The sequence below is a fragment of the Arvicola amphibius genome, chromosome 1 (assembly GCF_903992535.2).
Source record: "Arvicola amphibius chromosome 1, mArvAmp1.2, whole genome shotgun sequence".
In the NCBI taxonomy this organism is placed as follows: domain Eukaryota; kingdom Metazoa; phylum Chordata; class Mammalia; order Rodentia; family Cricetidae; genus Arvicola; species Arvicola amphibius.
This window is the reverse complement of record NC_052047.1, coordinates 173,742,335-173,886,513: the sequence shown is the minus strand read 5'-3', so window position 1 is coordinate 173,886,513 and position 144,179 is coordinate 173,742,335. Positions and strand designations below refer to the sequence as shown.

Here is a 144,179-nt window from a genome sequence, read left to right as displayed (position 1 = left end):
CGTGTGCTGGGGAAAGGGATTGCAACTTCAGGTACCTTGATTTCATCGTGAGCCTAAGATCACTCTTTAAAAGCTGTTGATTTTAAAATACACATCATGCAGAAAGTCTCTAAATGGTGTAATTCCTGAATTTTCTAAGTTCTCTATAAGCAGTCTGTGTTATTTAAAAAATAAAATCAAGTGGCATTATTTCAAGAGAGGCAGGGCCACTCACTCGTGCTCCCCAGGCAGCAACAGCAACAAAGGAATGGAGTAGAGAGGGGATGGCACACACTGTACTAGAGTGTAGATTTAGTACATGTTTATAGTTATAAAATGCATCCACCGTGCTCAGGGTATTACACTTTATAATAAAGTCACAGCCACAACGACACTACTGGCAGAGTTGAGATTTAAATCTCCATCTGCCTCTTTATCCTGCGTCACCAAATCTCCTGTTCAAAGAACAGGTACCTAGCTTGTGTTTTCCCTTCTCCTTCGGCATCACATAGGTGGAGATGGCGTAAGCAAGTGTGAACCCTGGGAGGTTGGTGAGACACAGGTAAGACAAAAATTGGGCGGGGACACTTCCCTTCGAGATATGAAGGAGGAAATGTGGATGCGTACATGTCGCCATTGAACAGGATCTTAGAAAAAAATGCCTCGTGACAGTAAATTGAGAAAAGTGAGGTCATAGGCTCTGAGGCCATGGAGTGTGCCAGGTAAAGGAGCTAGAGCTTCACGAGAACACCGGGTTCCTTCTGTGTACTCTATGTGGCTTCTCGCCTTAAGGAGAAGCACCTATCCAATACTAAATAGCAAAGAAACAGACCCCGTTGATTTAAAACCCTTAGTAAGTTAAAATATTGGAGGGATCAGCTCCTCCCCAAACCCTCCACATTCTTATCTCTGGGTCGTGAACTCTGTCTTGGTCTCAGATTCTGATGAGTTTGGACAGATTCCAAGGGTCACAGAACATGAGTGTGAAATGCACATGTTCACCTTCACTTGGTAGTCACTCAATTGAATGACTACCCGAGAAGCACAAAGCCACACACTGGTCCAGTCTGGTGTACCCCCTGCAGTGATTTATGGGTCCAGAGAAGAGAAGCCTTCTGGGGCGAGTTGCCTGTAGGGAGGAGCTTCTGGTTTCCAGCGGCATGGCCCTATCCAAGCTGCCGCATCCATCTCGGCTCAGAGAAAACTAACTCGCCACGCTTTCACCGCATCACAGCAGCAGGTTAAGCCGAGATTTTGCCCAAGTGGAGAAAAATGAGTGTGTGCTTTGTGAGCTTGCCAGGCAGGTTGGGAAACAGCCTGGAGCACTGTTGGATGGCAGCGCGCTAGCCACATCGCCAGCTAGCTGTGCTGTGGGTCCTGGCTATGCCCCGGCTCTGTAAGCCTCTGTGAGGCGGGCGAGTTGAAAACGATCTAGAAGGTCCTTCTAGTTTAAAGGCACATACCTAGGTTGCTATAGCCTGGACAGAAAAAAAGAGCCCAGGAACACACTGCCTCACAGGAGGTGTGGCAAAGAATCCTGATGGTCATTTTCTACGTAATTTACAGACTTTCATGATTAAACACATTTAAACCCATAGCAACTCAATAAAGAGAACATACACCACACTGTTATCCTTGTCTCATTTACAGAGAAGAAACAGGGACTTGGACAGAATAACTTGCCTGAGTCACAAGTTTAATTGATGAGTTTACCAAGTACCTTGGGGACAGAGAAGACCCTAAAACAGGAAGTGGTACAATAAATGAGTGAATTTATACATTAAAATATTAGCAGCCAGTGTGATAATACAATGAGAACAAAAATAACAACCAAACCCTTTCTCCCCACTAGGGGCTTGTCATGCAGCAGCATCTCCCTGAAAGTCTCTCTTGCATGTCATTTTTAGCACGGGTGCCGGATTTGTCATGTGTGTCATTTCTGGCACATGTGCCGAATTTGTCACGCATATAATTTCCGGCATGCATATCAGATCCTTAGTGTGTGTAATTTATGGCACGCGTGTTATTTTTGGCACACATGTCAGAATCTTCACGCGTGTCGGATTCTTCACGGGTCTTAACCTGTTTGACCCGGTCGAAACCGGTCTGAACTGGTCTAGGCCACTCAAAACCGGTCAAAACCGGTTTGAACTGTTCTAAACCGGTTGTGACCGGTGGGAACAGGTGTAAACCTGCATAAACTGGTTTTGGCTGGTCGGAACAAGTTTGAACTGTTATTGACAAGTGTGAATTGGTCTGAACTGGTTTGAACCAGTCAGAGCTAGTCAGAACCAGTTTGAACCGGTCGGAAACGGTCAGAACTGTTCTAGACCGGAACAAACTGGTTTGAACCGGTTCAAACCGCGTCTGAACAGGTCTGAACCGGTCGGAACCGGAATACACCGGTCTGAACCGGTTTAAACCGGTCGTAACCGGTTTGATCCGGTCGAAACCGGTTTGATCCAGTCGGAACTGGTTTGAACTGGTTTGATCCGGTCGAAACCATTCGGAACCGGTCTGAACCGGTTTGAACCAGTTTGAGTAGGTCGGAACTGGTCTGAACCGGTTTGATCTGGTTTGAACCGGTTGGAACTGGTTTGATCTGGTTTGAACCGGTTGGAACTGGTTTGATCCGGTCGGAACCGGTCGGAACTGGTCGGAACCGGTCTGAACCGGTCTGAACCAGTTTGAACTGGTTTGATCTGGTTGGAACCGGTCTGAACCAGTTTGAGCTGGTTTGAACCGGTTTGAACCGGTTTGATCCAGTCGGAACCGATATGAACGGGTTTGATCTGCTTTGAACCGGTTGGAACCAGTTTGATCTGGTTTGAACCGGTTGGAACCGGCCTGAACCGGTTTGATCCGGTCGGAACCGGTTTGAACTGGTTTGAACCGGTCAGAACCGGTCTGAACCAGTTTGATCTGGTTTGAACCGGTTGGAACCGGTTTGATCTGGTTTGAACCGGTTGGAACCGGTTTGATCTGGTTTGAACCAGTTGAAACCGGTCAGAACCGGTTAAAACCAGTTTGATCTGGTCAAACCGGTCAGAACCGGTTTGAGCCGGTTTTGAACCGGTTTGATCCGGTCGGAACCGATTTGAACTGGTTTGATCCGGTCTAAACCGGTCAGAACCGGTCTGAACCGGTTTGATCCGGTCTGAACTGGTTTGATCTGGTTTGAACCGGTTTGAACTGGTTTGATCCGGTCTGAACCGGTTTGATCTGGTTTGAACCGGTTGGAACCGGTTTGATCTGGTTTGAACCGGTTGGAACCAGCCTGAACCGGTTTGATCCGGTCGGAACCGGTTTGAACTGGTTTGAACCGGTTGGAACCGGTTTGATCTGGTTTGAACCGGTTGGAACCGGTTTGATCTGGTTTGAACCGGTTGAAACCGGTCAGAACCGGTCTGAACCAGTTCTGACCGGTTTCAACCGGTTTGATCTGGTCGGAACCGGTTTGAACCGGTCGGAACCGGTTTGAGCCGGTTTTGAACCGGTTTGATCCGGTCGGAACCGGTTTGAACTGGTTTGATCCGGTCTGAACTGGTTTGATCTGGTTTGAACCGGTTTGAACTGGTTTGATCCGGTCTGAACCGGTTGGAACTGGTTTGATCCGGTCGGAACCGGTCGGAACCGGTCTGAACCGGTTTGAACTGGTTTGATCTGGTTGGAACCGGTCTGAACCGGTTTGAGCTGGTTTGAACCGGTTTGAACTGGTTTGAACCGGTCGGAACCGGTCTGAACCGGTTTGATCTGGTTTGAACCGGTTGGAACCGGCCTGAACCGGTTTGATCCGGTCGGAACTGGTTTGAACTGGTTTGAACCGGTCAGAACCGGTCTGAACCAGTTTGATCTGGTTTGAACCGGTTGGAACCGGTTTGATCTGGTTTGAACCGGTTGGAACCGGCCTGAACCGGTTTGATCCGGTCGGAACCGGTTTGAACTGGTTTGAACCGGTTGGAACCGGTTTGATCTGGTTTGAACCGGTTGGAACCGGTTTGATCTGGTTTGAACCGGTTGAAACCGGTCAGAACCGGTTTGAACCGGTTTGATCTGGTCGGAACCGGTTTGAACCGGTCGGAACCGGTTTGAGCCGGTTTTGAACCGGTTTGATCCGGTCGGAACCGGTCTGAACCGGTTTGATCCGGTCTGAACTGGTTTGATCTGGTTTGAACCGGTTTGAACTGGTTTGATCCGGTCTGAACCGGTTGGAACTGGTTTGATCCGGTCGGAACCGGTCGGAACCGGTCTGAACCGGTTTGAACTGGTTTGATCTGGTTGGAACCGGTCTGAACCGGTTTGAGCTGGTTTGAACCGGTTTGAACTGGTTTGAACCGGTCAGAACCGGTCTGAACCGGTTTGATCTGGTTTGAACCGGTTGGAACCGGTTTGATCTGGTTTGAACCGGTTGGAACCGGCCTGAACCGGTTTGATCCGGTCGGAACCGGTTTGAACTGGTTTGAACCGGTCAGAACCGGTCTGAACCAGTTTGATCTGGTTTGAACCGGTTGGAACCGGCCTGAACCTGTTTGATCCGGTCTGAACTGGTTTGATCTGGTTTGAACCGGTTTGAACTGGTTTGATCCGGTCTGAACCGGTTGGAACTGGTTTGATCCGGTCGGAACCGGTCTGAACCGGTTTGAACTGGTTTGATCTGGTTGGAACCGGTCTGAACCGGTTTGAGCTGGTTTTAACCGGTTTGAACTGGTTTGAACCGGTCGGAACCGGTCTGAACCGGTTTGATCCGGTCGGAACCGGTTTGAACTGGTTTGAACCGGTCAGAACCGGTCTGAACCAGTTTGATCTGGTTTGAACCGGTTGGAACCGGCCTGAACCGGTTTGATCCGGTCTGAACTGGTTTGATCTGGTTTGAACCGGTTTGAACTGGTTTGATCCGGTCTGAACCGGTTGGAACTGGTTTGATCCGGTCGGAACCGGTCGGAACCGGTCTGAACCGGTTTGAACTGTTTGATCCGGTCTGAACTGGTTTGATCTGGTTTGAACCGGTTTGAACTGGTTTGATCCGGTCTGAACCGGTTGGAACTGGTTTGATCCGGTCGGAACCGGTCGGAACCGGTCTGAACCGGTTTGAACTGGTTTGATCTGGTTGGAACCGGCCTGAACCGGTTTGATCCGGTCGGAACTGGTTTGAACTGGTTTGAACCGGTCAGAACCGGTCTGAACCAGTTTGATCTGGTTTGAACCGGTTGGAACCGGTTTGATCTGGTTTGAACCGGTTGGAACCGGCCTGAACCGGTTTGATCCGGTCGGAACCGGTTTGAACTGGTTTGAACCGGTTGGAACCGGTTTGATCTGGTTTGAACCGGTTGAAACCGGTCAGAACCGGTTTGAACCGGTTTGATCTGGTCGGAACCGGTTTGAACCGGTCGGAACCGGTTTGAGCCGGTTTTGAACCGGTTTGATCCGGTCGGAACCGGTCTGAACCGGTTTGATCTGGTTTGAACCGGTTGGAACCGGTTTGATCTGGTTTGAACCGGTTGGAACCGGCCTGAACCGGTTTGATCCGGTCGGAACCGGTTTGAACTGGTTTGAACCGGTTGGAACCGGTTTGATCTGGTTTGAACTGGTTGGAACCGGTTTGATCTGGTTTGAACTGGTTGAAACCGGTCAGAACCGGTTTGAACCGGTTTGATCTGGTCGGAACCGGTCGGAACCGGTTTGAGCCGGTTTTGAACCGGTTTGATCCGGTCGGAACCGGTCTGAACCGGTTTGATCCGGTCTGAACTGGTTTGATCTGGTTTGAACCGGTTTGAACTGGTTTGATCCCGTCTGAACCGGTTGGAACTGGTTTGATCCGGTCGGAACCGGTCGGAACCGGTCGGAACCGGTCTGAACCGGTTTGAACTGGTTTGATCTGGTTGGAACCGGTCTGAACCGGTTTGAGCTGGTTTGAACCGGTTTGAACTGGTTTGAACCGGTCGGAACCGGTCTGAACCGGTTTGATCTGGTTTGAACCGGTTGGAACCGGTTTGATCTGGTTTGAACCGGGTGGAACCGGCCTGAACCGGTTTGATCCGGTCGGAACCGGTTTGAACTGGTTTGAACCGGTCAGAACCGGTCTGAACCAGTTTGATCTGGTTTGAACCGGTTGGAACCGGTTTGATCTGGTTTGAGCCTGTTGGAACCGGTTTGATCTGGTTTGAACCGGTTGAAACCGGTCAGAACCGGTTTGAACCGGTTTGATCTGGTCGGAACCGGTTTGAACCGGTCGGAACCGGTTTGAGCCGGTTTTGAACCGGTTTGATCCAGTCGGAACCGGTTTGAACTGGTTTGATCCGGTCTAAACCGGTCAGAACCGGTCTGAACCGGTTTGATCCGGTCTGAACTGGTTTGATCTGGTTTGAACCGGTTTGAACTGGTTTGATCCGGTCGGAACCGGTCGGAACCGGTCTGAACCGGTTTGAACTGGTTTGATCTGGTTGGAACCGGTCTGAACCGGTTTGAGCTGGTTTGAACCGGTTTGAACTGGTTTGAACCGGTCGGAACCGGTCTGAACCGGTTTGATCTGGTTTGAACCGGTTGGAACCGGTTTGATCTGGTTTGAACCGGTTGGAACCGGCCTGAACCGGTTTGATCCGGTCGGAACCGGTTTGAACTGGTTTGAACCGGTCAGAACCGGTCTGAACCAGTTTGATCTGGTTTGAACCGGTTGGAACCGGTTTGATCTGGTTTGAACCGGTTGGAACCGGTTTGATCTGGTTTGAACCGGTTGGAACCGGCCTGAACCGGTTTGATCCGGTCTGAACTGGTTTGATCTGGTTTGAACCGGTTTGAACTGGTTTGATCCGGTTGAAACCGGTCAGAACCGGTTTGAACCGGTTTGATCTGGTCGGAACCGGTTTGAGCCAGTTTTGAACCGGTTTGATCCGGTCGGAACCGGTTTGAACTGGTTTGAACCGGTCAGAACTGGTCTGAACCGGTTTGATCTGGTTTGAACCGGTTCGAACCGGTTTGATCTGGTTTGAACCGGTTGGAACCGGTCGGAACCGGTTTGAACCGGTTTGAACCGGTTTGATCTGGTCGGAACCGGTTTGAACTTGTTTGATCCGGTCGGAAGCGGTTTGAACCGGTTTGATCCAGTCGGAACCGGTACATACCGGTTTGATCTGGTTTGAACCGGTTGGAACCGGTTTGATCTGGTTTGAACCGGTTGGAACCGGCCTGAACCGGTTTGATCCGTTCAGTACCAGTTTGAACCGGTTTGAACCGGTCAGAACCGGTCTGAACCAGTTTGATCTGGTTTGAACCGGTTGGAACCGGTTTGATCCGGTCGGAACCGGTCGGAACCGGTTTGAGCCAGTTTTGAACGGGTTTGATCCGGTCGGAACCGGTTTGAACTGGTTTGAACTGGTTTGAACCGGTTGAGCCGGTCTGAACCTGTTGGAACCGGTTGGAACCGGTTGGAACCGGTCTGACCTGGTTGGAACCGGTCGGAACCTGTTTGATCTGGTCGGAACCGGTTTGAGCCAGTTTGATCTGGTCGGCACCGGTTTGAACTGGTTTGATCCGGTCGAAACCGGTCAGAACCGGTCTGAACCGGTTTGATCCGGTTGGAACCGGTCTGAACCAGTTTGATCTGGTTTGATCCGGTCGGAACCGGTTTGAACTGGTTTGATCCGGTCGGAATCGGTATGAGCCGGTCTGAACCAGTTTGATCTGGTTTGAACTGGTCAGAACCGGTCCGAACCGGTTTGATCTGGTCTGAACCGGTTCGAACCGGTTTGATCCGGTTGGAACCGTTCTGGACCAGTTTGATCTGGTTTGAACCGGTTTGAACCGGTCTGAACCAGTTTGAGCTGCTCTAGACTGGTTAGAACCGGTTTGAACCGGTCGGAACTGTTTTGATCCGGTCTGAACAGTCGAAACCATTTAGAAAATGCCGAGTTTTGATCCTACTGCTTGTCACCATATCGTTATTGGGTACAGTTCTTCTTCCACGATATTGCCACCCACTCTAAAAGGAGCAATGTAGGTGCATTCTCGATTGGCATCTTTTTGCTTCTTCATAACAAAGTGCCTCGCAGCCTCCAACCCTAGCACACTGCGATGACTCCATTGCTTTGAAGCAGTTTCTGGAAACAGCAACAATAGAAGGGTTGCTTTCCTCACACCAAATGTACATTCCTCTTCTCTGCTCCTGATCTTTCAGGTTCATGACAGCTTTTCATATTGCTAAAGAAATGCACACGCTTTTAAGATGCATTTTTATTTATGTGTGTGTCCCACACGTGTGCAGGTGCCCAGGAAGCCAGAATAGGGCATCAGATTCAGGAGGTCACACATGTAATGGCAACACAAAATATGTTAGTATTGCTACTGGAACCAAAAACAATTACCAAATTTTCTAAGTAAGCTCCTGAGTTCAGAGATACTGACAAGCATATTGGACTTAGTTCAGTGCAGCAGTCTGAGGGGAGGAAAGGGCATCTCCTACACATCTGAGCTCACAGAAAGCTGGTGTGCCCATTACCCTGGCTGGGCTCTCCAAATCACAATGGGGAGTGTTGTGTGCGGTTGAAAGGCTTCCAGCTCAGACTTTCGCAAGCTGTCTGCCACAGGATAAGATCTGTTGTGGTCTCCCCATATCTGCAGGATTGGTTGAGCAGGAACCCTTTGAGGTGTTGACGTGAATAGACTTCACACAGGAAGTGTCACTGCGTCCATTTTTCTGTCCCTTCAGAGAAGGCATTTCAACCTGGCCCTCAGCCAGGCACAGTGAATCATCCACAAAAAAAGCAAATCATAGCCTTATCTTCAGGATATAGCTTTGACAGGTATTTAAATAAAGAAAAGCCATCGGGGAGGAGAGTATACACATGAGGCTAATAGCTCAGCCTTGAAGACCTAACGGCAGGAGCTTGAGTCCCAGAATTGTATTTACTTATTGTATGACAAGTCACTTGATCTCTGTGTGACAGAGACTTGGTAGGTATACTGGCTGGTTTTTGTGAGCAAGCCATGTGAAGCAGCTCCCCTCCATGGCCTCTCCATCAGCCCCTGTCTCCAGGACTCTGCCGTGTTTGAGTTCCTGTCCTGATTTGCTTCAGTGATGTGGAAGCCTAAGCTAAATGAGCACTTCCCTCCGCAATTTGCTTTTTGGTCATGGTGTTTCATCACAGCAGCAGAGACCCTAAGATAAATTGGTGCCAGTGTAATGTAATGTCACTGTGACTGTCCTGACCTTGTTTTGGGGGAGGATTGTGGAGGGCCTTTGGAACTTTGGGCTGGAAGAGCCATTCAGTATGAAGAGCTCTGCTGGATGTTACATGGGAGCTTGAAAGATGAGAACATTGAGAGCAAAGAATGGACGCCTGGCTTGGGAAGTTCCAGGGGGAAGTTTAAAGACTATCAGGGCCACTTGTTATTTTGAATTAAGATTTTTGTGGTTCTGTATGTTAGCATTTGAGTATTACCTAGTCAGCCCCTTGGGATCCTTGCCAATAAGATTTCTCTTCTTCTCTCTCTTCCCCTCTCTCCAACCCTGCCCCCCTCTCTATTTCCATGAGGAGGCTGCTCTGTGATCCCTTTCTCTCTCCCCTCTCTCCCTCTCTCTCCCCCCCAATAAAACAAAACTTTGTTTTGCTGGGACACCTAAAGCTGGTAGGCTGGAGGTAAGAAATTAGTGGTGATAGGAAGAAACTAGCATCACTGAGGTGAAATCTTCTGGGAAGTATTTCCTGAGAGCACAGAGAAGCTGTGGTCCAGAGGCGGCCAAGGTTGTGACTTGCACTGGCAGCCAGACTTGATAGTGGGTGAGAGTCATCCAGGTGGAACTGGTTTTGAAGGCATGAAGGCTCATGGAGAGCAGCTGTGGCTTGGCCCTGTGAGAGACCAGGTGAGGTCATTAGCAAAGGGGCATCTTCAGTGGCAATTGAAGGCCCAGGACTAAAGGGAACATACAAAGAAGCTGAGACTTGGAACCATGAAGAGAGCCTATGAGAGGCTATTGGTGAAAGAGTAGCCCAGTTGCAGCAGAAAGAGCCCAGCATTGTGGAGATGCCAGTACCATGAGACGACCACCAAGAACAGCAGCAGCAGTGGAGTGGAGCCAGCCAGAGCCCGGAAGACAAGTGGTGTGTACTGCAGAGGGCCGAGCTAGAGACGGGACCCAAGACCTGTGGAAGAGTCCAGAAGATCGTGAGTGGATCTCCAGACAATAGACAGTTGGAATTTGGTTTGCTTTGGTTTGATTGTGACTGTGCCCTGACTTTTCCCTCTCGAAGTAAGAAGGCATTGGATTTATTTTGTATCCCACTGGCACCCACAGTTGACTTTGAATTTTAAAAACTTTGTATTTTAAAAGAAATTCGCTACTTTGAAGGGACTGAGATTTTAATGTGTTTAAATTTGTGAAGCCTGTGGGATTTATAAAGTTATGTTTTTAGTGTGAGATATTGGGGATGAATAAGAAAGGACAGATTATAGCTTAATGGTGATGGGTTTGTGTGTCACGTTAACAAGGGGTCATTTATTCTGACTGGTTTTGTGTGTCAAGTTGATGCAACCTAGAGTCACCAGAGAGAAAGGAGCCTCAGTTGAGGAAATGCCTCAATGAGCTCCAGCTCTGAAGCTCAGTTAGTGATCAGTTTGGGAGGGCCTAGTCCAAGGTGGGTGGTGCTATCACTGGGGTGTGGTCATGAGTTCTATAAGAAGGTGGACTGATCAAGCTGGGGGAAGCAGCTCCCCTTCATGACTTCTGCATCATCTCCTGTCTCCAGGAACCTATCCTATTTGAGTTCCTATCCTGACCTCCTTCAGTGATGAACAGCAATGCTGACGGATAAGCCAAATAAGCCCTTTCCTCCCCAACTTGCCTTTTGGTGTTTCATTACAGCAATAGAAACCCTAACTAGGACATCATCTGATTCCTTTATCATCTTCATGAAGTCCTCAGTGAGTAGAACCCTCCCCATCTGTCCTGTGGAATTGATTCTGGTTGGAAAACCAATCCTCTTTGTCAAACATTGGTTTAACAAGCTTTATCTCTAGTTGAGTATGCAACTACAAACTTTTGAGACTTTCCGAAGTCAATCTTGTCATCTGTTCATTCAAGCATTTAAGTGACAGCAGCACCTACTCTGTAGAAATGGATATACAAATACAATCCCTGTCCAGACAGGCCAACCACAGGTCAGCAAGCACATCACTATATTATAGAAATAGTGGTCCTTGAAAGGGAGCAAACAAAGAAAGAGCATTTGATGGAGAACAAAGGGAATTAAGTTTAGAGAGCCCATCTAGGAAATGAGAAGATGATATCTATAGATGCCTAGAAATGGGAGTTAACAAGGGCAAAGTGGCGGAGGAGGTTCCCAGGACTGCAAAGGGCTACTGTAGTAGGAGTTCAAGAGTAAGCAAAGGAATGTGCCTCAGGTTGAGAAGGGAAACATGCAGGCTCACAAACATGGCTGCGGTCTAAGAAGAAGCACAGCTGGTGTCATTTCTAAGAACAATGAAAAACACTGGGGAACTTAAGCGGATGTTGTGCTGTAGTTTGGTGTACGCATCCAAAGGCCTTATTCAACTGGAGAACTTACTGAGACAGAGGGACGTGCAGTAAGATCCACTAGGTGGCTATTTCACTTCTCCAACACAAAGATGGGGGTGTCTTAGGGTTTCTATTGCTGTGAAATAGGGTGTCTTATGGCTGAGGCAAGTCTTATAAAGGGAGACTTATTTAATAGAGGCTGGCTTAGAGTTTCAGAGACTGAGTCCGTTATCTTTATGATGACGTGCTGGCAAATATGGTGCTGGAGAAGTAGCTGAGGACCTCAAAGCCCTCCTCCACAGTGGCACACTTCCTCCAACAAGGCCACACCTACTCCAACAAGGCCATTCCTCCAAATAGTGATACTCCCTATGGGTCAAGCATTCAAAGACATGAGTCTGGGGGAGTCATACCTATTCAAACCACATTCTATCCCTAGCCCCCAGACTTGTAGCCCATAATGTAATGCAAAATGCACTTAGTCCAACTTCAAAAGTCCCCGCAGTCACACAGTAAACCCATTTATCCATATATCTTTACTTGCAAGTGTTCATTGCAAAGAGTCATTGGTCTAGTTCTAGGCCTCTGGTTCTGGTTCCTGCTACACTGTCGATGCTAGACAGTCACTGGAACTCCTCTTGGTTATTCTGTTATTACCCTGTATCATAGAGATCCTGCAGATTTGGGTCTGTAGGACCAGTTCCTTCACATACAGCTTCCATGATAGGACTGATATTTTTTCTCTTAAATTTTACTTGATTTTATCAGGGAGGGAGGTTGTAAGGGCCGAGGGTAGATATGAAGGGACAGAGAGCTGAATGGGATGGAGATGCATGATGTGAAAGATACAAAGAATAAATAAAAGAGAATGTTTCCTTAAAAAGTCCCCACAGTCTATCACAATCTCAACAATGTTTAGAAGTCCAAAGTCTCTTCTGAGATTCATGCAGTCTCTTAACTGTAATCCCCTATAAAATAAAATCAAAATCAAAAGCAGATCACATACTTCCTATATATAATGGCGCAGGATATACATTATTGTTCCAAAATGGAGGAAAAAGAGGATAGTGAGGAAATACTAGACCAAAGCAAGACCAAAAATCAGCTGAGCAAACTCCAAATTCTGCATCTCCATGTCTGTTATCAAAACACTCTTTAGATCTCCTTTTATCTTTGTTGACTGCAACACATTTCTTTCTCTTGGGCTGGTCCCACTCCCTGTTAGCAGGTTTCCGTGGCAGGTACCATACAGCTCTGGCAACTCCAACTTCTCAGGGTCCCCAAGATAATGCAGGCTTCACCTTCACAGCTTCCCTCAATGACCTCTCTAGGCCTCCACTCAGGAACTCTCCTGATGCATGCCTAGCCTCAGCAGCTTTCCTGAATAGAAGAGGCAGATTTCATAACCTCTTTCTTCTATCCTTGTCTCCAAAAACAGAACCACATGATGGAAGTTGCCAAGTTCTGCTGCTTACTGAGTCTGGAATGTGACCTGCTTTTCAATTGTATCTTCACTAACTTTCTATTTTTAATGATTTCCTTCACAGCCTAAGAGTGACTGTCTTGGGACATGAACTATAGACCAAGTTAGCCTCAAACATTGAGATCCACAAACCTCTGTCTTTCAAGGGCTGGGATTAAAGGTGTGCACCACCACACTGGGCTCTAAACTTTTCTTTAATTCCTTTTCATAACTTAGAAATTTAGCTGGGTGGGATCTTGCCCTGAGGTCACCACACCCTTTATTCCCATTTCTTAATCTGTTTATCTCCTTGAAGGGTGTCTCCATTCTACTCTGTGGTGCTCCTTTTCTCCTCAGTCTGTACATTTTGTACTTGTATTTGCTCAGCTCACTCCTTTTCATTATAAATCTTCATAAGAGTCAACACTAGTAACCACACAACAGAGTCTGTCCTAGGCTGTTGTGAGTTTCCCCTACCAATGCAATTAATCCAAAACTCTTCACTTTAGCCCCAGACAGACTTCGGAAAAGAAGTAAAAAGCAGCCACATTCTTCACCAAAATAGCACAAGAATGATCTCTAGGCAACACACTAAAATTCTCCTCTGAAACCTCTTGAGTCAGGCCCTCACAGTTCAAATCACCCCAGTACAACTCTTTCCCATGTGTCTACTAATATTTGGTAGGAAACATGGTAGCACACAGGCAGGCATGGTGCTGGCGAAGGAGCTGAGAGTTCTACATTTTGATCTGCAAGCAGCAGAGAGTGACTATGTGCCACACGAGGCAGAGCTTGAGCATGTAAGACCTCAAAGCCTTCCTCCACAATGACACACTTCTTCCAACAAGGCCACACCTCCTGATAGTACCACTCTCTATTGGCCAGTCATTCAAACACATGAGTCTTTGGGGACCACACCTATTCAAACCACTACAGGGGCCAAGCTGCATTAGCAAGATGCTACGGCCTTGGAAGGTAAGGGTTGTGTGAGAGAATTGGGGGCAAACCCTTCTCATTTCCTACTTAAACAACTGGCCATCTGGGTAAGCATTAAATAATCTGGGAAAAGGCAGGGAATAAGACAATTTAGGAAATAGGGGAATGAGAAATCTCGTCTTAGAATCGCTCATTTGAGATAAGATTTAAGGCTGGCATCGCAGGTGCTCTCCCCAGGCTGAGCATCCACCCCCACTTGCCATGTCCCTCTGATTGTCAGTATCTACGCACCCAGATATCTCCAGGGGGAGAAACTGTCCTCCTCCATGAGACACTCTACTTCCTGATCTTCAAAATCTTCCAATCTATTCCCACCCAGAATTTACTGCCAAGTTAATTGTTGTTGATTTGAGCTGTCACTCAGCAGCACTGAATTAAGAATGAAGCCTTATCTGGGGTTATGGACTATAGGCTGGTCATCCATTGCTTTATGTCTAATATCCACTTATGAGTGAGTATATACCATGTTTATCTTTCTGAGTCTGAGTTACCTCAGCTTAGGATGGTTTTTTCCAGTTCAATCCAGTTGCCTACAAACTTCAAGGTGTCATTGATTTTTATCACTGAGTACTACTCCATTGTATAAATGTACCATATTTTCTTTCTCTAGTCTTCAGTTGAGGGGCATTTCGGTTGTTTCTAGGTTCTGGCTATTACAAATAATACTGCTATGAACAAAGCTAAGCAAAAGTCATGGAGTCCAGTCGAACAGAGCAAAGGGGTCAAGACCATGATGGAGATACCCACAGAAACAGTTGACCCGAGCTAGTGGGAGCTCACTGACTCCAGACCAATAACTGGGGAACCTGCACAGGACCTAACTAGGCCCTCTGAATGTGGATGATAGTTGTGTGACTTGGGCAGTTTGTGGGGTCGCTGGCAGTGAGACCAGGATTTATCCCTAGTGCATGAACTGGCTTTTGGGAGTCCATTCCCTATGGAGGGATACCTTGATCAGCCTAGATACAGGGGGAGAGCCTTGGTCCTACCTCATAGACTGATGTGACAGTCTTTGTTGACTCCCCATGAGAGGCTTTACCTTCTCTGAGGCACAGAATGGGCAGGGGAGAAGGTGAAAGGTGTGGGGGAGGGGAGGATGGGGAGACCTGGGATTAGTATGTAAAATTAAAAAATAAGATTGCTTTTAAAAGGGGGGGGAAATGAAGCCTTGGATTCACTCACTCTCCAATTTTGACTGTCACCCTGCCTTTCCCTGGTTATGTGGCAAATTGAACAAGCCCTTTAACTTCTTGAAGCCTGTTTCTTTTCCTTAAAAGTCAGAGTCAGCTCATTGTAGTAAATACAATTTTTACATAGTTGGTATCAGTTCTTTTATTATTCTTTCTTTTTTCTAAAAGATTTATTTGTTTGTGTCAGGCTGTGGTGGCACATGCCTTTAATCCCAGCACTTGGGAGGCAGAGGCAGGCAGATCTCTGAGTTCAAGGCTAGCCTGGTCTACAGAGTGAGTTCCAGGACAGCCAGTGCTACAAGGGGAAATTCTGTCATGAAAAAAAAATATTATTTATTTTTATGTGCATTGGTGCTTTGCCTTCATGTATGTCTGTGTGAGGACACTAGATCCCCTGGAGCAGGAGTTACACACAAAGGAGCTGGCATTTCGGTGCTGAGAATGGAACCCAGGTCCTCTGGGAGAGCAGCCAATATTCTTAACCACTGAGCCATCTCTCCAGCCCCTTTCTTACAGAACCTTAGTTTTGTTCATAATAAAAATGGGCCCAACTAGTGTGCTTAATCTCCAAGCTGCCTTCTATAAGCTAGAAATTGCCCAGTGACAGTGTTCTAGTGAATATCAATGAGAAGGAAGTAAGCTTGAGATCTCTGAGAACTCTTGGCTTCTCTAAGACACATACCATGCATCCTCCATATGCCCTTGCTCCTCCTCTCTCTCCTCTCTCCCTTCTCCTTTTCTTTCTCCTCCTTCTCCTCCACCTTCTCTTCTCCCTCCTCTCTCCCTTCCCCTTTTCTTTCTCCACCTTCTCTCCCTCCTCTCCCCCTTCTTCCTCTTTTTTTTTGCAATGCAAGCTATTGCTCTCCAGGCTGAGATTCAGCTTGAAATCCTCCTACCTCAGCCTCAAGGCTGGGATTACAAGTATTTCCCACCACTCCAATTCCTCATCCTTCTCTACCTTGCATTTCAGAAGACATCATTGGGAGAACAACAGCCACACCTAAGGCTAAGGCAGAAACACAGAATAGCGTGAATTCTGGATAGCCCTAGCCAGGAGCAATAAACTCCGGAATTTCTGGGGCATAATACAAATAGCCCCTTCATTAGGCCAGTATTATTTGACTTTTCTGTTACTAATTAGAAAATAGGTACCTTCTTCAAGCACTGTCTTGATGCCTAACAATGTTTACGCGGTGCTGGAGAACTTCTATTACTGGTTCTTATTATAGTTCAATTGGTACATATGTACCTTTCCCTCCACAGACTACACATGCCCTTCAGACAAGGATTCCCAGTCTCTGCCAATATGTCTGTCTGTAACAGATACACAGTAAAGCCATTGACTCGGTACCTCTTCCTCCTTTAGAGAAGACATGGTCCAAATCTGGATGTCTGTGACATCTCTATGCCATCGGTCAGCTCTTGCTCTCACATCCACAGTACCAAATCCAAGGGGTTTCTCTGCAGTCTTACTAAATTTTATATCACACATTCTTAAGGTATGTAACACAACACTGTAGCAAATGTATAGAGAATAAAATAATTGCCATCGTGAGGCAGATCAATATATCCATAATGTGCCATGCATGTGCTTTTGATGAAAAGGTTCTGTGGCAAGGACAGCTAAAATCTACTTATTTCACAAGACTCCCAGCTACAGAACACTCCCATAACTGATGGGATCCATGTTGTATGTTGATTCTCTACACGTGCTCGTCTTAAAGACCTGCTATTCTGTATCCCTGGGACCACGCACTCCCCACTTCCTCCCTTTCCCCAGCTCCCCTCCCACAGTCATTGCTTCGTTCTCCATCTCTGTGCATTTGAACTTTCTGATCCCACGTAGAAGACTGTGCGTTCTTTTTTTCTTTTGGTGTCTGGCTGATTTCACTGCTCATAATATTTCCCAGGCTTACCTACATTGTGCCAAATAGAAAAATCTCATTTATTTTAGTGTATATGTGTGAGCGTGGTATATATGTGTGTATATGTGCGTGGTGTGTATGTATGTGGTGTGTGTGATGTGTGTGTATGTGTGTGGTGTGTGTGGTGTGTATAGTGTGTGTGGTGTGTGTGGTATGTGTATATGTGTATATATGTGTATGTGTGGTGTGTGTGGTGTGTGTGGTATGTGTATATCTGTGTATATGTGTGGTGTGTGTGTATGTGTGTGGTGTGTGTGTGTGTGGTATGTGTATATGTGTGTATATGTGTGGTGTGTGTGTATGTGTGTGGTGTGTGTGGTGTGTGTATATGTGTATGTGTGTGATATGTGTGTGTGTGGTGTGTGTGTGGTATGTGTATATGTGTAGTGTGTGTGTGTGTGTGTGTGTGTGTGTGTGTGTGTGCTATAATTCATCTATCGATCCACTGAAGAACATTTAGGCTGTCCTCTTACCTTGACTACTGCAGACGGCGGTACAGTTGACAGAGAAAAGACACTTCTTTCTGAGGTGTTAATTTTACTTCTGTTGGAGAGACATTCAGGAGAAGGAAGGCTGGGTTGTGCAGTAGTGCAATTTTTAATCTGTTCTCATTGTCTTTTAATATTTGCCTCAGTGGCCTTTCAAATAGGCCTGATTCTTCATATATTAAGAAAAGAGAGAGAGAAACAAGCCTAGTTGGTGTTTGGTGATAGTTTTAAGAACGGTTTTACACACTGTTGAGATCAAACACTGTCCTACTGTAAGTTCCTTCCTATTATGTAAAGCAGAGGCTTTCCAGGCTGGGCCTTGCCATAAGACTCCATTCTACAAGCAGCTTTTGACTCCATTTTGAGGGTAAAGGATGATCGTGCTCCTGAGAGAACTCACAAACCACATTGTTTGCCTGGCTCTACTCATATAGCACAGTCTGAAAAATGACTCCTTCCTGGCGGTGGGAAAGGAGTAGCTCTATAAACTTACTGAGGAAAGTAGAGACTTCAGGGCGCATGAAAATATTAAAGTCATATCAGAGAAATCAGTCCCAAGAACTTACTGGATACACCTGACCAAGAAGGGTATAACTCCTTCACCTGTGTAAACAGAAATTTCTGTCCCGCCCAGTCCCACAGCCATTCAGTCCCAAATAAACACAGAGAGGCTTATATTAATTATAAACTATTTGGCCTGCTCTTCAGGCTTATTACTAACTAGCTCTTACAACTTAAATTAACCCATAATTCTTATCTATGTTTACCCAAGTGGCTTGGTACCTTTACTCAGTGAGGCATTCTCTTCTTGTTTCCTCTGCCTCTGAATAATGACTGCGTCTCTGCCTTTCCTCTTCCCAGAATTCTCCTAGTCTGGTCACCCCACCTGTACCTCATGCCTGGCTACTGACCAATCAGTGTTTTATTAATATTAATAAATATTAATATTAGTGACAAATCTTTACAGTGTACAAGAGCGTTATCCCACAGCACACCTGGACTCTGTAAGATATATAATTAATGCTGCAGGGAACAACATGCTATCTAATACCTGGGGTACCGCATAAGTGTGTGTCCGTGTGCTGGAGGGCCAACAAGAAGAGAATCCTCAGTACCGAGAACTCCAGCTCAGCTTGATCCCCCACTGTGATACGCCAGACTCAACCGCCTTTTGCCTGCCCCTCTGCTCACCCATCTGGACCTGGCATTGCTCTTTCATCTCTGCAGTTGGCTGTATCTTCCCTCTCAACACAGACTGCCTCACAGCCTGGTCTCAGCAGACACAGCTTCTCCCATGTAGCTAGGACGGGCTCACTATCACATTCATACCTTGTATTTCTACCAGTCCATTTTCGAAAACCTCTTGAACTCCATCGCAAGAAACCTCTTGAACTCCGTCGCAGCCCTCTTAGCCTGCATCCTTCTGTAAGCTACGTTTTGTTCAGATATTACTCTCTATGCTGTCTGATGGGAGAGTTAACATTTGTAATTAAGATTAGAAGAAGACAGTGCAAATGCTACAGATTAGCAATGTAGGCAGGATTATCTGCCACTGAAATGATTGAGGGGATAGACATTCAATAAATACCAACACTGGGGAAAGGCACAAATCTGTTTGTCCGTGTTACTAACACAGCGTTGCTCACAGTGTGTATGCCATCCTTAACAGAGGCGCAGGTGTCAGGATGGTCTCCATGAGCTTTCCTCCTCTTTAAAGGGTTCTCTGCTGCTTTTCTTTTTCTTTCTTTCTTTCCTTTAGCTATTTCCCAAGTCAGAAGAGCACAGAATCTGGATCGGTGCTAAAGGGAAAAATCATGCCACGCTAATGTCTCAGAAATATCAAAAACAATGACAAACTGGACGTGTACAATGGGCAAACCCCCACCTGTGGAAAGAAAGCTCCCAGTGTCTGGATCTGAGTGTGGACACCTGCCCTTGGATACAAGAAGCGGCAGACACTCTGCCACTGAGTCAGGCCTTTGACAAGGGGGCCTTGATGAAGCCCAATTTGCACAGGGATTTGAAATTTTCCATGGGTTTATATTTCATCAGCTGCTTTGAGTTACTTTTAAAGGAACACATTTTTAACTTGGAATTTCTGACAGAGAATGCAGCGCAGATGTAATTCTTTGAACAATTATTTCTTTTGTTGGTGTCTTTTTTTTTCCCCTCAGGACCCACTTGCAATTAAATAAAACAGTAATTAGAACTAAATTCACTCAAAATTCATTGTCCCAGCATTCACCTCTGGGACCCTTCATCCTTTTTTGCCTCCATGCAGAGAATGTCTTATCAGAGATCCAATCTAAAAGAGAAAGCCTTTGATTTTTCTAATGTGGAAGCATAAATTGGAAATCTTCTGGAGAGTTATGATTATAGAGCTCTCAGAAAACAGTGAAAATCCAGAGATACAAATAAGGCCACGGGATAACTGAATTCTCCTTAATTTTTTTTCATTTTTATACAAATTTAAAACACATTGAAGAATTTAGTGACAGAAGCCTAACAGGCATAGGCCATCTCTCCTGGTGCAGACATGAAAAAAAATCAGTCAAATTTAGCTGTAGCAAAAGTATCTTTCTGCGTCTTCCAAAACTGAGAAACAATGTGTGTAAATTTGACGTTAGCGCCTCAGCTGAATCTTTGGGGTGTCTCAGAATGCTTTAAGGATGACCATCCTCCCTTATTCCTTCCTTCTCTTTCCTTTCCCCTCCCTTTCAGGCTCCCTGTTCCCAAAGGTCACCATTGTCTTCTAATAATACAAGGCAGCCACTGCCAGGGCCAAGGCAGACCTCTTTTCAGACCTCGTGCTAGTCAGCAAATTTCTCATTTTCTCCCCTTTTCTCCCTTTATTTAAAATACTGAATTTTCTCACGATCTTGACCCAGGCTTCCTGATATTCACTGCTACTAATCATGAAACTGATGTCCCTGAGGGCAGTTAGTGAACCCTTCTCCAGCTCCCGAGTGTCTCTTTGACAGACCAGGGGCATTCAGAGGTCAGTCCTACTTCTTACCTGGTTCCCTGTGTGTCTTCTCCCATTCAGGAAGAGGTAGAAACTCATCCATGTTAAGTAGCTCTTAGTTTTTCCATCCTTAGTCCAAATGTTATTTCCTCCACAGAGACTACAGTTCTCCCATGCTTGTATCTGCCTTTCAGGGTCTAGATCAAGAAAACCACCCTGTGAACTGGGACCTGAAGAAGACCTTCAGGTCCAGAAGAATCTTAGGGTGTGAAGAAAAAAATGGAGGTGACTCCTGGCACATTTTTTTCACTTTCTCTACTCAGCTGAGTGTGCACACTCCCTAAAACCGTGTGTGTATTGCGTGTATACATGTTTATATGTTTGCATGGTTCTGTAAAGGTGTGCTTGAATATATGTGGAGGCCAGATGTTAATATTCTCAATTTCTTCTCTACCTTAGTTTTTGAGACAGGGTCTCCACTGGCCATGGAACTCACCAGTTTGGGTACTCTGGCTGGTCAATGAGTTTTGGGATCCCCTGCTCTCTGCCACTCCTGTACTAGGACTACAGAGCTATACAGTCATGCCCAGCAATTTACTTGAGTTCTGGGGATTCAAACTCGGGTCCTCAGGCTTGTGCAACATACACTTTGCCAAAGGAACCATCTCGAAGTCTCAGTCCCTATGTTGTCTCTCCTTTCCTCCTTTGTTCTTTTGTTGATGGAGAAATTGAACAGAGAGGTGAGTGATTCTGTTACCATGACTAGTTTGAGAGGCAGGTGGACATGTGGGAGGCATCAGCCCAGTACAACTACTCATTTCTTATAAGAAATTAGCTAAAATGGAAAGTGGCCATGTCTCTTTATTGGAAGAGTGAAGAAATTTAGACATTCCCTTCAGGTACCAAGAACTTTGTGTGGTAGTTCTATCAAGTCCTCCTTGATAAAAAGCTGAAGTAGAAACAACCAGCTGATGCTAAAGACAGAGCATTGAAGTTTCCCTTGCCTTCCTAACAATAAATTTCCTATGACACCAGTATTTTGTGCCAAATCTATCCCCTTTGAGACAAGATCTCACTATGGGCCTGGACTGGCCTGGAAACTTATTATGTAGATTAGGCTAGCCTCTGCTCTTGCTAAAATCTCCTGCCTCTGCCTGCAGCATACTGAGATAATGGGCATGAACTCCCACCCCTAGTCAGCCAGGTCTTTGGATGGTAAGAGCACTCAATCCAATCCACTTGAAGGGTGGTGTGGTGATTTGAGAGCACCAAGGGAGTCTCAGAGGAGCCCAGAGAGCCCAGAACACACACAGGCTCCTCACAAGAGACAGAACCAAGAGACCACTAGATACAACCAGACCACTTCATTCTCAGCACTCACCTGCTTCTCTCAATCATCTTCCTCCATCTCTCTAGCGCTGCCCCAACCCATTGCTCTGGTCCTTCATTGTCATTCTTTCCTCAAAGCCCAAAGGTGTTCTTCGGTCTCTTGTGACCTCTAACTTTGCCTATGATCTTCATTCCCTAACTAATTCAGCCTTTTGTTTAATTAGATTTATTTATTTAATTTTACATGTGATCATTTTGCCTGCATGTATGTATATGCACCATGTGCATGCTTAGTGCCAGCAGAGGAACTATAGTTACAAATGGTTGTGAACCACCATGTGGGATCTGGGAAATAAACTCGAGTCCTTGGCAATAGCAATAAGAGCTCTTAACTACTGAGCCATCTTTACCAGAGCCTGATTTAGTCTTTTGGTGTCCCAATTCTTCCTGACTGGGAGAGAAATGTGATTCACCCTAAATAGAAAGCATGTTGGAGCTGGGTGTGGTGCTTCACGTCTGCAATCTCAGCATATGAGAGGCTAAAACAGGAGGATTCCAGCAGGTCTGAGACCAGCCTTGGCTACATGGTAGGACTCTGTCTCAAAAAGCAAAATATAAAAAGGAAAAACATCTGGAGCAAGGTTACTAGCCTGACTGTGGCTGGCTAGGTAGCCTGTATGTGTGTGTAATGTGTGATGTGGGTAAAGTTGGGGTAAGTGACCATAACTGTGAGCACTCATTGTGAACAGCTCTCTTCTTGGAAGGGACCTGTGACTAGGCGCCTATGAGCTATCATCAGCCCAAATGGCAAAGGTGATACAGACTCAGTGTGAGGCCTAGAGGCTACATCAGGGCCTCTCTTCAGTGAGCAAAGCACCAAGAAACAAGAGTACTCTGACTTCTTTCATAATTTGGAAATCTTGCCTATGCAGTTTATTACTGGGGCTTACTTTTTATTTTGATGTCTTTAATAAGGGTTGAACACTAAGAAAGGCCTTTCCAGTCACACACTCATAGAAAGGTAGTTCATCTTTAAAGAAGTGGGGGAGAGATTAATTCAACCCCTACCACATCCCACCCCCCCCACACACACACATGCATAATCTCTTAGCCTTGTATTTAGTTAGAGAAGTCCATGATGAACTTGTGGAAACAGCTGTGAGTAAAGGAGCTAATTGGGCACATTCATCAAACAGAATCTATAATGGTCTGTCCTGTCCCTTTAAGAGACAAGCCCTACCCACTCCCTACCCCATACACTGAGGCAAGTGGATCTTCCTTCTGCTTCCGGCCTGAGCTCCTTCCCTTTTATCTCTCTCTCACAAAGAGGTAGCTGCTGCCATGGTTCCTCTCCTCTTCCCCCATACCCCCTCTCTTTTTCTCTATTTATCTCTCTGTTTCTATCTCCTCATCCCTCTTCTCCCTCCTTCTCTCCTTTCCCCTTCCCTCCCATAACCCACTAAATAAATATCCAACCTCACTCTGCATGGCATGGCATGTCTATCTGTCTCAGTCTCTCGCCTGCCACATGGCTTCCTGCCTGGGAACTGCTGCTCCTTGTGGCCCGCTGCCCACTGCTGCCACTGGGGGAACAGCACCATTTTATTTTTACCATAATAGTATCAACAAGAAAAGTATTTGCTATAGCTGTCGTACATCCCAGAATTTGGCCCTAAGAATTTAGCATTAAGGAAAATTGTCTGTATGGAATAGTTCAGAATCAAATCCCTTTAAAAGAACAAATAACCAAAATGAGTAAATGGTGCAGGAGCCACATTTGGAGAAAATTGTCCTAGCTCTGCCACTGTGGCCTCCATGTTGTAGTGACTAGGAGAAGCCCCGATGTCTGATCTGTTGTGTAACTGGCAGAGCGAGTGTCATAGTTGCTACCTTGTTGGCTTCATCTTGTTTAATGGTTACACTATGCATCTGACACCTCAGCCAGGATGCAGAGTTCTGAAAAACTCCTATTCTCAAGGAAGAGTTAAATTTTGAAGAGTAATGAAGGTGGTTTTTTTTTCCTCTTTAAATACAAAGATTTTTTATATAGCCCAGTCATCCCTCAAACCCTCCATCCTTTTGCTTCAGCCTTTGGAGTGTTAAAGTTACAGACATGCATCTGTGGAGCAGAAGGAACCAACAGGAAGAGTTGGTCCTAGCCATGCCTACTTAGTATTAAAATTAAAAAAGACACTTCTGGTCAGAAAATAATTATAGATACACAATAAAGACAGATTCAGACAAAAATAAACCTCTAAATGGGTTTACATAGGCTCTCTACAAAGGCTTGTTAGAGAGAGGAAAAAGAATATAGACAGTTATAAAAATGGTTTTAAAAAATAAGAGTACAGACAGATATAGGTTAAAGGTGTAAAGATAATAAATATTAAAAAGTAATAGAGTAAAACAAGCCACAGAAAGATGAAAAATACACAGAGTCTGGATTACATATATTATTGTGTTTTCTTTGAATTTTTTGACTGTGAATGTGATAACTACAGAGAGACATTGTACAGGCTGCTAAGTTAAACCAACATATATATTTTAAAGGTATTTTGACTTCAAAATTTGAGACTAAAAATATGTTACTTTGGAAAACAGGTTGTGCTTTTGTTCACACAGAACATGAGAACCTGTGGATTCCTTCCAGGCTAATGTGGTTTGATGGAACAAGACCTCTCGAAAGGTCTTCATGAACCTAAAAATACTTTGCCCAACAAACAGCATGAAGCATTTTAGAGAAAACAATGCTCAAATTCCCAAAATGGTTGTTTATAAATGTTTGTTTTTCATTTAAAGGGGGATATAATATAGAGATGAATACTTTGCATTGATATGGATCTTAGTCTATTGATACATACTTAAGATTGATTTTGTTACACTTGTGTATATGTATTTCTGCTCTTGTTTAGGGTATTGTGTTTATGCAGCTCATTTAAAAATGAGTTTTAGGTTTTCTAGATATACAGAAATATATTTCAGTTAGATAGATAATCTTCAACACTTCAAAGACCTATAGAATATGGCATTTAAAATATTTTAAGAACTTAGACTTTTCTTGACAGTGAGACATGTCTGTTTCTGGCAGCACCAATTACTTCAGAGAGGTTGATGGCATTGAAGAAACTCGTTATGGAATTTGCCTTCAATTGCTCTTGCCTACTACAGTGCCTAATGGTATGCTGTATGACCTGGATGTGTAAGACCCACAAAACAGTGAACGCTAAACTTTCCAAAAGATGGGATGGTCCTTCAGGATTCCTGCTTCACAGAGGAAACCGCCAGACATTCTGCAGGACACAGAAGAAAGCGACTGGTGAACTTTGCCAATACAAGGCAGAACGTATCTTCAAATTTCCTGCTTTGTGGAAAAGTCTGCTGGATACTATGGATCTGTAGGCTGAAGATGGATGGCCAATATTACAGAAGAACTTTGGGTGACTGTCCAGGCAATGAGTTATCTCTGTCAATTCTAGAACTTTGGAAGTTGCTTATAATGTACTTCCTATTTACTTAGGTAATATTATATCCTTCTGGAGTCTTTGAAGAGTTAAAAACAGATAGTTATAGTTTTCCTTAGTTATGATAAAAGATAAATTAGATATAAAGCTTTAGACTCACAAAGATAGGATAGAAGATAGTTTCCTTAATGTGCCAAATGTAAATGGACTAAATATTGTAACTATAATTCTTGCTTGATAAATATTTTGTATATGTAATTTTACTATGTTAAAGTTAAAACCTTCCTTTTTATTTAGACAGAAAAGGGGAGTCCTCTGTATGCTATGAATACCATTGGTTAATAAGGAAACTGCTTTGGCCTATGGCAGGAGAGAATATAGTCAGGATAGAAGAGATATAGAGAGAGAATAGGTGAAGTCAAAGAGATGCCATTTAGCTCCTGAAGGAGATAGACACCTGAACCTTACCCAGTAAGCCACAGCCTTGTGGCAATGCACAGAATAATAGAAATTTGTTAATTTATGATATAAGAGTTAGCTAGGAAAATTCCTAAACTATTGGCCAAAGAGTGTTGTAACTAATATAGTTTCTGTGTGATTACTTGGGTCTGGGTTCCATAATATTCATATTGCCTCCTGTGTGACTGTCTATGCACAATTCCTTAGCGATAAACTAGCTATAAAAAATACACACCTAAGAAGCCCTTCCTAGCCAGGTGGTGGTGGCAGTGATGGAGCACACCTTTAATCCCAGCACTTGGAAGGCAGAGGTAAGATTTCTGAGTTCAAGACCAACCTGATCTACATAGTGATACAGGACAGTCAGGGTTACATAGAAATTCTGTCTCAAAATGACAAAGGAGGGAGGGTCTTAGACAGGAGATACGGTACTGTGTTCTTTATGTTCGAGAGCATGAAACTAAGAAATGGGGGGATTTCCCTTCATTAGAGAGAAGGTCAATAGGACTGACCTTCTGAGCCTGTACAGGCTTGCTTCTAGTGCAAGAAAATTCTGTGCAACTTAGAGGAAAGACGACGTCTTCCTAGTGTGGCAAGCCCAGTCCCTGGCCCGGAGGCATGGTGGACAGAAAGCTCCGTCCCTGCTTTAGTTACTTTTCTCTTTGCTGTCACAGAATACCCAATAAAAACAATTTCAAGTAGAAGGTGTTTATTTGGCTCAAAGTTCAAGGGATACAGCCCACCATACTGGCGGAAGGTATGGCAGCTGAGGGCTTGGTTCATAGCAAAGGAAGCTTGAACCACAGTCAATCAGAAAGTAGAGTGTTCAGGCCGGAAGTAGAGTGATCTGAAAACCCAAAGTCCTGCCCCTAATGATCTACTTCCTTCAACTGACTTTACTGCAGTGGTTTTCAACCAAAACATATATTTCCAATGATATTAGGAACTCCCAACCGTAAACTTGTCTTGTCGCTACTTTATAACCGTACTTTTGCAACTGAGCAAAATTTCCCAAGACCATTGGACATGGACAGAGACTCACAGGCTGAGAACTGCCAAAGGATCCACAAGGTCCCCAAACAATGCCACTCACTACTTAGAGACCGCTGGTTGAAATATGTGGGAGACATTCCACATTCAAACCCTAACAGTCCTCATCTTGTCCCTTGAACAGTGAGCAATTTGACTGCCTTGCCATGGTGAGTCTGTGCTTATGCAAAAATCCTGGTTTTCTTAACAAAATAACAAAGTAGGAGGAACCTTGCCATTTCCTGTTTATGACAGCTTTGGTTTGAGGAGAATATCACTTCTGTGTCCTTTCTAAGGTTTGGAAGGAAGCGCTGGGCTTAAAAGCAAGTTAGTTCCTACTAAGGACTCAGAAGGTCTCCTAAAAGTACTGTGTGTGGCACTGCTTCCTGATGGTGAGAGCCTCTGAGGCTCTCTTTCTTCTAAATTTTAGCATGTTCAAAGAACACTTGGGGCTGAGGACACAGCTCAGTAAGTACTTGCTGTCCAGGCATGAGAACCTGAGCTGGGTTTCCCTAGAAACCAAGTAAAATATCTGCACAATGAGTTTCTAATTCCAGTTCTGGGTAGGCAGGAAGACATGTGGGGCTTGCTGGTCAGCCAGTCTAACCAAAATGGAGAGTTCTAGGCTCAGGAAGAGACCCTGTCTCAAAAAGAAAAGGTGGATAGTGATGGACAACTCCCCTGATGTGGATGTCTGGCCTCCACACACCCACACGTGGGTATGGACACACACATGAACACATACATACACATGTATCGTGCATTCATACACAGTGAGAGATAAAAAGAACTCTGTATCTCTCTATTTCCTCATCCGTGTTCACTGGCCTTTTATTATTCCCTGATGTGGGATTCCCCTCTGTATGCTAGAATATGTTTTATTACCACTGGTTAATAAAGAAGCTGCTTTGGCCTATGGCAGAGCAGAATATAACCAGGCGGGAAAACTAAACTCAATGCAGAGGGAAAGAAGGCAGAGTCAGGCAGATGATGCCATGGAGCAGTGCTGCTTAATGGCTGTCTCCTCGTGGCTTCCTCGGTATACCTTATTATAATACCTAGACTCAACTGATCCTGGGTAGCACTGCCCACAATGAATTTGGCCCTCCCACATCAACCGTCAATCAAGAGGAGGCACCACAGGCTTGCCCATAGGACAGTCTGGAAGGAATATTTTTTTCAGTTGAAGTTCCCTTTTCTAAAATTACTCTAGCTTGTGTCACGTTGACAGTATATCATGTGATAACATAGATTTCCATTATAACATGCCACAGAAATATAGGGAAAATGCCATTTTGATGCATTGTTAATATCAAAATATTCATTTTCTATATGGTGAGAATGTTGAATGTTCTGTGTCTGTGTGTGTGTAATTCTGTGTAAGATATATATATGTATGTATATATACATACATATATATATGCAGAAACTTTATCCATTAAAATATACATAGCGCTGCAAAAACAATATTATCTAGCCGAGGATGTAGCTCAACTTCTAAAGTGCATGCACTAACCCCTGTTTTCAACCTCCTGTACCACATAAAAAGCCAGACTTGGTGACACACCCCTATGATCTTATTGTGGTGGTTTGAATGAGAATGGCCCCCATAGGCTCATAGATTTGAATGCTTGGTATCCAGTCTTTGTCCTGTTTAGAAAGAACTAAGAGGTGTGGCCTTGTCAGAGGTGGTGTGGCCTTGGAGGAAGTGTGTCACTGGGGATGGGCTTTGAGATTTCAAAAGTTCAAGGCTCAGTCTCTCTGGCTCTCTGCCCGCTGTCCACAGATCAGGATGTAAACTCAGCTAATGCTCTAGCACTGTGCCTACCTGCTTGCTGCCATGCTTTTTACTATGATGGTCATGAACTCACCCTCTGAAACTGTAAGCAAGTCTCCAACTCCGTACTTTCTTTTATAAGTTGCCTTAGTCATGGTGTCTCTTCATAGAAATAGCAGAGTAACTAAAGCACCAATCGTTCAGAAAGTGGAGAGAGTATTATCAGGAGATCAAAGATCAAGTCATTCTAGGCTAGTAAGTCATTAATCATTGAGGCCAGCCTTCGCTATAATGAGATCCTGTCTCAAAAACAAAAGAATAAAATGTAAAAGTAGAAATGCTGTTTCATGTATAGAAACTATTAAAAGGTTTTAAATGCTTAGCTTATGCTTCAGAGTTGGAGAGGTTGCCCAGTGAGTAAGATACTCGCTGCAGAGGCATGAGGACTTGAGCTTCCGAGTCCAGCTTTGTAATAGCCACAGAAAATCCAGGCCCTGAAGCATGCACCTATTAACCAGAGAGAGGGGACTGGGTTCCAGGGAATCCCTGGCAAGCCATTCTAGCCAAAACGGTGAGCTCCTGGCTCAGTGAGAAACACAGAAAAACAACCAAGAAGGACACTCCTGTTGTGTGATTTCTATCCATTTAGCCAGTGACTTTTGGGGTGGCAAGCCCTAGGGTGTGGTCTTATCTGCTTAGGAGACAATTTATGAACTAAAGGAAAGGGTCTGCCACTCTCGCGCTCTCTCAGGTGGTCAGAGAGGAGCAGGCGGCTGCATTGGTGCTCTGGACCCCTTGGGAAGACACCTGGAAGGCAGCTTGATCAGGAGCTGAGTCTAACCCGTCCGTATCAGTGAATATTTACCCCTATTTTATACCTAACTGAATTCTTGAGAACCCTTATCAGACTCTCGTAAATTCACACTGCACAATCTAATGTCAAGTTCTTGCCTCCCCATGCACCCATGAGAGTGCTCATGCACACATGAATGCACCATACACATACACACAGAGACATATAGTTCATATGTATTAACTTATTTATAGTAGTTTATAGATGTAAACTATGTTAGTAAGATATTTTTAGCAAGTATTATTATATCCTAGGCCATATACACACCTATAAACTCAGCATTCAAAAGTCTGAGACTGAGGGTTCGTGAATATAAGGCTAGCTTCAGAAACATAGTGAGACCGTGTCTTGAAAAAAAAAAGCATTCTTTTAATTTTTTAATCAAAAAAATCATATAAAATTACAAATAATAGAAGTCAAAACAATGATGATAAGATATAAATTTCAGTTCCTGTGAGATTTCTTGGTATACTGACATTCATATAAAAATAGAGTCACTTTTAAGAAGCATATTTAGTTTCCACTAATTAATTGCACTAGGCCATGAGTCTTTCAAAAAGCAGTCCTTTGGGGGATCCTTTCATGTCTTGTAAGGATAGATTAAAAAGACAATGTCAACTTTGTCACATCAAAGCTTCACAAATAGGACGCCTTCCAAATTCTACGAGTGACCGACACTGAAAACAAAAGAAAGGGCATGTCAGACCTAAAGAAGCAAACAGAAAACAATAAGGCACTCCAAAATGGTTTCCTCCTTGTGGGCATTTGAATGAAAATGTCCCCCACAGGCTCAGAGATTTGAACTTCACTTGGTGGCACTGTAGGGGATGTGGAGATTTGTTGGCAGAGACTGATCGTTTGTTTCCCAGCCGTCCAGCCCAAATAAACACACAGAAACTACATTAATTGCATCACTCTTTGGCCTATTAGCTCGGGTTTCTTATTAACTAGCTCATATCTTAAATTAACCCATTTCTATTGACCTCTGTATTGGCACAAGGCTGTGGCTTACTGGTAAGGATTCAGCATCTATCTCCTTAAGTAGCTACACCGCATCTCCTTGACTTCGTCAACTCTCCCTTTTTGTATCTCTGTTCGGATTTCCCACCTAGCTCTGCTCTGATAAGCCATTGACCAAAACAGCTTCTTTATTAACCAATGCTAATAAAATATATTCACAGTATACAGAGGGGAATCCCACATCAGAGCTTTGCTAGAGGAAGTGCATCGCTGTAGGCTTCGATGTCAATAGCTTCCTTCACTCTGCTTCCTAATGTATCTCTGCTGCACACTCGCATTTTAAGATGTGAGCTCTAAGCCTACCGCTCCTCCTGATCCTCTTGCTGCTTGCTGCCATGTCTTTTCCCTGCCATGATGGACCCTTCTAGAACCACAAGCCCAAATAAACTATCTCTTTCCTATGTTGCCTTGGTTGTGATATTTTATCACAGAAATAGAAAAGTAATATCGAAGTTGGTTAAGAGTGGGGTATTTAGATGATAAATCTGACCACATTGGTTTTGGAGGAATGTAGAAGGCTTTGGAACTTTGGACTAGAAAAGCAGTTGAATGCTGTAAGCGGAACTTAAACAGTTGTTCCAGTAGCAGCCTAAAAGATAGTAGTAAAGAGGGCATGGCAGGAAGTGGAGGCCCAGCTCAAGAGGTTTCAGGGGGGAATAGTATTAGCAACTGGGTTACAGTCCATTAATGTGACATTTCTGCCAAGAATCTGGCTGTCTCCTGCCCTAGTCCTAAGGAATTACCTGGGGCTAAAGTTAAAAGTAATGAGCAAATTTCTTTGGCTCGGGAAATTTCAAGAATCTGTGGTGTGGTTTTGAACTGATAACTCTTCTGCAAGTTCTAATGAAAAGGCACTGGTGGGCGGAAAGAAAAGCAAAATGTACAGCTTGAAGAGAAACAGTGTACCAGGAAGCGGGATGTTAAGCCGAGGCCTGTGCTGAAAGAGGGCTGCCATTGTTAATTGCATCAGTGGCCTTAAGAAATGCTTTCTCTGCACTGGAAGGAAGGGAAGGGTGCCCTTAGTCCCAGAACCCACCCAACTAAACTCGTGAAAGACAGTCTAAGGATTTTATCTCTAGAAAGCCCTTGAATAAAAAAGCTGCTGCAAGGCGCGAGAGAAATGGCCCCAGGGTTAGGAGCCCAGCTATCCTTCCAGAGGACTTGGTAGGGCCCTGTTAATTCTCAGCATCATTGTGAGAGCTTTTCTGACCCCAATAAGCACACAGACATACACACAGGCAAAAATACCTGTTTATCCTACCGGTCGAGAATAAGACCACTACGATTTAAAGCCAAATTTGAAGCAAGGTTTAATTGAACAACGGCCAGATGAATGGACTCTGGCCAGGTCCATACCCAGGTTCCTGGGAAATGGCCCCGACTGAGTCATAGTTTGCAGCAGCTTAAGAAGGAAAACCCATAATTTATTGCATTTCCTATCAGGTCCAATCAGGGGCAAGCATACATCCTGACATATTACCTGCCTATGTACCTCCAACCCATGTGTGATCAAGCACAGCCGGTGCACATAGGTTAAACAAACTTGTTTGGGGCCTAAGAATAGGTAGTATCTTATCTCCCATACACAATGGCCTCCATTCGTTGCCCTTGGGCAAGGGGCTTGCAGAACAGAGGCATTGTTTGGTTGCAAGGATCTCTTAGGCATAGTAGTTAAAACTTAAAATGTAACTTTGACTCTCACACACCCATACACATACAATAAAATAATCTTTACCAAAACTGCAGCTGCTGTGATTCAGGGTGCCAGGATCTACCCCAAGCTGGCAAAAGAACTCAGCAGTGTCATATACATAGTGCAGACTTTAGAAACTTGAAGGGATACAAGAGCGAAAGAGTCATAGATTCTCCTTCCACAGTTTGAGAGAGACGCTAAGGCCAGGCAATGTGTGACAGCCCCAAGAAGCCATTACATGAAGCTGTGGAAATGAAACCTAGATTTCAGAGGAAACCCCAAAATGTCGCCAAGGAGAGCTGAAGACGGGGAAAGGATATATTTGGCATGAGTAAAACTGGAGGGATAAAGCCAATTAAACCCTTTGATACCAGACATGCAGCCATGGGATTTGATGTTTGACATGCTAGATTCGTCTTGCTTTGGTTTTCTCCCTTGGAACGACAGTGCATATTCTGCGCCTTTGTATGGTGAAATGTGTCATTTGCTTTTTTGTTTTACAGAGGGCTACAATTAAGAGATTGCCTTAAGCCAGGCATGATGGTGCCTGCTTTTAATCTCATCACTGAGGAGGCAAAGGCAGGCAGGTCTCTGTAAATTCAAGGCCAATCTGGTTGGCCTAAAGAGTTCCAAAACAGCCAGGCTACATTAGTGAACTCCTCTCAAAGATGAAGGAGGAGGAGGAGGGAGAAGAGATTGATTGCCTAAAGTCAAGACACACGTCCAGCTTTAAAAACACTGTTGACAGTGAGAGACTATGGGGAATTTTAAAGCTGGACTAAATGCAGTCTGCATTATGGTATGGCCATGAGCCTTTGGAGAGCAGGGAGTGGCATGGAGTGGTTGGATTGAAAATATCTCTCATGGGCTCAAGAAACTGAAGGCTTGGTCATCACTTGATGGTGCTCTTTGGAAGGGCTGTGAAACCTTTAGGGGTGGGGCTGGGAGAAGCACATCACTGGGGCAGGCTTTGAGTTTATCGTTTCACCCCACTTCCTGACCATTCTCTGCGCCTTGCATGCCTTTTAAGATATGACCTCAGCTTCCTGCTATTGCTGCCACCTGCTACTTGCTGTCATGTCCCTCTGCCATAATGGACTGTCTGAACCATAAGCCCTAATAAATTGCCTCTTCGATATCTTGCCTGGGTCATGGTGTTTTTATCATAGCAGCAACAAAGGAACTAATACACTTCTCCATTGATCTCAACCAAAAGCAGAAGGTAGTTCAGTACTGTCAAGGCACCCGTCCATTCTTGATCACAGGGGACAGATGGGAACAGGTATGAAGAAGGAACAATTTACTCTGTAGGGTTTTCAGTTTTACATAATAAAGCAGTAATAGTAATTATATTTAAAAGTAAGAATCCAGAGCTGTGGTGGTAGCTTGGTTGTGAATGCAAACCAACAAGAGTCTGACTCTCAGCCCCTACACAAGAGTCTGGATCCCAGCACCTACTTATCATGGGTGCATAGTAATGTCAGCTTCAGATGGCAAACACTGGGGAGTACCCAGAGCAAGTCAGCTAAGGAGACTAGTCAAAGCAATGAGCTTTGAGTTTGACTGAGAGTCTCATCCTCGACGATAAAGGTAGAAGAGAGAATGAAAGTGATTCTTGATCCCAAACCTGGATGACCAGAGACACACACGCACCTGTGCAATACCGCCCACACACATGCATCCATTCCCAGACGAATATGCATACACACACATAGGCACACCACATACACGTGAAAGGGAAGAAATAGATACATAAATGTAATATTGAGTTGGAAGTGTCACCCCAGGAGAGGCTCTGTTAGGAAATATTCCTAACAATAAGACTTTAAACTTTGTTTTTATAAGTTAGGAATTCATTTTGTGATAACTTATTGGTTTCAGGCCAAATACAGATTTTAGCACTTAAGCCAGGGAGAAAAAAGTGTCTGTTTATAAACCTTCCTTTCTTTGATGGACTCCATAATATTGATTTCTCAACGAGGAATACAGCAGGGAAAGAAGTGTTAGCGCCGCAGTCATCAGAAAGCAGACAGCAGGACAAGACAACCCAATTTCTTCAGCAAATCAATGGGATCCTTAAAGGGTGGGAGTTGGTGGGTGGGTGTGAAGCATGATGCATGGATAGAGGCAGCCCAAAGAAGAAAGAAAATTTCCTCTTTCTGTTGAGACCCTCAGGACCCCTGACTTGCTCAACAGGACCACCCTACCTCCCTTACTGGTCCTTGTCATTTACATTCCCAGCAAGTCCTACCTGTTCTATTGCCTTGGGATTACTAAACTCTGTTTCCGCTGGGTGCTTTGCCAGCCAAGACAAGGTTTTCTCTCCTTCCTTCTCTACCTGGCCTTCTGCTCATCAGGCCGTCCATTTTCGTACTGCACTGGAGCCAGGCAGACAATCCCAGGAACACCTGTCAGTTCTAGTTGATGTTAACTGTAGGCCCTAAGCATGAGGTCCTAATTAATTCGTAAACAGTTCCCAGTCTCATCCTTACAATATACCCACTCACTGGTGCTTGACCCCACGGAGCTGGGCACAGGAGTCTACAAACATGACCCGCAAAGATCCTGCGCAAAGCGACTTTCTGCCTGTTGTCCATTCACCCTTTCCCTAACATAAACCTCCTCTACTTGAAATAGGTCGAAAGTCTTTTTCCTGATGCTCTCCGGAGCACACAATGGTTTATAGCACTGCTCTTCAGCGTGCACTGTATTCAGTTGCCTGGGCACAGTTCATATCCTGCCAATTCTGCATCTATCTCCCAAAGCCATCAGCTCTCTCATATTTCCCCTCCTCCATCCTGTGTACATATTCACATTGATGGCCATATATCAGGGCTGCTGTTAGCTTTCTGTCAGAGACACTTATTGCAGTGGCCAGCAGTGAACAAAGAGACCTATCACTGAGAGTGAATGAACCAAGAATAAGGGACAGTGGAGCGCTTGGCCCTAAATTAGTCATCTAAAGCACTCTCTCCAGGCTCAGGAAATATTAAAGAACAAGGTAAGGAAAGAATGGAAGATCCATAGGATAGGAAAGTATGTGGCAAAAAGATATCTCCTGGACATGATATTTCCATTACATTCATGAACTTACTATGGGTGTGGATACCCACACAAGACCTGCACAATACCGCCTCCATTTCATATCGGATGGGGGAAAGAGCTCACGAGGCCCCATCTCTCCCTGGGGAACTATTGGCAGGTAATGGTGGCTAGAGAAAGGAGTGCCAGTTTCTTTATGGTTAGAAAGAGGGAAGGATGGAGCAGAAAAAGCTAAACTCATTGCATACATGTGTGAACATTAAAGAATAAAACTCCTTATCAGTGCTTGCCTTAGTCAATGTTCTATTGCTATGAATAGCCACCATGACCACAGCAATTCTTATAAGGGAAACCGTTTAATTGGGGCTGGTTTACAGTTCACAGGTTTAGTCCGTGATCATCATGAAGGGAGCATGGCGGTACACAGGCAGGCATGGTTCTAGAAAGTAACTTAGAGTTCTACAGCCTGATGTGCAAGGTGCAAGAAGAGAGGGACACTGGGCTTGGCTTGAGCTCTGAAACTTCAAAGCCCACCCCCAGTGGCACACTTCCTCCAACAAGGCCACATCTACCCCCAACAAGGCCTCACCTCCTAAAGCTACTCCCTAAACATTCAAATATATGAGCCTATGGGAGCCAATCTTCTTCAAACCGCCAGAGTGCTTAGTAAATGTTTGTACACAGGAACGAATAGACACCATGAAGCTCAGGTGTAAGTAACTTCATACAGCTATAATGCTACATAGTTGTGTTACAGAACAATCCCAGCCAGATGTGCCAAGAGAGATCCAAGGAAAAATGAGACCCTGTGTACAGGCTGGAAATTCTTCTAAACCACCCCTGACCCCTGGCCTTCTTTACTAAGATCAACCAGAATCCCATTAGAAAGCTTCAACCACAAAACGGGCATTCTTTCCTTGTGATTCACGTTACCCAGAAGCCTTTAGCTTCCCAGAATTTGTGTTAAGCAGTAACTTTCAAAGATGATAATGTTTGCCAACAATCCCTGGGGCACTGCTTTATATTTTGCTGAAACAAAGAGGGTTCTTCTGTTCCTATTTCTCTTTTCAGCCGTCTTCTGCATACATTAGCTTTTCCTCTTCTGGCACTGACCAGCAGCATGGGCCTGCTACGTTACGAGAATTAACTCCCTTATCTTTAAAATCTTGGTTTTCTTATAAAATTATTTTAGACTTATTTTTCTTATTTTTTGTGTATGAATGTTTTGCCTGCATGTGTCTGTGCATTATATGTGTACCTGGTATCCGAGGAGGTAGTGAGCATCCACGTGGGTGCTGGCAATCAAACCCAGTCTTTGACAACAAAATGTGCCCTTAACCCACTGAGCCAATGCTCCAGCCAAAACCTCAGTTTTGAATTAAGATTTTTCTCACATTTTCACAAACATCATCTAACCCAGCCTGTGGAAACTACCTTACTGTTTGTTTTGAGAAATACAAGTCATGAGAACCCAAGTATAAATCAATAATTAAGAATTTGATTTTGACCAACGCCCAGCAATTTTGCACACAATTGTATTAGCTTACATTCTCATCACCAATGGCAACCTTTAAAATCCTGTGGAAAGTGGTACTGGGGTCCCTACTGGTCTAATCAAGTCTTCCTGCTCTCTGTTTATAACTCAGAATTGCTCTTCTCTGGCTTTATTGTTTAATTGTGTGAATTAGTTATCTTTACTCCCATGTATGGGTATGTCAAGATTCTGTTTCCTACAAAACCAGTCAGAATGCCCACATCTCCTGAAGTGATTGACAGCAGGGCTGCTCTGCCCAGAATCATCTTCCTGCCCTTGGTGTAATCCCTACTCCAATAGCCCAGATGACATTGTAGTTACTACTGCATGTGTTTTTAACTTTATTGCCATACTTTCAATTCTTTTATTTTTTTTACCATACTTTGAATTCCTTTTTTAAAAAATGACACGTGTTCTTATTATGTCATCTTTAAAGGACCCATCACTAAAGATTCTATACTAAGTAAACGGGTGCTCTAAAAGCTTTAGTTAATAATTAAGCAAGTTGGGGAGGAAAGAGTTTATTTGGCTTACACTTCCACATTGCTGTTCATCACTAAAGGAAATCAGGACAGGAACTCAAACAGAGCAAGATAGGGAGGCAGGAGCTGTTGCGGAGGTCTTACAGGCCTGCTTCCCATGGCTTGCTCAGTCTATCATACAGAACCCGGGACCAACAGCCCAGGGATGGCATCACCCACCATGGGCTGGGCTCTCCCCATTGATCATTAGTTGAGAAAATGCTTTACAGCTGGATCTCATTAAGGAATTTCCTCAACTGAGGCTTCTTCCTCTCTGATAACTCTAGCTCGTGTCAAATTGACACACAAAATCAGTCAGTGCACTAAGTATATATACCTTCTTTTTAAAGAAGCTGAGAGGGAAGTCAGAGAAACATCACCTTTCACAATTGCCACAAATAACAAAAAATATATTGGGGTAACGCTAACTAAAGAAGTGAAAGACCTATTTGACAAGAATTTTAAATCTTTGAAGAAAGAAATTGAAGAAGATACAAAAAAATGGAAAAAAATCTCCCATGTTCTTGGATAGGTAGGATCAACATACTAAAAATGGCAATCCTACCCAATGCAATCTTTAGACTCAATGTAATCCCCATCAAAATCCCAACACAATTCTTCCAGACCTTGAAAGAACAATAATTAACTTCATATGGAAAAACAAAAAACCTAGGATAGCCAGAACAATCCTGTACAATAAAGGAACTTCCGGAGGCATCACCATCCCTGACATCAAGCTCTATTATACAGCTACAGTGATGAAAACAGCTTAGTATTGGCATAAAAGCAGACAGAAGGACCAGTGGAACTGAATCGAAGACCTGGATATTAATCCACAAACCTATGAACACCTGATTTTTGACAAAGAAGCTAAGATTATACAATGGAAAAAAGAAACCATCTTCAACAAATGGTGCTGGCATAACTGGATGTCAACATATAGAAGAATGAAAGTAGATCCATATCTACACCATGCACAAAACTCAAGTCCAAATAGATTAAAGACCTCAATATAAATCTGACCACACTGAACCTGAGAGAAGAGAAAGTGGGAAGTAGTCTTCAATGCATTGGCAGAGGAGACCATTTCCTAAATAGCACAGTAGCACAGACACTGAGAGCAACAATAAATAAATGGGACCTCCTGAAACTAGAAGCTTCTGTAAAGCAAAGGACACAGTCAATAAGACAAAAAGGCAGCCTGCTAAATGGGAAAAGATCTTCACCAACCCCACATTAGACAAAGTACTGATCTCCAAAATGTATAAAGAACTCAAGAAATTAGATATTAAAATTCTAAATAACCCAATTTAAAAAAATGGGGTATTGAACTAAACAGAGAATTCTCAACAGAAGAATCTCAAATGGCCAAAAGATACTTAAGGAGATGTTCAACATCCTTAGCTATCAGAGAAATGTAAATCATAGCAACTCTGAGATACATCTTACACCTGTCAGAATGGCTAAGATCAAAACCACTAATGATAGCTTATGCTGGAGAGGATGCGGAGTAAGTGGAACACTCACCCATTGCTGGTGAGAATGCAAACTTGTACAACCACTTTGGAAATCAGTATGGTGGTTTCTCAGAAAACTGGGAGTCAACCTACCTCAGGATTCAGCAATATCACTCTTGGGCATATACTCAAAAGATGCTTAGTCATACTACAAAAGCATTTGCTCAACTATGTTCATAACAGCAGAGTAGAGAAGGAAGTATAGGAAGAAGAACTAACAGTAAAGATATTTCAAGGAAGTTACATGGTAACTCACTACTATGGACATTGGCCACCCTGACTTTTAACTCCACTCTTTTTTTTTTTTTTTTTTTTTTTTGGTTTTTCAAGACAGAGTTTCTCTGTGGCTTTGGAGCCTATCCTGGAACTAGCTCTTGTAGACCAGGCTGGCCTCGAACTCACAGAGATCCGTCTGCCTCTGCCTCCCGAGTGCTGGGATTAAAGGCGTGCGCCACCACCGCCCGGCATTAACTCCACTCTTTAAACTGCCTGGTTCCTGCAGGTATTTCAGGATTTCTTATCACTTCAATCTGGCCCCAGCGCACCAAAACTAACAGAAATTCCATGAATTTTGTGGAATGTGGTTGGCCCTATTCCTTGATTTGGGTTATTTTGTGTTTATGTCTCTTGGACATTTTAATTCTGAAGAAAAGCCTAAGTAGCTCATATACAAACTAACATCTTTCCGAGAACTCAGTGGCCACTGACTCGGGCTTCACTCATGTCTCAATATTCTCATAAAAACAGTGAATATAAAGTATAGTTTATAAAAAATAAACAATTCCAATTAAAAACCTAAAACAGGTTATGTTTTGGTGCATACTAGGTAGCATCTTGTAGCTCTATTTTGATTCATTTATATACTGTTAATAAAGATGTTTCAAATTCTAATGCCAACAAAATATGGTATACCTATAAAAATTAAATGCTATTAAGTCATGAAAAGGAATGAAGTACAATGCATGAAATTTGAAAACATTGTACTTAGTGGAAGAAGCAGACACCAAAAGCTATATGTTGTATAATTCCATAGTGTTCAGAAGAGAAATGAAGAAAATTACTGATTTTCAGTGTAGTGAAGGGAAGTGGGGAGTAACTGCTCCTGGACACAGATAATGTAAATGTTTTGAAATTAGAATGTAATGGTGATTGTAGCACATTCTAACTACAGGTTAAATATATGAAATAGATGATATATATTACATTTAAAAAAATTTCATGACATCTTTTTGGGGCTTAAGACCTGTTGACAAATTTCAAGTCATGGTAAGCACGATCAAATAAAAAGCAGAACTGACAGTTATACAGAAATATCACTTCCTAAAGTTGCCCAAACTACAGTTTTCTGTACCAATAATAAAACTAATATATTGTTAAATGGCCAAAATAAGTGGAGTTCTGAGATGTGTATAGTGTTGTCATTCATCAAAGAGAAAGGAAAAGGATCTTTTGTGTAAGCATAAAATACCTTTGGGCAATAACGTAGAAATTGGTGACAGTAATTGCCTTAAATATGTGACAAGATGGTGGGCTTTTTCTTTATGTGTTCTGATTTTAAATTATGAACAAAGTGCTGCTAAATTAATTAGAAATTATGTTAATATTATATAATTACAGCTTAATCAGACTTAGAGTAAATGCACTCTCAACTATGTGGATATGTCTATTTTTTACTGTCAGCTCTATTAGCTTTTGTTTCGTATATTTGGAACTCTGCTATTAGTGCAGGGGCATTAAAAGGAGCTATGCCTTCTTATTATCCGTTATCGTTAGGGTCTCTCTAAACCTCTCAACATTTCCTGTTTTTAAAGTTTACACTGTCTAATAACAATACAGCCACTTCAGCTCTCTTCTGTCTTACAGTTACATAATCTTTACTTTCTCATTCTTTCATTTTTAACTTATCCGCATCTATTATGAGTGTGTGTGTGTGCGTGTGTGTGTGTCGCGTGTGCATATGTGTGTATAGGTGTCTACAGAGGTCAAAAGGGGAGCAGTGGATCCCTTGAGGTTGGAGTTCCAGGTGTTTGTGGTTACCGGGACCCAGCACTCGAAGAGGGCAGTCATGGCTCTTTTCCTCTGAGTCATCCTTTCAGTCGCTATCCATATTTTATATAAAAAGGAGATTGCAGACAGCATATAATTATGATTCTCCTTTTTATTCTATCAGACATTTTCTGCCCTTTAATAGTATGTTTTAAAACTTTAATTCTTAGTGTTTTGTTGAGATGTTTGGCCTTTCAATTACCTCATTGGTATCTGTCCGTCTACGCTTTGTGTTCCCCTTTTTATGCTCCTTACTTTCCTCTGGATTATTGTGCTATTTTTTTTAATCATTGCATTTATTTTCATTAATAGCTTAATTGCTATGATGTTTTGTTATCAACGTGGTGTGGTTGTTTTAGGACTTGCAATACACATTTTTTAAAAAACATTCATACTTATCTACAAGTCTTATATCACCTCAAGTATAGGTGTAAGCATTTTACAATTGCATAGCTATATTATCCTCCGTCCATTCTTTGTACGGTTGCACTAATTCTAGATGTTGTAAACTTTACAGTATGTCATCATCAAATATTTAATAATCAATATTTAATTTTATGTGTAAAATTGGCTGGGCCATTACTGCCCAGATATTTCGTCAAATCTAAGCATAGGTGTTTATTAACAGTATCATTGATTGACTTGTGTGCTGAACGTGTGTACCTACACAAAGACACCAGAAGAGAGGGTCAGGTTTCCTCCTGCATCACTCTCCATCTTGATTTTCCTTTGAGGCAGAGTCTCTCCCCGAATCCAGAGTTCATGGTTTTGGTTTTGGTTTTTCTATGCTGGCAGCCATACAAGTCCAATGACCCTCCTGTGTCTGTCCTCATGAGTGCATGAGACCATGCCCAGCTTCTACATGGGTAAGGTGACCCTGTAGCCCTCGTAATTACCCAGAAAGTGCTTTTAACTACTGAGTCATCTCTCCAGCCCCACAATAAAACACTTTATAAATAAAATTAATATTTATATCAGAGTACCTTGAGCAAACAATTACTCGACTTAGTGAGGGTGTGTTTCACAGTTAGTCAAGATCTTAGTAGAAAAAAAACTAAAATCTTGTCCAGAAGGAACTCTGCCTGTTTCTGAGTATGATGGCAATTTGATGTGGCAGCCTCACTGGGCCATGAATGCTCAGATGTTTGGTTAAACATTGTTCTGAGAGTGTCTGCAACTGTTTCTAGGGTTAAACATTGTTCTGAGAGTGTCTGCAACTGTGTTTCTAGGGGATATTAATGTCTGACTGCTCCAGTGTGGGTGGGACCCACCACCTTGCTCGAGGCCTGAATAGAAAAAAAAGGAATTCTGCTGAACATGGTGGCCCAGGTCTCTAAGTCCTAGCACTCAGGAGGCTGAGGCAGGAGAATTGTGTGCGGCCAACCTGGGCCACATAGTGAAATTCTGTTTTATAAAAACAATACAGAAAAGTAAATAAACAAAAATGTGCACACATCACTCCAAAAGATGAAGAGGTTTGTTTGGTTTTGTTTTTATTGTTGTTTTTGGATTGTTTGATTTTGAGACAGGTTCTCTCTACATAGCCCTTACTGTCCTGGAACTCACTTGTAGACCATGTTGGTCTTGAACTCACAGAGATCCACCTGCTTTTACTTCCTAAGTGCTGGGACTAAGGGTGTGTGCCAGCACACCTGGCCCTTGGCTTTGTTTTTAATAAAGGAGAATTCATGCTGCCTGTTTCCAAGATGGGATTATAGTCTGTCTTTAGAACAGAAATTAATACTATCAACTTTCTATTCTGTTTACTGAGCAGTTCCATATCTACCTTCAGGTTCAAATTATAGATCTTTCTTCAGTCTCTGGCCCTACCATCCTACCTTGCAATCTACCAAACCTCCAGAAGATTTAGAGGGGAAAAAATGGGGACTATTTATCTAGAGATCCCTAATACATTTATGTTTCAAAGAAGCTGGAAAAAATGATAGAGAAAAATCTTTTATTTATCCATGTTCTTTATTTTCTAAGTTTTATTTTATTTGTAATCATATGTGTGAATATCCTGTATGTGTGGGCACCTACAAAGACAAGAAATGGGAGTCAGATCACCTGGAGCTGGAGTTGTAAGCAGTCAAGAGCTACCTGTCCTAGGTGCTGGAAACCAAGCTCAGCTACTGGAAGGATAGCAAATACTTTTAACCACTGAGCCATCTCTCCAGTCCCTACCTGTGTTCTCCTACTTAGAGTATTCTTCACTCATTTGAAGAGAAACGAACAACAATGCTTTTGTTGTAACAAAACATCAGAGAGCATATGCACTGCCAATAGATTCTATGATAGAAATGTTTTATGATACCTACAAGGTTCAGTGTTGGGTCGCTGACCTAAGTTTCATAGGTTTGATGGAGGAGAAGATATGAAATTTCTCTTCAGGAATGAGAACATCAGTGTACCAGAAATATCTATTTCTTATATTTTGAATTCGTGTTTAGAAAGATTAGGAAGGCCAGCTGTATGTTTTACCTTGCAATGTTCAGCTGCACCCAGAATGCACACCCGTAACTAAATGTCATGAGCAGAAAGAAAGTCAGTGGACAAGCTGTGAGAAAGTAGAGAAAAAAGCAAATTTTTATTTTTAAGTTTTTAGATTTAAAAAAGAAAGAACACTCTTGTCTAAATACAATGTAACATAAAGTCTCTTATTAAAAAGATTAAAATTAGGAATATTGGTTGTAGACAGACTTTTCTGTCCTGCCAATCAGCTCTGTCCTGCCAGCTGACCCCAAAACAACCACACAGAGACTTATTAGTAATTATAAATGCTTGGCTGATGGCTTAAGCTTGTTACTTACTAGCTTTTACAACTTGAATTAATCTGTATTTCTTCTGTACGCCCTACCATGTGGTAGTTCCTTTTTCTGCATGTTCATCTCCCATCTGACCCCTTCCTGCCTAGCTACCAGTCAGTCAGCTCTTTATTAACAATGAGAGAGAAGCACCTCCACAGGTTACAAAAGAATTATTCCACAGTAGTCGAGAGATTTCCCCGGGAAATGATCCAAAAGAGAATTAAGTGTTGTAAACAAGAAAAGAATGAGATTCATCTAGAAGAACTAAATGTGATTTGCCTTTGGAAAGAGGCTAAGAGGCAGAGCGCAGGAAAAGGAGTGAAACAGTTCCTAAACTCGTCCATGTTGTCAGCAAAGGCAGGATGAACACGCGAGGGTTTGAAACCTGTCCTCTGAGCCCCAAATAATGGAATACCAGTTCTCTCTCAAGAAAGGCTTCCGATATTTTAGGACACAGGGGTGCCTTTGGGTTTCTCTTCTCTCAAGGAAAGTGCTTAGATTTGCAATCTCATCTTTTACACTTGTTCTTTATCTACAAACATTTTGCATATGGCAGGTATTGCAGTAGGGGTTCTCAACCAAAGAGAGCTGATTACACCAAGCATGCTACATAAAAGCTGTTTTCAACTGTCTTACACAAGTGTTGCAGTTGTCCATCTGTCATGTAGCACACTGTACACATGACCACACAGGAAAACTACAATTTGAGGTGATTTAAAGATGCCCTGTATGACCTTCAGGACAGCTAGTGATCACCGAGTTTATTTTTTTGGTATTTTTAAAAACTGCCCGATACCAAATATATATTAAATTTTTTCTGGGAATTTATGTTAAATATACACTACCCAGAATCCGTCTTTCTAGAGAGATAAGGCATTCTTTTTTCATTTCTGTATGCCTGAACTCTCTGTTTCCCTTAATTTAGAAGATAGTGTTGTTTGTGACTCTGAGAGTCCATTTTCAAATTCCGCAGCACTCTGAAAAATTACTTTGCTTGGATCTTTTAGATAAATATGCTTGTGTTTGTTCCTCCCAATCAAATCTCTTACACCAGTCATCTTCAAAGGTTCGGCACAACCCCTGCAGAACACTGAGACCCTTTCCAGGAAACAAAGAACATTGGTTGCCAGAACAGATTTCAAGCTTTTTATAATATTTCAGAGGATTGGATCTGCCATTATGAACTTGACAGTGTCTCAATATGTAAAGGCTCATAGTAAGCTCAGGTGTGCAGTGTGTGTGTGTGTGTGTGTGTGTGTGTGTGTGTGTGTGTGTGTAAAGAAATTGTAGTCATTGGGGAGATGTGCAAAACTTAGTATGATAGTTAACCTTGACTGTCAGCTGACTGGGATCTGGAATCAACTAAAGACAAGTTCTGGAACCATTTCCAGGGGGGATTAACTGAAGGGAAAAGAGCCTCCTTGAGTGGGCAACACCTTCCAGATACAGAGGTAAGAGGTTAAAGCAGTGTTGCCCACCTGCACTGCTTCTTGCTCTTGCTGCTGCTGCTGCTGCTTTCTTTAGACTCCAGTTTCATTAGTCCCAACACAGACTGAATGCCAATGACTCCAGGAATCTTCGAGAATGTCAGCACTTGATTGGGACTGCTAGAGGCACCCAGCTTCCTAGACTGAGCTGGTCTCTCAGCCCCTCTAATCTGAATCCATCCCATATTCTATAAACCAGTCTTCTGAATCCCCAACCCCCTATCTTAATCTATACATTCTATCGGTTCTGTTCCTCTAGAGAATAGTGCCCAATAAGCACACAGAGCCATTTTCCTCCCAAACAATTAATGAACTAAGTAACAAAATTGAACAGGAGTACAGATCTATTCACAGAATAAGATAAGGGAATAGTACCAAAAGTTCATTGTGGGCTTCTGATTCCACACTTTAACTAGCTTTTAGCTAGTTTAGCTTTAGGAAATGCGCTGGACATGGTAGTGTGCTTCAATTATCCAAAACTCTCCAAGAAACAAAACACGAGGATGAGGCTTAGGTCAGCTAGGCAACCTAGTGAGTCCAAGGCCAACCTGGTAAATATACATATACTTGTACAGGTACACACACATAAATAGAGATAGACATACACACACACACACACACACACACACACATATATATGTGTGTGTGTGTGTGTGTGTGTGTATGTATGTATGTATATGAAAGAGAGAATTACAAACTTCCTTGATTTGATAGTCTTAAAAGGCTTTTTAAAAATGCCTCTTTTAAAAACTATATGATATGCTACAGCCAGAACAGCAGACCATAAGTACAGAAGTATACACATAGAAAGCCCCCAGCTATTTTCTGCTAATTAGATGGGGAAATAAAGATGCTTTCTCTGACCTCATCTTTTCTACAGAGGTCCTTCTTTCTACATGATCCAGTCAGATGCACGATAGATTTCATCAAACTAAATAAGACGTACTCATCAAGTAAGAAAATTTTCATTTAACTTTTGTCTCTTAATGTCCCCCCATGAGACCATGATAGAACAAACCAAAGGCCAACTTCTGAATTTAAACTGATATAAAAGTTCTCAAGCTCTCGAGCCAGACTAATGGCTTCCTCCACAGGGTACATCCTGTAGTGGACAGAGGGTGGCAAAGAAATACTTAATCTCGCTGACGCCAGTGACAAAGTTCTTTGGATGGTTGTGCTCTTCGCTACTAAAGGCAAAAATGCTCACAACATCTGGAGACCGGCTGGCCCTGAACTCAGAGATCTCCATGCCCTCTGCCTTCTAGATGATGGGATAAAGACATGAGCCGCACACACCAATCTCCCCCCAACAATTTTCTGAACTACTTTTAGTAGGAATTGCAGTAGCTGCTTCTGTGTTACCAGATTCCTTTCACTCGCATAGCTAGCTGCTAGGATGCATAGCCACTATAGGATGTCTTCTGTCTCAGAATCTTTGGCATTGGCTAAGTTTATCAAAGCCCCTTATTGGCCCTCCTCAGAGGTACTCTGCTGCTCCTATGCTATACTTTTCCAGCTGGTATATATTACAATGGTCTGCACCCCAACACAGCTAACAGTAGTTAGGGTGACCTCTGAGAGGGGAAATGAGAGACTAGGAGCGTTACACTAACCCTTGGTTTGGTGCAGAGATTTTTTAGTTGCTATCTGTGGAGTTGGTAATCTACAGTTTTATTCTGCTCTGATCAGACAATGAGCTCCTCTGACAAATCTCCAAATTCACCTTCTACTGCTTAATCCTGCTATCTGCTCTGCCTCCTCTCACGATTTCCAAAATGGTTATCTTTGTTCAGATGTCAATCAATTGCACTTGCTGGAATAATTCTAATCTGAGTCCGATTAGACTTGCTGAGTAGCTGGTCAGCTGAGACCAGAACTTTAAAACCAATCTGGGTATTCCAGGTCAAACAAAATAAAGGACATTTATGTAATGACTTTCACACCAGATTAGCAAATCAGAATTCAAATTCTGTCTACCCAAAGAGGCCTTGTATGCCCCTACCTTACCAATCTAGCCTGCTGAGAACTTCGTGGCTTGAATGATTAAACCTTGCCTTTTTAAAGATTTATTTTTATTTTATGTGGCTGAGTGTTTCACCTGCCTGTGTGTGCAGCACTACAAGCAGCAACCCCACGGATGGCCAGAAGAGGGTGTTGGATCACCTGGAACTCATATGAGTGCTTGAGAATCGAACCCTCTGCAAGAGCAAGCAAGTGCTCTCAACCACTGAGCTATCTCTCGAGCCCCTGAGTGTTTATCCTTGATGTCTGTTTTGCAAAGATTCGTATCTTATACTGGTTGCTTTTTAGTATTTTCTAACAAAGACTCCATGATACAAACTACTTTAGAGCTTGCTTTTTGTTTTTGTTTTGTATTTGATTCTAGAGACAGTGGTCTCACTATGGCAGAAGCCAGACTGCTCTGCGTTCAAATCCAATTCATTACTACCTGGCTGTGAGTTTAGGTGTACTTTACGTTTTTATGAGTGAGATCACCTACCCTAATGGAAGTAAAAATGTGTTTGCCACACAGCAGACTCCAAACCACCAGCCTGTTGTTCCCCCTGCATCTCTGGCTCTCCCTCTCTTCTTCCTTCATGCTTGCCATTCTCTTCAGCTCTTCTAATAGGTTTTCCTGTGTTCCTGTTTTGCTACTTCCAGGTAAGCGAAAGCTGCTTTACCACAGAATTCCTTATACATTCTAAATGCGTTCCTCCGGTTTTGAGATGGTTATTAACTTTTTAGAGATTCAATCAAGTGCTTGAAATTTTGAAGTGCCGCTTTCTTAGTCAAGATTTTTATACCTGAGTAAATCATGTTCATTATGACATTGTTTTAATCTTACTAGTATTTTTATAGAAGCAACATCTCAGTCTTCTCTATGGACAGTTGAACACATTAACTACTGTCTACTGAGTCTGACCTTTTACTACACTTTTACCAAAGAGTAAATCAGTCATTTAATGTATAGCATTTTAGCCGTCAATGCCTGCAAAACATCTGTAATTTCAGCATTAGCATCTGGAAGTAGGCCAACCTGGACTAAATAGTGAGGCCAGCCTAACTACACTGGTGAGACCTGTCTCAAACAAACAAAAAAGAAGAATACTGTAATGCTAAATACAATCTCTCCATCAATCAGTCCTTTCCACCACAAAAAAAGCCCTGTTGTTCATGGACTACGGTAGCTGTACTTTCTGATATGCTGCCTAAAGAATGGCTTGTGTGGGCAAGTGAGATGCTTAGCAGGTTGAAGCACTTGCCAAGTCTGACAGTCTAAGTTTGAGTCCTGGGACCCCACACAGTGAGTGGGACGAGAGAATAGACTGCCCACAGCATGCCCTCTGACCTCCACAGATGCCACTGCAAACATTTGCACATGCATAAATACACACACAAATGTAATAAACAACAAAACAGTTGTGCTCCACTGTTAAAGGTAATCACAAATGTTGGTTTCTCTACCATAAATATCTCATGAAAACATGTTAAAACTTTTAGTTTTCAAACATCTTTTTGAGATTATAATGTAATTACTTATGCCTTTTTTTCCCTCCACTTCTCCTCCCTCCTAATCCTTCCATATACCCTCGCTCTTTCAGATTCAGTCATGTTTTTCATTAATTACTGCCACATGCACAATACATAAACACATATTCCCAAATATAACATGCTCGGTCTGTATAAAGTTACTTGTATTTTTCAGGGCCAGACCATTTGGTAGTGGGTTCCTACTTAGTGTAGTTCTTCCCAGGGAAGGACTCTCACTCAGCATTCCCTAGTTGCCTGTCGTTCTTGAACATACACATTCTTGAAATGTAGATGCATTACTCTACAAAATCCAACAGACCAGCTCATGGACACGATCTATGTAAAGTTGAACAGTTTTAAAGGAGGACCAACAGAAACTGTTGATAATTTTTCTAAATTTACATAAATTTTCTCCCACTCTGTGGTTTTATAGTTTTTCTGAACCAAGGACATCTTTTCAACAACTAATTTATTTTAAAATTAAGTATTGAGCGAAAAAAAACCGAATAGCCAGTATTTCCTTTCAGAATTTCATGCCTGGGAGGGGGAGGGCCGAGGGAAGGAAATGGCTCACGGAGTAATGTGCTTGCTGTGCAAGGGTGAGGACTGGAGTTAGGACCCCCAGCCACCTCCATGGTCAGCAGTACACCCACCTGTAATCATACAAGAACCAAAAAGCTCCAGGTTTAGGGAAAGAACCTGCCTGTCCTCCAACACATGCACATACATACACGTTACACATGTGAACGTGTATACACAAAATAAATATACAAGATTTCGTACCCAAGTCTATGGCCCTGATTTGAGGGGCAGGACCCAGCCACCAGCACAAACTATGATGACATAATGAATATACAAGCTTCAGATGTCCAGTGTATTGGGTTATTAAACTATTTGAATCCAAACCTTGAGATGACTGTGGGGGAATTTCATATTCATGTGAAAATATTGCTGTCTGATATTAACATTTTTCCAGATGTTTGGTTTTTAAAGCTATATATATATATATATATATATATATATTATATATATATACCAGGCCATAAATCTGACCCCATTTCCTGAATAGCTCAAAATTTACATCAATTTTCCATCAGCAAATCACAAATGACATGACCCTATAGCATTACACTGTTAAGGTCATAATGAACTTTTCAAAACACAAAGAAAAATACTAACGAAAAGTTAACTCTGAGAAGAGGAACCAATTGTTTAAGTAAGTTCTACCAAATCAATTTAGACAACAGTAATGGTCATGGCTACTTAGGGTAAGATTATAAAATTCTCCTTAGCCTATACTAAAATTTTGAAACTCAAAATGTCATTAGTCTGAATAACGTTTTGTGGAGGCTTCTGAGTGCAAATTGCCTCAGTCTACTGAAATTGTACATTCCTGTACTGAATCCATCTCCTACTAAACCCATCCAACCCTGCAATCACCCCACCTTTAGCTGACACATTTCCCCAAATGTACCTATTAGCCTCTGTATGGGCTCTTCATTCTGCTTCTCTGGCTAGAATGCAAAGCTCACAGACAGGAAATTGCTCTTCACCCAGGTGCTCACTGAGCACCCAGAATAATGCCGCCTGACATACCTCAGTAGCTATTTCTCAAAAATGTTTGGATGTCTTGCATTTTGTTAATTGAACCAAGTAACCTAAATATGTTGGGTTTTATTATTAAATCCCTTTGTTGCTCAAGAAACCTAAGGTTTTTGAAGCACATCAGTATAAACTACACTTTAGTGGTGTACTATCCTAAAATAGTAACATGATTGTTTCTCAGTGGGCTAAGAGTTTGAAGGGGTGGAGGGGATAGTATTCTTAAGAAGTATATGGATCTCAGGCATGACTGAGGGGATGGAAATGCAGGGGTGCCCATAGAATGTTCAGAGATCCACACAGTGGAGCATATGCATGCATCTTGAGCTTCCCAGCACACCTCACTGCCTTTAGGTAGTTTACGAGTCTAAACTCTTCACCAGAAGGACAGGATGTGCCTCTTTCTCTCGATAACATTCCAAATATCTGTTATTCACAGCAGGGTGTTAAAATTCGTTGGATGAAATACAAAAGCTACGAAGAAACAACTCATCAAAACTAATGAACCTTTAATTGTTTTAAGGAAAATATTCTCCACAGGAAGGTCTTTCTAGTCTTATGTCCATTGGTAGCCAAACGGAACTTCATAAAAAAACACTTCCCACAACTCCAACTTTGGTTTAATGTACAACTTTGATCTATCTTATTAATGGCACCCACATCAAGCGGATCTAACAAATTCATTAATATTCAATATCATCCAAGATTACACATTTTATTACAATGAACTGCCAAATCTCAGTTGGAAAAATTTCTGCTTGAACCAAATTTCATTCTCTATTCTAGGCACTTCCAAAACTAGTGCTCCCATACACCACCCTTACAAACACCACCACACACACACACACACACACACAACTGTGCACACCTGCAAACTCAGTAGAGAATGGGGGTAATTAATGGAGACAGAAAATAGATACTAAGATGGTATTTGTAAATGTAGGAGTATCATTTAGACAACGCACAAAACAGGCAGAAAATCTCAAGGCATACATGACAGCCAATAAGTGAACACATTTAAACATTAAGAGTTTTACTGTAAGCTCAATACACGCCTTGCTCTATTCTACATAAATCTAAACCATTGTGACAGAGATCCCACATATGAGAAGACATAAATTATTATAATCTTAAAAAACAAAAAATATAAATCCTTGTTAAACACTTCATTTAAAATATGCAGCTTTATTTTAAAATGCAGTATGCTCAAAAATGGCAGTTAATGTCTCCCGTATACGTTAAGTTTCTTGAGATACACATTTTCTTATAATTATAAAATGCTTTCAGCAAATGTTTCATGAAAATTCTCAAATGACTGTCAGGAGTTTGTTATAAGCCCATCACAAACCCTAAATATTCAGAGCTAAAAGGTAACAATTTGTGAACTATTAAGATTCTCATGTGATGTAAGTCACAGGAGCACACATATAAAGACAGCTGGAGTGGTAAATCAGTAGTAGTTCTTGCTTTTTATTTAGGGGACAAATTAGACACGAGTTGCTCTAAACAAACAAAACCGTTTGCAAACTACAAGAGGAAGAGAGTGATAAAGGTCGCTGTTCATCAGTGCTTCACACACCCTGCTTTAAGATGGTTCTCAAAGAGAAATATCCACATTAAGGTTGCTAGGCTAAACCAATATAACAGTTGTGCTTCTTATTCAACCATCCTCACGCCAACGATAAACGTTCAGGTAGACCCACAGAAGTGGAACAGTCTCTAATGCACATATTCCATACCCGCTGCATTAAAAAGTGACCCAATCGGTGTCCATTTCCTAAAACTAAACTAAAGGCTTTGGAGACATACACAGTACAGAATTAAGTTTTTAAACAGAAAATGTACATGAATAAACAAAAAAATGACTGTCTAGTCACTAAAATATATTTTAATATAGGGTGTGTCTCCAAGGGCAAGGTAATTGTGATGATGTTATGTCAGAAAGAGTTCTCAGAATAGCTAAATTAAGAGCCAGAGGCCTGTTCTTAAAGACAACGTCCTGCTGTCTTTACATTGTGTTTAAAGTTACCCACCCACATCCTGATACCTGTTTCAAAGATGGAAAAACAGAAATAGTAATAACCATAAAAATGTGTTCTAACATTAAAAGGAATTATACCAGTAGACTTCCTGTTGGCAATGTAATTCCATAGGAAAATCAGCCTCTGTGGGCTGATTCCATTACCCTATGGGGTGGGACTTTAGGTACTGCTCTCTGCACCAGATCAGACTGGGGTACTGCTGTTTCCATTCAGCAACATTTCTCTCTACCCTAGCATAGCACTGTTAAGTAAACGCCACGTGCAAGTCATTTAAGACGATGCTTTAGATGTATAACAAATTATCTAACAAAATATGAAATAACTAAAAGTTTCATGTTAGCAGTTAATTAACTGGAATTATGGGTCTTGATTTTTTTGGGGGAGCCTTTCAGAAGCCTGCATATTAAACACTGGTGATTTTTAAATTCTCAATGGAAATGGTGATGGCATTCACTGAACCAAGTTAGCTCAAATTACAGTAGAATGTGGATATGATCTAAAAGCAAAACACCAGGAAAACTGGTATTCAAACATCAAACACCTTATAAATCAAAATACCTTTATATTAAGTTTTAACCCATATGCACTACCTAAGAAATCTAAATGTGTGAATTCATTCAATCTTCAAATCTCTTTACATAATTACATGTTACTCAACTTACTTTTTAAAAAGGTCACAGAGAAACTATAAACTTTATGTAACATTAAAATTCCACAGTGGAATGAATGGTCTGCTTCCTTGAAAACATCTGTACAAACTACACTGTCACAAATGATCTTACTGTCCGCTGAAAGGCTCTGCCTCACTCTTTAACTTTAAGAATATTAGAAACGAGATTATATTTGAGCCCACTATTCTGAACATCCATCTTCCTATGGGGCAAGTCCTGATGAAGCCTCCCATTGTGCTGATGGCCAACTGCTGAGTTAGACAACAGAAAGCCACAGAACAGACCTGGACAGTAAGCCCCATGGGGGGAGGAGGGGAAACACCTATCTTCAGGACATCTGGTTTTATAAAACAGAAATAAAGCACTGTTTTTTTTCAAAAACCTTTAACTTTTTCAAGATTAATATATTCCTTACTGTGCCTGGAATAATTTATGACATGGGTGACTAACTCAAGCTCTAAGTGCTTCTCTTAGCCATGAGTAGACAGATAGGAGTCTACTCCCGAGCAGACAAAAGGCATGCTTTTCTACTAGTTGGCTATGAATAACACTGAGGAGGGGAAAAAATTGAAAAACCTACAGGAACTTGCGAATCGTATTTGGCTGCCCATCACTGATCATTTCAATGGGTTTAGTAATTGAATTATAAATACTCTCATTTAATAAAACAGCCACACAATGACAAGAATGAGACTTTAATCAGCTTTCATGGAGTTTATAACACTAAGATAAAGGGTTGTTACAAACACAGTAACAAATGGACATCTGATTGGCATGAGGCATTATCCTGTACACGTCATACTTGTGTATCCTCAGTGCATAGCATTTACACACAGAGCCACTGCTGCACAGCACAAGAGTATCTGAAGAGGCTGATCGGAGTAAGGCTGTTTTACAGACTCAGTTTTTTAGTATATATATATTCTATATGAAAACAGATTGAACTTTTGAACTGGCAGGTAGAAGGCAACTCTGCCAAATACTACAGTAAAAGCCCCCAGTTTAGTGCACAGTTCCACCCCTTCCATCTGCATGCATGACACATTAACAGTATTTAAAGGTAAACGAGGCACTTTGTGGCAACCACAGCCATCGTTATGAACATATTGCACAAATATTCTAGAACTAAACATGTAACTTGTAACCTACTTTTATTTTTAAAGCTGAAACATTTGATGCTGCCGGTAAACTCCACTTACGTTTATAACCTGTGCCACAGCAAAGAATGGTGATGTTACTGAATTCAACTACCCTTTTACAATTATGGCAAAAATGTCCACGAGGAATTACAGAGGACTTGGGATGGCACAGGGCCCAACTGTAAGCCTTCTTAAAAGATGGTGCCTTCAAGTCATTTCATACACGTAAGCTGCTGCACACCCAACAAGTCTAAGAGAGCATTCCAGAAACACGGGAGAGATTACCTACAGAATGCATTTCAGGCTAATCGTGAATACTGTCATAAATAAAGTTTTAATTAGGACTCAAAACCTTTCAGTCATAGCAATTCTTGTCAAATTCTATGGGGATGGTAACTGAAATAAAGTAAGGAGAGTATGTATAATATATATTTATATATATAATATATATATATAATGCCATTTTTCCATTTCCAATGACTACACCATAAAATGTAAGCAAGGCTTCTCAAAAACACTGAAACATTCAAAATCAAAACCCTCATTCAGACCTTCACATTCCAAAGGAAAAATATTAACAGTGCAACAGCCCATTGTAATGTCATTATTCATGACCTGGCCCTCTGTGTTACATATTGGAACAATACAAGTTATAGTTTAGCATGCTGTGCCCAAAACTAACAAAGAACAGTGTTTATCACTATCTCCAAAACACGAATAGCTGCTTTTCATTTTATCACCACTTCAGCTTTTAGGAAACACAAGGTGGCATACAAATTTCAATGGTGAGAGGTTAGGAAAAGTTGTCTCTGACTTTATCACTTTATCAACAGTCAATCAATATTCACGTATCAATGTTTAAATATAAATGTGTAAATCCTAAGAGCTTTGTTACAATTTTAAAAATTTTATTGGTTGAATGAAACTGATGAGGTATGGAAAAGACATTATTTCTAAGAATATTTTAGATGACGTTCTGCCTAATCTACTTACCATCAAACTATAATGCCTTCTCTGGTGGGGTCCTACGCAATCTGTACTTGTAAATTAACTAGGTCAGACCACAGCTAGTGAACAATTTCAGCACCAATAAGTTATTGAAAATGGGACTTCACACCATTAAGAAATATAATGGTTGGATATTCAAATGTCAAGGTCAAGGTCTAATTTGAAAGACACCAAATTCCCAGGGGAAAAAAAATCCTTTTTAATAGTATCTTCACATTACCATTACAATAGTAGTTGTACTCTTGCTTTAAATTGTATGCAGTCTGGGCATATCCAACATATAATGATATTTAAGAAGTAAAATTGAAGCCCTAATCCCAACTCTACACTATAAAGAAGTGACTCAACACTGCACATTAAAAAAAGATCTACTCTTCAATAGCAAGTCAATAAAGCATCTGCGAGGACAATTCTACTGAAAACTTAAATGCCTTATTATTCGTGCAGTGCTGAAAATTTACTGCAACTCTAATTCCTTTTTAACACAAACAATGACTTTTTAATATACACATTATATGTATTCAGTATTCAAGTAAAATTCCCTAACAGTTAATGACATTTAAAAAATGTGCAAAACTGCAAAACTCATTGTAATAGAATGTGTAAGGTCAAAAGGGTGGGGCATCTGACGGCTACTGGACTGAGTAAGTGCATCATCCTCTTTATAGAAAAAAAACTGCTTACTGTTCAATCTCAAGTTGAAATTTCCTGTGAAGAATTACAAAATATTTTATATTGAATGAGAAAAAGAGACTGGTAGCCAGCACATGAAGCATCCACAGTAGGTGTATGATTGAAAACTAATAAAAAGATATGAGTTGTTGACTGATGTAGGTACTAACAGCATCTGACTTTTAGCATTGGCCTTGATTACAGAGGAGATGGAGCAGTCATTACAACTGAGAAAGCATACTGAATAAATCATTGTCAATTTTTCTGTTTCCAGCCCATTCTTTGTTGATAGCCTCCACATTTGTATGGTTAAGTCATTGTTGCTGTGTCTCTTATCTATGACCACGTTATTTTCATATCCCTTCATTTGTAGATTCTTAAGATGCTGTAGAAGGTTCATTCCTGTACCCCAATACAAATTTAATCGCTCTAGCTGCCTTTTCTAGCACCAATAATGCTCTTAAAAATGCACAATCAACAAGCAGTGACAGCGGCCAATTTCTTGGATGTCCAGATTGGTAACTGCAGCATGCTAAAGAAAGGTGCTTGTACGTAGCTGGAGATGGTATATGGTCCAGAACCCAGCTAAAAATATGCCTTTCTGAGCATTTCCTCCATTCCCTCAACCCAAGAACATGCATTAGAATGTAGCAAAACCCTGTAGAAACTTCTCCTAGCCAACTGCAGACTTATCTGTTGCCACAAGTGCAAGGGGGTAGGACGTGAACCTGGGGATCAGAGCTCTTCAGCCACTTCAGCTGGTGACAGAAAATAAAAGGAAAAACTCCTACGTATACACATCAGTCTGTCTCCACTTTTTATAAAACTGGAATAAAATGGGAAAGTGCCATTTTTATTTATCCTAATTGAATTTTAAATGTCCTTTTGACACAAAAAGGTATATACATGACACAGCTACACAAGCTTTTTCAACTGGACAACAAGTGTCAAACCCTGTGGATGTATAGGGTAAAACAAGATTGGTCAGGAAGAGAGAATTGTTCCTATAACTGCAATCTGACACAATGTCCTATTGCCATTTAAAAAAAAAAAAGGTCCATTTCAGTTTATTCAAGTTTTTTTTTTCATGGTATTTATCCCTCTTGATAAAAAAAAATCAGACTTTTGTAATTTGTGAATGCTGATCTTCATCAAAAGGTTCATTCTCTGGATCAGAGTCAGTGGTGTCGGAATATCTATAATGATCAGGCTCATTGTCACTAACATCTGGTGTCACAGAAGTTGAACTGCTAGCCTCTGGATTTGATGGCTCCTCTACTGTTTTTGTAAAGTATAATTTCACCTAGAAAAAGAAAGTGTAAGATGAAAATGAACAATTAAGATGAGTTTTATATTAGCAAAGGCATTTTTTTTTACAAATTCACTTGAGAGGACAGTAACAAACATGCTTTTCAAAGACCTTAATGCCTAAAGAAACACAAGCTATATAATTCTAGAAAAGAAATGCAAAATAAAACCTCAGGAACTTACCAAGTATATTTTCAGTCCAAAATTCAACTTACAAATGCTTAAGTTTCGAACATGTTTCTCTTTCTATCTCTGCCTGAGACAACTCTATATTAGTAACACTGCACAAACATGGGTTGATAATAATATGTTCAAGATCTATTAGCCCTAAAATCTGCACCTAAATAGAGAATGGACGAAGCTAACAGAGACCACACAGTGGTCCAAAGAGTGAACCAGTAGTCTTTACACAAATGGTTGCAGTAAACTTATTAAGTATTTCCATTTTAAAGGAAAAGAAACAAAGACCCAGGAGACCAGGCAACATGTTAACGGACGGTACCTGGTGAACAGCAGACAGGAGGCTGGATTTAAACCGGATCTTCACTCTATCTGTAGCTTCTCTCCCATTATCTAAGCCATTATATATAAAATTTCTTACAACTAACATTGGCTTTAAGCTCCCCCTTCCAAGAATTTTACTAATTTTATCACTCCTTTCTGCCATGTCTTTAGAGCATTTAGGTCCCCCACTACCTCTCATCTACGCTAACTTGCTGCCAATGAGCTCACTTCCCCACTCATCCCCTCTTCTATCCTTCTTCCTAGTTTCCTAACCAGTCTCATTTAAGGAAGTTAACTGAATATTTAAAGGCAAACTCAAATTACATCTTTTCTATACTGAACACTCCGTATCATCACAACAAGACTGGTTTCCTTGGGACTCGCTTTCAGTAAAACTGACTTTGTCCACTCCAGTCTATCAAGCTCATTCCTGCCTAGGATTCCTGCACCTACTCTTCCTTTTCCCAAACTGTTGCGAGTCTGCCTGGTTCATTCAGACCTCTCTCTATGTATCAGGCCATCTTTGCCAGTTCTATGTTTCATTGTACTTACCTTGATTTATGTAACAAAGAAACAGTAACAAAGAAAACAGCTTTCATGTACAATAACCTTTTCTTTTATATACTTTATTTTTTTTGTTTTTTTGTTTTTCGAGACAGGGTTTCTCTGTAGCTTTGGAGCCTGTCCTGGAACTAGCTCTTGTAGACCAGGCTGGTCTCGAACTCACAGAGATCCGCCTGCCTCTGCCTCCCGAGTGCTGGGATTGAAGGCGTGCGCCACCACCGCCCGGCTATATACTTTATTTTTAAGGATTGTTTTTGTAGTACTTGGTGTTGAACTCAGGGCATCACCCATGCTCTAGTTAGGCAAGCACTGAGGTGCACTGCCAGAGAAATATCAAGACAGTAAAACTAGAAAGAAATACATTTAAAAGCAAGTGGTGAAGCAGGAGGAATGCCAGTTCAAGACCATCCTGGGTCTACACAGCAAGACCCTATCTAAAAAAACAGAAAGCAGAAAAATGGTTGACAGAAATATAAATTTATAGAAAAGAAATCAAAACCTGGGGATTCTACAGGAAACTTAAACTTGAGATTCAAAGACTTTGAATATTATTTTCACTTGACACATATAATTACCTATCTCTAGTTTAAGTATGAGGAGTACTATTATGTTTATAACCTATGGTTAAGTTTGTTACATGCGAATGAAACAAATACAACAGAATTAAAAACAGAGAAGGGAAAGGCTAAAGTGAGGAGGGGAGGAAGAAAAGAAGGGGCACAAACACATAGAGCAATAAAGAGAACAGGAAAGACGAGGCAACCCTGTGGGAATGTTCCAAACAGAAGAGTAGTAACACATGAATAGTTTGAAATGAGCAAAGCCAAGTTCTCCAGCTACACACTTAAGATAAAACATAAGCTCCCACCCCAAAAATGACTTTAACTGACCTTGAAATTTGGAGAAAAGTATCGGTTTGGCCCTTGTCTTTGTTGCTTTGTCAAGATCATTTTTTGTTAAGGTGAGTACTAGGTACTCTTTGTCGTTCTCAGCACGCTCTATACTGCAAATACTGTCAATTTCCTGATCACAAAGACTTCCATTCTCCACTTTTTCTGATGTTTCCTCTGGTCCTGGTATGAAGAACGTATTTACCCAAAAGTGAAACATTTTGTCCTAAGAAAGGAAAAAAATATTTGTTTCACTTATTTAAAAATGTATCACAAATAGTCAACATAATAAACCACATAAAAGCTGGTATTCTAAGTGAAGACAAACAACTTATAGAATGTCACATTCTTATTCACTAAATCTTCTTTCACTCAAATTTCAGATGAAAATGTAATCAATCGTGTATATCTGGTAACTTATTAAAACTCTAAAATATTTTCTATTCTAATACTGGATTTTAAAAATGTTTTGAATTTATGTGATGTAGAGAGAAGCAAAGTTCAGATGTCTTAGCCACAGACGTCTAAGAAGGTTAGTACCAGCTCCCTAAGGAAATTTAGCAACTGCATTTTTGCCTAGATATACATATGTGTACTGTGTGTGTGCCTGGTACCCATGGAGCCCAGAAAGGAATTCAGATCCCCTAGGAATGGAGTTACAGATGACTGTAAGCCAACTTATAAGTGCCGGGAATGAAACCTCGGTCCTTTAAAAGAATAGGCAGTGCTTCTAACTGCTGAGCTATTTCTCCAGTCCATGATAAGCCTTTTAAAAACCTTATTGATCTCAGTTATTTTATTTTTGTTTTTTTTGTTTTGTTTTTGTTTTTTTGTTTTGTTTTGTTTTTTCGAGACAGGGTTTCTCTGCAGCTTTAGAGCCTGTCTCTTGTAGACCAGGCTGGTCTCGAACTCACAGAGATCCACCTGCCTCTGCCTCCCGAGTGCTGGGATTAAAGGCGTGCGCCACCACCGCCCGGCGATCTCAGTTATTTTAGCAAAGTTGTTAACTTAGCAATTATATTTTACTTAGAAAAAAAGGTAATATTATTTAAACTTCCAAAATGTAGCTCATTGGTGTGTACTAATTTTCTGAAATTGTTTTTATTTAAATCAAAACAGGAACGTAACTAAGTCAGGAAAATCTAAAATAAATGCAAATTTATGTAAAGTAATCTAGGATATACAAATATAAATATTCAATCTTCAGTTTCATATACATAAGTGTGCAACTGAGATCTGAAGTAAAAAATAGCACATTCCTTAAAGTACAAGGAAATGGTGAAAAAGACAACATAAAGCCAAGTGTGCTGGTGCGCCCATAATCACAACACTTGCAACCTGGGCTACTTAGTTCCAGGCCAGCCTGAGCTACAAAGTGAGAACCTATCTCCAAACAAACAAACAAACAAATAAACACTAACAAAAAGAAAATCAGTAGGAAAAATGCACACACACACAATTTTACGTGAACCAGAATTTTATAAGAAGTAGGAAGAGAAACCAGAGCTTTCTAATTACCTGATTTTTGAAATATTGGCTTACACCTATTGTAGTCTCAAAAGCAAAATCAAACAAACAGTAACTTAAAGATATCGAGATAAACTTAGCTTTTCCCCCTTTAGTAGAGGTAGAAAATGAGTCTATGATAAAAATATTAATTTGGTATGTTTGTGATTTTTCTCTTTTAACTACTTAGATCCTAGAAAACAGAACTATTTCTCCCGATAAATCAAATTAACATTGAAAAGTTTTACAGTAAGTGAAATTTCCTTTAATTGCTTGTAAAAAAAAAAAAAATCCAAAGATTGAGAAGATGAACCCCTTTCTGGCAATACACTGTCCTGTGTGTTTCACGGGCATCACTTCTACTAGCTAAAGCTTCTACACTTCAGACGCATCTTAAGTGTTCACAATACTCCAAACTGAGGATAGTACAGCTGAGTACTGGCCTTCTCTTAAGAGTATCCCAAGCCTCGGTAATTCTGAACATAAATGTCTAAGTATTAGTATTTCTTTTTTTTTTTAATTTACTTCTTTGTTGTCATTTCTTTCAACTAAGTAATACTGACTAAACTCTCAGCGAATCTGGGGAAACAAATGTAAAATAGTCCAGTCTCGATAAACATAAACCCAAATGGGTAAAACTCAGCTTGTATCATCGCATAATATCACAGAGCAAACCCAAAACAAAAACACACAAAGATACTGCTTAAACATGTCTCATCAATACCACAGGTGAGACAAGGTATATTGTCTGCAAATCTAACAAGAAATCCATCAGAGCTCAGTGGACAGCGAAGAAATACCATACATTTTTTAAAAAGGCCTGAGGTCACTAAGGACGGCTATTTCTACCCAACAGAAGTGAAGCACAAACCTTTTTGAGCATCTTGTTCTGTTTATGGAAGAACTCTACTTTGATGTCACCACACACAGGCAATGGCTGAGGGAACTCAAAGTACATGAACTTGTCCTCCCGCCGTGTGGGTCCTGAATTGGAGGAGTAGATCTTCACCTTTAGTTGGCAGACCACAAACTGAGGATCTACATGGTTAAATACACATATGGTCATTTCACAATAAACTTAGATGATCAGAAACTATTTTAATGATAAAGTAACAGAAGTAAACATAAAGTGATAATTCTTCATATCGACTGCTGATCTAAAACACATTAACAGAAAAATTGCATTAAAAACAAAACCACTCATTCCAAATAAGGATCACTCCACTTTGAACCTTTATGTAAAGTTCTATTACAGATAAAAAAAATCAATTGCTACTTCTTAAATAGTAAGTCCCAAGACTAGACTTTAACAACATATTAATATCAAAGCTTTACATTAAAATTAGGCAAAAGATCCACCACAATTACCTTAAGCATAAATAATTTAAACAACTTCTTAGGACTTTTGTAAGCTGCATAAAGGCAATATAACAAGAAAATTTAAATAAACTGTGCAACATAAGCCTAAGCATTTCTAATTTATAAATACAAAATATTGATCATCATTCTTTGACCTCTGTTCCACGTATGTACTATTTTGCTTTATTAATTCCCTGAGAATTCCATATATGCACTTCCCACCTGTCTCTCTAACTCTTTCTGCATGCACAACCAAGTTTCCTCCTGGACTTCGTATTTTCTGAGCCCAGTTTGTGCTGCCCATACTCACATGGGGTGGTGGCCCACATTTATGTTAAAGGTATGGAAACTCACAATCATGATAAAAAGAAAGGAAACTATCCTACATGTCCGCAGGAAAAGCAGCAGGCCTCCAAGGGGAACTACAGCACGGCTCTCCTTCCCTCTAAGCACTGCTTTTTACCGATTATTTGGTCCATATCCGGGTCTGTTTTTAAAATTACTGCTTAAGTTCAACTTCCCATCATCAAAGCATCACGATTTGATTAGCAACTCACAAAGATAATTATAGATGTGGAAAGGAAAAGATGCTTGTGTTGTTTTGTGGGGTTTTTCACTTGTTTGGTTGGTTTATTTTGGTTTGGGTTTTTGAAACAGGTTTTCACTGTGTAGCCCTGGCTGTCCTGGAGCTTATTTGTAGAAGAGGACTGATCCAAACTCACAGAATCCACCTGCATCTGCCTTCTGAAGTGTTAGGATGAAAGGGTGTGTAACCACAAATTGCCTGGCCCTTTTATTTCTAAGATGTACTCAAATTCATTTAAAGATAAACAGGACATTAGTATGTTCAAATTAGAAGATTTGTATGTAGACATGTGGCATAAAAATATCAATACCAACCAAAGGTACTACTTCTTTCAAGATGAAACTTTTTTTAAATCAATGTGACGAATGACTGAGAAAATGCAAAAGTCAAACCAATCTAAGTGAAATTTCTAACTTAATAAACACACAGAGTCTACATATTTAACATATAAAAGCAATAACACAGCACTCATCTCATAGAAAACAGGACCCTTAACAAAGCATATGGGGTTATTCTAACATGGATTTACAAGACATTTATCAGGAAACCCACCCAAAAGGAAGAAACATTACACCAACAAAATGCCAATACATTTCATTTCTGTGACTAAAGGTTCAAAGTGCAAATGCAAGGAGACAGTTTACAAAGCTCTATACAATAATGAATTGTAACATGAAGCAAATGAACAAAGCATAGTTTCAATACTGTGGTTAAAAATTATCAGAATAAAATGCCTTATAATCTTATTAATGAATTAGTCTACTAGTTCAGCATCTGATACTACTGCCTTTAGGATTTGAAAACTAATAGAAACATGGAGGACAGTGGTGCCCTAAGAGCGGTGTGGATAGAGGAAGAGGCTCAGTAGTGGAGTACTTGCCTAGTACACTGTAGCATGGATAATACAAACCCAGAGACAGATGTTGGAGTTCAATCAGAAGATCAGAATAGCAAAGCAGCCAAGCCACTAGAGAGCCCTTACCTTTATAAAATCTTTAGACTGAAAGAGAGCGAGTTCCTGTCTCATCCCACCTTATATTCCTCTCTAGTGTTGGGATTAAAGGTGTGCACCAATACCCCAGACCTCTCTGGCTAACTAGTATAGCTGCTGGTATTAAAGGTGTGCTCAGCCACTGCCTGGCCTGTATGGTTGATTAATGTGGCTGCTTTAAACTGACCTTCAGGCAAGCTTTTTTTTATTAAAACACAAATAATATACCATTATAGCACGTAAGACCCTGGTCCCTACTGTGTGTGTGCATGAGTGCACCACGTGCATTGAAGAGGAGGGCTGTTGAGCGATTTTTAACTCAGTGTCTATGGTGGTTTGAATAAGGATGGCACCCAGAGGCTCATATATTTCAATGCTTAGTCATAAGGGAACGGCACTGCTTGAGAGGAATTAGGAGGCGTGCCCTTGCTGGAGAAAGTATGTCACTGGGGAGAAGCTTTGGCTTTCAAAAGCTCAACCCAAGCCCAGTGTCTCTGCTCTTCCTGCTGCCTGCAGATCCATATGTAGAACCCTCAGCTACTTCTCCAGCCCCAATCAAATGCTGAAGACGGCCATGGCCGTGGTGTCTTTTCACAGAGGTGGAACACTAACTAAGGAGAGTGTCCTTGGCTGTCATGCACAATAAAACAGTATAAAGTTTTTAAAGAAACGAATAAATGAAGCATTTCCTAAAGCCACTAAGAAAAAAAATCACTGGTATGAGTTTCACATTGGGATGAAGTCCTAACAACAAAACTCTAATGCTATTAGAGTTCTTTTGACTTCTAACCTATACATTTGAAACAACATTTGATACGTTAATTATGTTCTAAAGAAATGACAAGATCTAGAACCAGTAAACAAAGATGAGAAGTATGCTTTCCTGAGGAGAGTGTATCCCAACAGAAAAGCATACTGCTCTTCCTTATTAATATTTATAACCCATACACTAAAACTTTCCTTCACTTAGAAACACCAAGACAAGCCGGGCGGTGGTGGCGCACGCCTTTAATCCCAGCACTCGGGAGGCAGAGGCAGGCGGATCTCTGTGAGTTCGAGACCAGCCTGGTCTACAAGAGCTAGTTCCAGGATAGGCTTCAAGCTACAGAGAAACCCTGTCTCGAGAAACCAAAAAAAAAAAAAAAAAAAAGAAACACCAAGACAATAATCAAGTAAGAAAAATGTTGCCAGCTCCTGGTAACGGCAGAAGATACTTTAGTTTTCATTACTAGTTTTATCTGCTTCATGACACTGTCTCTTTTTCTTGAACCTTGCTCTTCCCCTTTCTCAGTCTTCACCCTTTCCTACATTAACAACATACTCAACCATAAGGCTAAATTACTATCTTGTTCCTGATGTTTCTCCCAAACAAATATGATCTCTCACCTAGACTTGAATTTATGCTCATATCCACCAACGATCTAAACACAGCATCTTCCGCACAGCCTTGTGCTTTCCATTCCTAGTCAAGTACTGCACCCAAGACAAACCTCCAGCCTCACTGCACGTCTTCCCATGAAGAACTTGTTTTCATTAGATTTAAAACAACTTTAAAGCCAAAGTGATAATATTTATGACTCCAAATTTCAAATGTACTTTTCATCTTTCTGTGAATCATCCACCTAAGTAAGATCAAAAACTTTAACAAAATCTCTGGATATACACAGCTAAAGAAAAACCAAACAAAGCCCATTTCATTGCTCTAGAAACATCTGGCAAGTCACATAGCTGGTTTTACTCCCCCAACCACTAGCACAACTTTCTATAGAAAATACGACTGTCCTTAAGACATGGCTATAGTCCCTAAAAGTCACCATGACATCAACACTCAAGATCCTGTAACAGTCACACCTTCGCTTCTTGTCCAGGTCGTTTCCTGCTGCTGTGCTTCAGGTTAACCTACTTCCCACTGCCTGCAACATTTCCTACGCCAATCTGAGCTGTACATGCTTTCCAATTGGCAGACCTTTCCCATGAAATTAACAGCTTCCAAAAACCTTTTATGAACATAGCATTTATAATTTATAGACACTGCCATGAGCGGTACTTTAATATAATTTCAATATACAGTATTAAATCCCAGCACATAAATAGGTAACTAGAAAATTTAAAAGAAATTAAGTAGTCAATAATTTTAAGCCTAGAGAGGTAAAAACAATATTGTGAAACCAAAAGCCAAACAAAACAGTGTTTAATCACAGACAGGCAAACAGGCAAAGTAGAACTGACTTCGTAAGATTCAGGAGTCTAAGTACCTAATAGTATTTTTTTTCTTTTTTGAGACAGGGTTTCCCAGCCTGTTCCTAGTCATGGAGCCTGTCCTGGAACTTGCTCTGTTACCCTGTAGACCAGGCTGGCCTTGAACTCACAGAAATCCACCTGCCTCTGCCTCCTGAGTCCTGGAATTAAAGGTGTGCACCACCACTGCCTGGCTCCTAAAATTAACTCTGCATCACTCACTTGGTTCTTATACTGATACATAAACCATAGGAAGAGCATTCAGTTTTAATCTTTCTCCTCTTTTCTATGAATCTGGTAATGTTCCTAGGTCAATCACGTTCAAAAGTCCACTGTGCCCTGTACACAGGTTTTTAAAATTATACTGATATGATCAGTGACGTTCCTTAGAACTTTCCAACAAGCTATATTAATAAATCTGGAACCTCTGATTAAGTTGTCACACACATGGTAATCAGACCCATCAGACAAAAACAGATGACTTCTAGAAATTAATTTTCTCCATATAAATTATTTCAGAGAGAACAAATTAATTTACCTAAATAAATTAGCTTAAAGCTAAAAACTAAAATCACTAACAAATTGTAAAGCATCCATAAAATAGGAAATTCTAATAAGTGACATCTATCTGAAACTATGGCATTACGTTGTAAATACAAATAGTATAAAATATGACTGACTACTCCCAGGTGACACTTATGACATTCAGTGTCAAAACACTGTTACAGAACAAGAGATGGTGCAGCAGCCTGGTCTTCTGGGGCTAAATAAAATTCTTCCACTTAGTTTCCATATACATCCCACCATACATTCTCCTTTCATTAAACAACTGCCATGGGTCCAGGTATTGGGCTTCCTAATCCTAGAGTTATGTTGCTAAGAACTCTAGTCATGAACAACAGGCAAAGAGAACAAGATCAAAATGATCGCGGTGGGCTGATACAAGGTAGGCAGAGAGCTGCTAAGGTAAAAGAGGGATCACAGAAGATAGCAATGTCATGACAGTACTTATCAAGGGAGGATCAGAATCCAGGATCTCTTCATTTTACTGACAAGCAAACTCAGCAAGGCAGATGACATGGCCAGCTCACTGGCCAAGGGCTGGAACCAAGAGCTAAACCCAGGTTTTCTGACTCACACACCCTTACTCTTTGAAAGGCTTTTTGTAAGTACTCTTTGTAAGGAGGTTGCTGCAGTTGCTTCTCTCTTCCGTCATCGTGACTGTAAACATTTGTCTCCCTCAGATGGGCTTGGTTCCTGCCTCAAGACCAGTAAATTGGTGTTCCCACTGCCACTCTCATGCTGGCCTCTAAGAGTATCCTTCAGTTATTTGGTCAGAAGGGAGATTGTAGTTGGTGGTTATAATACACAACATTTCTCCCATAAATGTAACTCTCAAGAACACTAAAGCTCACCATTCTTAGCTTTCTTAGCCCAGTGAGCTGAACCATTGAACTAATTAATTCCAACACTTCAGAAATATAGTCTCCTGAGTAAGCTTTAACCAGGTATGTTTATTTCTAATTTTTTTACATATACATTTTGATATTTCCAGCACACAGAAGCACGAGAATTTGGAGCACTTACTGCAAGTCCCGCCACTGAACATCGGAATAGTTTCAAACATCATCTTGTGAAAAAGCAGCGCCACTGGTCTGTAATCCAGGTGGTTCTTTAGCAGGTAGCTGTAATAGTACACATAGCGCCTCTGACTGGGGATAGTTACTCCCTGGTGGACAGGAAAAGAAAAAAGGGAAGTCAAATTTAAAAGAAAAATTTCATTAAAGTTACTGCACTAAAATGATATGATAACTGGATTATTCCAAAGTTTCTCTAAGTGACTACACTCAATTCTAACTCAATATTAGAATCAATGAAAGCAACAGAAAAAGAAAGGAAAATATCAGCCATTCTTAAAAATGCACTGATTAAACACTTCATTTGTTCAAACATTAAATACTGCTTTGATCTATGAACCCAATAAACAGAGGCCACTGCATATCTAAAGTAACAGCCAATGGCCTCTGTACTATAGCTATGCTTTTTATACCCAAGGTTCCTCACAAAGATGGACTCATTAGGCACATAATTCTTCACAAAGCTGTTTACCTACTTTCTTAGCAAAGCATATCAGAATCAGCACACTAGAGAGAAAAGTGCTGCCTTTACTGCCTTTATGCAGAAAAGCAGAACATGAGTCTAACCTTGGAGCCCAACAAAGAACACGCAGCTGAATAATAGCTGCAACAACCTGTTGGCAGAGGTACTAAAGGCTTATCTTTCTGTACACTGTGAAGATGTGTCTTTGCCAAGGTACCTTCTGATTTGGATTAATAAAAGAGCTGACTATCCAATAGCTAGGCAGGAATTTCAGGGCAGAGAAGGTGCTGGGAAGAAGGGCAGAGCTGTTAGGAGATGCACAGAGAAAGCATGACATGTAAAAGATGAGGTAACAAACCATGAGGCACATGGCAGCACACAAATTAATAGAAATGGGTTGATTTAAGTTGTAAGAAGGAGCTAGTTAGTAACAAGCCTACGCTATCAGCCATGCACTTATAATTAAGATTAGGTCTCTGTGTGGTTATTTGGGAGCTGGCCAGCAGTCCAGATGAAAAACTCCACTTACACTAAAGGGCATTCCTATGCTAGTCATTCCTTGAAGAAATTAGGGAAGCATGAAATCGCTTAGAAAAAAATGAGGTGAATGTTTAAAAGATGTAAGTCACATGATATTTAAAAGAGGACCCTAACCAGGTATGGTGCCCCACACCTGTAATCCTACCACAGAAGAGTCTGAGACAGAATTACTATGAAGTTCAAACTAGGACTACTTAGTAAGTTCCAGACCAGGCAGAAGTACATAAAATCCACCCCCCAACACACACTCATATACAGGCTGAGATGATTAAATCAATAAGGTACTGGCCTTGCAAGCATGAAGGACCCAGAACCCATGTATGTATGTATATATAAGTGTGTGATAAGTGTGTACATACACACATATATATACACACACTTAGTTTTCTTAACATTAATTTTTTTTTTTTTGTTTTTTTGTTTTTTGAGACAGAGTTTCTCTGTGGCTTTGGAGCCTGTCCTGGAACTAGCTCTTGTAGACCAGGCTGGCCTCGAACTCACAGAGATCCGTCTGCCTCTGCCTCCCGAGTGTTGGGATTAAAGGCGTGCGCCACCACCGCCCGGCAACATTAATTTTATATGTGCAAGTGTTTTGCCTACACCTACACACACACACACACACACACACACACACACACACACACATACACGCGCGCCATGGGTATGCTCGGTGCCCACAGAAACCAGAATCATTGGAACCCATGAAACTAGAGTTACAGATGCTTAAGAAGCACCATGTGCAAAAAAGAAAAAAAAATCTCTGTTTTTTGAAATGTTATTTCTCTGTATTTTTCTTTTTAAAAAATACTGCAGTCACAAATATTAACTCTAAGGAGTATCCTTAAAGTTTAAAAAATTTAAATTTAATGTAAACTGCACATTAGAGAACTTTATTTATGCAAGTTCAGCACACAAGTTGCCATTGACAATTATGGAGGTAAAAGAGAGCACAGCACCAGGCAGTAGTGGTGCGCACCTTTCACCCCAGCACTCAGGAGGCAAAGGCAGGCAGATCTCTGTGCACTGGAGGCCAGCCTGGTCTACAGAGTGAGTTTCAGGACAGAGCTGTTACACAGAGAACATTGGTTGACTCTTGAAAAACAGATTTAAGAATTACAGGCCAGGTGGTGGTGGCACACGCCTTTTATCCCAGCACTTGGGAGGCAGAGGCAGGTGGATCTCTGTGAGTTCATGGCTAGCCTGGTCTACAAAGTGACTTCCAGGACAGCCAGGACTGTTGAACAGTGAAACCCTGTCTCAAAAAAAGCAACCAACCAACCAAACAAACAAACAAAAGAGTATGAATTACAAACAGTTTTAAGATCTGTAATACTGTCACAAGACTACTATACTAGATTAACATATCACAACACAATCTGTAATATATGTTTATCTTCCATGCATTTAGTCTAGATCATCTTCTCTAAGATAAATTTACAACTTGGATTTTAAAGCACTTTCTATTTGAACAAACTTTTCTAGTGAACTGGCAAACATTTTCCATCTCTAAACTTATTAATAATGTAAATGCTTCAATCTAAAAGTATTTGCTTGAAAAGGGAGATTGACATTTCTGAATGATCAAAATAAATCACAAGGCAGTAATTCAATAAGAAATGTGGTTCTTATAGCTTGGGTATTATTGTTATAACACAAAATAGTAATTACTGTAGCTACTTTCCAATATTCAAAATCGATTTCTATCATTCTCATAACATTGCAAGGTATATATTATCACATATTTTGTTTATTTATTTATTTTGGTTTTTTTGAGACAGGGTTTCTGTAGCTCTGGAGCCTGTCCTGGAACTAGCTCTCGTAGACCAGGCTGGCCTTGAACTTACAGAGATCTGCCTGCCTCTGCCTCCCAAGTGCTGGAATTAAAGGCAGGCGCCACCACCGCCCAGCCACGTATTATTTTAAAGACAGGGTCTCATTTAAGACTCTGGCCTCAGAGTGGTTATCCTACTGCTTCAACCCCCAAATAGCTGAGATTAAAGGCCTTTTTAACACCATAGCTAATCATTATAGCCTCGATATCCCCCACACCAAGGCAGAGCTAGCCTCAATCATGCTGCAGTATCTCACGATGACTTTGAACTCCTGATCCTCCTGTCTCTATCTTCCAAGTACTGGGATTACCCAAATATATCCCTTGTTGCCTCTATTTTAATAAATATTTTTAACATGCTACACATGATTAATTATTTTGCTCAAAACCAGTATCTGAATCTTCATGACTCAGACTCGGGTGACTTAAAACAGGAATACTATGTGCCTTGAATGAGGCCATAACATCGCTAAACTTTGGAGTACTATCAAGCTTGAGTTCTATGAGGCATAACTTAGTTTAAGTGGTGAGACGTGATCTACGGAATCTCTGAGACAAAGTGAAGCAGATCATTTCTAGTCATCATTCTTGCCTTACCTGGGTTTTTCTTTCAGAAGCTACCATTCTCTGTGTGGTTTGAAAGTGTTGAACCCTATTCTTCAATTCAGATAGATGAGCCAATCAGAGGATCCCACTCCCTAGCAAGAATATTTGGTTCTAAGTGAGGTACATGCTTTAATCCAGGGAGATCAGAACCTGCTCTGGAAACTTTACTCAAACTACAGCTCTCTTCCCTCTGTAGTTGAAGCAGTTAGAATGCCAGCCTGAAGCTATGGGACCACAGCGGACGTCACTTACAAAAGCCTTTCTGAAATAAACATAAGCAAGGAAGGAAAAAAGGGAGAGAAAAGAAAGGAGAGATTCTGGATATCTGCTGAACATTTAGCTCCAGATCTGAGCTTACAGGTTCTATTAAGAAATAGCCTCTTCTATTTAAGCTTAATTTCTCTAACCCAAAACTGGAAAACTCACACATTTAAAGCAGTGATTTTTCTTTTTCTTCCCCCCTCCCTTTTTTTGGCGTTATTTTCTATTTTAGGAATCAAAAACAAAAAGAAAAAATTAAGTAGAACTTAGTATAGCAGGGAGAATATAGGGTTCAAAATTAGGAAACCTGATTTTGAGTATGACGAAGAGAAACTGACTTAGGACAGCTTGATCTTTGCAGATGTACTTTGAAGTAAGAACTGCTTAAATCTTTGAAAGCATAAAATTTCACAACTTTCTTTAATCCCAGCACTAGGGAGTCAGATGCAGGTGGATCTCTGTGAGTTTGAGGCCAGTCTGGTCTATAAGAGCTAGTTCCAGAACAGCCAAAGCTACAGAGAAACCCTGTCTCGAAAAACCAAAAACTAACTAAATAAAAATTGCACAACTTTATGAACCTATGGACTGGATGATAGGCTAAAATAGTATATATCAAAGGGAAACACATTACCCCTTGACAACTGATGTTACAGGAAATTTAATTACAAGAATTTTTTGTTTTGTTTTGCTTAAGGGCAGTAACCATAGCTCATTTGGCTTGAAATAAAGAGCAAGCAAGAAAATTTCATAAGGTTATGATATGGGGAATTTAATAAATAAAACATAAAAAAACTGATAGGTTATAAAACTTCACTCCTCAGAGAAAATAATAAAATCCCTTGGCATGAAAGTTATCATTATTATTTTAGTAAACTTGACAAGGTACTGAGCTCATCACACACACACACACACACACACTTTTCAAATAACTAATTTGGGAGCAAAGAAAAAGAAAATAAATTAAAGCTTATTTTGCTTGCCATTATTCAAGGGCAGGGGAGGGCAGTGACTCTAATTAAGGTTAACAACAGTGTCTTTAATGCAGAAGTTTGGGAAATCATTCCAAAATATACACTCACCAGCATTGCTAAGGTTTTCCCTCTTTCTTCATAGTTTACATAATATAAACTATGTATTGCAGCCCTGACGCTTAAGTGCATAGGCAGACAGCAAAGAACAAGTGAGAACAAGCCCGGAAGGTGACTCGGAGCATGGGGTGGGCACCTCATGGTTTGCAGTTGAACAATTTGCCACACTTTCATAAAGAGAAATATCACCAGGTGGCGGTGGCGCATGCCTTTAATCCCAGCACTCGGGAGGCAGAGGCGGGTCGATGATCTCTGAGTTTGAGGCCAGCCTGGTCTACAAAGTGAGTTCCAGGACAGTCAGGACTACACAGAGAAACCTTGTCTTGGAAGACAAACAAAACAAAACAAAAACAAAAACAAAAAAATAAATAAATAAAGTAAAATATCAACTATACAAGCAAATAATTTCCAGGGAAATGGAGTAATATATTTGTTTTGTTTGACTAAATAAAAGATATGAGTCTTTGTTCCCTTGAGCAGTTATCTGATTCCCTTGAGACATTTTTCTTTATAGGAAGTATCAACTGCTGGACTTCTCTGCAGCATTCAAAACCTAAAGCATTGTTTGGACATTAAGAATGAAATGCTGTATTTTATGATTAGCTTGTATATCAAATCTGCACCATGTCTATATGTCAAGACCTAGTCACAGTATTTCGAGAAGCTATGCAAAGTCCACAAATTTTTCAAAACAATATGCCAAATGTCTCCTCCTTTAAAGTAAGATGAAAAAGATTCCTCACTAGAGAATAGTTTTCTTCAGCTTGTTATGGTGCCTTCACAGTTAAAGTTAAGAAAATACAGCAAAAAAAGGCCATTCAAGTAAAATCAACTCCACACAAACCACAAAATGAATTTTTAAAGTGTTCCCCCCCTCCAGTCATTTACAATCACACAAACGCAAACCCATAGGCTCAACCTAAATGACAAGTGGGTAAATGTGAGACTGGGGGGGGAGGGGGGGTCTTAGCTAGCATACAAAATGCTAGGTATTATTATGGCATTTTAAGCAAAATTCCATTGTGTGTACTGTCACAAGCTTTAGAATGAAATCACTCAGAGTAATCAATTATATTTATTATAAGGTACTCACTTCTCGGGAAGAATTCTGAGATAAACAGCTATCTTACCCTTATCTGTTTTCTTGTGATGAAAACAAGCTCAAGCATCCATCAGGTCACTGCCGCTCTGATCACCAGGCAGATGAGAGTGCCTTTAAAGGTTGTTTTACTTTTTATTTGTTGTTGATAATGTGTCTCATTATGGCACTTCCACACACACAGGAATCACTGCACTTCCTACTGATTCATCTCCCTCCCCCAGATAGCTCCTTCTGCATTATGTCGTGTAGCTGACTTTCCCCTCCCCATTTTCCCTTGAAATCTCTTCCCCCAAAGGTCTCCTTTCTAGTTGACAGTATGCACACACGCACACCTCCAATCTAGGTCCTTCACATGAGAGCAAACAAGTATCTCTGATCAGGTTTGTTTTGCTTAAAATAGTAACTTTCAGTCTGCCCTTTTCCTATAAATGTCATGATTTCATTTTCTTTACATTTAAAGTTTTAAGAAAATTAAGTGCAAAAACTGTAAGGAAATGCTCAGCATTATATTCACAAGACAAACCATTTCACCCTGTTCTTATTAAACACATTTGTTCGTAAAGAAAGACATAAGACTGAGGAGCCTTTCAAACAACATCAGCATTACTGAACCTTTCAGCAGAGCCTGGAAAGAGGTAATATCCTCGACAGCTCAAAGTTCCTTCTGCAGTTCAGAACTTGAAAACTTGATACTATACAAAGAAACTAAACAACAACATGGCGAGGGACTTGCTTATACTCTAAATGCTGTCACGTACATATAATTCTGATCACAAGAGTTCACTTTTCTGGGCCTTTACATATTCTATAAAGAAGTAGTTCTGAGGTAGGGGTATCTTAAGGCTTTTTATCTGCATCTGGCTTTCTAAAACTATTACAACTTAAAATGCAAATAAAACCATTTAGCAAAACACGGCCGGGTCAACAGCATCTGTACATAAACTCTTTCCTGTCTTTAAATAAATGAACGAATAAAGGTAGGAAATGTGTATAAGTATTTTTAAAATCTGTGTATAATTTATCCAAAACACTGTCTCAGTGTATTAATTATATACATCAGCTAAGCACAGTAAATCCTACTGATGTAACTGTAAGATGCTAAATTACTTAAGGAATCTCCTTATAATGCAATAGATAAACATCAGATGTACCAGCCCCATCTCTAACAATGTGGACCACTTTACATTTTCTATTTACATTAGTCTAACATCTTCACTTGGGGGACATGGTAAGAGAACGGAGAATGCCTGCTGCCCGAGCAGTTCTACTAAGGACACACGGATCACATTTTATTAAATGACAGGCGAGGCTTCACATTTCACTCTCACAAATACTTCCTTAACTGTCTTTGCAGTCGGCCTCACTCTGTCACAGTCCCCAAGACTTCCTGTCATTTCCACAAACACCCTCTCTTCCCCTCTAGAGGCAAATAAGCTATTGTTACCAGGTTATAATAAATAGAGGGTCTTTGCACTGGCAGATTAACATGACCTCGCTTCCTAACCTGGGTCTCCTGCACCTAACCTGAACCCTGTACCTAACCTGCATCCTGCAGCTAATCTGGACTGAAAACAGAAAACTTAAAGGAAAGTTCAAGTGCCCCTAAACTCTACTCTTATCCTTGAACATGAGGAGGACTTTCCCAAGAGATTTTCACATCTCACCATCCTCAACAGATTGCTGACAATACTGAAGAAATAAAGGGAGAAAGACAGGATGGGCAACAGAGCTTAGAAAAGCCTAGACCATTCCAAGTGAAAAGTCTTTGAAATGGCTGGAGGAGCCGGGCGGTGGTGGCACACGCCTTTAATCCCAGCACTTGGGAGGCAGAGGCAGGCGGATCTCTGTGAGTTCGAGGCCAGCCTGGTCTACTAGAGCTAGTTCCAGGACAGGCTCTAAAAAAGCTACAGAGAAACCCTGTCTCGAAAAACCAAAAAAAAAAAAAAAAAAAAAAAAAAAAAAAAAAAAAAAAAAAAAAAAAAAAAGAAAGAAAGAAAAAAGAAATGGCCGGAGGGAGGGACGGAGGGAGGGAGGGAGTCGGTCATGTAATTGAACATGATGAAAGCAGCAGGTAACTATCTCAGAAACAGTTCCACAAGGACTGAGGATATAGTTAGTAGTAGTGTGTGCCCATCTGTAAGGCCCTATGCTCAATTCTCACCATCACAAAAGAACGAGTGGAGAGAAGAAAAAGAAAAAAGAAAAAAAGTAAAGCCAAATATCTGAGGCTTTTAATGGCAGGAGATAAGGTTAATACAGTCACAGGACCTTAATCAAATAATCTCATCCACTTCTCCAAAACTAACATTTTTCTCTAAAACTATGAGACAGGCCATAAAATGCATACACATCATAAAAATGAATAAATAATCAGCAAATATTATAGGGCCCTATTTGAAAAGGTCAGGAAAAGGTTTTGAAAATGGTGACATAGCCTTGCTTCCCTCTATCTCCCAGTCCCCACCACCAAAATATATAAATAATTTTTTAAAGATTTATTTACTTATTATGTACACAGTGTTCAGCCTCCATGTATGCCTGCAGGCCAGAAGAGGGCGCCAGATCTCATTACAGATGGTTGTGAGCCACCATGTGGGTTGCTGGGAATTGAATTCAGGACCTCTGGAAGAGCAGTCAGTGCTCTTAACCTCTGAGCCATCTCTCCAGCCCCTATAAATAATTTTTAAAGATCCTCTTTAAGAAAGAGAAACTATGCCTGGTACTAGAAACCTAGTCAACTGATGGGCAGTGGTGGTACACACTTTAGTCCCAGCACTTGGAATGCAGAGGCAGGTGGATCTCTGAAGCCAGCCTGATCTACAGATCAATTTCCAGTACAACCAGGGCTACAAAGAGAAACCCTGTACCGAAAAACGGAAAGAAAGAAAAAAAGGAAAAAAAAAAAAAAAAAAAGCCTTGGATCTTGGAAAAGAACTTAAACCACTAATTTACTAAATAAGCATAATCCCTAACTACATTCTAAATATTTATTTTTATACCAAGAGATAAGTATAGTCCTCACCCTTCATCAAGGTAATTTCTCTTTGCAACAGGAGACCATTACAGAAAACCACAAGAGATCAAAATGCAGTTTCCAGGCCCAACTGAGACATCCATAACACAACTCCTGTACCTAAGGCTTGGGGATCACTGCAGATGAGGGTTAGAAAGACTAAGAGTCGGAGGACCAGGGACTTGGCTGGGCTACACACAAAGTCTCATCAACATGACTTCCCAAACATGAGTTGAACAAGGAGGACAATAGATGTTAGCATGGAAGGGGAAAAGCTCACCAGGTTTCAACCCTAGACAAAGATCTACTGGCAACTAAGGAATGCTGAGAGGGGGAGATATATTCTTCAGCTGGGAAGAAAGAGTACAATTAGTTATTCAATACCAATTCAGTGGTCAGCACTGAAAACATATATCAGCTGATTGTATTTACACACACACACACACCACACACTCATAATTTTATTATAATCTCAAAAATCTGTATTGAAAACATCTCAATGTTTAAAAATAAGTCAAATAAAAATGGCTAAGAAAGATCTGCTCTTGAGGAAGAAACCTCCATACACCACCATAGGCACGCTTTACCTACACCTATGCATGGACACCACTGTAGGCACGCTTTACCTATACCACCTCTGGTTCTCCTGCGCCAGGAAAGGTAAATGATCTCTGCCACCGTATTTATGCTCACTGCTGCACTGGGTAACAAGATCACATTGATCCTAAAAGAGCCTTGTCTGTTACAAAAAAATTTCCTACTGATAAACACAAGTTTTAAATTATATCCTATGCAGGATTTGTTATGAAAAGCCTACTTCTGTGAAAGACCCAAATTCATGAGAGCCAAGACTTTCAATCAAGAGATTCTCAAGACGCTTTGTCAAGAAACGGGAGCACAACAGGGATGACCTCTATTTATGATCCAAAACTGAGCTAGATAAAATTAGGGCTTAAAAGAAAAATAAAGAAAGACGGGGGGTGGGTGGATAGAAGAGGGAGGATGGGAAGGAGACGGAAGGGAGAGTGCAAAAGAACAAGTCTAATACTAGAATCAATTTTCAAAGTTGTCTTACTTCCTAGAGCAGCCATGTACAACTCTTTGACATTGCAAAATGATGTTGTCATTTACAAAGTCCACACTCCAGAACCATGCAACTGGATTACAAAAGATTGCAAACAATCCAACCTTTAAGTAAGTTTATGATCTTGTGTTGGGCCACATTCACTGCTATCCTGAGTTTTTCAATTTATCTGGAGTAGTTTAGGCCTTTTCTTTGGAGAAGAAATGCACAAAAATTCTTTGTATCAAACACTTTTCAACTTACTTTCCAAAGAAATGGGTCCTCTAAAAAAAGCATTACAAGAATTTGCTTTTGCTTTAAATTGTACTACTTACTAAACATGTCATATATTTTCAACAGTCTTTAGTTTTCTGAATAATCAATGAATCTTTGATTAGTTAACTATATTAAAATATTCATACCAGAAAAAGGTTTTATTTACTATGAAACTGAATATCGTGCTTTACTAGGTAATGGCATCCAAGTTATCAGCAAAATACATCTTGTTTTCATGTATGCCTCTGAAATATTAAGATTACAATTTTTATAAATATATCCTTTTACTTAAATAAGCCTTATAAAGATTTCCATTATAATTAGTGGGTAAGTTTGCTAGTATTATTAGAAAACAGCAACATGAGGAAAAACACTAAATGAATTGATTACAAACTGGAAGCACTGGAATATTTCAGTAATTGCTACACTTCAGAGAGTCAGCCTCAACTATATAGAAAGATCCTCAACAAAACAAAAAGATTTAAAAATAGGTATTAGCTCACCTCTTAAAGGGAGAGATGTACAAATAACTTCTATTAGTTAAAAATAGGAGCTAGACACCTAGACTGCACAGCATAGCAGCAAGAGTCAACAGCATATAGCATTATGTGCTTAGCAATTGCCAAGCAGATCTCAACTGCTCTCAGTACAGTGAAGCCAGCGGGTGAGGGATATAGTAAGTGGATAAAGCTGTGGTAACGACAATGTAACATTTCTCAAAACATCACATGGGCGCACTGTTAAGTAGATCAGACTTTTATTTTTCAGTTACACCTCAATAAAGCAAGAGGGGAAAAAAACCTGTTTCCCACTAAATTCTTGGGTCCACAAAGAGAAAAAGGAAAATAAGTATTACAGCTTACCTTTTTGTCTCTGGTCCTTACTTCCCCATAAAAATCTAGGGCCTCTTGTGCCTTTAAAAATTTGCCCCGATGCAATAAATATGCACAAATCATGACACCAGTCCGTCCCTTTCCAGCTTTACAGTGGATCGCTGCAACATGATTGTCATCTTCACTTAGCCACTGGTCAAGATCTTCACAGAAGGGTTTGATAAGTTCTAGCTGTGGTGGGTTATGGTCTTCAAAAGGATACTGTGCAACTGGTGCAAAAAGATAATAACCTCAGCGTAAGAAAAGATATCCTAAATTTTTCATCAAAAAGTAGGTTAACTTTAAAAATGTTATATATAAACTTACTGCTACTTAAAAGAAGCCTAACTTTAAGGAAAATTTAACTTATTGCTTGTTAACCTGGCTTTTTAATAAAAGTCTTTTATTAATTCTTAAATGTACTCATTAGACAAGGAAACATTCACAACCCAAGTGTTGTGCTCCCCGCTCCACAGAGGAGAAATCTGCTACATGAAGGGAACATGACACAGCATATCAGTACAGCTGAATCCAAATGGATGTCACCCAGGCCTCTTGTCAAGGAGTAACTTCTAACAGAAGGAGCAGTAACAGATATTACTGCATCATCACAAAACGTGTTCTAAGGAAAGTATAGATTACTAATAGAGTCAACTATGGAAAAGACTGATGTTATACCTCATAATAAAAGTACTATTATGATAAGTTATATGAAAATATATTTATTATTATTATTATTATTATTATTGATTTTTCAAGACAGGGTTTCACTGTGTGTAGTTCTGGCTGTCTAGGAACTCACTCTGTAGACCAGGCTGGCCTTGAACTCATAGAGATCCACTTGCCTCTGGCTGCCTAAGCGTCTTATTTTTAAAATAGTCTCACAAATATTGTAATTGTATATCCATAGCTTGAAAAGCATATACGTGAAAATATACATCCCCTGAAATTAATGACTCATAAAAAGCATAAAACTGTAATAAAGTTTACCAAATTAAGTTTCAGATTATTTTCACATGAATTGAGAATCTAAGCTATCCTCAGATAGGCAGAGCTGAGCTTTGTGGAGGCGGTGCTATCTGTCTAGAAACAAGGCTTCGGCTCCAGCCCTCTTCACCTTTATCTCACTAGGGTCTGTCTTAACGCTTGTCTACAGAGATTCTTAAATTCTAACAAGAACTCTAGAGATTTTTTAATAAAAAAAAAATGAGGAAAAAAAAAGAACTCTAGGGATGTAAATCAGTTTGCCAAGTGCTTGCTTAATCCCTGCTCTGCATAAACATACAGCTGATGATGAGGTGAACATCTGTAATCCCAAAATTTAGGAGGTAAAACCAGGAGGACCAGAGATTCAGAAGTCTGAAGTCACCTCAGCTACACGAAGGAGTTCAAGGCCACTCTGGGACATTGAGACATTGCCTTAAAATTTAAAAAATAAAATAATAATCCTGATGGATATTGTTCTAGTTATCTGCTATATTATCTAATATGCAAAAATTTACGATATATCTCAACTGAGCCATCATAAAGTGGGATAAGAACTGTCCATCTGATCCCCTCTGTGAAAAGAGAGCTCTCTGGTACACGAGGGCACGCAGTTACATAGGTAGCAGGCTAGCTTTCACTCAGTCATCTGTCTAACTGTGCTCCCCATCTCATTTCCCCAGTGGCACACAAGACCATTCAAGAGAGTCTGTTAAAAATGTACATTTAAAGTTAAGTAAACTTCAACTGTGGTATGCTTCCTAAAAAGCAGTAGCTTACATCTATCCTACAAAAGAAACATTCCTAGTAAATTGTTCTCACTCGGTCCTTCATGCTTCACAGTTCTCAGCATGGTTAACGTGCATGCTGGATGACAAACATCATCCATCATTTACAGTGTCCATCTCCTTTTTACTTCCATGGTGGTCTCTGCAGGCTCTCGGACAGAACGGGCCAAGCTGCTCTATCTTTCCTCTTTTATGTCATTCTTCTATATAGAAAGCTTAAAACGGTTCTGCTGTCTTCCTGTAATTGAGGCACCAACTGCTCAAAGAGTCAATAAATCCCTCCTTATCTTAGTTTAGCCTAGTGATCTCCCGATTCTCAATCTACTCTTTGATATAGCTTTCCTGACAATTTTGGTAGATTTATATGACCTAAAGAACAACTCTGAAATTAAACTCACTTTTTAAAGGAAAGGCCATTTTTTTTTGTTTTTTCGAGACAGGGTTTCCCTGTAGTTTCTAGAGCCTGCCCTGGAACTAGCTCTTGTAGACCAGGCTGGCCTCGAACTCAGAGATCCGCCTGCCTCTGCCTCCTGAGTGCTGGGATTAAAGGCGTGCATGCCACCACTGCCCGGCAGGAAAGGCCATTCTTAAGATTTTTATCTCAATAATCTAGATAACTATCAACGAGGCAGTAAAGGACAGTCTATTGGTCTTAAGTTACACAATGCACTATGGTTACATTTATACATACCTCTGCAGTTAAATTTGGCGGTGTCATAATGTCTTTCAGCACATCTACAAGAAAGTTTAAATGTGGCATAAAGTTACCTGTCACACTTTGAAGGAAAAATAATTATCCCAACATTTATTCACCCTTTATACTATGCCAGGCACTGTGCTATGTGTTTTTATGTTCACTATTTCAGTTAATTTCAAGAATTCTGAAGTAGGCACTATTATTATTATTTGATAATTAAGGAAACCAAAGCTTAACAAAAAGGTTAAATGCATGCATACAATTAGAGTGCATATATTTGTTCATACAGTTTGTGACATCAACACATAACACTAGGAATTCAACTGCACTGGCCCTGTACATTTCTTGGATGAAGACTGTAAATGCCTTTAGAAAGTGTTTATTTCACAAATACCTGAGAATAGCTACTTTTAATATTATTTTTATCTGCAGATGATCATATATAATCTTAAACCATTATTTAAAACAGACATGCTAGAGACAGTGAAAACATAAGAACAAAGAAAATGTAAAAGACAATGGACTGATACTAATTTACTTAACATAATGCTTATTAAAAATTGTAAGCCAAACCTTTATCCTTTTATATACAAATGTCATCTTTATCAATGATCTCAGTGTACAAATTTTAGTATCAGATCACAATAAGGTAACTAAGTAAAACAAACCCAATCAGAATAGCAAAAGCTGGCACCATTAAAAAACATACACATTATCTTCGCAATAACACTAGCGGCTGTTATTATGCAACTGGCTCACTTTAAATTAACAGACTATGAAATAAAGATTAATAGGCTCAAGGGGGCACCCCACATTTTAGTGGGGTCAGCAGCATCCTGGTGACTCCAACTACCAACAAATCAAACATTAAAGAATTACTAAAAGCTAGGAGTGTTGGCATGAGTTGTAATCCTAGCACTTGGTAAACTATGACAGGAAGATTGCATCATTAAGATCAGTCTGCTATTCAGTGCGTTCTAGGCCAGGCGGGGCTCAAAAAACTAAGAAAGGAAATTACTGAAAACAAAAGTTAGTGTTTTAAAACAAATAACGTTCCATTACTCTTTAGCCCAAAAACCCAAATCCCGAAGTTTTAAGAATATAATCTCAGTTTTAAGAGACCAATCCGAGGCTCTCAATAACACACAGTAACGGCCAGGTTCACGCCAAGTCCTAGCCAATCCACCACATGATTACTTGGGTAACAAAAGGATATGCTCCTCTATCATTTTTTTTTGAAAGCTGAAAATCTCTACTATTGAAATGTAGCTGATCCACGACTTCCAAATAAGCAGCTGTGTGTGGACCTGCAGTATGCATCTGGAATCTACACAACTCCTCAACTTTGAAGTCTCAAAACCAATTCACATGAAGACTGAGTAACTCATACATGAACTACTACAACCCATTGGATTTCTAATGGATCAGACTGAGGCAAATCAACTTTTGTATTATCACAAAAAACAAAACAAGCTTTTTCCTTTTAGTGCATTATTTAACGTATTGTTTTGCTAAAGAAAAAATTTTTATTAGATAATGAAGTATGCATCCATGCTAAATATCTTGTGTTTGCTTATATAAAAATGAGACAGGAAGAAGAGAACTGACACATCAAAGAGCACATTTACATTTTCCTTTCCCTCTCATTTGTTTCTTCTGAGTCAGAATCTTATACCCAGAGCTGGCTTTGAACTCCTCTTCCCACTACCTCCCAAGTGTAGGAATTCCACACAGGGCAGCCAGAATCTGCTCTTCTGAGAGACACAGTGGTAAAAAACCCACAGTGGAGCATAGACAGGAATCCTGGAGACACTCAGTTGTCTCAATCTCCCATGCTTGTTCAGGACTTCCAAATGGCTAATTTAGGGTCTGGGAGAGTACTTGCCTAGCAGGTGCAAAGAGGGCTACACCCCAACAAAGAAAAGAGTGCCCCAGAGAAAGAGCAAATACTCTCAAAAGCCTGGTTTAATGGGAACTGATTAAGATTACCATCACAAATGGTTCTGATGGATCAGTTAAGATGATGATATGGAAGAGAAAATAAAGACAACTCAATGTCTATGAAATATACACACCTTACAATAACATTTGTGTTCTCATCCTCACATTCACGTGGCAGTTTATATCTCCCACATACAGATGAAAAAAGCATACAAAGAAGAAAAAGCATGCAGCTCTGAGAGGGCGAGCATGGTCGGCCGCACAACATGCTGAGGCTGCACATGGAGCAGTGTTCAACAAACAGAAGGGTTGACAAGGAAAGAAGACTTCCGCCTTATTTAAAATCTCTGCTATATAGCCAAAATTCACATAGGAGTTTTTTTTTTTTTTTTATTTCTTATGGCATGTTAACAGTAAGTCACTCAACATACTAAAATGAAAAATAGCAAATAATTGAGATTTAAAATTCTTTATAATTAAAACTCAAATGACATCTTTGTCCTTACCTTAAATTGGCTTATAGGAAAAGAAATGAGGAAGCAATGAAAGAGAAAGGTTTTAAAAGGTTGGATACAGACCGTAGAGGAAGGAGCAAGAGTAAAGAGAAGTTTGCAGAGAACTAGGACTCCGGGGATAGGAAGCTCTCTTCTTTACTCTTTACAATAAAGCTATTGCTCTACTTTACAAAGGAAAGTTTTGTTTGTTTGTTTCATTTTTCGAGGCAGGGTTTCTCTGTGTAACACTCTGGCTATTCCAGAGCTCACGCTGTAGACCAGGCTGATCTGGAACTCACAGAGATCCACCTGCCTCTGCTTCCCTGAGTGCTGGGATTAAAGGAGTGCACCACCAGCACCCAACACAAAGAAAATCTTAACAGATAAGAATAACAAACCTAAATATTTGCCAAGAACTATGTCAAATATTCATGAAAATAAAACTTAAAATTGTATATTCTCTGAACATGGAGAAACAAAAAATGAAACATCATTCCAAAAAAAAAAAAGACTAAATAACAAGTGTTGCCCTTTCTTAAAATAGTTAACGAATGTCCCAGGAAACTCAAACATAAACAAGTGATTATCAGAAAGCTTCTAGTAGGAGTTCTTTGTCCATACACAAGAGCTGTCATAAAAGGTTTCATAAACTACTAATTATGGGTATGTCCAATGAAAAATAAGATTTTCAAATATTCCAAGAAAAAAATACATACCACATATAATTGCTATCCTAAGACAAAAAGAAGTAAAACAAAAAAATCTGCTGTTGCTAGTCTCAGTTACCTAAAACCAGACATATAGAAAGCAGGGGAAAGGAAGTACTAGAAATTAAAACAGCCTGGCAATGGTGATGCGCACCTTTAATCCTAGCACTCAGGAGGCTGAGGCAGGCAGATCTCTGTGAGTTTGAGGCCTGCTCTACAGAGTGAGTTCCAGGACAGTCAAGGCTACAGAGAAACCTTGTCTCAGATAAAAAGGGAGGGAGGGAGGGAGGGAGGGAGGGAGGGAGGGAGGGAGGGAGGGAGGGAGGGAGGGAACTAAAACACTCAATTTTGTAGGTGTTGAAACTTTTGAAGTGAATAAAACATGGAGAAAAAAAACAAAGACCTGACAAGCACGCGTGGGTAACCTGTTACCGGATGTAAAACTATGTGTCCTTGGCCAACTCACTTAACTTCCCTAGGCCTGATTCACTATCTGTAAGGTAAGAAAGTTCTACTAAATGATCTTTCAGGTCCTTTGCCATTCTGAAAGCCTCTGTACAGGTGACATGGGAATAAGTTAATATGCACTAAAGGTTATTCTCAACTTGAAAAAAAAAAGAGATAGTTCCTTAAATTGCAAATCAAATGCTTAGAAACAGGGAGTCAGTTTCTAGGCTCTGACCCAAGGCCACCTTTAACTATTCTAAAATAGAACAAAGGAGATAGCATAAACCTAATCCCTAAATTCTAGAAGCAGGAAGCCACTATACACGGGAATGAAAAGAATTTCCTCCCTGTTCTTTGGATATGTTAAACAGGCATAAAATTTCAACACAGGCAAAATGTGTCTTCTAGTGTCTTTCTACTTCCCTATTGGGACTCTAAATCTCCAATCCTGACAGTGTGAGTCCGAAATGATTCATTTAATGAATTCCAGCTTTCAACAGTTCTTGTCCTTTTTTTAGTCAGCTTCCCAATGCAGCTGTTCAACACACAGTTTTGTGGCTCTCCTATGCACCTTTTATTATTATAACCCCACCTAAGCCAGCAAAAACCACCACCTGCCAAAAACAATTTATCTCCATATCTCAAAGGCCACTTTGCTATTAATCTCCTAACTTGCCGTGCTCCACACTCCTCAGCCTAATAGATAAACCCTACGGATTTTGATTAGCAGAAAAGCCTAATGGAAATATTTCAAGATCTTCAAATGTATGTATATGCAATGAAAGATTTAGCACATATAACTGCAGCCCTAAAATTAAAAGAAAGCAAATTCCTGGTGTTTGCTTGTCTACTCCAAACCAGGTGTGTAACAGGGAGGAGGAGAACAAAGAAGGTATCAGAAGTAATCACAGCTTAAACATCCCGCCCTTTACAAAACCTTCCTATGGGGCCCTGTTCCTATATCTACAGTTCTTCCACTGCTCAGTCCTATAATACTCAGCGTAACTTTCACATTAACTATATGCCACTTGAGGACTGGAAGTATTCTTCTGAGCACTATAGCTATATATTTTATCATGACTAAAGGGATGTCCCTAACTAAAGGGCTCCACCTTTCTGAATCTGAAATCAACAAAAACTACAAGAAACAATATTGAGTACTGCACATGAATACTTCTAAGTCTTATCAAAATAAAAATACTATTAAAGATTGAAAGAAAAAAAAACAACATCCAGCAATCTAACAATCCTCTGGATAAAAATTCAAATGCCTGCCAGACAATGGTGGTACACACCTTCAATTCCAGCACTGGGGAGACAGAGGCAGGCAAATCTCTGAGTTCGAAGCCAGACTGGTCTACAGAGCAAGTTCCAGGACAGTCAAGACTACAAAGAAAAACCTTGTCTCAACAGATCCCCCACACACACAACAAAATCAAACGCCCACTGGAAGTGGAGAATACTTGCGCTTATACTTGATAAAGTCTATAGAAAATAAAAATTGCTAATAGGTATTTAACATTGCATAAAATTCCCCTGCTGTATAAATAAATTATAGATACAAAAGTCAAAAGGCATATAGAAAAATGATAATTTATACAACTTTTAAAATTAAAAAATGCTCAGTATTTGGGGGAAATAAGAAAGGGGTTCAAAGACAAAAATGTTTAATGCTTTTTTTTTTCCTTTCTCTTTTTTACATCTTTACTCCAAAAGTCAAAAGGAAGCACAGGTTTAAAGACAGGTCTACAATTTTTAAAGGACAATCCCTAAAATCCTACACCAGACAATTAAACAATGCTGGGTAACTTCTTTAGATTATACACAAAGAATATTCAAATAGCTGTTTCAATTGACCAACAAGCACAGAGGACAAGTCTGTCCACCCTGGAGTCTGCCTCCACAGAAGCCATCATTAACATTAACAGCAGCTCTGCTGTGGATTACATTTCAAATTATCACATGATTATGGGCTCAAGGATGGGCTAGATGCCAAGTCTTTTAAGGCAGATCAAGTAGCATGAATCTGCCAGCACTGTTGCAGCTCTCACCACATTTTCTAGATTCAACAATCCTCTCTATCGGACTTCAACTGTTTGAGGAATCAGTGCTATTAAAATATATTTTTAACTCCAACAAAGAAATAACTTTTACTTAGCTATTTTAACATACATACAAATAAGAAAACATACTTACAGATTGTATATCTTGTAATGGTTTTTATGTTTTGAATCCAAAAACCTTAAAACAAAACAAACAAAAAGCCACCATTAACAAAAATGAGCTAACATTTCAAATTACAATAATATTAAAGGATTAAAACATTGATTTTCTCCAATCTCAAATACTATTAATAACCCAAACGCATATCCCCTCCAATTTCATGTTATTTATTAATAATCATTACATTACATAGATTTATACAATCTGAAGTAGAACTGACTTTATCGAAAACTATTTTCATCTCTTCTGTCTTCAGCCTAATAAATTAATAATGTCTTGAAAATGCAATCTTAGCAATTCCCATGTGCACCTAGCTCATACTGATTTCCACAAAAAGCATAAGCAATAATGTGTTCTTTAAAAAGCTTACTTACTCTCTGTTTTTTTGTTTGTTTGTTTTGGTGGTGGTAGATAAACCTGAACTTCTGACCCCCCCCCCCCCAATCCCTCCATCCCTGGAATACTGGGATTACAGGTATGTGTCACCAAACTGGTTTTATGCAGGTCTGGGGATTAAACCTAGAGCCTCATGCATGCTAGAAAAGCATTCTACCAGTTAACTAAATCTCCAGGCCCAACATGAGTTTATCAAGATGAAGGAATAAATAAATAGCCAATAAAATTGAGTTTAAGGAAAAAGGAGGCTCAAAAAGAAACACACATGTCTTTATGTAATTTATAAATGCCAAAAATATCACAAGACCCCAAAGTCTGCTAGAAAATAAACAGCATAAAAACAAAAAGGCAATGATACTACCATTAACAGTACCAGCTTCTAAAAATAACTATACAAAGTCTGATCTTCAGGAAAAACTACTTCCAGCCTAGAATACTATACCAAGACAGACTATAAATCACGGGCAAGTAGATAATACACGCATTGGTTAAGCTACAAGTCCTCCTGTTTTCCATACACTGTCTCAGGAAGTTGTAAAAGATGCTGAGTGAGAGTAGAAAATCATGAAAAGGTTCTAGAAATTGGGGAAGCCCATTTGAAAGAGAAGAAATGAGAATCCCAATAAGAATGGTAAGGGGCATCTCAGACAGGCTAGAAAAGGAAACCAATTAGTCCACAATCAGGCAGATCAGGAGGAGACTCCAGGAGAGGGAGAGACTGATGAGGATCAAATGTGCTCAACCCCACTGGTGGGCAGTGGTGGCACACTTTAATCCCAGCCCTCAGAAGACAGAGGCAGGCAGATCAGAGTTCCATGATAACCAACAACTAGGGCTACGAGAAGAAACCCTGGGGTGTGTGTGTGTGTGTGTGTGTGTGTGTGTGTGTCACGACAAAAAGCAAAAAAAGAAAAAAAAAACAGAAAAAATGTGCTCAACCACAGTGAGATTTATAGAACTGAGGGCAGGCTTGTGAATACACTAAAATAGAGAACATAGATCTTTTGCAGATATATTAGAGTTTCCAGCTTGGTGTTTCTATGGTTTCTGTATGAGCAAAAGAGTGTGTTTCTGAGTCTATGTGTTGCTTGTGTTTTTCCTGTGGCTCTTTCTCTTCATTTTTTTGTTTGTTTGTTTTGTCCTATTCTAGTTTGCTCACTTTCGTGTTTTATTTTACTCTACTATTTTTTAGATGTCTCTGTTTTCTAATGAGAGAGAGAGAAGGGGTGTGAATTTGAATGGGAGGGACTGGAAAGAGTTGGGGGAGGGTAACTATAATCAGAATATATTATATAAAAAAACTGTTTTCAAAAAAAAAAAGAAAATTAAACAGTATGACACAACATACTGTGTCCTAATCATGTAACAGAGTGGGTATATCCTTGGAATACAATATAAAACTAGAAGAAAAACACAGCAAAATATTAGGAACTTTATACCTTTTAACTACTGCAGTTTTTTTCTTTTTAAAAAAAAATTGAAATGCTTGGTCAGTTTTCTTTCACAGAGAAATTTTTTTTAAAGGAAACTACAATTCTGGAACTATCAGGAAACAGGGAGAAAGTGTTCGTGTAATTTTAGAGTTCACGTCAGACAAGGAAGGAAATACTGGCATTGTGAGATACGATACAAATCTGTAAAACATTTCAAATGCTTCATTTCATCAACAGCCTGTGAATTTACAACCAAACCTAAAAGAAAGACTATAGCAAGGATTTAAGGATTTTAAGGATAGTTGTCCATAGGGCAACTATAAACTATTCTAATTTTTTTTAAGATAGAGAAGAAAATGCTATTATTTTTAAAAAGACAAAACATGAAGACATACTTTGATTACTTAAAGAAAAAAAAGCCCATTGAGTGACATGGTGAATGCATGTTATCACAATACTTTTCTATGTAATGAGTCTGAAGTCAGACAAGACTAGAGTGAGACACTATCTCAAAAAAGAAAGCAGCAGCGACCATAATAACAATGCTATGGATTTGGTAAGACTCTCTAGGATTCTCTTTAGTAACGAATTCTTTTGCAACAAATTCTTTAAGACCAAAAAGAAAAAAAAAAGAAAAAAAATAGCAGCCGGGAAGTGGTGGCACACACCTTTAATCCCAGCTCTGGGGTGGCAGAAGCAGGTGGGTTCTCTGTGAGTTCCAGGATAGCCAGGGCTACAGAGAGACCCTGTGGAGAAAAACCAATATATACCTATTCTGTAATATATACATTACTAAAGCAAAGTTAGCAATCAGTAATTCTGAACAAAAGATAACGCATCAATTTCTGTAATCAATGCTTATCTGAATCTAATGTCATAGAAGGAAAGGGCATTCTGTAGTCAGATTGATGACTATCTTAAATGTCACCATAGAACCTTCATCCATCAACTGATGAGGACAGGGGCAGAGACCCACCCCGGAGCACTGGGCTGAGTTCTCAAAGTCCAGTTGAAGAGTGGGAGGAGGGAGAATATGAGCAAAGAAGTCAAGACCATGGTGAGGATACCCACTGAAACAGCTTATCTGAGCTGAGCTAAGGGGAGCTTATCAACTCCAGCCGGACAGGGAAGGAACCAGCATAGGACAAAGATAGACCCTCTGAATGTGGGTTTTATGGCTGGGGCAGACTGCAGGTACACCAGCAGTGGCACCAGGATTTGTCTCTGCTGCTTGTATTGGCTTTTGGAACCCATTCTCTCTGGATAGATACCTTGCTCAGGCTAGATATAGTAAAGGGCCTTGATCCTTCCTTGGAGCAAACTGCTTTGCCCTGTCTGGGGAGTGGATGAGGGTGCAATGGAGGAAAGGTATAGGGAATGGGAGGAGGGGAGGGAGTGGGAACTGGGATTGGTATGTAAAATGAAAAAAAGACAGTTTGTTTTCTTTTAAAAAAAATACAAAATTTTGAAAAGTAAAAACAAAAAGAATGGAAGGGCATCATAAAGCCATGTCTACAAAAGGAAAGTGGTTTCCTTATGTTTTAGAGTTCACAGAAATAATCAAGGGGAAAACAATCTCAAAAAAATATAGTAAGTTGAAAAGAAAGTCAACACATAACCACCAAGTGTACACACCATGCCCAACTAGATTTGGTAATTTATAAACAACAGAAATTAACTATTCCTAGCTCTGGAAGCTGAAAAGTCCAAGAGTATACACACACACATGAAATATTGAGTAAATAATATTAAAAAGAAAAACACGATGATTTTTTCTATGTGTAGACAGAGCTCCAAAGATCTAAAAGAGGGATAAAGTTAAGCACCTCACAGGGAAGCCATCCTTATGCTGACCAGTCAGCAAACACTACAGGAAATCAGAAGCAAGTGTTTCTTTCCTAACTTTCTGTGTTAGGTGCTGAAACCTACAGAGCTAGAAGCAAGGTATAGGATAACAGATTCTTCAGGATGTTGGCAGGGCAGGAGGAGCATGCATAGCAAGTGACCTAAGCAGACTGCAGCTCCTAATATCTCCTAGACATTCCATGTTTCCTAAACTTCTTTCCAAGACAGGAACTTCCTAAGAAGCTTTATTCCTTTCTGATTAAGTTAAAGACACTTTCTGTCCTTTGCAACCAAGAACTCATAATTCTTTCTAAAGGGTATTTCCTACACTGTATTTTAAGTTAGGATTAGTGAAATCATATTTGTGTGTCCCACTATGGTTTCTTAGCTAGCATGTGAGCCACAGCAAGACGACCAGAAGAAAGAAGCCCTTTAAAGGATACAATACAGCATTAGAAAGAGGTGTGTGTGTGGCAGGGGGATTCTCTGACACTTAGGAAACATTCACCACTTCCGTCACCGTCCTCTCAGGAATTTCATGACCACATCTGGCTCAGCTTTTAAGTCTGACACAACAGAAAGGCAGGGGAGGAGGGAGGCAAGGAAACAGTACTTTCCAAAGAGAAACACGTACACTAGCCTACAGATATTTAGAAGGCAGAGACTAAAATACTAGATAGACAAACGCAGAGAGGCAATACTCCCTAAACCTGCACAATCTAAGACATCTCTTTTATAAGAATACCATACTTGAAGCAATTCTGGTATGTATAACCCCCAACTACTTTCTCTTACCCCTACTCCTACCCCTGCTGAACCCCTTCTTTTCATCTTTGAAGTCAGCCAGGCAGTGGTGTCACAGGTCTTTAATCCCAGCACTCAGGAGGCAAAGGCAGCAGGCAACTCTCTCTGAGTTTGAGGTCAGCCTGATCTACAGACAAACCCTTTCTTAAACCAAAACAACAACAACAACAACAACAAAAAAAAAAAAACCCAAAACTAACTTTGGTGTGCTTACATGAACATAGAAGATTTCTTATGAAATAAACCTAGGTAAGCCATGAGAGCGGATTTTTAAGTTACTAACATATTTCATATGCCAGAAAAGTGTTAACAAACACAAAAAACTAGTTAAAGAAAGAGGACAGAAAAGGCAGCACCAGAAATCAACATTCATTTACCAACTGCATTTGCAGAACCTTTGCCATGTGCCCACTCAGGTTCTGGGTAGTCTAGACAAAGGCTGACAGTTTCTATGAGTAACACTGGTATGGGGGGGGGGGGGGGGGGGCGGGTTCACCTGTGTGGAGTTCAACAAACCCCAGGACCCAGTGCTCTTTGCCCCCATCCCACCACTGGCGTCACAAAAACATGCCACACCATCTGGCTTTTGCACAGCTTCTAGGGATTTGAACTCAGATCTTTTTCATGCTTATACAGCAGGCACGTTACCAACTGAGCCATTTCCACAGCCCTGACTTTAGCTCTTATGCAGCAGAGTCTACTCATCCCAGTTCATAATAAACAGTCAGTCACTGATATAACCTCTACAGAGGCCTGCAACCAACTCGCAGAAGCCAAGGCTACTAATAAAAACATGTGTTCCAATATTAGCGATCTGTGTTCTCATCACTAATTGCTGCTTTTATCACACACGAGGAGACAGAGAGGAAGTGGATCTGACCACGTTTGCAACCCTCACCAACTGAAGACTTCAGGGACTTAAAATCTAGAGCCTTCTTCTGCCCCCCCCCCCTTTTTCCTCTGAAAAGTCAAACATATAAAAGCAGTAATAGAGAGTAATTACACAAACAAGAGAAATTAGGAAGCCAGCCCCTATGTCTAGAAAAAAGCCCAAGTCTAAAAGATTTTAAGTTTATAGCATAAGCAGATACCCAGCACAGAAATACCCACCAAAAAAGCTGGGCAAACTCTGGAAAAGGGGAAGAATTGCTTTCTACTCCAGAAGAGCAAAATTCCAGTTTTTAGACACAAAATTTATAAGACTGAGACAAAGACACACATGCACCCCAAAATAAAAAGTTATGAATCACTCAATGGAGAAAAAATAAGTGAAAAAATTGTCTCTCAGAAAAACCTCACAGCAAATTCACTAGACAGAAATTTTTCTTTACTTTAATGGTGCTCAGAGATCTAAAGAAAGACATGAATAAGATCAAGAAAAATGATAAACAGAAATATCAATGTGAAAGAAAAAAACTTGAATGTGGTAGCACACACAGGTAATTCCAGCATTCAGAAGGTCAAGGCAGGAAACTAGAGTTTCTGGGTTGTTTTAAAAATGGTGCGGGGGGGGGGGGGGGGGGGGAGACAGACAACTAACAAGATTACTCATACATAGGTAAACATGGTTGCCACCAAGCCTGAAGATGAGTTTGGTCTCCAAGAACCAAATGGTAGAAGGAAAAAACTGTAAATTGCCCTCTACACATGTGGCATGTCACAAGCATGCCCCCCAACACACAAAATAAAAAAGGCAATAATTTAAATTTTTAAAAATGGCAATAGTTTAAATTTTTAAAAATGTAGGATTCCAGGGCTAGGAAGATGCCTCAGTTAATAAAGCACACTACTCAAAGGTATGAGGACCTAAGTTTGAAGAACGAGAGCCCACATAAAAAAGTACAGCAGCATACACTTTTAACCCCAATATCACAGCTACTGCCAAGGCTACTGCTTCCCTCCATAACCAGACAGTAAGGTCCTATTGCTGGAGATACCACTTACTGTGTTATCAAACACCGAGAAATTGAGCTGGTGCCCAACCAGAAGCACCTCTCAAGTTCATGGTGTTGGAAGGTACTTTGCACACTACAGGAGGAGAAAAGTAGTCATCAACATAACCCAGTTACGAACCCTTTGACCTACAACAGAGACCTGCCCACATGCAGGCATATATACTGGTTCAACAGTGGCACAAATGTTATAGGAATAACCAATAACTGTTTTAAAATTGAATTTAAGGCCCATGCCATAAGACAGAACTCATGTCTGCCCCTTCTAAAGTGGTCAAGAACTTAAGACTAGATCTATGTCATGGGTCAAGGGGAAAACCTACTATTATTCTGTTAAAGGAACATAACAATCACATAATTCCTAACACCTAAGTTCTACCCATAGATGAGTGAGTGCATCTCTCAGCCCTCTCAGAGAAGGTTCTTTTTGCAGTAGATGGTGATTGACACAAAGACCCACAACTGGACAGTGTGCAGACTGAGAGGCTATGGAGCACTGAGTCCTAAGTAGGATGTCTTTATTGAAACCCTTTCTTAAGGTTCAGAGACCTGTACAGAAGAAGAGAAAAGACTGTAAGAACTATAGGTAATAAATGACCCCAAGGACACAGTGTCTTCCAGACACAACAGGGGTGATACACATATAAACTCAAAGAGACTATCATGGCATGCACGAGATTTGCTAAAGTGCAAACTAAACAAAATCCCAGGAGAAGTGGACACAAAGTCCTGCTCCTAAACAAGAAATTATTTGCAGTTGATACCTACTAAAAAACAGAAAATCAGGTTTCTCCAACAGAGTGTTCTTAGGTATAGCAGCCACATTCCAGGAGTAGTTGGCCAATACAAAACAGACTCCATGGTTTTTATGCTTCTATGCCATTGTTTCCCCTGGGTAGCTCTGGTTGTCCTGGAGCTCATCCTGTAGAGGATATCCTAGAACTCACAGAGATCCACCAGCCTCTGCCTCCTGAGTGTTGGGATTAAAGTGTGCCATGCCACCACTGTCCGGTGTTTATTTTGATTTTTTTTCTTCTTTTTGAGAAGGTCAAAGAAAAAGAATATGAAGTTGGGTGGGAAAGATCTGGGAGGAGATGGAAGAGGGGAAAGAATATAATCCAAATATATGAAAAAATTTTAATAAAAATCTAGGTAGAACACTATAGTAGAATGTACTTGTAATCCTAGCCATGGTTGAAAAAAAAAAGAATAAAAACATATTAGAAGGAGTCAAAAGTAGATCTAAGCACAAATGTTATAGGAGTAACAACTTTTTGATTAGGTTTAAGGTCTGTTCCATAAGATGGACTCCCTATCTAACATTGCCAAAATGAGGCCAAGAGCCTGTGGCTAGATAGGTCATGGACCTTTGGTAAAAAACCTGTAGCACAAATTCTAATTGCTCTTAATAAAAACCCAGAGTCAGATATTAGGGGGTAAAGCTAAGAGATCAGAGAAGCAGAGTGACCAGCCACTATTTTACCTCTACCAATGCTCAGACCAAAGGGGCGATCCTGTCCTCAGACAGCCTCCTTCGGCTGCCCTTGAGCTCCCGTCTCCTCCCACCTTATATTTATCTCTCCGCCCAGCCATGTCACTCCTGTCTCCACTTCCCACCTCCCATGGGATGCCAAGTGCTGGGATCACCTTTGTGTGAGCTGTTTCTCTTTTAGACAGATTCAATCTTGTGTAGCCTAACGTGGCCCTGAACTACCAGAGATCCCTCTGCCTCTGTCTCCCAAGTCCTGAGATTAAAAGTGTATGCCACCATTCCCTGGCCTCTAGAGGCTAAGTACTGTACTCTGATCTTCAGGCAAGCTTTATTTGTTAAAACACACACAAAATATCCCCACAAAAACCTACTATTACTCTGCTAGGTAGACATAGCAATAGAATGATTCTTAAATGACTTATTGCTATACTGATACATCAGCATACCACTCAACCCTCATCAGAGAAGTTTCTTGTAGATGGCAATTAACACAAAGACCCACAACTGGTCAAAATGCAAAGAATAAGACTTCAGAATGCTCAGCTCTAAATGGCATTCTGTATCACACCTCTTCCCTCGAGGCTCAGGGATATATGTAGAAGAGGGGCAGAAAGACTCTAGGAGCCAGAGGTGAAGAGTGACTTCAAGGAAACTGTTTTCCAGGCACAACAGGACAGGCGCACACTGCAACTTAAAACATGACAGACCTGTGAAAGCTCTAGCCAAAGCCCCACCCCATTCCAAGGCAGGCAACACACCCAGTAGTGGGTGGTCAACACTAACTGGACCTGATTTGGGGAGAACACAACAAAGTTATATAGGAAGAGAGTTGGGGGAGAGGGATAAATATCAAAATACTGAAAGCAACTTACTGAAGAAAAGTAAAAATATTAAGCAACCTGTAAGACACCATCAACTGGGCTAAATTATTTATCTGGAGGACTTCAGAAAGACAACTATTTACAGAAGTAACAAACTTCTCAAACTTGATGAAAGAGAAACATACAGAATTTGTGGCTCAATGGACCACAAGTCACAAAAACTCAGAGACTCACTAGACAGATCACAATCAAACCATCAAAAGACAAATACAGTCTGGGGATGTACCTCATTTGATAAGAGCATTTACCTAACACACACAAAGCCCTGGGATCCATTCCAAGCTCTGCATAAACCTCTCATGGTGATAGTCACTTAAAATCCCATCACTAGCCAGGTAGAAGCAGGAGGACCAGAAGTTCAAGTATTAGAGAGCTCCAGGTCAGTATGTACTGTGAGACACTGTCTTTAGAAAAACCCAGTCAGTTGGGCAGTGGTAGCACACACCTTTAGTCCCAGCACTCAGGAGGCAGAGCCTGGTCTACAGATCAAGTTCCAGATCAGTCAAAGCTACACAGAGAAATCCTGCCTTGGGGGGGGGGGGGGAGAAGGGGGACAAGGAAGGCAGGAAAGGAAGCAGGGAGGGAGGGAGGGAGGGAGGGAGGGAAGAGGAGTAGGAAGGAAGAAAGGAAGGAAGGAAGGAAGGAAGGAAGGAAGGAAGGAAGGAAGGAAGGAAGGAAGGAAGGAAGGAAGAGAGATCTGCAGTCTCAATATAGAATGAGAGAAGCAACTTGTCCTAAAGAAAGGAGCCTCAGTGCAGCAGGTTTTTTTCCCTCAGAAATGTTGAGGAACAGGAAGCAAAAATACAACAATATTTAAAGCCTAGAAGACAAGAATATCAATCAAAAATATCCAGCAAAACTGTCCTTCAAACATGAGGAATACTTAGATATTCCCAGAGAAACAAAAATTAAGGATACTTATTACCAAAAGACTAGTCCTTCAAAGAAATGCTGAAGGGAGTTCTTCAAGTGGGAATGATGGAACACTAGCCCCCAGAGGATACATTACACTACACTCTCCTCCCATAGTGGCTGCCTAAAGCTCTAGTCAGCAACAAACTATAAATACACATTTTTCCTATATCTATTTATCTATGATAGTTTAATAAACTAGGCACAGTAAAACATTAACTGTAATATTTAAAAACAACAATTTTAACACTACAATATAGTGAAAGTTATATAAATATGGTACTTCTCAAGAGGAAAGGCAAATAGTATTTTTGAACCACTACTGACTACACCTAAGCTGAAACCTCAGATAAAGGGAACTACAGCAACTTGAAGCTACAGGATGAAATGATGAACTCCGAGAAATGACAATTATAACAACAAACATCAAATCTAACAGTAGTATATAACTTTAACTTGGAATTCCACATTTTGTTTTCTACATGATTTTAGATATGGTATTTTTTAAACCAATTATTAAATAATGGATAAATGGCATTAAAAATACAACTTTACAAATTTTTAAAAGCTAACAGGAAGTAAGGGTGGAACTGTACAGGAATCAAGGCTTGAATACTACTAAAGGTAAACTGGTATTGCAATTTTAGGATGTTCAATACAATTCCTATGGTAACCACAAGGAAAACAGCTCCAGAGTAAAAACACCAAGAAATTAAAACATTTCATTATAAAACATCAACTGAAGAAAAAAGGCAGTAAGGCAAACCAGAAACAAACAGCAAACTGGTACTCTCCCTGTACCAGTAAGTGTGAACAAGCTAAAAACCCTCCAATAGGGCTGGAGAGATGGCTCAGTGGTTAAGAGCATTGCCTGCTCTTCCAATGGTCCTGAGTTCAATTCCCAGCAATCACATGGTGGCTCACAACCATCTGTAATGGGGTCTGGTGCCCACTTCTAGCCTGCAGACATACACACAGAATATTGTATACATAATTAATAAATAAATAAATTTTAAAAACCTCCAATAGACAGAGACTGGCAGAAAGCATATAAAAGACATGATCCAACAACATACTATTCACAAAACACACAAGCACAAACAGATTAAAAGAGGGCAAATAAAAATTCAAAAGAGTGAGATTAATATTAGAAAATACACTAGGTTTAAAGAATGAGGTTTAAAAATAAACAATAAAAGGATCAACACATCAAGAAGATTCTAATTGTAAAAACTTAGACATCTAGTGGGAGACCATCCAAATATCTAAAGCAGCCAGGTAGAGTCATACCTCTGTAATCCCAGCACTTGAGAGGTGGAGGCAGGAGGATAACATAATCAAGGAATAGACTATATAAGACCCATCTTAACCAAAACAAAAATAAACCCAAATAAATAAACAAAATTTAACAAAATGAAAATAAGAGATAGTTCTAAAGGAGTAATGGCACACTTTGATATACATGGCACTTCAAAACAGTAAGTGGACAGACAGGCAAGAAAAAGTGAAACTTGAACAGCACGGTAAAGTCTACCAGCCTAAGACTCCTCACACCTGCTCAGCAACAAGACACACCATGTTCAGATAAACTCGATGTTCAGACACAAATGAACTCCACTAGTTTGTGACTTTTAACTAGACATCAAATCAAAGAATAAATGTAAATGAACAGACATCAAATGAAGTATTTTCTTCTACACAACAGAATATTAGAAACAAGTAGAAAAGAAAGTAAAGTTTCGAAACATTTGCTTGTTGTGACTTCTGGGAACTGGAGATCAGTACTTTTTCTTTTTAAGATTCTTTTTAAGATTCATAAAATTTTATTTTATGTGCATGAGTATTTTGACTGCTTGTACATTAGTGGAGAGCACATGAGTGTCTGATTCCCTGTAAGTGGAATTACAGGCAGTTCTGAGCACTTGAGCAAACTGCATGGGTGCTAGGAACCAAACGCAGAACCTCTGAAAGAGCAGCCAGTTAGTTAATCTTAATCTTAATCTTTGTGCCATCTCTCTAGTCCCTTATAGCACATTTTCAGTTTTACAATAATTTACCAATTACCAAAATCTTGCTATACATTAACTAATTAAGCAAAAATACTGAGTATACATAGCACAGTTACAGTTGTTAATGCCTAATGATCAGTCTGCTAGCAGAAGAGGAGAAATGGCAACTTAACCATGTTGTGACAAAGGTCAGGCATTACATAACCCTAGCTGATCCAGCACACAGAAATTTGACTCCAGTTTTGACAATTCTGTCAGTTTTTATAATATTTATTTATTTACTTATTATGTATACAATATTCTGTCTGTGTATATGCCTGCAGACCAGAAGAGGGCACCAGACCTCATTACAAATGGTTGTGAGCCACCATGTGGTTGCCGGGAATTGAACTCAGGACCTCTGGAATGCTCTTAACCGCTGAGCCATCTCTCCAGCCCTTCTGTCAGTTTTTAAAAATAAGCTAGAAATGTAGGTTTCAGAATGAGGCTTCCTGGTTTCTAAATATAGTCAGATTTCTACAAAGGTTTCCAGATTCTGTCCTGTGATACACAGAAAAAAACAGGTATTAAGGAAAGCAGCTCTGAGCTCTGCACAGTGGTAGAACACCTAGTGATTGATATCTTGGAATTCAACCTGAAGAAGAACTGTTCCCCACCCCCAATAAAAAAGAAAAACCTTGAACTTTTGCCAAGCAGATTATACACCCAGCATTAAGGATACGGAGTTCAAAGGATCATGAGTTCAAGACTGGCCTTAACTACATAATGAGACCCTGTCTCAAATACAATAACAAGCAATAAAGACGAAAAAAATCAACTTTGGAATCTTACAGACATGGACTCAACTTTCAGCCTCTTCCTAATTCCAAGATGTGGCAACTGAAGATTTTAATTTCTCTTAAATCACTTATGAAAGTGAAACAGGGATTAGATTCACTCTAAAACTTAATAAGATGGTAAGTGTAAGCTAGTAATATAATAGTTAACACTATAAATAGTGCAAATAATGTACAGAAAATAGTATCCATTATTAAAATAGCAAAGCTAGATTTGTGCTCAGAATATTTTTATTGTCTAATAGACTAAATCTCCCTATGAGCAAAGAAATAGAGCTTACAAAACTCAGAGAGAGACAGCCGAGAGAAATGGGGCTTTCTTCAGGAGCGACAAAAATGTTCTGGAGTTTGGTATACACGGTGACTGCATCATGTCTAGCTACACTGTGAAAATATTAAATGTCACTCAAATTACACAGTTCAAAAGCAATGACTGATTTTTTTTTATATGAACTCACTTTAAGTGGGAAAGAGGCAGGCAAAATGAGGGAAGGAACAAGAAATGGTAGACAGGAAGAACAGAAGTAATATATCCTTCCTAGTCATTATTGTGAAGTTGGCCTCTGATCAATCTGTTTTCAAGTCTCATTTTTAAATGATAGTCAATAATGATGTTAGAATAACAAATACTTCTTACTTATTGAAAATCAACAAACATATAATTAAGCTTGATTGAGGAATGTACATATAACTAAGAACTGAACATTTGCAAAGTTTCTTCAGAGAAAAAATGTATATGCTAGCAGCCAAGAAAGAGTAGTCTTGAATCTATAACAGGTTACACATGGGTAAGGAAGTCAAGTATACAAGACAGTAATAGATACTCTTTTGCTAAATCATTACGTCATAAAACTGAGCTCTAACTGTTTCCCTATTAAAAACCTTGGGTGAACATGCTAGTATGGCAGCACCCATAGGTGGAAGTTTAAGGATCATGAGTTCAAAACCAGCCTGGACTATATATAAGTCAGCCTGGGTCGTATAGTATGACCCTACCTTAAAACACAGCAAAGTTATAAAAATGTTCTTATTATAAACTTTACAATAAATTGCCACAGATTCAGACAAGGAGAAAAAATTTGTACACATAACTTTTTCATTTTCAACATTTCCCAAACTGAGCTCCATGAAATGCTGTCTAGAAAGATGAGAAAACATGGAGGAAACATAAAAGGTAGGAAAGGCGCACATGGTGGCACTGTGAGTATCTGCACAGAAGGCAGTTTGCCTCTGCTCCATCTACATTTTCCTGATTCCTTGGGCACAGAACAGTTCACAAGACACACTCCTTCAGTACACTACACACCAGTCTGTTAAAGACTGCTTAGATTTAGAAATGGCAATTTCATCTTTGGCCTAAGGGACAATGTAAACCCACAAATCAAAGAGTAATGAACTATCAGAACAAAGCGTGGTTTCATATTACCCCTAGCTCAGGGCAAGACCTTAGCGCAAGAAATACAGAAAGGAAAAAAAAAGAAAACCCTAATGCAGAGATGCTCTTATATTCCCTCCCTTAAACTGTGCTGACCATCAGTGTTCATCCCTCAGATTAAGTAAATCATATGCAATTAAGAAAGTAAAGTTCCGTGTGTGGTGGAAGCACAGGCCTTTAATCCCAGCACTCGGAAGGCAGAGTCAGGTAGGTGGATCTCTGTGACTTTGACGCCAGCCTGACCTACAGAGCGAGTTCCAGGACAGTCAGGGCTAGATAGAGACTACCTGTCTTGAAAAACAGAGACAGACAGACACACACACACACACAGAGAGAGAGAGAGAGACAGAGAGACAGAGAGAGACAGAGACAGAGACACAGAGACAGAGACACAGAGAGAGAGAGAGAGACAGAGACAAGACACAGAGACAGAGAGAGAGAGCACGCAAAGTTCCAACTTGGTTTCTTTCTCCATTTACATTGTTTATATTAATCCCTGATCTCAAATGGAGAAGTTAAATATTTGCCTCAAATTCTCAAATATGAAATTTCACATTACCATGACACTAAATATCTCAAACTTCTAATCACAGAACAGTGTAAGCATGTAAGCTTAAAGATATTTGCAATTTAAGTTTGCTTCACTCCAGGTAACAATATAGTACAATAACAAAGACTAAGTTTTATACAATATCTCTTGTTTGGGAAAAATCATAAGAAAAATATGGAATTAGATAAAATACTTCAAAATATCCTTGGACACCCCACTAGACAAAGTGAAGAAAGCTCAACTGAAAAACATTAATAAAAAAGCAAAGATGTTATGCTTTGTGGAGCCTTTTGGAAGTAAAATCTGGCTGTCAGAAATGAGTCTCTAGGAGCAGGTATCTGAAGAGTCCTCTAGTCCCTGCTTCCTGTCCACTACCATCAGGCATCACTGCTACACACTCCTTTCACCATGAACTTCTGCTACAAGTTCATGATGCCATGGATGGATGAATCTGGGGTGCCTCTGCCCTGCATTCTCAAATGCAAAGGCTGAAATCCTTCTGCAACCATGAGACAAACTAAACCTCTTTTCCATTACCTGTTTCTGCCATGTTATTTGGTGACAGACACTAATAGTAACTAATATAAAAGGTATAAAAAAAGAAAATATTTCTGAGATGTTATCAACTTTAATGCAAAAAAGAATCACTACTGATTATTCCTAATATCACCAATATAGTGTAAACAAACTAAAGTCACCAGTTATTCAGATGTTGGACACATATGTTCTTTGAAAGAGTCAATCCTAAAGGTTGTTAACTAAGAAATATTTGCAAGGGTGCCATGTGTAGTGACACATGCTTTTAATCCTAGCACTCAGAGGCAGAGGCAGGCCAATGTCTGTGAGTTCAAGACCAGACTGGTCTACATAGGGACCTCCAGGCTAGCCAAGGCTACTTAGGTTGAGACCCAGCTCCAAAATAACACACACGCACACAAAAAATATTACTTGTAGTCATTTTAGTGTGTAAGGAAGATGTTACCTTCCTTTCTAAGCACCATATAACAGAGGGTGGGGAGCTGGTAAGCAGAAGCCATCCACACCTTGCTGTAGAAGGAAGCGGCAGGGCTGCGTCCCGCTACCCGGCCGCCGGCTAGCTTTACACCCGAAATAATTACACGGAAACTGTATTCTTTTAAAACACTGCCTGGCCCATAGTTTCAGCCTCTTATTGGCTAATTCTCACATCTTCCTTTAACCCATATTTAGTAATCTGTGTAGCACCATGAGGTGTGGCTTACCAGGAGAGATCTTAACCTGCGACCATCTCGGAGAGGAGAAGCATGGAGACTCACTATGGCGACTGAAGCGTCTCCCCACTCCTGCTACCCCTTTTCCCACAATTCTGTTCTGTCTACTCCGCCTACCTAATTTTCTGTTCTCTTAAAGGGCCAAGGCAGTATCTTTATTAATAATGAAAGTAACACATAGACACTTCTCCATCATTTCCCCTTTTTCTGTTTAAACAAAAAAGAAAGGCTTTAACTTTAACACCTTGCTGGTCATTTAGCTTATAAAATAAACAAAGAACAACAAAACCCACTGGGAACATAGTTTTATTCACAGCTAGTTCTCCATATGCTATGCTAAAAACATTATAGGAAGAGGTGACAAAATCAGCTGGCTAAAAGAACAACCAGCTAAATAAATAATCTAGATAAAAAACTCTTTAGGAAAACATCTGACAAAGCCCATAAGGCTAAATAAAACAAACTAGAATAGATAAAGCCAAACTGAATCAATTTCAGTCTTGGTTACTAATTACAAAGTGAACATAAACCTTTTAACTTGCAAGCCTAAGTATAGGAATTATGAAACCAGAAGATTCAGGACCAAACTAACTTCCCAACACAACATTTTCTTGGCTGAGTTATTATAAGGTCTAATAACCAGTGGTAAAGGTCTAGAAACTGGATTCTGCCAGTAACCTGAAAGATGATCAATCATTCTCACTGACTAATTCATACTTAGCAGAAGCCAATATAAAATGAGCATGCCAGATTACTCAGAAGAACCTTACATGCCAGAAAATGTCCCCTCTACTCAAAGTACTCTTACCCTTTTTTGATTTAAAAGCTGAAGTACTAATTTGGCTTTGTTAAATTCGTCCTTGGTTGAATATAAAATTGATGTGAAATAGTTAATCTTAAGAGACATTACATGCAAGGCATAATCAATTCTGCATCAAAGCAGAAAATATATTATCTGGTGACCCTATCTGGCCAGACTTCTCATTTACCATATTCTGCAACTTGCAGTTCAAACAATCCCACTTTGCTCTGTTTTCTATGGCTTATTTTATTTTCTCTGTGTCACCACCAACTACCAAGCTGCTACTCCTATCGGTCTGCCATGCAAACTATCCTTCTGTTGTTTGATATTTTGATTGCACTGACATCCCTAAGACTGGCAATAAAGTTTATTTTGAATCAGAAGGCAGAGCTAGCTCCTAGCTGACCAAAATTAACCACAGATGTTCCAGAGAACTGAGGACAGATAGATACAGTAGGAGTATGAGGATGGAGCAGAGATCATGTCCTACCCTTATTGGATAGAAGAGCGAGAAGAGGGGCAGGGAGGCTGATGTAGTATTTCCCTCTGTATGCTGTGAATGTTTTATTACCATTGGTTAATAAAGAAGTGGCTTTGGCCTATGGAAGGGCAGAATACAGCCAGGCAAGAAATCCAAACAGAGTTAGAGAGAAAAAGAAGTCAGAGTCAAAGAGATGCCATGTAACTGCCGAAGGAAACAGACACCTGAACCTTACAGCCTTGTGGCAATACACAAATTAATAGAAATGTGTTAATTTAAGATATAAGAGCTAGTTGGGAATATGCCTAAACTATTATCCAAACAGTATTGTAAGTAATATAGTTCCTGTGTGATTATCTGGATCTGGGTGGGCGGGAAATGAGGCAGGCAGGGAGGGAGAGGTGAGAGGGCAAGAAGAGAGGAGGTCACTGGTGGCTTCTCTGACACTTCTCTGATCTTTCAAGTTCTTACCCTGATATCAGACTCCCGAGTTTTTATTGTTAAAGTATAAGACAATCACTTCACCCTTCCACTATGTTCTATCTAATTATGAGAAGACAAATGCATTTCCCTAGTTTTAAAAGTTTTATGCCGGGCGGTGGTGGCGCACGCCTTTAATCCCAGCACTCGGGAGGCAGAGGCAGGCAGATCTCTGTGAGCTCGAGGCCAGCCTAGTCTACAAGAGCTAGTTCCAGGACAGGCTCTAGAAACTACAGGGAAACCCTGTCTCGAAAAACAAAAAAAAAAAAAGTTTTAAACAATACTTCTGACAGTACAACCTAAAATTTAATGGAAACTACAAAGTAGTACAAGGGGGCTTGGGAGTTTTGGTAGATTTTATAGATAGTGAAACTTAAACCTGAACAAAACATAAATAATACTATAATAAATATCTAAATGAACACAACTTAATCAATGACAATTAACCACTTAGAAAAACTGATAGCTAACTCATATAAAGGTATAAAGTCATGTATTCATACACTACTACAAATACATACTACCTTGTAAGTTACAAAGTGCTTTACCACCTATTTAAATCCACATAGTCACAAAGTAGTTAGAAGTCCCAGGAAAGATACTTTGAGTACAAGAAATAATCCAGAATTTTAACTTTTAACTATTCAAGTACTTTAAAAAAAATAGCAAACATAGCAAGACCCAGTATTAATGAACATTACAGTTCATACTAAAAATTTAATGTTTATTTACATGTATTTTTATTCTGAAATTAGAAAATATGTTCAGACTAATTTGCCCAACAGGCAATTTCATATATTCTTAGGTCATAAAGTATTTTTGACTGGGCCTTGAGAAAGACTTTTCTGAATTAAATCACAATTACACTTGGAAAATTATGTTTATCATAAAACTCTGAATTTATTTTTTCATGTGTCCAACAATTCCCTTCTATAACCACTGCATCAAACAATAGTGCATGTATAAGTTCAATATAAACATGACTTACCAGTCACCCACACCTCAGTGTGAATAACTAAATAACTCAAAGACTACTCCAAATGTAAAATTAAAAACTTGTACTGTAATAGAAGCCAGGCACTAACTAAAATAACAAAAAAACACAAAAAAAACAAAAAAACATATCACACAAACACATGATTATATATGAGGTCAGTTCTTATCCAGTGAATTGCATTCAGTAAGAGCTATCAGGTAGATGTTTAAGTTAAAAACATTCAGAGCACTATCATAACAAAACAATCTCTACATCATAATGCACATACTGCTCTGTTTTAGGAATCTTCTAAATAAAACACATCAATATAGTTTATTAACAAATGAAATAGAAAATCAAGAGTTCTTACCTTACTACATCATCAATATTGTTCCTGTATACACCTTCAAGTCTTTCTGCAGGAAATCCCATAGCAATAATATTTGGATAAATATCTGAGTATTTAAATTAAGGAAATACCTAAAATATGCAACTATACAAATATTCATGCATTTTAAAATATTAGTTTCCCCCACTATAGCTATAATTATAAAAGGTTGTCAAATGTATGTATACAACCTATGATGGATGTATAATTAAGAAATACCAATAAACACATCACTCTAAAAATGACTTTCAAAACAATTTTACAACAAAATACTGTTAAAAATTCTCTATTTCGTACCTTGAAAATAAACCTAAAGCTGAGCATAATACAAGCCTATATTGAAGGCTATTCTTGGACATGAACAAATTTCAGATGAGCCTGGATTACAGTGAGAAACTATGCCAAACATAAAAAATTAAACAGCAGGTAAGAAGCCGGAAGGCCTTTGATCCCAGCACTTGTCGGCAGAGGCAGACAGGTCTCTGAGTTGAAGGCCAGCCTAGTCTACAGAGTGAGTGCCAGGACAGCCACGGCTACACAGACAAATCCTATCTTAAGAAACAAAAATAACAACAACAAAACCAGTAAGTAAATAAGAACCTAAGACAAAAGGTCATATCGATATTTACAATGTTAAGACATAGAAGGAAAATAAAACCTCCATATTTTGTAAATCATTACAGCTAGTGTGTCAGGGTGAACTCAAAAACAAAAACCTGAACCAGCCTGAAAAGACATAACAGTACAACTTCTTACTTTTCCTGGTTAACAATGATCGGAACAGTTAAGAAAGAAGTAAATACAGAGAGACTCTAGAAGACAGAAAGCTGGTATCCCTTGAGCTGTATGACCTGGACAAGCCACTCAACTTAACTTGGACTATTCTCCACAAAGACTGAGCTGAGCGGGGAAGGGATAACCTGGACGATCTCTAGCCCTCCACTAGTGAGCTCACAATACTCAACTGAGGTTTAAGTCTGGTTACTCTCTCCTAATCAATGTAATCAGTACTTAGCATGTCTATTAGTTTCAACTCTGTTGCACAACAGTTAACACAGAAACAAAACCTCTATACTCAGGAAGAATTGAGTTAACTAAAAATCTACATCTCAATGAATTCAGCCTGCCCATCTTTCAGCTCTCACTTACTCTGGGGCTCCACCCATCCGCTCTCACCTCATGATTAACTATCAGACTTTTCACATCAACTAAGCCAAACTGCTCCCTTTAAAACTGTCACTAAAGATGTCTGGATCTATTTGTCCCCTCATGTAACTCACCAATCAATCTCTGAGCCACTGAGAAAGCTGCAGTCATATACACTACAGGGCAGAGCAACATCTGTGATGGCCAAGTGTCTTTAATACTAACTCACAAAGCCTTTAGGTAAAAATGTTAACTCATAGGAACAATGTAGATGCCTAAATGTCATCACGCAAGAGTAAACAAGACAAATTACACATTCTATTATTACATCCTATTATCTTCAGCAAGTCTAGTTACATTACAGCCTTGAGGCTCCTAATTTCTTAAGTACATGTATAGACAGACAGACATACTCTGATAGCATTTTCTGTGCCAGGAAAAATTTTGTCACTCTAAGAAGACATAAATTCACCTCAATCAAAAAAGAATTAGAAAAGTTCCAAAATAAAATGATTATCATTTAAATATCATAAATATTACCTGTCATCTATTATTCTAAATTGGGAAATGGGTCACACCTAAAAATATAGCTCTCCTTTAATTATTGAAATGTGCTGGTTATATTATGTTCAGTAATGAGGGAAAAAGGAAGCAAGAAGTTTAACCAAGACAAAAGCAATACAACTTTGGGTTGATTTTTTATTTTTTTTTTTATTTATTTTTTTTTTTTTTTTTGGTTTTTCGAGACAGGGTTTCTCTGTGGCTTTAGAGCCTGTCCTGGAACTAGCTCTTGTAGACCAGGCTGGTCTCGAACTCACAGAGATCCGCCTGCCTCTGCCTCCCGAGTGCTGGGATTAAAGGCGTGCGCCACCATCGCCCGGCTTGGGTTGATTTTTTAAAAGATTCAATTTTTTTGAGCACAAACTTAAAACGGTAAATACAAGCAAAAGACTGAGTCACCAGAATAGAGGCCCAGTCATAAATTATCATTACTCTGAAATTCCCACCCAAAACATTGTAAATTAGTTTTGGTCAAAATATAAATTGAGAGGTCGGAAAAAAAATATAAATTGACAGAGGGTTGTGCTTGGTTCTACACAACACACACAAAGAAAAAACATATATACATATATGCACACCCTTAAAGATTAATCTGTTTTACTGAGCAATGCAACAAAGAACTCAATTTTATTAAAAGAAAACAATTATCACCATTCTCATTCTGTGCTAGAGAAGCACAGAACCAAGTCTCTCAATATGTGGTCATTCCATCTAGAGTTAACTTCACATTTAGTTCTGTGCCCTGAATACTAATGAACTGAACAAGTTAGCAAAAGATTGGGTTAATTTCCTGACCTCTTTTCGGTTGCTGTTAGTAACTGCAGTGCTCCACCTCTGGGCACTATCCCCAGCCTGGTTATCATCCTAAAGAAACTATTTGTCAATAACCTCACAGAAATGGATGCCACAGATTTCCTAAACTCAATGGCCCCTCCATCTGTGAAATCACCCATGTACTGAACATTCTGTGCAGTGGGCACTGCCAATGGGAGGCTATGTCAAGACTACTGCCCTCAAGGACTCCTGTTCTTTCAAGAAAGATGGGCATAGAGACCTACCTACAGTGGCACTTAAAGCACTATTACATTTTTTTAAATTAAGATGTTTTTAGATGAAGAAATTAATTCTGTGAAATAAGCTATCACCAAGTGAATACTATGGTCCATAACCCTCTCAAGAGCCTTGTCTCAGTGACAAAAGAAAACTAGAGAGATACCTCAGCATTAAGTATACTTGTTGCTCTTGCAGAAAAAGGATCTAGGTTTGGTTCTCAGCACCCATATGGCAGCTCACAACCATCTGTAACTCCAGTTCCAGGAGATGTTATGTCCTTTTCTGGCCTCTGTAGATATTAGGCAGACATAAATGCAGGTATAACACACACAAAATAAAATTTATATTAGAAAAGGCATAAGTGGCTAAAAGGGTCCAAGCAAAGAATGAAGAGAGATAGAAACCAAGCCAATAAGACACACACACAAAAAAAGATGGGATTTACTTAAAGCACAGAAAGGGTTAAAAATGCCATGGCAAGCAGTTCAATTTAATTGGGCATATATACATAAATGAAGTCAGAGTCAAGAACAAGGGAGTTCTCTGTAGAAAAAAATCTTGATCACGGCCTATCCAATCAGCAGACACCAAGAACTACCCACATTTACCATTTCTATCTTCCCTTGCTATCTGCCAGTGCTTACAAGCGATGGCAGTGAAAGTTGACATGTTACATATTACAAGGAAAATAGGGAAATTTAAAAAAGAGAGGGAATTAAAGGGGCTTTAAGAACAAGAACATTGGGCTGTGTAACTGCTTACGAGGTACCAGGCCCTGTTCCAACCATGGGATGATGAATATTTTCCCCCGCTACAGAACACCAAGTGACACCTCCAAATCTGCAACGTGAAGCTGACGACTTCAGGTAAATCAATGTCTGGGTCTCATGTGCTAGTTTTGCTCTCTGTAAGCTAACAGAATTTCTTACATTTAACTTCCTTGCTAGTTGATTCAAGTAAGATACCTGAAAATATCTTTCAATCTATAAAAGGGAACGGGCTCTATAGTTGTAACCAAGAGGTTATTATTATGGGTGTGGTGGCCACAAACCTAAAATTCCAGCATTTGAGAGGCAGTCAGTAGGGCCCTTAAAGCTCTGGGCCAACCTGGTCTACATAGCAAGTTTCACACCAGCCAGCCAGAGGTATAAAATCTTGTCTCAATTTAAAAACAAAACAAAAGAACTACAAATAATTGTATTCAGACATCATGGCACCTGCCTCTGATGCCTGTAAAACCAGCACTTAAGAAGCTAAGGCCAGATGGTTGCAAATTCAAGGCCAACCTGGGTATACAGACCTTGCAGGCAGACATTGCTGGTAGTTTTTCTACTTAATAAACAATACTATAAACTGGTACACTTGACAAGGACTCTCTAAGATATAACTATAAAACGTGTATGTTTTCTTTCTGCTCCAGCAATACAGTTGAGGAAAATAAACCACACAAGAAAGCTCAGTCTACAAAGGTTCCAAGTAGTGCCATTCATAAGAGAAATGGAAATAACTACAACAGAGTACAGAAGCAAACCATGGCATTTAGCATAGCTGGTAAAAACAGTAATTATACACAGCTTTAAAAATAATAGGCCAGGCAGGCAAAGTTCACACCTGTAACCCCATCACCTGGAGACTCACAGAGATTCACCTGCCTCTGCCTCCCAAGTGCTAGGATTGAAGGTGTGCATCACCACCTGTCTGGCAAATTCCTTTTGATCCTTCTGCCTCTTCCCCCATTTACTGGAATTACAGGTACCACACCCAGTGCCAGTGACAACTTTTGAGACAGAAGCAGTCTGGTATAGTGGTACATGCTTGTAATGCCAGCTATTTGGTAGGTTTGAAAAAGGAAGATCACAAGTACGAAGCCTTCTGACTTTAAGATTAGCCTGGGTAACTTAAAGAAAATGTAACTCAAAAGTAAAGAAGGGGACAGTTACCTCAGTGGCACAACACTTTGCCTTGCATATGAAGTCCCCAGCAAATTATTTTCACTGAATTCGTTCAAGTGTAAGAATCCTTCTGAAGCCAGGTGGTGATGATGCATGCCTTTAATCCCAGCACTAAGGAGGCAGAAACAGGCAGATCTCTGCAAATTCAAGGCCAGCACAGTCTACAGATTGATATCCAGGACAGACTCCAAAGCTACACAGAAACCCTATCTCAAAAGAAAAAAAAAAAATCCTTCTAAAAGCAATTCAAATCCTATATGCATATAGATTAAAGTAAACTCAATGCAAAAACTTTCACTTTCTATATGAAAGCATGAAAACAACTTACCTAACAACTTTCAGAAGATTGTAAACAGCCTCATGAGAACTAAGCCAAACACAAATTTTCTACAGCAAAATCACAGTGGTGCATACAAGACTACGAAAGTTAAAGCAGTAATTGACCTAACCTTAGCACAAAGTTCATAAGGAATATCTCTAATGCGCTATACTCTATGTTTCATATTAGATTTCTAAGTTACTCCTTCAATATGCTGCTTAAAAAAAAAACAAACAGAAAACAAAAAAAAAACCCACTAAATTTTAACTACTTAATAATCCTGAAAAAGACATTGTGATCTCTAACTTACCACAGGAAAGATATTCCTACAGGTAAGATGTAAAGATGTACCAGCAATGTCCCAGTAATTTGAGAACACCCAGTCATACTTGGTGTCAATTCCCTTAGTAGTAACTGCGTTTTGAAAAAGCAAAACATTCCAAAGCATTCACCTGTACCTGTACTGATTTTGCAGGTTCAAAGAGCTTAGAGTTGCAGAACCCACTTCACAGGTTCTAATACAAACGTCCCCAACAATGGATCTTTCTCTACTAGTTTAGCCAAAATTGCAAAATTTTTACACTTGTTTTCAACAAATCAAAATTTGCCCTTCAAAGTAAAGTCTTTGAGACTATTTAAAACAGAAAAAAAAAAAAAAACTCCAAATGTTTGACTGGATTAGTTCACTTTACATATTTAATGTAATATATGAAATAAATCAAGTTTTTTACCCTGTGCTTCCAGCCTAGAATCATTGGGAAATGACTTAGTTTCTTTCCCAAGTGATCTGAGTCAGTCTGCCCCCAACAGATTGTTTTGAATTTAAGAAAAAGAACATGAACTGGAATATGTACGTTTTAAATCATGCGGACATATATACTGTCACTTATAACTCTAATAGAGAATCATATTAATGAATTTATAACTGCCTTGTTTTAACACTGTGAAAGGATTCCTTTCCCACTGAAAGCATTTTAACCATTATAATCAACTTTATATCTGTGAGTTATAAATTATTTCCCAAACTCTGAAATTATATCAAAAATGCTAGTCAAAATTCATTTTAGAGTATTAAATTTTTCTATGACATTTTAACTGTATTGATGATTGAAAGTAAGAAGTCTTTGGTGCATGTGTAAATAAACAAATGCCTTACTTTTAGTAATATACTAAAGGAGCACAATTTTTTCTAAGAAAATAACTCCTGCCACTGTGAGAGAAAGCACCTTTGCAGTTAGTCATCTTCATGTTCAAAGAACATATTTTAAAAATGTAGAAAGTACTTAGGCTAAAATTTTGAAGAAAAAACTGAAGAAAGCCAACCTTTCCAACTGATAAATATGTGGTGCAACATATAAAGTTTGGCTGCGGTGAAGTGGAGCACTCCTACCTCCAGGAGGCAGAGGCAGGAGGGGTTTCAGGCCAGCTGGGACTACACAATGAGGCCCTAACAGAAAGGAAGAGAGGGAGATATAAAGTTCAGTACACAAGAAGACAAAAATACCAATTAAATGGAAAGAACATAAATGAAAAAAAAAATGAGAGAGGAACCCTTTTAAGACTCCACATTATCCAAACACTAAATAAACAGGTAATTATTTCTAAACTTTCAGCATTTGGGTAAAAACTGAATTTAACTGGCTTCTAATGCAAAAAGGCCAAGGTTTCATGGCCTGTAATTCAGTCCTGACCAAAAGAAAAGTCATGCCGGTCAACGTCCCAAAACTGTACTAACAGAATCTTCTCCCTCACAGACACTAACCTGGCGAGGCTGAAGTACCAAAAGTACAGGCTCCAGGCAAAATGGGTTTGAGAGTAAAATTCAGTTATCAAAACTTAAACCATTACTTTTTTATTCTATTAACCGCTTGGCACATTAAAAAAAAAAAAAAACCTATTTAAGAAAATAAAGGTAAATTAATATAATTTTTTTTAAAAAAGAGCTAAGCCTGGGGGTGGCGACACAAGTCTTTAACCCCAGCACTGGGGAGACAGAGGCAGGTGATCTTTGAGTTTGAGGCCAGCCTTGTCACGGAGTGGGTTCCAGGACAACCAGAGATACATAGTGAGACTTTGTCTTGATCAGAACCAGCTGGGCAGTGGTGGTGCACGCCTTTAATCCCAGCACTTAGGAAGGCAAGAGGCATGCAGATCTCTGTGAATTTGAGGCCAACTTGGTCTACAGAGTAAGTTCCAGGAGAATCAGAAATACACAGAGAAACTCAGTCTCAAAAAAAAAAAAAAGGAAGAAAAATAGAAAAACCAAAAACCAAAAAAATTGAAAAAAAAACTAAAATTCATCAGATTCTATGAAGGCATTTTAAAGATTTCTATACAGCATAACTAACATCAAGTTAGTTCATAGGGATGAAATTTTAAATTAGAAACAACTTCTTAAGTAGCTTAAGATGCAGGAGAAAATGTTTAAATGAGCTAGTTCTTTTATATACAGATCAGAATAAAGTTGTGGGAGGAAAAAGAGCACAAGACTTGAAAAAATACTTGAAGCAAATGTTTAAAGTTGCTTAATATATCAGTTCCCTCACTAAGTTTCATATTATCAATTCTCATGTAACGTGTTAAAAACCTATCTTGGAAACCCCAAAATATCGTGTAATTTGGTATTTCAAGTGAAAACACAACACTTCTACTGAAGCATCCAAACACTCCAGGCTTGCAGCAGCATTAGCAGTCCCTAAGTGGCTTATGGACTAAGTACAAATGATAGCAGATCTTAGGCCTAAAACAACCATAGGTCTTAAAAACTATTAGATGATTCCAAAAACACTACCACTAAATTATCTTAACTTTTCCTACATTTGAAGAACAGGTGGCAGGCCTGGGCTCCTAGACACCACACAGCAAAAACAACCTGTGACCTTCTCAGGAGTGAAATGCAAACACCCTTAGTAAGGACCCTCACACACAATTTTCAAACACACAATTGTGATCACAATGTGGATATAATCTCGATAAAGAATGCATTCTCACTGTTTAATATACTGTTATTTCATGCAAATTTCCGATAAACTAGTCCATAGAAACTACTCGAGACACTGGACTGTGTCTGCCACCCTCAAAAGGGCAACATGAAAATACTAAAGAAATATTTTTGCCATCACTAAGTTTTACTAAAACCTAAGACACCAAACATCATGCCTAGATGAAAATCGCAGTTTAAGATTCATTTTATTTGGGGGAAAAAATGTACTTAATAATAAGCAAGTAATTTTTTTTTTTTGATTTGACTCGTTTTTTTTAAGTTTTCTAAGACAGGGCCTCCTGTGGCGTAGGCTAGGCTTCAACGGTACTATATAGCCTAGCCAAGGACAACTCTGAACGTCTGATTTTCCTGAAGACAACTCCCAGGTGCTAAGAATCCAAGCCATACAAGCACACCTGGTAGTAACTTTGTTTCCAAAAATAAGACAATTGTGTTTGTATCACTTTGTTTTAAATATTATGTTCAAAAATATTGGTATAGTTCACTGATAATTATCAATTAGTTGATAAGGATAAAGGTTTTCTTTTAGTAGCTGACTTAAAAATAATGTCTAACAAAACTGCTAAATTCACTTTTCACTATAAATAGTACTTGTTAGTGCAAATGCACAAAAAAACTTTGACCAATTAACAGTATAACAATAACGTGGGCAACTATGCAAATATAAACCATATCATTCAAAATACAAAGCAGTAGCATCATGGCAAGCCAATAATCCTGAATTCAAAAAGGACATTGACAGAGCTATGCCCATTTTAGTGTGAAAATAGTTTATTCAAATCGCTTCTATTCCACTTCAATTTTAACACAGCAAAAATACTCCAAAGTAAATGAAATTAACCTATTAAAAGTATTTTGGTCCTGGAATAGTAATACAAGCCTATAATCACAGTCCTTAAGAGGATGAAAAACTAGGATATATATATATATAGTGAGACAGGTCAGCATGGGCTAGAGAACCAGAAACTGTCTCTCATATATAATATTATATACATTATATATAACATATTATATACATATATGATCTGTTGTCTTCATAAGTAATATAAACATTAAGTATTAAACGTGCAATAGATTTCCTAGATGTAATTTTGGGTGGAGACATTTCAAGGATCTAGTACTTATATTTTTTTGTTAAATCTGAATCATAATAATTGTCCCTATTTGTCACCGTAAGTCCACTCCAAGGAACTATATTAAGAGAAAAAAAATGGAGAAATCTTAATGTATAAGTAAATATTTTTGACAACCATTATGAAGCATTATGCAAATTGTTCAAAAAGAAAAAGACATTTCTTTAAGTTCATCATAAATTAGAAACAATGCGAAGTTATTAAGTTTTTTAAAAGGTGAATTTGTTGGGTGGTGGTGGTGCATGCCTTTAATCTCAGCACTTGGGAGGCAAAGGCAGACGGATCTCTGAGTTCGAGGACAGCCTGGTCTACAAGTGCTAGTTCCAGGACAGGCTCCAAGGCTACAGAGAAACCCTGTCTCAAAAACCAAAAAAAAAAAAAAAAGCTATTTTTTTCTTAGTAATCTTTTTATAAAAAGAATTTTCTTTATTAAGCAAATGAGTTTTTAACTCATAGACTTAATCACTATAATTTATCCAGCTGGATTAAAGCACTGAAGACCATTTGCTGTTTGAGGCTGCTGTAGTAAGTCACACTGGCTTTACAATATTTATTAGTATATCTCAAAATCTCTCTTTGACTTCAAGAACCAAAATTCTAAATCAGCACTTAAACTTCCTATGAATTTAGAAAATGAGGTCTTGACATTTTATTCTGTGTAAAGTGAGTGTAAAATGAAATTGTAAAATTAAACAGAAAAAAAATTTTAGCAACTAATCTATTCGTAGAACACTTATAATCATGTTTGTGATCCCTAAAAATAAAACAAGAACTCCAATATCCTTTTTACTCCCTGGTTTCTTTGCGTCTCTGGACTAATTGAAACTCGCACCCCCAAAGCAGAAAAACTTCACAGCGGTTTCAATTTTTATTTTACGTAAGTAAAACACTTTAATCCAACCAAGCCGACAACAAATGGAAAGCTCAGAAAAGAACAAGCATCCAATATTGCAGTCAAGTAGCTGTTTCTGTTATTACTTGTTAGAAATTTCCATTTCACATCAGCATATTTAACTTCATCGGATCTGAAGAAATAAAGGGTTAGAGTAAAAGTCTAAGACTAAAGAAAATGTTAAATAATAGTAACATTAAAGACACTAGCAACAAACTAACTCCCTAAACATTATACACGTGAAACAAAACAATCCTCCTTTTTTAGGGTCTGACTGTAGAACTCAAAGCATAGCAGTACAAGGTTGCCCAGACTATCCTCAAACAAAAACAATCCTCCTGATTCAGCTTCGAGAGTGCTAGAATTGCAGGCTTGCGTGACACATCCGACTTTACCTGCTTTCTTCTAGGTCCATCCCCTCCTGCACTCCTTGTGACAGCCTTCTCAACAGCATACACACAGGATTGAATAGCAGCAAGTTTAACTTTTCTAACAGGTCCAAAATCTCACAATGCCAAAAGACATGAGACCTCATCAAATAAATCGTTTTCTTATTAGTGAAATCTTTAGTGGACAAAGTTCTTATCAAGAAACATAAGCCCCACAACAGTCAGGAAACCTAGTTAGGCCTATCTAGTAACAACTTGACCTTCTTGGGTCCACAATCTAAGGCATATCAGACACTTCATCTAGCATTTGCCAGATCCCACGTCCTGCAGATGTCTAAATGCAATCAAGTCTTCTGCCACCTCAGTTATGGCCATGCCCACCAAAATGTCTCCAGACACTAGCAAAAGTTCCGGATGAAGTAGGAGGGGATTCTCCTGAGTAAGCACACTATACTCTGAAAATACCACATACTTCTAACAAAAACAAACACGTACAAATCACAGCTTTGCCTCATACTAGAAAGATGGAAACTGGGACAGGAATTTAAGCTGTATTTGGGGGTCTGGCTAATTCCAAGCTATATTCTTTTGCATTCCAGCAGGCTGCCTTTCTAATTCACTGAGCCTTGTCTAAAAAATCAGCATATTTCCTATGTCCGGCTATTTAGGACTTATGTCTATTGATAAAATACACCTATAAATATTATCAGTTCAAATGAGTATACCATGGAGGCTGCGAAATTGATTCCACAAATAAAGCAAACACTTACTATGCAACCACAATGAGGGCAGGTCCCCAGCACCAATGCAAAGCCCTGAATGGTGGTGCACATCTGTAAGCCAGCACTGGAGGGTAGAGACAGAAGACAGCCAGTCTAGCCAAATGGGTGAAGTCCAGGCTCAAAGAAAAACCCTGTCTCAAAAGATAAGGCAGAGAGCAAAAGAGGAAGGCACCCACGCTGATTGCTGGCCTACACACACTCATAAACATAAAATATAATACATCAAGAAAGGTTTGTTTGATGGAAGATAATGTAATACAGAGACCTAGAGACAACCTTAATAATATCTCCCAAAACTTCATTCTAAGAGTAAAAGAAAAATTTAAATTCTATTTAACCTCTAGTTTAGAGGAACACAAATACTAAAAAACAAGTCTCATTAAAGGAAAAAAAAGTTAATGAAAAAAAAATCAGAACAAAAATTTGCTTCCAACTTTAAACATGTATACTGATTTTATGAATCACTTTTAGGAATACAACTCTTTTAAAGATAGCTGATTCAAAGCAGAATTACATACCTTGAGTAATTACAGCCTATTCAAAGATTCCAAAGTAAACAAAATTAGTTCTGCAATCACTAATTTAAAAAAAGAAACCATTCTACTTCAGTCTGAAAATCTACAGGATTTTTTTTTTTTTTTTACTTTTTAAAGAAAAGTCAGTCAGTGATTCTGCAGAGCTCTAATGATACAGCACCTATACACTTGCCATAGTCCAGGTACACAAAAGACGGAAATTGATTTAGACAATGTAGCAAAGTCAGACATGAAGATATACAACTCAATTTTACAACTTGTGTTACACTAAAAATACAGCTAAGTTACAAAACTGGGGGGCGGAGTTCATAAGAACACAGTCCTGAAATAGTTCCAGCAGCATCCACGCCATCCTTCTGGAAACGAATGTGCACTACTGAGGATACTAAACATCTGAAAAGCCAATACGAGCAAAGCAAAGAAGTAACATTCCCTGTCACAGGCAGGCAGGCCGGCAGGCAGGCAGGCCTTACACTTACTTCCCTCTCCTGGCTAAGAAAAGAGCATGTAAACTACAGCGGCTCAGTAGGGCAAAGGCGCTTCCTGTAAGCCCAACAACCTGAGTGCCATTCCCAGTGCCAATAAAGAAGCAAAGAACCACCTGGCCCCATTCCATTCCTCCCATTCCCAACCCCAAATAAATGAATGTGATTTTTAAAAGCTAGAGTACATGAAGAGGAAAAAAACTCCCTTTAGCTTTTTCTTCCTGTTTCAAAGTTCTACTTATGTGAAAAATTTTGGCCAAACATGAAAAAGGGGGCAATATTACAGGATTAACACTAACTTTAAATTCTTACACTAATTCACTGCACATTATATTGAGTATGTCTGTTGTCATGAATGTAAATTGGCAGGGCTACATAACTACCCCATAAAGCTGAACTTAAAAGGAAATACTAATATACCTTTACTGATAAAGAGTTTACCTAACTCTGACTTATACATTAGAAGTTCCACTCACTAGTGGTGAGGATTATTCTTTGTAAAAAATAACTATGATACTAGCCAAGAGTAACCACGAATTCCAGACAAATCAGAGCTATATGGTGAGAACCTGACTCAAAAGAGCAAATGTATCATATCTACATCATAGGTATGCTATATAAACACACATACTATGTTATATATTTCAATCATCTATAGAGTACTAAAAGAAAATTTAGGAGAGAGGGTGGAAGGGAAAGGGGGAGAGAAGAAGGGGAGTACGGAAAATTGTATAGCTCAATTAAAAACAAATATTAAAAAAGAAAATTTAATCTTACAACAGATAAGAGTTTTAAATTCACTATGCTAAACTAAAAGAAAGTTTTCACCTTCCTGTAAAAGCTGAAAGCAAACATTTTCTGATGAGCTTGATAAACTTCATTTTGAGCAACTCCATGAGGAAACAGTAAATTCCTAAAGGAATCCCCCATTTAAAAAAAAAAAAAACGTATCTTGAATCAATTAAAATTGCAACAGGTCTCAAACTGAGCAAATTCATAAACAAACACTGCTCATCCTAGAAACAAAAATGCAAAATTTTCTTGGGAAATTGTTAAGATAGTAGCTATGACAGAAGTCTTTACGATGAGGTAGACACCATAGTAAGGCACTGTTTATGGTACTGCCTGTTGCTTGTTCAGACAGGGTCTCACTATGGACCCCTGGCTGGCTAGGCACGCACTATTGTACAACAGGATGGCCTCAGACTCACTATGCAGTCCATCCCGCTGCACTAAGGCTTACCAAAAATCCTCCTGCCTCCGCCTCACTGGAATGAGTCACTATGTCCAGATATTTCCATCATTTAATGAAGATTAACTTTTGTGGTGGGTACCATTATCCTACCCTTATTTCAGGTAAAATAAGACTGAGGAAATTAAATAGCACAAAGACATCCAGCTACTAACTGACAAGACCAAGATCAGAGCACAGACAGCCGGCCCCAGCCCACCCTGTCTGCCTAAAACTAAGATGAAACAATGTATAACTTCAGAGTATAGACAAAACCTGCTGTATTTTAATGTAATTTAAGAGACTCAATCAATCGTATTCTAAAATGACCTCCAAAAAGACTCAATCATGTTTTAAAATGAACTCCAAAGCAGTCCATTCTATAAGGAGAAAATCCATTTTCTAGAATAATAATAATACATACTATACACACAGAAAATTCAAATATTTATAGTTAGAATCACTGTTCATATGTAAAGGGTTGGTTTCTGATTATAACTATTTAACTAATTACACAAAACAGCATATTTACAGTCTTTTCCACACCATATATATACAGGTAAAGAAGACTCTTTGCTAGCAAAAGGTATTCAACTGCAATGCCATCTCTCCAAAGTTTCAACACTACCAACATGTACAAGTCTAATACTGTAAAGACATCTACAAGTGTCCTAATGCCAACCGTTGCAATGGAAGAGTGTGCTATTCTGAACAAAACTGAAACTTCCCTGCCAAAATCAATTCATTCCTAAATCACGTTTACTGTGATAACAACATTCCCTTAAGAAATAGTCATTTTGTTCCAGTACAATTCATTTTAAAAGATGAAACTGCTAGCGCCCCTTCTGCAACCAAGGAATACAAAATTAGAAGGTGAAGCAACAAACCCAATATCCTAATTTCATCTTTCCCAATATATTCAATACAAAGAGAACCAAAAAATTATGCCCATATCAAAACACCTTTAAGCACCTAACCAAGAAAGTTATGCGATGGCTGCATGACCTATAAAAAGGATGAGTAAAGACTATTTCATCTATCCTCTATATTGGTGGTATCTCCAAGAGCAACTGCATCAATTTCAAATCTACCATACACGAAGCAACTACAAAAAGTAATGAATATTTACAGAAATCATTTCTGATACAATCATACAAATGACCTAAATTCTGATCTATAGAACAAATTCTTGTAACTTTTCTTAAATGTAGATCACAAAGCCAATTCTGCAAATCAAGTTTATCTACAGGGTGAAAAAAAAAAGGAACAAAATTCAAGAGTCACCAGCTCTGTGTGCAGTAAAACTTCTCTTTTATGAGCCAGTAGTTTCTACGGAAAAAGAAAAAGCACTATCCAATAAATTTCTTAAGCTGTACTAATAACTAGTACTGTCTTCTGGAACTAAATACTTCTAGGATGGAATAGGCCTAACATTTCATGGAAATGAAAAACTGTCCTATGTACACAGGCTTCTAAGTTTATATTTGTCAACTATGAGTTCAAATACATTATCAATATAAAAACACCGTCTATATTTTGGGCTTACTAAAAAGACTAAGATACAAAATAAAATATTGAAAACTGAGTATTTACTGAAAAGAATATTCAAACTTTGTTCTTTCCTGCATGAATAATTTTCTAATCAAGTCATCAAAGTGACTATTTTAGAAGCGGCTTAAAAATTGTTAATACTGTTAAGCTATAAACAAAAGAAAAAAAAGCACATGAAGACAAATTTCAAGTTGTAACATTCATTCAAGTTGAACAAACTGAATTCATTTCCAGAAGGTACGTCAGTTCGTAACATATATATATATATATATATATATATATATATATATATATATTTTACCTAATTATGAGAAATTAGACATAACGTTCCACACAAAAATTAGAATACGCTGTCTTTCTTCTGTTACTAAAATAAAAATTTTAAAGGCAATGAATCTCCACTTTCTAAAACCAAGTATAAAATGAACATGGTAATGTCATATTTAACTTGAATTATTTAATCTTTAATTAATACTTTAAAGGTAATCTTAGCCTGCATCATTATACTGTGTCAACTTTTACAACTGACAGTAATGAAATTGCTTTTCCTTATATTGAATTATATATAGCTGAAAATTACTCGTTTTGACGCATTTTATTCTTAAGTAAGTTTTAGGGAAAATTAAATTTTCAACTTATTATACAGCAATTACATAGTCATGTTTTTCAGGAAAGAAACAGATGACTACAAAAAAGACAAGATTAAAGATTTTTTTTTTTAAAGATTGCACAATCTTTAAAAAAAACTAGAATTACTTTCAACAATTACTCGCTTGTAACAAACAGCTAACATTAGCAATCACTGCAAGGTTCTACTGTCGGGGCAGACTGGTGTTTGAAAGGAAGCACACCTACCACACAACTGTCACAGAAGGCTGGGCTCTGCGTGTGCTTCAAAGACACAAAACCTCGCAATCTCACAGAGTCTGTTTCCCAGACTGCTAAGAATAAAATCTAACCAACGAATTCTTACAATACAATTTTGCAAAAGATTTTAAAACTCAATTTTCCTTGACTTTCCTAAAAGTACATCACTGTTAACCCTTCAGCAAATAAAAATATCCCACTTACTATTTCCTAAAGGAATTTAATTTGGCCAGCTTCAGTGACAACACTGACCAGCAGTCGTCTTCAAAGAGCATTTTAATTCCTGCCCCGAACACAGAGCACACTGAAAAGGAATCAAGCAAGCCCTCTGGCTTATCAAAATTACTGGAAGAACAACTCTCAGAAGAGCAAGGCCTTCACCGACTTTCCCCCTCCCAACTCTTTTTCATATTAACATTTGGCTCAATAAAACCACAGCTTCAGAAATTGTTTAAATTAATCATTTGATGCATTATTTGATACTGCTTTCCACGCATATCTTAACTAAAAGTACAGTTTTAGACTTTTAAATCACATAAATTCATGCACAGAAGCCCCTGTATTAGGAAATCAAATAAGGAACTGCAATCATGTCACTACTCATACATAAAAATTTGGCAAAACAATCTTGAGGTCCAATACCCCTGACAATTTTAAATCAAGTGGGAAAAGCATAAGTCTACTGTGGAAGCTAAGGGAAGCTCGACTACCAAGCTTTCCAGATTTTTCTTTGAATGAGGACCTATTTTTTTTAATTAAATAGAAACCTGACTAATTCCTCCTATATCTAGATTACTACCACTAATTCTCACCAACAGTAAAATGTCTTGAAGCAAATAATATCTCAGAATTTTTTCCAATTACCTTCAGAAAAGGTCAAGTTCATCTTGAGTAAAGCTTTATCAATTAATGCAAACTTGAAAATTAGAGATTACTCTCTAAGTGTATTTTTAACAGAAAATTAGCTTGTTTCTGAAGCCAGTTCTTCGGTGAATTCCATCTTCATTTCAGAACAAAAACTGGACCAAAATTAGCTATGCATGTTTATATGCCGCTAATGCAATAAAAAAAAAAAAATCAAACCTCTTCCAAATGAAAACATTTTATTTAGTTAAAAAAAAAAGTCCTCTCCATAATGCTCTAATTATTAGCAGGACATGTATAGACAAGTTGCTGCCCTTCTGCCTTAAGAAAATGTCTACTGATATTTACTAAGAAATAACTTTTATTAAGAATACATTATTAACAATTACGCAATTACTTAATTTTAACTAAATATTGTTTATTGTTACAAGTCTCGTGGAAAAAAATTGGGGGTTGTAACAAAGGCCTAATAGATCTTCAAGCCTGTCACTTCAGACAAGCAACTTGTGTTTTCACACACCTGACACACCGGCCTCCCAAAAGCTCTCAGTATCTGTCAATACTTCCTCCAAAAGAGGAGGGCTCTCTTCCTATGCCTGATCAAAACCAGTACCATACCTGAAACTGCAAAGATCAATGCTTTAAGATAACCGCGAACTTCTGAAGTACAAAGGACTAACTTTTAGACAATCAGAACTATACACCGTTAAAAAAATTCTTGGGTTTCTGTCTTATTCAACGAGCTGACTCAGTATTTGCTGCATTTAAAAAGCTAGTCTACCAACAGTCTGAAGCCAGTGAGCCATTTTTGCTAGTATCTCTGGGTGGTAGCTGGTTAGTTACACTGACATTCTATACAAATCAGGGTAAAACCCATGGACAGTCAACGGGTCAAACCACCTGAAACTTAAAAAACATCAACAGCAAATTATAGCTCACGGAAATACATAAATTTCATGCGAGAGCCGAGCTTTAACCTCTGCAACCATTTGCCACATACAATATCCTTGAACTCACACAGACATCATCTGGGATCAATAGCTGTTCAATCTCTAGCCTATCACGTAGGGCAAAGCCAAATGAATGCTCAATATCACTGAAACACAAATCGCAGGCCCCATCCCACGTCTCATCAGGAAACAAAGTCTAATTTAACAAAGTTCTATTAAAAGGTCCAATAACACATATTCTGACACTGTTGATCGCAAACTACAAAACTTCTCAATCTAGCTCCAAAGTCGTAATTACCTCAGTTTAAACACACAAACCTGCTTTTACCCTCAAATGTGCACCATCTATGCTGAGGGTGGCTATGCCTATAAAGTTATGCAAATCAGTTCACAAGTCACATTTTAGAAAAATCTATCAACGCAACCCAGGAAACTAACAATCACTGCAAGATTCTGAGGCAATATGCCTACGTGCGGCACGGACTTTCATTTTAATCTGATCTACACCCTACATCTAGGGCCTAAGTCATGATCTAATCGAAATATGCACAACCTCACAGCGTCTCTTTCTTTAGTTCATTTAGGAGGCTTGGATTAACAAGCTCCTTAATCCAATGTACAGTACTCTGCATTCACAGACAATAGATTTTAAGAAGAGACCTCGGAGCTAGACAAGAAACCAACCCGTGCCTTGACACTTGCAAGCAGGCATGAGTTCCGTCTAGCTGAACACTCCCTAGGTTGAACACCCTGCAAGAGACAGAAAATACACGATCTAAAAATGCGACCAGGATTAAACGTTATAGTCACCCCCAACTACGGAAATTTTTCACATCCGTCTACTCCAACGTTATCAGAATGACAGAAAAGCAAAGAGGAACAGCCGCAGAAATGGATACAGGTCAAGTCTAAGTCGAATCCATCCTCTTGATATCTCCTTTTGTTTCTGCTAACGATCTCTTTGATGATGGCTGTCATGTCTGGGAGCCTGTGGCTGAAGAAAAAGGAGGAGAGAGATGGCAGAAGCTGCTGGTGGCGAGGCTTCTTCTGCAGGATGGAAATGGCTCTGGACTTGGCGGTCGCTGATGCCCCTCGCTCTGCTGCCGCTTGGCCCTGGACCACAGCCGGGTAATGGCTGCTGCGGCGGCTGCTGGATGGTTGCAGCGACTGGGCCTGCTTCTCCTCAGCAGGCAGAGGCCTGGCAGCCGAGGCAGCGGAATGGGGAGAAGACGGATAATCCTCGCAGCGGCTGCCTCCTCCGGCGGCCTCCGGAGCCCGGGCCAGGGGGGGTGCGGCGGCGGCGGACGGGAGGCTCAACACCGGCCCGGGTCCCTGGACGTGCCGCCGCCGCCGCCGCCGTGTTGGAGGCAGGAGAAGGGGAGAGAGCAACTCTCCGGCGTTCCCAGCCCTGGCAATGGTGACAGGCGACTCCGACCCCCTCCCCGGAGCCGCGGCCGCCGCCGCCGCCGCCGCTTCTCCCCCCCGCTCCAGGAGCGGGAGGTGCAGCCGCCGAGCCTGCGCCGGCTCCCGCCCGAGCCCACGGCTTCCACCGTCTCTCTCCGAAGCCGCTCAGCAGAGGGCTGCCCGGTTAGAACAGACGACGAGGAGGCGAGGCCCGCCGCCGCTGCCGCCGCCGCCGCCCGGCCGGCTCCCCGAGGGCGCTGCCCCCGCGGCTGCTCACAGGCGCTGAGAGGGGCTCTGGGCCGCGGCCGCCGCCGTCTCTCATCTCCCTCGCCTGCGCCGGGCCTGGCCTCACAGCGGCTCAACTCTCAAACTTCCATCATGGCTGCAGCTTCCGAGAGGAGAGAGCTGAGCGCAGCCGCGTCCCGACGCCCAAGCGCGTATCCTGCCGCAGTGCACAAAGAGTCCCGCCACATCACCGTGCGCCGGCCAGCCCGCCCCCTCCGCCGCCCCGCCGGGAGAGCCGGGCGCCTCCGAAGCCGGAGGGGAGGCGGGAGGCGGGCGGGAGGCGGGCGGGGGGCGGGCGGCCGAGCCGGAGGTGGGGCGGGGAGGGGCGGGGCGGCGGCGGGACCGGGCGGCGAGCGCCGCGGAGCATGCCCAGTGTGACCGCGCTTCTCTCCGGGAGCTGCGCCGGCTTCGGCCTCGGCGCAGAGACCCGGGAGAGGTAGGGCAGGCAGGGGCCGAGTGAAGCTGCGCTGAGCAGGATCCCTGATTGCTCTCCGGTCCGGTGGGTCGGACTAGTGGCTGGTCAGTGCCTCGGGAGCAAGGCCTTGCGGCGGGGGACACCTATCCTGCCTCCGTCCCTGGCTTTCTTCGCAATGGTTCCATTCCCTGCCCTGCGCTGTGGTCAGATTGCGGTGCTTCGCTAGGATTTGTCGGCAACAGTCTTACCTAGGTGGTGCACCTCTCCCCCCACGGTGTTCTCAAGGTGTCAGTCTTTGCACAAAGAACAACCCCCTATTGTGTGTCCCGCGCGGGTCACCTCGTCGGGCTCGGGTTCCCTGCCCTACCTCCTGCTTCCCAGGCAGCTGGGTTCCTTTGCCCGAAAGATGAACGCTCCCAGCCAAGCATGATGATTGTGCATACGGGGCGTGTACACACACGTCTCCCCTGAGTTTCCAGGGCCCAGAGGACACCCCTGGGTGAACAAAGTGGATCTCCATGAATAGGGCGCACCCCACGCGCACCCCTCTACTGCCGGGTGATGAGCCCGGCAGCTCCCGCAGCTGTGGGTCTACCGGATCAGTCAACCTCCGTCTCGAAGAAACTAAGCCTCCCGTCCCCTTTGCGGCCTCTATGAAAACCCGGCCAGAATTGGATCGCTGTGGCCAGGTGCTGCCCAAGTCGGAGGGTACACGGTTACCGGCCCCGGGTGTGCAGTACGGAACGGTCGGAAGCTGCAGCCAGCGAGTGGGCGGGGCGAGCAGGCCTGGGAGGGCTCAAAGGCGAGGTGGAAGGATACACGAGCCACGGCCGGAACTACTTTCAGGAGGAGGTCACGTGTGGTCCTAGTTGGGGAACTTTCCAAATTCCCATTCCCGTATCTGTGTGCTCCTGAGGCAAGAGCTTGGACCCCTCTGCTCTACTAGATGGTCACCCCAGGTGGGGGCGGCTGGACCCCAGCTCTCCCCTTTCGGAGCGGAGAAAAGCACCCACGAGCGGTCCGCAGGAGCGCTGTCAGGGCCAAGCGCCTGGGGAGCTGGTTACACAAGCACCCACATCCAAGCACGTGCCCCCGCCACCCCTCTCTGCTGGCCGCCGCCGGTTTGTGCACGGTGACGCGGAGAGTCCCCAGCCTGTTCCTCCCTTTCGCTTGCAACCCGTAGAGCGAGCCAGAAGGCCGAGACACGAGACTCCTGCTCTGGATCTGCCCACCCGCGCGTTCCCAAGCGTGGGAGAAGAGGCTGGGCCTTAGGGGGTCTGACGCATCTCCTTAGCTAATGCAGTGGACCCTCTCTAGATCTGTACTCGCGGGGCAAAAGGGTATCTCCTGTTGCTGCTGGCTGCCTGAGCTTACCGATGTTGCAACAAACTTCCAGTCACTGCCCCTGTACTGGTGAGCGCGCCCCACCTACTGTAGACTCAGCCAAGTGACTTATCTGAGCACCTAGTCAATGGCTGTCCGCCCAGAACAAACCTGTCAAGTAAAAGCTTACTGCCGGGATTGGCTGACCTGCCGCGGTCGGGAGAGCTGGTTCAGAAGTGCTGATAACTAGAAGGCAAGCCCCTCCTCCCCGACCAGCGAGCCACAAAACCAGCGATCACCTTGAGCTCGGAGAAAAAATGACATCAGCACCAACGCTGGGATTTCTTCCTTTTTGTTCTTTTCCCAGAGGACTTAGTTCTCAGGGTAACAATTCGAGTCCAAAAGTATCTGATTTGAGACCTAAGCTAAGGCACTGGGTCGTTTTAGAAATCTGGAGATTAGTAATCTATTATCATGGGTATTGCAGTAATTGCGAGTAGGTGTCTAGGAAGGCCAGCAGAGGGTTTATGAAGTATAGGAGCAAGAAAATTGCGTATGTGCACAGCATAGTTGCAGGCAGCTCCTGAAGCCTAGAAACCTCAAGAGGCCTGGCTCAGAGAGCCATGGGCCATTACCTAACTCCAGGACTGCTAATTAAACCAGGGATAGTTACAGTTCTATTAGCGATCTCTGAGGCTACTCAAAGCTTGTATTTAGATGCATCCTTTTAAGATCTCTCTGCAGGAGTTAGCAGCTCAAGCTAAGCAAGCATTGATGTTTATTGCAGGCTGTTTTTGTGCACAGTTCTTCTGGTCAGTTGGGGGAGGCAGGGAATACAGATGAGGGCAATTTGAAAACAATAGAAGAAAGGCCTGCATTTGGTTTCTAAAGATGTAAATAAATCTCGATCACACAGCCTACTCTAATATGGAGCTCTATTTTAGATGCAACCCCCAAAGTCAAGGTGTTACATGAGATGCATGATAAAAACCTAAATTGTGCCCAGTGGAGTGTCTACTACTCCTTGGTGGGAAAAATAAGAATGAAGTTACATCAAGAGAAGTAGGTTGAGGAGGGGAAAATACCCCACGTTAGTGCTTGTCCCCAGAGTCCCCGTTACTAGCATCACCCTGTTTTGCCTCTTCCCTGAAGCCATCTCGTGTGACATAGTCTAAGAGTGTCTAAGCCACTCTGAAAGTTCCTCTAAAGAAAAGCAAAGGCATTTATTCCTAAGCTTCCTGATGCTGGGCTGGAGGAAAGGGGACGCTTTTCTGTTTCCAGAACATCACTCTAGAGCACAGGGGAGGAACATCACAGCATGGAAGTGCTGGAACATGATACCAGCCCACAGGCACTTCCAAGTGAGAGAAGAAGCCGGAAACCAGTCAGCTGCTTCCCTGAACCCAGGCTCCTCTACTCTTAGTGGTTAATGAAGAGATAACCATGTTGGCTGGTGTATGATCAGGCTGGCAACATCAGATTTTGTTCGGAGTTTCCTCTCACAGTATAATATGTTTCCCAAAGAAATACTGATGTAGCCTTTTAAAAATGTTGGTGTTTTTTGCTTCTTTACTCCATTCAAAGGATGTGAATAGATGAGGAGAGGAAAAGCCCAGATAGCAATAAAAAATATTTAAGTTCAAATGAAAATAGATCTGCTTGGCTGACCTGATACGACAATACACTGGTTTCCAAGCACTGCATTTTCTTACCTGTCTGGATTCAAAACACCCCAGGGAGAAACAGAAGCTTGTAACAAAGGAGGAATTATACAAAGCTCCAGGGAGACTAACTTTATAGAATAATTAGGGAGTATGATAAACCAGCTTTAATTATAGTTTCTAACACTGATTCTAAAACTATATTGTTACTACACGTAAAAGATGTACAAAGAAAAGTATTTCTTGGTTTCTTTGATAAGTGGGTCACCAAGAACTGGATGTGGATAACATAAATAGTTAACGCGCTGTCGAAGGTTCTGCACTAAAATGTGTTGTGTGTGAGCACTCCATTGCCCTAGTGCCTTTCTCCTTTCCCACACTCTGACCCTTCAGCAAGAGAGTTAAGTCAAGTGCTTTAATTTTTAAGCAAGCGTCTCTATTTTTACCTAAAAAGCATTTTCTAAATAATAGAAAATAATGAATTAGATAGCATATAATTAGATTTGAATTTAAACTGGTCTGTTCTTCTATGGTTCTGAAGGCTTTCCTCTTATTTAGTCTATTATTATTTAGATTTTTACATTTACATTTATTGATTGTGCAAGCATGCACCAGCACATATACACAGCCATGGCACACTGGTGCATGTCAGAGGACAACTTGCAATAGTCAGCTCTCGCCTTTCACCACACACCTTCCGGGGCTCTAACTCAGGTGGTCGGATTGGATGGAACACACCTTTACCCACTGAGCCATCTTACCACCCCCATTAATGTTCTTTTAAGCACAAACAGTGTTCTCAGCCTTTCTCCAGAAGGCACCCCAGTGACTCACACACATACTGTATTCTAGGAGAAAATTTCGAATTACTGTCTATAAGCTTTCCATACCCTAAACCTCTCCCAAAGCTTCTGCAAATGGCTGTCACCTTTCCTGTCTCAGGAAAGAGATATTCTAGTATGAAGTCATTAGTCTCAGACAAGCAGAGGCTGAACTGGGTATTCCCCAGGGTACCAAGGAGCAGAGCAGACCATGTTACTGTGTCCACTGGCACACAGGAATTATTACTCAGGGAGCAGTGACACAAAGACAACTTTATTTCCATTAACTTTGACTGCTTGATCTTCCGCTTTGGTCTTAACTCTCGTTCTAGCCCTATGGAACATAGTTTGCTGTTTTAGCGCTTCTAATAATAGAAACTAAATGTTTCAGGGTAGCCTGCATGTGTCTAGGTTTAGGAGGGGCATTGAGATGGAATCAAAATGGACAGAGCTTCTAGATAATCAACTCCTTTGGAGGGCGAGTACCTTTTCTGAAAGAGAAAACACACAAAACCTGCTTCAATTATCCTCATGGTGACAGGGGCCTTATCTCTGTTCTTGTAATGATTCAGTCAACGAACACTTGGGACTTCTATGTGCTCCTACCGTCTTCAACTGTATGTGTAGAGAGGTGCCTGGACAGCTTTGGGAGCTTGAATCCTTGGACTGAAACTATTGCAACCTCCTCACAGCCCACATGGTCAAGTAAACGACTGTGATGCTTGATAACTCAGCAGTTATCTATTGCTTCACAGCAAATCACAGTAAGCCTGAACACATTAACACAGGGAAATTGGGCTAGAGATGATTGTTCATGGCATTCCCAGCCCTAGAGTTGGACACAGAATATGAGGATGTGATTGGTGCTCACTGTCTGCCCTACATATCCTGAACTTAGTTCCAAGGATGAGGACCTTAAAAAATCAAATGTGAAAGCCAGGCAGTGGTGGCTCAAGCCTTTAATCCTAGCACTCAGAAGGTAGAGGCAAACATTTCTGTGAGTTTGAGGACAGCCTGGACTACAGAGCAAGTTCCAGGACAGCCAGGGCTGCTAACACAGAGAAACCCGTCTCAGAAAACCAAAAAAAAATGAATCAAATATGAAAACATGAGTTGCCTCATGTTGTAAAGGATGATCATGGAAAGTATTTCCAAAATGAATGGAAAAGGCGCACATGAGTGAGGACTCAAAGGACTCAAAAAAGAAAAGGTCATGAAAAGGAGCTTCGTTAGGAAGAAAACACCAGACTTCACCAAAGGACAAAGGGAACGCTGCCACCTGCTGAAAAAGACAAGGAGCATTGAACAAAGTCTCAGGCAGGAAGAAGGCTGCCTGGGAAGAAGGCTGAATCGCAGCTTTCAGCAGGCTCCTACGAGGGTAAGATGGTAGCGGCCCTACTGCCCTACCTCCTTTCTTCCAGAACATTTAGGACTGTTCTCGTATTATCCCCGCCCCAAACCTAAATCTCACAATTTTAAGGTGTTTATTCAAGTATTACATGCACGTGGGTAGAAATTTCCCGAGCTCACCATTCCTCCTCCTCAGAAACAGATCTCTTTTTTCCACTTTGGTTCTTTACACTCCTTTCTCTCTCTTCTATTGTGTGTAAGTAACCGTACACATGGGCCCTTTTAATCCCGCACTTAGGGAGGCAGAGGCCAGTGCATCTCAGAGTTCCAGGCCAGTGTGGTCTACATAGTGTGTTCTAGGACAGAACCAGGACTGCATAGGGAGACCTTGTCTCAAAAGCAAACGACAAAAATCTTGCAAAGAAAATCTTCTTGTACAGAAGAGTTACAAGAGAGAAGGCTGGGTGAAATGGCTGCTATGCCTTTCATCTGTCTTCTTTTTCATCTCCACCTCCACTCTCTTGTCTCGTGTCCTCTCCTTGCCTTCTCCATCATTCTCTTTTGTATCCTTCTATTTCAACATGCCATCATGCTGTTGTTTGGTGCTCTTTGATTTTCCTGTCAGATGAATGGAATACCTTTTTGCTTGTTTGCTTGTCTCCTTGCTTGCTTGCTTGTTTTGAGACAGGGTTTTTCTATGTAGTCCTGGCTGTCCTGGAAATTGCTATGTTGACCGCTTGGCCTCTAACTCACAGAGATCTACCTGTGATCTGCCTCTGCCTCCCAAGTGCTGGGATCTTTAAATTTTTTTTGACTGATTTTGGCACCTAGTAATAGACCACATTTAGTTCCAAGATAACACTAAATAACAGTCAAAGGCAGCTATAGCCCTTTTCCAGTTAGGGTTTTGTTGTTGTTGTTGTTGTTGTTTTGTTTTATTATTAAAAGAATGTGTCACGATCCATAAATTAAGTTTGTGAGATACAGTTCTCCCACAGTAACTGTGGTTTCTGTGTCTCCTAAGAACAGAGAGAATACTAGGAAAAAAAAAAACCCTAATGTCAGATTCAACTTGGAAATTCTAACTTTTCAAAATACAGTAAAAAGATGGTTCTCTTGTGTGAGTTCTGGCCACTTAATTGTATATCATTAATGTGTTCTTGTGGTCTTGTTGTTTGCAAGATACAAGATTGTCTATGATGTGGGATTCCCCTCTGTATGCTGTGAATGCCATTGGTTAATAAAGAAGCTGCTTTGGGCCTATTTCAGTGCAGAATAGGGCAAGGCAGGAATTCCAAGCAGATAGAGGAGGAGAGAGTAGGCAAAGTCAGAGAGAAGCCATGTAGCTGCCAGAGGACAAAAATACCTCAGCTGAAGCCCACCAAAACTTTGCCATTAGGCCAACAACCTCATGGTGATGCACAGATTAATGGAGATGGGTTAGTTTAAGATATAAGAGGTAGCTAGAAATATGCCTAAGCTATTGGCCAAACAGTATTGTAAATAATATAGTTTCTGTGTGATTATTGTGGGTTGGAGTGCCTGGGAACAAATGAACAGCCTCCAACTACATGTCTGCATTTCAAATACTGTGTATTTTACAATATTGGGCATTAACTGGCCAACTTAACTATTAACTGGTCAGCTTTCCCTGTAATTTGAACTTGGCACATTAACATTTCTAAGTCTATTCATTATCTTTTTGTAACAGGGTCTTTAGAATTGTTTTTAGATTTATCTATTTTATTTTATGTATATGGGTATTTTGTCCCTATGTATATCTAGGCACCACAGTGTCATGACTGGTTGTGAGTCACTATGTGATGTATAGATGGAATTTGGAAAGTTTTAACATACATGAGTGACATAACAAAGCAAACCTCCCACTCACCATCTGCTTATATTTTTGAATACTGCTACTCAGGGTTTATAAAATAAAAGTAAGCTGGTGGCGGTGGCACACACCCTTACACCCTTAATCCCAGAACTCAGGAGGCAGAGGCAGGCAGATCTGTGTGAATTTGAAACCATTGAAATCCGCCTGGTCTATAAAGCAAGTTCTAGAACATCCAGAGCTATATAATGAGACCCTGTCTCAAAAAAAAAAAAAAAATGTTGGAGAGAAGTCCAGAGGACCCAGGCTCAATTTCTAGCATTCTATGGAAGCTCACAACTGTCTGTAGCTCCATCTCCAGGGAATTTGACACCTTCACACGGACACACATGCAGACAAAACATCAATGCACATAAAATAACCAATTCATTTTAAAAAATTGAAGTAAGCGCTAAGGATAGGTGATCTGGTGTCAGCCTTGTCTCCTTATAGAAATACAGAAGGTTCACATATGACATATAATCAATTTTTAGAGCCCTACTAATGACCAGCATCGCTAGCCAGGTGTACTGACACCTATAATGTTAGCATTCTGGAGACGGAGACAGGTGACAGCACCCACATCAAGCAGCTCACAACCGCCTGTAACTCCAGCTCTAGGGGTATCACACACCTCTGGCCTCTTCAATCACCTGCACACATGGACACAGACGAATGCATAATTTAAAATAAATGTTTTTTTTTAAATTATAAAATAAAATACAAATTAATATGTATAGCCAAATGTATCTGGGTATGGTGACCCATTCCTGTAATCCTAGCACCTGGGTGAAAGCAGGAGGATCAGAAGTTCAAAATCACCCTTGACTACATAGTGAGCTCTAAACTAGCCTAGGATACATGAAATTCTATCTGAAAGAAAGAAAAAGAGAAGAAAGCCAGGGCTGGCTAGATGGCTCAATGGTTAGCAAGGGATGCAGTTCCCAGCACCCACATGGTGGATCCCAACCATCCAAAATTCCAGTTCTAGGAACTCTATTCTGACTTCCCTGGGCACCAGTCATACATGTGGTGCATATATATACTTGCAGGCAAAATACCTGTACACATAAAAATAAATATTTTTTTATGTATACAGGGCTGGTGCAATGACTCAAGAAGCACTTGTCACCAAGCCTGATAACCTAAATTCGGTCCCTGGAACCTGCATGGTGAAGGGGAAAAAGCATCCTCCACAAGTCCCCTGACTGCTACCTATGCTCTGGGGTACACTCACATACAATACATAAAAAATACATACTGTAATAGATAAACCAGAAATTTATGCTTCCATGTGATAGAGCATTATAAACCAGGATAAAAGGAGTCGGTTCCATCCATCTGTCACCATGGAAATATCTCGAGTTTTAGTAACTGCTGGTTAAATCTGGCCCACAGAATAAAAATAAAAATGAGCTCTCTCTTCTTACTTGTTCCATCCATCTCATGACTCAAGAGAGTGCAGGAAGATGCTGGGCTCGGTGACATCTCTTAATCCTTGGTCCTGAAGCAGGGGACGCTGACAGGGTGTGTGATGCTGTTGTACTGTAGCTCAAAGTCAGCACAGTTGTCTGACACCTGCTGAGAGGTTAGTGGAGGAAATGGAGGAGGGGGCAGTAAGGAAGGAATCGACTAGGAAACAGGATTTTCTCATCATCTATTTGGAATATGGGCTTATCCACAGATTAGGAGAAAGTTTGTATTTGCTTAGGTAGTGCCCTGGTTCATTTTCTATTGCTGTGATAAACAACATAATCAAAGCAACACGGGGAAGAAAGGATTTATTTGGCTTATACAACTCAAATCACAGTCCATCCCTGAGGTAAGTCAGGACAGAAACTGACACAGAGGCCGTGGAGGAGTGCTGCTTATTGACTTGCTCCTCATGGCTTGCTCAACCTGCTTGCTTGCTTTCTGTTTGGTTTTTGGTTGTTTTGTTTGGTTTTTTGCTCTTTGAGGCAGGGTTTCTCTGTATACCCCCGACTGTCCTGACCATGGGTGGCACTATCCACAGAGCTAGCTCCTCCCACATCAATCTTCAATCAAGACATTAACCCCACAGACCTGCCTCCAAACAAAATCCAAAGGAAGCATCTTCTCAACTGAGGACCTCTCTTCCCGGATAAATTTAGCTTGTGTCAAGTTGACAAAAATCTAACCAGCACAAGTTAGCAAGGATGACTAGAGGAAGGACCAGTGATCTAGCCAGCCTCCAAAGGGCAAGTAAGCACACACCATTCCTAGCAGGCAATTGATTCTGTGGCAATCCAGATTGCTTTCAGAGTTCAGTTCTGTAAGAACACAAGAGCACAAGGCTCATTAATAGCAAACACATTCCTCACCTAGTGACATCAGTTTTACCCTTGTCTTTCTGTTTAGGGAAATGTACTAAAACATTTGAATGTTTTGAAAATTAATTTCTAAACCAAGGGGGGGAAAAACAGAAGCATGGTGGCGCATGCTTTTAAAACCAGCACTTAGCCAGGTGGTGGTGGTACATGCCTTTAATCCCAGCAATCAGAGGCAGAGGCAGGCAGACCTCTGTGAGTTCGAGGCCAGCCTGGTCTACAGAGGGAGTTCCAGGACAGACTCCAAAACTACAGAGAAACCCTGTCTCGGAAAAAAAAAAAAAACAACCAAATAAATAAATGAAACCAGAACTTAGGAGGCAGAGACAGGCAGATCTCTGAGTTCAAGGCCAGCCAGGGACATATAAAGAACTCCTGTCTCAAAAAACAACAAAAACAAAAAAGAGGGAAAAAAAGAAAATTATTTTTTATTTTCTCACTGATTCCATTAAAAATTGGGAAAAAATAAGAAATGGAGATGCAATACAAGCAGTAGCAATATGGCTGGCCCCGTGAGATGTGCCTGTAGTGACAACTTACTCAGTAGCTTGATATTGAAGTATAACTTTCACGCCAGGCAGGATGGCGCATGTCTTTAATCCCAATACTTGGGAGGCAGAGGAAGATGGATCTCTGTGAGTTCAAGGTCAGTCTGGTCTATAAGAGCTAGCTCCAAGACAGGCCCTAAAGCTACATAGAGAAACCCTGCTTCGAAGAACAAAACAAAACAAACAAACAAAGTATAGCTTTCACTCAGTAAAGGAAAAAGAAGAAAAAGCCCGCAAGATGGCACAGGGGGTAAAAGGCACTCCTCCCGCGGGATCTTTGTACCCTGTGTGAAGATGTGTTGCTGCGATTGGTGTAATAAAGAGATGAACGCCCAATAGCTAGGCAGGAGAGAACAGTCAGGACTTGTGGGCAGAGAGAACTCTGAGAAGAAGAAAGGCGGGTTCTCCAGTGAGATGGGGGCCAGGGAAGCAAGACATGCATTATGGCAGAACGTAGATTAAGAAATATGAGTTAGTTCGAGTTATGAGAGCTAGTTGGTAATAAGCCTAAGCTAAGGCTGAACTTTCAAAATTAATACTAAGTCTCCATGTTTTTTTGTGGGCTGGCGGTCCCAATGAGAAAGTTCTACTACATACTCCATCAAGCCTGAAGACCCACATGGTAAAAGGTGGGAGCCAGCCCCTACAAGCTGTCCTCTGACCTTTACACATGTACCATGGCACACACGCACACACACACACACACACACTCACACACACAATTAATAAATGTTAAGGATGGGAGAGAAAATAACTACTCACATTTACTGTTGCTGACATTCAGAAATGAGTGAGGTCGTGAAAGAGCACGCGCATCTTCTAAAGATCCCTTGTTTCTACAAAGGCACTATGGGGTGAGCATTGCCTTGCCAGTAACAATGAACTGATTACAATAATAATTGATCGTCTACTATTAGGTGACCTACAGGTATGAGTGACCTGAATAGAACTCGCACGTGTTTCTGACTATGTGGCCCTACACCGGTTTGTTATCGCATGCGCTAAAATCATCCATCTCCTCTGACTGACTTTTTATAATCAGTTCTGCGGGTTTTTGCCTGAAGGAATTTTCTAAGGTTTTCAATATCCTGTAAATACTCTCTCTGCAGACCCATTTTGTTAGCCCACCAGACATGCCCAGACAGATGCGAACCTCAGTAGTGAATGCCGCCATTTTGCAAATATACTTCCACCAGGAGAGGAAGAAGCAAGAGGACTTGCCATCTGAATTGTTGTATCTCCTACTCGGGGTATGTATGTCTGAAAGACTGAAGCAGCAGAATGCACACTCTAGCCATGCACATTAAATTAAATTGGATTTACCATCTGTTGGTAAATATTTCCAACTTTGTGCTTCGTGCAATACTTCTCCATGACTCCAGTCTCTGTTGAGCAAACTAAGGCATTTCCTTTCATTTATTTATTTTTAACTTTTATGCATATGAGTGCTTGCCTGAATGTATTTGTGTAGACCGCATACACACCTGGTGTGTTTAGAGCCATCTCTCTAATCCTTCCAAAGCACTCTTGAGTTAGTTACTATTTTTAGTTAGTGTGTCTATTGTACAGAGTACTTTAAATTTTTAATTTTTTACTTATTTGTGGTAAATTTTTAATTTTTTACTTATAAGTGTCAATTTTTCCTACCATTCCACAATGGTAGGATCTGAGTTCCAGGACTCGAACTCAGATCATCAGGCTTGGCAGGAGTGCTTTTGAGCCCATAAAGTAGAGTTTCATTATGATGTTTTCATACATGTATATGTCCTCCTATCTTCTGTCTCTGTCTACTTCTGCTTTTTATCAGAAACTCCTGCATTGCTGTGACCAGATGCCTGAGAGAAACAACTGGAGGGAGACAAGGCTTGCTTGGATTCACAGTTTGAGTCTGTCAAGGTGGGGAAGACACAGTGGAGTTTACGGGAGTGGGAGCATGCAGCACAGACTCCTCAACATGGTGGTGGACAGGAAGCAGAGAACTAGCCCAGATACAGCCGCCTCTTCAAAGGGCCACCTCTAGGGATCACTACCACCAGAAAAGTCCTTCCACCTAAGGGCTCCACCACCTTCAGAATAGTGCCCCAGACCGGGAACCAAGAATCAAAGCATGAGCCTGTGGAGACGGCTCACATTTAGCCACAGCATCCTTTCACTTGTGTGTCTTTTTCTTTTTTAATACAGAATCTGACTATGAGAGATAACTGTGGTATTTGTCTGCTGAGTCTGGCTTCTTTCACTTAAGATGCTGATCACCAGCAGCTTCCATGTTCCTACAACAGACATAATTTCACTCTTATGTCCAATAAAACTCCATTGTGCATACATTTCACATTCAAAGTCAGATACTCTTGGTGTTGGCTTACAGGGACTGCTTAACAGGGGACATAATCGGGGGGCATATTTTGTTTCCTTGCTTACCATTTCTCTTAGGATTTCTATTGCTGTGGAAAACACGGTGACCGGAAGCAACTTGAGGATGAGAGGATTTCAGCTTACATTATGTCCCAGTCACAGTCCATAAGGAAGGGAGAAAGCACAGATCACGGAGGGTGCTACTTACTGGCTTGCTCCTCATGGTCTGCTTACCCTGCTTTCTAATAGCACGCAGGACCAACCATCAGCACATGGTGGCACCACCCTCAGTGAGCTCTGCCTTCCCTTGTCAATCATCAGTTAGGAAAATGCCACACAGGCTTGCCCATAGGCCAGTCGGGTGGGTATGTCTTCTCAGTGGAGGTTTCTTCTTCCCAAATGACTTCAGCTTGTGTTGAGCTGACATAGCCAGCATAACATTCCCCACTGTCTCACCTCAACAGGAAAGTATGTACTATACACTCAGATCAAAGCTCCTTCAGGGTCTAATTAGCTTGAAGGTTTAAAAGCCCCATTTCTGGAGCCAGAATTTGCTTTGCAATTTTGCAGGCGCCACTTACCAGTTGTGAGATATTTGATAGTTACTTAATCTCTCTGTGTTCCTGTGTCTTCATCTTTTTTTTTTTTTTGTTTGTTTGTTTGTTTGTTTTTCGAGACAGGGTTTCTCTGTAGCTTTGGAGCCTGTCCTGGAACTAGCTCTTGTAGACCAGGCTGGTCTCGAACTCACAGAGATCCGCCTGCCTCTGCCTCCCGAGTGCTGGGATTAAAGGCGTGCGCCACCACCGCCCGGCCTGTGTCTTCATCTTAAAGTGCAATAATGGTACCCATCTCATAGAGTTGTGAGGAAAGGAGACGGAGGGAGGGAGGGAGGTAAGAGGAGATGAAAGGAGACGGAGGGAGGGAGGGAAGGAGGAAGGAAGGAAGGGAAGGAGGGAGGGAGGGAGGAGAGGTTCAAACTGGCACATCATAGAATATGTCACTGAAGGCAGGTGTTGTATTTTAAATATACTCTTTGCTGTCACCCCAACACCCTGGTTTGATATTGATAAACTATTTCAACATATGCTGAATGATGAATTACTATCAATAAATACATGACATTTGGTGAGAAATAAAAATAAGAATTAAGCTATCAGAATAAAACCATCTTGAAAATATTTTTTTTGTTTTCTTGATTTTTTGGCATTTGGGTTTTGTTTGTTTCCTATTTTTAAGACCGGGTTTCTCTGTGTAGTCCTGGATGTCTTGGAATGCACTCTGTAGATTAAGCTGGCCTCAAACTCAGAGATCTGATGGAGGAGGGTCATCTGTCTACGTGTTACTTTCATTGGTTAATAAAGAAATTGCCTTGGCCCTTTGATAGGACAGAAAATTAGGTAGGCGGAGTAAACAGAACAGAATGCTGGGAGGAAGGCAATGAGGCAGTTGCCATGCCTCTCCTCTCTGAGACAGACACAGATTCCTGGTAAGCCACCACCTCGTGATACTACACAGATTACTAAATATGGGTTAAAGCAAGATGTGAGGATTAGCCAATAAGAGGCTAGAACTAATGGGCCAAGCAGTGTTTAAATGAATACAATTTATGTGTTGTTATTTCGGGTGTAAAGCTAGCCATGCAGGAGCTGGGCGGCAACGCAGCCTGCTGCTCCTTCTACAGAGATCTGCCTGCCTCTGCTTCCCGAGTGCTAGGATTAAAGGCATGCGCCACCATTGACCAGCTTTGAAGACAGTTTAGTGTCTTTTATTAAAATAGTCTTACAGTGTGTGCCAGTATCCCAGTTACCAGCTTAAGTGAGCTACTCTTTTGCCTCTGGAATTCTATGTTGGTATTTCAAGGACCATCCAATCGCTCTGCGACAAGCTGGATCCTTCTCTTAAGTCACAATAATATCCAACATTATGACATGAGCAAGAATGCCCACAACCTATATTCCTACTTATTCAAAGTTCTAAATGAGAGTCAGCTTCAAATGTTACCTCCCTTATGGACTAGCTAGCTCCTGGGGTATATCTCCGACAAACTAGAAGGATGCTAGTTCCAGCTGAAGTGTGCAAAAAGCAAAACAGCGTGGGTTCTCCAAAGACCAGCCTCAGTCAGAAGGTACAGTGATACTTATGAAGCTTTATTCCCACTGTCTAGTTTAACCTCTGACAGTTAATTTTCACTTCAACGAAGCTGTTCGTATTCCTACTAAAGTTTCCTAATGAAAACGTGAATTGTATACACATCTGTACTTGTGTCTGTCTTTCAATGTTTACCAGTTTTTACATGTTAGATCAATGCTCAGATCAGTTTTTGTTGTTTTTCTTTTTTTTTGTTGTTGTTGTTGGTGGTGGTGGTGGTGGTTTTTGGTTTGTTTTTTTGAGACAGGGTCTCTCTATGTAGCTCTAGGTGTCCCTGGAATTCACAGCGATCCGCCTGCCTCTACCTCCTGAGTGCTGGGATTAAAGGTGTGTGTCACTCGATGACTAAAAAAATTATATTCTCTTTGTCAGTTTGTTTATTTGGTTTTTCAAGACTATATTCTTTTCAAATACAAAACTTAAACATATAAATGTAACTTATCAGCTGGACAACATATTGTCGTGAAATAAAACCATCCTTATGTTTCTTTATATGACCAACCCATGTTACATAATCATTTCTTCATATAGTCAGTAGGGGATGTTTTCTTAACTACTGTGTCCGTCTTTTGTTCTTAAAGGAATTGCCAGTTGCCAGGCTTAATTGATACTCTGTTTTCTGAAGTGGGGAAGGGGCTACATGCATTTATTAATTATGAACCAAATTTTATAGCTTTATCTTGCTGCTGCAATACAAATAACCAAAATTCTCCAGAATATGGAGGTCTATTTTTATTCAAGAAGCCAACTTTTCTCTTTCAATCTAATGTATTGATGAAATTATTTTTTACTTCTTTAATTTCTCTTTAGATGAATCCAAGTATGGATTCATTTATAAAATCTAAAATACCAGTCTTGGTATTTTACACTGAAACAAGAAGATCACCCCAAGTTTGAGGCCAGCCTGACCCTGATACCCTAATATACTGATACCATGTCTGGAAAAAAAAATCTGTATATGGAAGTAGACAAGTCATAGGTTTGATTTCACATTGGTCCCAATTAGCTTGCAACAATGCAAAGGTTTAACAAAACTCTTAACATGGAAAATCCTACCGTAACGAGTGTTCTTAGTCTACAGCTGGGATCAGCAATAACCTTTCTGTTTCCAAGTGAGTCAGCAGTTAATGTGTGTCCTCTGAGCAATCGTGGCAAAGGTGAAGCATGACCTGGAGGGACTTTGCAGAGCAAGAGAGGAAGTGCGGTTTTCAGGAACGAACAGAGAAAGAAAGGCACTTCCCTTGAAGATCAGTGGCTTCCTCAGATTCCACTGTGTTGATTGATCCCAGCTCACACGTGTGTGAAAACTGTGAGGAAGAGAGAGAAATGAAGCAGAGGGGATGATAAAGGTGACTGGGAAAAAAATTGTCTACCTGATAGAGAACAGAGAATACAACACGAGATTGCCCAAGTGCCAAAGCTCAGTGACGTGTTCTAGAGTCTTTGTACCACTTGAGATAAGGTTCAACAGCCAGGTCCTAGCACAACTCAACAATTCCACCGTAGTTACGAGGGTGTATTCTGTTGCAGTAATGCTGGAGCTTGAACTCTGGGCCTGGCACATGCCAAGACAATGCTACTTCCAGTATAGCTTTACTGTCTTTCTCATGGTCAAGAATTGCTTGGGTTGTGAACTGGACATGGTGGTGGATACATGTAAGTCCAGCACTCGGGGAGGCTGACACAGTAGTTCATGGTCATCTTTGGCTAAGAAGTGAATTCAAGGCCAGCCTGTGACAAAACATTACCAGATAATCAATTCATTTGAAACTAATATCAGTAGAAGATAAGCAAACTTCTTTATAGTTCATCATGTCAACAGTAAGTATTCAAGACAATCCTCATTTATCATATTTCAAGGGGCTACAAGTGAATGAAATAGACTGTGGGCTCCTAACCATATTTTCTCTCTGATTCAAGTTTCTCAAAGACATAAAAAATAAAAACAATGGACCCCATTGTTAGCTCACTTAACATTTATTTACAATGAAACTCTGAATAAATTGATCAAGGGGACTTAAGATCAACCAAGTCGTAAATTAAATCAAAATGGGCATATCAAAATATATATTTGAGGGCTGGTCATATGGCTCAGTAGGTGAACGCACTTGCTGCCAAGCCTGCCAAGCCAAGTTTTATCCCCAGGATCCACAGGATGGAAGGAGAAAATAACTCCCACAAGCTGTCCTTTGACCTCTACATACAAAATGTGGCATTTGTATATACTCCCTTTTCATACACATACACACACTCTAAATACGTAACTATATTGTTTGTATGTATATATGTATAGATGGATGGGTATTTGAGCCATGGTGTCATATACTGATATTCCTAACACTGGGAAGGCAGAGGTAGGAGGACCATAGAAAATCCAAGGTCAGCCTGATTATGGAACCCGTTCCAAATCAGGTAGGACTACAGGTAGTGAGACCCTGTCTCAAAACAAGACATGGTAGGTGAGATAGCTCAGTGGGCTCAGGCACTTCCTATCAAGGCTGACAACTGAGTTTGAGTCCAAGGACCATGATATTGGTTTTTTTTGTTTGTTTGTTTGTTTGTTTGAGACAGGGTTTCCCTGTGGTTTCTAGAGCCTGTCCTGGATCTAGCTCTTGTAGACCAGGCTGGCCTCGAACTCAGAGATCCGCCTGCCTCTGCCTCCCGAGTACTGGGATTAAAGGCAGACCATGATGTTGGAAAGCGAGAAGTGACTCCTGTAAGTTGTCTTTCGACCTCCACATATGGACCATTATACACATATGCCCTCTGCACACATACTCACAATAAATAAATAAAATGCATAAAAATGAGAACACAGAAAATTGAGCTGGCAGTGTAGCTCAGATGGTAGAGTGTTTGACTGTCATGGAACTCTGGGTTTGGTCCCCACAACCAGGTATGGCACAGCATGCTGGCAGCATCACCTTTCAGGACGTAGACACAGAAAGATTAGAAGTTCAAGGTCAAGCTGAGTTAGTTCCAGGACTGAAAACCCTATCTTGAAAAAAGAAAACACAAAAAAAGAAAGAAAGAAAAGAAAAAGAAAAGAAGTTCAAGGTCATCTGAGCTACATAGCAAATTGGAGGCCAACCCAGGACATTCATCCTTTTCTGTACACAGACACATACAGACAGACAGACAGACACACACACACACACACATACACACACACACACACACACAAAACCAAAATAATATTTCAATCTCTACTAGTCTAGTTTTGGAAGAATTGCTTCTCTCTCTTTCTCTCTCTCTCTTTCTCTCTCTCTGTCTGTCTCTCTCTGTGTCTCTGTCTCTGTCTCTCTCTCTCTCTCTCTCTCTCTCTCTCTCTCTCTCTCTCTCTCTCTCTCTCTCTCTCTCTCTCTCTCTCTCTCTCTCTCTCTCTGTTTTTTTGAAATGGGGTTTCTCTGTAGCTTTTGGAGCCTGTCCTGGAACTAGGTCTTGTAGACCAGGCTGGCCTTGAACTCACAGAAATTAAAGGTATACCGCCACCAGTGCCCTGCTTCTCTCTTCTTTCCTCTTTCTTTCTTTCTTTCTTTCTTTCTTTCTTTCTTTCTTTCTTTCTTTCTTTCTTTCTTCTTTTCTGTCTTGGCATTTAAGCAAATATAGTCTATTAATAAATTGTGTTCAGGTGGAATTATAAGGAAAAGTACTAACTGAATTGAGAACAGAGACATAGTATATTGTGCCATGTGTTTCTTTGTAAATATTTTAACAATTATCTTAATGTGCCAAGATGCCATAGAAAAATGTTAAAGGACAAATTAGTCGCTTAGTTGCCTCACCTCAAGATGACAGCTGATAGATACAGCTCAGAGATAAGTTCAGGAAAATTTAAAAAGATGCCAGCTGATTTGGTTCTCATTGAGGACTTGCAAATGGCCACTTTCCCTCTGTATCCTTATGAAGGAAAAAGATGGGAGGAGGGAGGAGGAGAAGAAAGAAAACTAATAATAGAAGGAAGGTGGGGCAAGGGAGCAGAGGAGGGGACCTGTCTCAGCACAAGGGCCTCATCCTCAATATCTCATAATCCGAACTACCTCCCAGAGGCCCATCTCCAGTGCTAGCACAGTAGGGGTTACAGTTCAAACTTCTGAATTTTAGGGGACCGCAAACGCTCAGTTCATTACACCCGAAACGCCATGCTCTCGATGGAGTCTGGGTCTCTGGAGCAAGGGTGCTCTGCCTGTCTTTTGCTCAGGAAGATAAGGAGTAAGTAGGTGAACTGAGGAGGAACAGATTCCAAAACACCCCCAAAGCTGGAGCTGAAGTTGTCCAGAT

At 40.5% G+C, this 144,179-nt stretch overlaps 2 protein-coding genes across 2 annotated transcripts; one reads left to right on the top strand and one right to left on the bottom strand.

Annotated features, from left to right (window-relative positions):
- Positions 1 to 52,643: 52,643 nt before the first annotated feature.
- Positions 52,644 to 125,902, bottom strand: Pten (phosphatase and tensin homolog). The gene is given in 11 exon segments (XM_042054466.1): positions 52,644 to 57,057; positions 59,021 to 59,047; positions 59,049 to 59,246; positions 61,398 to 61,564; positions 67,288 to 67,429; positions 78,444 to 78,682; positions 80,916 to 80,959; positions 86,707 to 86,751; positions 105,638 to 105,722; positions 124,270 to 124,938; positions 125,842 to 125,902. Coding segments are annotated over 11 exon segments (1,863 nt in total). The 3' UTR covers positions 52,644 to 56,871.
- Positions 125,903 to 125,992: 90 nt separating this feature from the next.
- Positions 125,993 to 127,686, top strand: Klln (killin, p53 regulated DNA replication inhibitor). The gene is given in 5 exon segments (XM_038317779.2): positions 125,993 to 126,059; positions 126,164 to 126,372; positions 126,375 to 126,518; positions 126,520 to 126,606; positions 127,585 to 127,686. Coding segments are annotated over 5 exon segments (609 nt in total).
- Positions 127,687 to 144,179: the final 16,493 nt, after the last annotated feature.